Source organism: Tyto alba, unplaced genomic scaffold (assembly GCF_018691265.1).
Source record: "Tyto alba isolate M040663 unplaced genomic scaffold, T.alba_DEE_v4.0 Super-Scaffold_12, whole genome shotgun sequence".
In the NCBI taxonomy this organism is placed as follows: domain Eukaryota; kingdom Metazoa; phylum Chordata; class Aves; order Strigiformes; family Tytonidae; genus Tyto; species Tyto alba.
Window position 1 is genome coordinate 4,310,933 of NW_024881274.1, and position 140,096 is coordinate 4,451,028.

The following is a 140,096-nucleotide window of genomic DNA, read 5'->3' on the forward strand; positions in this document are numbered from 1 at the left end:
TTCCTAATTAGGGCTTTACATTTTCCTAATTAGGTCTTCACGTTTTCCTAATTATTTGTAAAGGTTTATCTTTGCCCTTCATCAGCATACAAAAGCATGCAAACAAGGGAAGCTAACCTGAGGCCCAGGTTAAAATGAAAGATGGAAGTTTCCCTGTTGATTTCTGTGAGTTTGGGATCAGGGATTAGTTCAGATGGGAAACAGCACATCTGCCTTTCCACAGAGGCACTGTGGAGCTGGGCACTCAGAAAAAGAACAGAGGAGACTAATTCTGTTTCAATTACAATGAATTAAGGGCTCTTTGTCACAATGTCAAACAAATGACAATTCTCTCCAGGAAGGGAGCATGATGCATCTTTCACCTGCTGCATCTGGCTTGCCTGACACCATTGCAGCTTTCTCTGCAACCAGAAGGCTCCTAAAATCTCAGGGGTGCCAAATGCAGAAAACAACACTGGAAGTTGTTCTGCTGCCTAAGCTAGTCTCCACCCTCCAGGCTCTGATCGCCTCCACCCCTCTGATGTCCCTGCCCTTGTTTTGTCCCACAACCCCTCTTGCAATCTCTGTGCCCTGCCTTCTCTCCTCCCTTAATGTTGCTGACTAGACATTATGGTACCTCTGATGCCTGGAACTAAGAACTTCTTTCCATAGCTGTGGAAATGCCCCTTGTTTGCCAGTGTGTCCCAACTATTGGATAATCAAAGCCACGGTTCTTGTTTTAGTACTAGCTATTAGAATTAATGGCGTGTCGCAATAATGCCTAGGAGACCCAAACACAGATATTGTTGCTGCCTATAAGCAGAGCAGAAAGACAGTCCTCGAGAGATTACGACCTCAGATGACATCCTTATCAATTTCATGCATCGATGGCATCCTCGGAGCAGAAACAGGAGCAGGAAACTCAGTCAGATTAAGCTTGTGAGAGGCTGCTAAGCCTCCTCTACAGCTCAGGAGTTTTCCTGCTGATATCAAGGAGGCAAAAATGGACTTTCTCAGTGGCCATAAATTACAGTGAGCAATGTTATTCTTAAAACTGCCCTGCAGTGTCTCTCTGGCCTTTGCAAAATCTTTCCCAGCCCAAGTCCCGCCTGTTTTCTTGCTAGAGATTAAAACAAACAAAAATAACAAAACTCTCCATGCCAAAAAGAGAACTGAGGGCTGCACAGCAACCTGGCTCTGGGGGCAAAAGACACTCAGGAATGTGATTTATAAAACTGATTGTCTCAGCCTGGACCAAGGGCTCCCTGGGCGCTGGTTACACTCTGTCAGGGATCAGCAGTTGATGCAAGGAGGGGGAGGAATATGTCTGTGTGGCGCAGCCCTTCCCCTGGTATGCCCTCTCAGCTTCTTATACTTTATTTTTGTTGTTTTAAATACGTGCCTGATAATTGCACTGGGTACCCCCTACTTCTTGTGGTTTTGAGACAAACATGATTTTGTAGACCTTTATCATACCCTCTTTCAAATCCCTTCTCCAAGCAGGAGGCTCTTATTTTACCTTTTCCCATATGGAAGCCACTTCCCAGCTCCAGTCGTACCGGTCGCCTTTTAGTCACAGCAACAGCCATTACCCAACTTGCTCCTGCCAGGACAGTGTGCACATGTTGTTTGTATCCTCTGACTGTTAAGGAGCAAATACACTACTAGCAGTTTTAAAAACAGCTGCATTTCATAGCTGCAGCATCTCTTTTAAGGAAGCAAGCTCATTGCACAAGCAAATAGAATACAACTAACATGAGGTGGCCCCAAGCTATATAATCTAGATCAGGGTATGTCCATGTTCAAGGGAACGAGGACTGTGGCTCGAGCCTGTCTTTAGCAGTAAATATACTGGGATTAAATGAGTAAGTGAATATTGAAGTGTCTTTGGTGGTCTCATGGACTGTGCAGATCAGGCTCATGGGAAGATGTTAGCTAATCAATACATCAATGTTTGGTTTTGCAAAAACAAATTTAAATCAGTTTCAGGCTCATCCAGACCTTCAAAATTTAAATGAGCACAGGGATTCACCAGCCTCACCTTGACATTGGTGGAGCAACCTCCAAAATATTGCTGTCCATGATAGGAGACGCAGGGAGTTTTGCTTTAGGTAGGGCCTGTCTTTTGCATGGCTGCATTCAGGCTTTCAAGTAGAGGTCTGTGATAGCCCTTCTCATGGAAGCAGTGTTGGACTGGAAGATGACAATGAACTTTCACCCCCAGTTTCAGGAAAATTGGAATACGATGATTTTCCAAACCCAAACTATCACTAGTTGCCTCGGCAGTCCCAGGTTAATGGGAAAATCTGGGATAAACCTAAATTGTTGGAACGCCAGCTGTTAACAAAGATCATTTCTGTATTATGCAGTGGTACTTGTGGTGTTGCTGGAGATGAAAAGCCAGAAGGCTGCAGTTCACACACATATGTCTTTGCTCCCTCCAGCTACCCCTCACCAGCCCTCAAAAGAGCAGTGTGTCTGCCAGACAATTGCATGTTTGAGCATTGCTGATGGTAGACTTGGTGATTAAGGTGGTGGTGAGGGGGGAGGAGGGATGTGCAGTTGTCTAGGACTATGTGGCTCCAGGAGGGTTTGCCAGGGCACAATCAAATTACTTCCAAGCCAAAAGAAATTGGTCTGTGTCTGTAATCAGGGAGACACTCGGCTGCAGCCAAAGGAAAGGATAAACATCCAGGTTTGTGATCTCCACCAAACAAAGCAAGGGAGGGAGGGGCCCTTGCAATCCTTGTTTGCCATCTTGAACTCCTGATCAGGTAGAACATGGACATTTCCAAGCCCCAGCAAGAGCCCATTTCGCTCAGGCTCCTGTCTCCAAAAGCAGCTGGTGCCAGGTGCTTCAGAGCAGTCGCTTCCAACCTTTCCAGGTTCGTGGATTAGTTAGTTTTCAGCATTTCTCATAGATGAACATGTGCTACCAGTGCTCAACAGCCAGCATGTCTAAAGGTGTTCACACTGAGGCAAGAGCAGGCTTGGGGCATCCTGGTCTCTGTTGTCTTTGCTCTTTGCATTTACACTGCAGCCTACAGCTCAGCCTACAAAGAGAAGAGCCTAGTACAGCACCTCTGCATTAATCTCGGGTTTGGATGGCCCCACTTCGTGGCCTGCTGTGCTACAGTCATCTGTGCCACTTTGGGTGAGTAGTTCTTCTAGATGGAAAAGAGAGCCCAGAGTGAGCTCTGAGAGGCAGGCTGAGGGCAACATAACCCAACCTCAAACTTTGTGGTCACAAGCGACATACGAAGGTGTAAGGTAGATAAATGAGTCTATAGGGAGGCTGTAGATATGGAAGGAGGTGTATAGCATGCTAACAAGAAGATGTCATGAGAAGGATCTCTCTGAAAGCATTGCAACCGGTGGAGTCATTTTGCCTATAGCCAGAAGAGTTTCAGGGAGCAAGAGGAGCACCCAGCCTGCTGAGAGATTATAATGAACGTGTCCATCCAAGGGTGGAGCCAGGCCACTCTGGCCAGAGGATGGAGCTGGTCAGGGCCCGCCAGCATTAGGGAGAGATCCCTAATTCCTTCCAATTTATAAGGAACCTCTTCTTGACACAGTCTGGTGTTGCTCAGGAGTTGAAACAACTGGATGTGCATGCACAGGCCCCACTAGGGATGTGCTTGGGTACTCGAAGGGTTAATAAAATATTTGGTAGATGGTTTCTGGGCTTTCTTGGCTTTTTTTAAAGCCTTCATTCATCTTGTTTTCTTGTCCCTGTCCACTCCCACCTTCCTATAGGGCCCCTAGGGTAGAGCTGCTAGGGAGACTGAACTCCATGGTATGTGTGTGTGCGTGTGGCTCCTGGCGAGGAGGCTGGGTGGTAAAATCACTTCAAAGGGGCTGCAGTACCAGTGAGCTGCAAAAGGGTGTAATTACCGCCCCGGCTGAACCACCCTCCCAGGCTGTTTGAAGTAGCTCAGAGCAGAGCAGTATCAAAGGCGAGCGCCTTGCAGGAGCTGGAGAAGGAGGGTAGGAGCCACTGCAGGCACAGCCCATAGTGTCAAAAAGAACAAACCTACAGGCATTTTACACCTGCCACCTCAAGAACTCCCTGAAGATGAGGACCTCTTGCCGCTGATCCTGGGAACAGCTTCCAGGCAACTCTGCCAGCATGGGAGAAGTGGGACAGATATCTTCACCATGCAGAGGTGAAGAGTAAGAATTTAGGATTAAGGCACTGGGAGGATTGCCCTGAAATGAAGATCCCACTGCACCTAGGGAACACAAATACAGCTCACATTTGGTGAAGTAGATTAAAGTTCCATTGCGTGGCAAATGATGTCAAACCATTCCTCTCCAAACTACATCCCAAACCAGATGGTCTTGATCTTTGAAAAAAATACAGATTTTGGATATCAAAATTACTTTCTTTGGAAGTTTCTCAAGGCAGAACATCAGAATGTAATATTAAATGAGGCATTATGCAATATATACAAATATAAAACATTACTGTAAATAAAATAGATCATTAAAATGGTATTTTTTGTAAAAATCTAATTAAAATGTCAGATACAATAAAATCAAGATGTAGCATCTTGCAGTAAAAATATAGTTGAAATCAGGAAAATGTTTCAGTACTGATGAAATGCCCATTTTATAAGCCCTTTAGGTGGATGCAACTAGATTCCAGCCAGTTAAGTTGCTTAAAAAATATAAACTATACATATGATCATAGGTTCCTATCCACACTTAATCAGATGTCATCAGTCTAGCCAGGCAAAATGGCAAAGCAATCCTAAGTGTTTCTCTAAAAATAATTACTAATAGACTCATTTTTTCTTCCTCTTCAACTTACAGAATGCACACTAGATGCTGGTTTTGAAAGTTTTTTCTGCTTTATGATGTCTAAAAACTTGTTTGCTTGTTGTTGCTTCACAGAAGCTGCCGATTCAATAGGCTGATAGACAAAAATGAGAGTTGTAAGACAAATACTAAAACCTGCAGGACTCCACTGACACTGCCAGGGCTCCTGGAAGTCACCCCCCAAAATTCCCCAGTCCGGGCTCAAGGTATCTGGCTGAAACCCAAAGCATGATGTGAAACTTGAAACCAGGAAAGTTCAGCCCAGTTTCATGTTTTGTAAGTGATATTGCACAGCTCTGGCTGATGCTCAGCCACGTGGGTTCTGTGTTTGATACGTCCTTCTCTCCCCTGCCCCAGAGCAGTGGCTGAGGCTCCCTCTGTGCATTCTTGATAGAATCCATGCTTCCCTCGCCGGGGCAATGGTAAATGGCAAACCTAATTCTTCAGCCCATGATGTAAGTGAAGAGGTATAGGAAGTGTTTGGCCCTAAGAAACTGAGCATTAAATGTCAGTATCACTTCATCTCTTCACTGTCATCATCTTATGGGTGAGTCATACCAGTTGCTAAATAAAACGTGAATTGGCAAACTGAAATGGGAATATGAATGTGGCTGGTAGTGATGACTCAGTGAAACTCAGCCCAGCAGCCACTGAGGCACTGGTGGGCTAGTCTCCATGTAAGAAGCACGCTTGAGGGTAACCCTAGGGGGATGTTAAGGGAAAAAAACCTCCTCACCGTTGCTGCTTGACTGTGTAAATTTATGGCACAGTAAATGGATTTTATGAATAAATAACTACTGCAAATTGTTAACAAAGAAAGTAATTAAGTTAGTACATGTTACCAAAGGATGTGGCAAATTGGCCATCTCTTGGAGTCTTCTTTATGGCTGGAGTCAGCAGACGGCGCTGTCCTGCGTTGCCTCACGGGTTTGTTGCAGTGAGCCCTACTCAGGCGTGTAAACACTGCTCAGGCTTGGCAAAATGCTTGGCTGTAGTTTCGCGATGCTAATTCTTTCCAGGAGCTGTTGTAAATAGTAAAAGCTCTTGCTCTCTCTTTTAATCTTTCCATCTAGAGTCAGGCTGGGGAGCAGAACTGCCCCCTGAGAAGTGAAAGCATAGAGGGTTTCTTTTGGTGCTCTTTCTGCAAAGCTCTGTGCCAGGACTGAAGGGTCCAAGGACAAGGAAAGGCTAAGAGTACCCACTTCCCAAATGCCATGCTGTAGACATTCCTCCCAACCGGCAGCCACCTCCTACCAGTCAGCAGAGGGATGCGAGTGTAAATCAGGATAAGACTGCCTTACATAAAATCTACAGGCTGATTGATAACCTTACAGTTTTAGGGGTTTAGCTCTTCAGATTGAGCCATGTCATCCTACCAACAGCTTATTAACTCATCAAGAGGAAGACAAAGCTCTTCTTTCTTGTTCTTTAGTAGATGTTTACTTAATCCTTTAGGCAGGCAGTCTTGCCCACAATTGGCAATCAATAAGCCACAACTGGTGGACTTGAAGTTAACCCAGTTTTCAAGCTGGTGCAGCCCTGCTGGTGTGAAACCAAAAAGGTCTTTGCAAGTGTTCAGTGTCAGCTTGTCTCTGCTGCCACTGAAGGAGAGGCTACTGGAAAACCTCCACTAACTTCAGTGAGAGTTAAACTAGGGTACCGCTGAGACCTACCAAAACCACCATCTTTCAGTGATTTTGCTGGTCTACAAGATGATTTTACAATAGCACCGAACTTGGAGAATGGATATGACTTAGGACAACCTCTGTATGCAGGTCAAATCCCTGCATTAAATGATACCTTATTCACTTGCCAATTTAAAGCTAGATCAGACTGCCTGAGAGCGCCAAACTATCAAGCATATTTTCATATCTGGGAGAGAGCATTTTAATCTAAAGGATTTAATGCCACTGAGCTGTGTGTATGTCTTGTAAACCTGGTCTTGTACTTCTTACACACAGGGAACTTCCCCAACAGTGCATGTGCAAAGCAGTGACAGGGTATTGAAAAAGAGATAAGGCAGACAGATTGACTCACCAGCTAAGAGGAGTCTAGTACGCAGTGAGAAATTTATCCCAATCTAGCCTGTAGAGCCCGGCCTTTCAGACAGTCTGGAAATCTCCTGAATGACAGAAGAGAAGCGATTTGAAGCCAGAGTCCATACCTGTGCCACGCTACTGAACTTGCCCCTGTTGAAGGTGTGCAAACACACAGGCGTACACTGACACAGGCATGCATCTCCTGCCTGGCAGCACACACTGACTGGCACTCAGCCCAGCTTGTAAATCAGGGGCTGCAATAAAAGCAGAAGAACAGCATTTCTGACAAGCAGGGCAGTATTTATGAGCATCTGCAGCCCTCCTTCACCTCCTAATTTGGACATTGCCCTTATTAAACATTCTTCCATCCGCCCAGCTTCCAAGTGAATGGGGCAGCTCCCAGGGGACCTGAGCTGAACTCCAGTGAAGAGCAGTGCTTGCTACAACCAGAGCTTGGGGAAAAGAGTCAGAAAAGCATCTGAGCTTGGTTGTTGTGGAACTTGACTCCAGAAGAACCCATCACCACAGAGCACAGCCAGCCAGGCCTCCAGTTGGTTTCAAAGCTGCTGATTCAGACACCAATATGCCATCAAAAGCTCCTTTCCTAACACCAGCCTCTCCCCTGTGCCACTTCATCCAAGCTCTTTACTGTTTCAGTATCACCTTCTCCAGCTTTTGCACTTGCCATCCACCTTTCTCTCACTAGTTCTTGAGTTTTCTCACCAGCCTTTTGGGTTTGACCCCCAGATTGAGGTTTCTTATACAGATAACTGCCCTGGGACACAGGTCTCGTGTTGGTTTGCCCATGTACACTATGCTACTGCCACTTACATCCTATTCTGAGGCTTTACGCGGTTCAACATCTTCCATATGGAGCTGAATTTCATTCCCATTGCCAGAGATGGAAAACAGCATTTACCAACTGATCTGTATCTGTGTTGTTATTTACTGGGGTTATAGTTCTGCCCACAGCTGCTTATCAAGGGGAAGAGGCCATCACACAAGACACAGAGCGGAGAGTCCCCAGCTGAAGAACCTGGATCCATATTTTTGGAAAGCACATTTTGATTTCGGGAAGCAATGGGAAGCTGGAGTCTGGGCACATTTGAAGATCTGGGCCTTAGAAATGACAGTGAAACAACTGAATTATTACCCCATTTCACAGGTAGGAACTGGGCATGGGAATGACCTAGAGAGTTCACAGAAAAACTGGACTTTGGATCCAGATCTCCTGAATTCAGCACAATAACTTAATCACTAGAGACTTTCATGCTGCCCATCTGCACAGGATGAGCTAACGTCCAGACTCTGTAGCTATCCAGGGCTGCAGCTTGCTGGCAAAAGCAAAAGAAGACACCCACCTCCCTCGCCAGCACAGTGATCCGCTCTGCTCTGGGGGGGGACTGGGAGCATCAAGCCCCCTGATCATCTGCTTAGATCCTTCCTGACATGAGTTTTTTTCCTGTTTCGCGCCTGCTGTGTTTCAAACTCTCCCCTCACCCACTGTGGAGGTGTCACAACACGCCCGCGTCTGAGCCCTTGGAGAGAGGGGTGGAAGAAGGGGAGACTGTGGTAAGCAAGCGCTTACAGCCGTCTCCCGCTGGCTCCAGCACTCACACATCAGTGCAGCCCTTTCCTGGGGGTGGTTAATCCACACACACACAGAGGAGACCACATTAGCCTTGCTGAGAGCTTCATCTCACAACCGAGATAACGGGTTCGAGGAGAGGAGGGGTGCGCAGGGGGTTGGTTGGTGGTAGGGGGATTGTTTCGTGCTCTCTCTCATCCATTTCCCTGCTCGTCTCCAAAGGGCAGGCGGGAGCCTGTAATTTGTGGGGATGAAGAGGCTGGTTCCTTGGGTGGTTAGAGCCTTGGAGACTGGAAGTCCCTCCCCAGCAGCGTCTGCTACCACAGCTCTGGGCTTGGGTTACTTACTGGGAGGTCTTCAAAGCAGGAGAGTGGAGGTGGAGAGCAAAACAGAAGTGTCAGCCCCTTCCTCTACTGCGCTGGCTGTCGCAGCGAGCTGAGCCTGGAGAGAAGGGAGCCAAGGCAGCATGGCCTCCCCTGGAAAGCACTCACCACAGCCCTGTGTGGTCCTCAAGAGCTGGACCTGCTCACTGGCTGGGTCACTGTCAGCTTATCTTGGGCAAAATTGTAGGATAATATTGGAATACTTAGCAACACTATTGTTCTTTGCATTGTAGAGGCACTTACAGGCCTTCAGATAAGAGATTGTCCCTACCTCAATGGCAAGACATTAAATGGGAAACCTGGAAAACTATCCAAACAAAGCACAGAGAGAATGAGCTGCTGCAGCTCCTGAGTCCTAGGCTATTACCTTCCCCAGTAAGCTCATCTGCATCCCAGGAAGGCTGAGAACTATAATAGGACACACAGCTGCAGAGCCTTAATTTTTCTCCCCTGGAAGGGACTGGAGACCAAACTAGATGAGCCACCCCCAAGGCTGACCAGGAGGCATTATGGTAAGACCATTCCTAAGTTAATGACGCCTCCTCTGCAGCATCCACTTGGCCTGGCACTGGGTCCCGACTGGAAACTGGAATTGAAACACTGATTGATCCAGCGAGAGTTAAATCAATATAGTCCTTCCCGTGCATCTCCCTATTTCCTCCAATGGGAAACTCGTCCCTTTTCTTCTCCCCAAAGCACAGAGGCCTTGCAATCTGAGGGGCTCCAAGCGTGCAAAGCTGTCATGAATGAATACACTCTGTAGTCACAAGTGTCAATTTTCTGGCATGTTCACAACCTTGCCCTTTAGCCTTTTCACCAGACGGTGGGCTGTGTGGCCAGGCTATGCGTTTCCTATCTGTACTTGCTCCTCATGAAGCAAGGATGATAGTAGTTCTATTCCGACCCTTGCACCTCTTCCCAGAAAAGAAGAAACTTTCTCACTGGGAAGAAAAATAAATGTTTCATTTTGTGTGTTTTTCTGGGAAAGCATCCAGACACAAGGAAGAAGGAAAAAAAAAAAAAAAAAGTCCCAATATTCCCTGTTTCAGATCAACTGGAAAAATAAAGTTCATTCTTGGAAAGAGAGCAAAGGAAACGGTTTAATCTCAGACTGGTTCCAGTTCCAAACTGGTTTTGCTTGTGCACACACAGAGCCCCTCCCAAGTGCCCTGGTTGTTTCCCAGGGGAGGGAACCTCTTTAGAATCAGCAGTGTAATTCAAGATGGGTCCTGCTGCCCCAGAGCTGTAATTTACCCTATGTACTTCAGACATCAACATCCTTAGAGCCTAAAAAATCACCCTCTGCTACTGCTGGGGTAGAGCACCGTGCTGGTGGTGGTGGGAATTGCAGTTGCTAGAATGAACCGGGACTATTTGGGGTTCCAAATCCATTTGCAGCAATTAAAACAACATCAGTGATACACAGTACTTGGGAAAGCCAAGGGAATTGTAATGATCAGATGCACTCATGCTCTCACAAGGGCTGTGAAACACAGAAACAGGGTCCAACTCCCCTCTCACCAATGCCAATATAAACCTGAAGTAAATCCACTAAAATTTATACTGGCGTGAGTAAAAGGAACTCCCAGCCAAGTAACTTTTCCTGTCTTTGACAGCAGGTTTCTCCTTCACTGAATTTTTCTGTCACGGCTAAAGCATTAGCACTGTGAACTTCTCGCAGCAATGCCCCGGCCATGTCAGGAGGACCCTGGCAGAGCACACCTTCCCGAGAGGAATGCCATGCTGTCGAGTTTGAAGATCCACACGGCAATGACGTATCTGTGCTACCTGAAGATCCAGAAGTGCAACAAAGCTGTCGAGAGGGCTGTGTTCAGGGGTAAATGCCTAGTGAGAAACATGCAGCTAGCACTCCAGGGGCCTTTGCAGCAGAGCTACCTTGCATTGCATTATAAAGCTTCCATTACTATCAGCATCTTCCCTTTAGCTGCCATCTAAATTTTGATGCCAGTGACACTACAACCAGTAAGTCGGCATAAGCCTCACAGCCCTGAGAAACAGCAAAACTGCCGTCAGCTGCAGTGGGCATCTCAGAGGATGCCATCACAGCGCTGCAACTGCTTGTCCCTCCAGTAGACCAGCAGATTGACACCCCAGTCACTATCAGATTCATGACTCGATCAGCTCCAAGTGTTATTTGTTGGTTAAAACCAGATGAACATTTCCAACTGCAATTTCCATTCTGGGCAGTAGAAGCAAGAACTGTAGGATCAAGGCTATGGGGCAGCTTGAATGCCGTGATGCCAAGACAGTACCCGAGCTGGTTATGTCCCTGCCTCTGCTCCGCATTCCTGCCAGCTCCCGTGACCAGCCTGCTCTAGCGCTGGCGACCAGAGGCCCAGCCACAGTAAGCGCCTGTCTCTGGAGGGCCCTCCCAGGAGGAAATGTGGTTTCACAGTGGCTGCTTGTCCGTGGGATCTATTTGGAGACACGACCCCGCCCTCCCAAGGGCTTGATGGATGACCAGCCAGGAGGATAAAAGGCTTTCCTCTTAAAGAAACCCAGCTAAATATAAACCCTTGTTGGCTTTAATGTGTCTTGAGCACTAACTAAAACCATCTGCAATGGTAAATCTGCTATCCCGGGCCCAACCGTTGTCTCACAGGCAGCTCTGGACCCCGCAAGCTCCAGAAGCCAGCAGCAGGCCGGGCTGACAAAGATGGGAGCAGGATGGAGATGCAGCCCAGGTTGGGATGCAGCAGAGACTCTGGATTGCTCCTGGTACTGTGGTGTCCCGTGGGAGCCAGCTACAATGTAGGGCACTCCCAAGGCTGTTTAAATTCATGCTTGGAGTGAGGGGCTGGTTTAGCCTGAACATTGCTTGGAGGAATGTGAAAGCGGCTCAACACCTCTTCCCTTTCTCCCCTTGTCTTTGCAGAGGCTGTTCCCTCAGGAAGCAGGTTAGAGTTTACACTGGGATGGCCAGATTGAAGTCTCTTGGCAAAATAAAGTGGAAGGACTCCAGCACTGACTCCCCCATGCAGCTCAGCTCAGCAGTAAGGGGTTTCCGAGAAGTCAGGGCTGACCTAGTGAGTCTGTTAGAGGAAATCTGTAGAGGAATCTGGGGCTAATAAGCATTTATTAGCCCTGAGGTGCAGTACAATGAGAAGCTTGGTTTAGCCAAAAGCAGCTAGGAGAAACCTGCCTCATTCTACCAACAGCTTGTGGTGATACTGTGGTGGAATGAGTGTCCTTACTGCAGGGACCTGGGAAAAACCTGAGGATGGACAGTTAGGTAAGAGCCCTCCCAGGGCCTGGATGTGACTGGTCTGCAGGGGAAGGAAGCTCTCATGACCTCTTGCTGCTGTTCGGAAAATGTTCTGTCACTATCATAGTGTTATTCAACCAACGAAGTGCTAAGAAATCCCAATACGAGGTCATGTAAATACAAATAGAAAATGAAGGGACTTGCAAGCTGCTTTAAAGAAAGAGAAGCTCCATTTTCAGTGCAGCTCTGTGGAACTAGGACAACCACCAGCTTCACTGGTGCTCCAAAGATGGACCTGGGCCCACCACTAAAGCCACGAGTCTCTGTACATTTAGGCATCAAACTTGGTTCTTTAGTGCAAACCACCTGAGGGACGAGACCCAGCTGAGAAGGCAAGAGGTCCACAGTGCACACATCCACCTGCTCTGCAAAAAAGACCAGACAGCGCCGTTCTTCCACGCCAGCCGCAGCCCCGTCCACCCGCTCCCCTGCCTCCCTCGCCCCGCTCTCCCCACCCTCAACCGCCGAAGTGACTGGCGCTCCCGTAGCCTCATGCAGGGAGAGCTGTGGTCTGCGCTGTGCCAGGGCTCCCTGCCAGCCTTCGCCAATGGCTCCTACGCCTCTGAGCCCAGTTTAGAAGCCTCGTTTTACTGCTTCCCAAACACAGCGGGTTCGGCTCAGTGCACCTTCTCCGGTTTACTCTGCGGAGGATGCAGGCTTGAAATAGAAAAAGGAAGGGACACCTAAAAATAAAACATAATTACAGAGGGAAAGGGTGTTTGGAGTTCAGAACTCTTGGCCCTGCTGGTAAGCAGTAACTGAGGCTCCAGGCTCACTGTTCTATATAGATGGGCAGCTTTTAACCTCTCAGCAATGATCTTAGATACCAGTAGTTGCCTTGAGCCCCAAAAGCTCAAATGTGCCTGTGGGGAAGCCCTGTGGCAGTCAGAGATACCAGCAATCCCTGCTAGAGCTCGGTGAAGTGTTTGTACCACACACTGTCCTGTTCTGAGCGAGCAGAAAGCTCACTTTGTCCCTTTGGGACACCTTCTAGAAGTAGTGCAGCGGGCTGCTCTTGGAGTTCCCCAAGGTCACACCCTGGCACTGAGGTAGGGGGAAAGGATGGGCGACAGCCTTAGCGAGGTTTATCAATGCTGCCCTTGGGATGGAGGTACCTGCCTCGGTTGACATTATGTGGGTTATGAAGAGTTTCTACCAGTTTCTGGGGAATGTGAGAGCAAGCCATGGGCAGAAACTGAGGTGGCTGGAGTCCTCTGCTCAGTGCCTGTCCTTACCCGAGCCTGACAGAGAACCAAAGGTGATAAAAGACATTTCTCTACTCTTGTGTGACCACAGCTGCTGAAGGAAAAGCTCAATGCCCAACTGGCTGCTCCATGCAGGAAGGTTTGCTGAGCCCCTGACCCCTCCAATAACCTGCAGGATCGAGTAGTTCAGACTTTTCAGGGCAGAGGGCTAGAGCAAGGAGGACAGAAGAAGCAGCCTGTGCCTGCCACCAAAACAACACGCTACAAGGATTTCCCAGTGGAGGCCCAGATCCAGCCTTGCTGGAGTAAGCAAATGTGATTCCATTGAGCTGAAGAGGAACTGGGCATTTGCTGTCATCTGTGAATGTTGGCTGTAGAGTTAATGTAGTTACATCAGGACCATGTTTGGACCTGAAACCTTGGACCAGAAGATAGAAAGGCAGCACAGAGGCTCCTGCTTCTAAGGATCACAGGCAGGTGCAGGGCAACAAGAAATTTTCAGCATTTAAGTCCTGTTTGCTACTACTCTGTTATAATCTAGATATTCCCCTGCTACCTAATTGTCCCTCTGAGGTGGTCCAACTACCAAAACTTAGTGAAAGGCTTTCTCAGCATCTTGCCCCATCTTCTTTTTATGGGTGATGAACTCCAGGGAGGAAAGAAGTGTCTTTTTCAGTGGATGGCCAAGAAGAAGTAGTCCTGAGGCCCTTTGCCTGCACTGACTGCAAATTCACACTCCTTTCTTCTCCCACCGAAACAAATCCACCTTTGGGATGGAGCACAGCAGCCACGCAGCAACTCCTCTTATCAGTTTAGAATAAGTAGTATCCTAAGCTATCACAGTGCAATTAATGACCTAAGACATCAGGTTTGAATCTGGTCTGGCTAAGAGCATCTCCACTAGCATCATCTCCCCGCTCCTAGCCCGCCTGGGAGTGACTCAGAGGGAACAGCATCACCTGCTGAATCATCAGCAAAACTTCCTGCACAAGCCGGCTCCATGGGGAGAACTCCCATGCAGAAATCAACTGACCAAGCCAAACACCGCTTTGCTTGTGGGAGCTGCAGGGCTGCTGGCCAAGAAATTATGGGGCCTGCCCTGGGTGTCTCTGCTCAGTAACACTCCCGACGGAGGGATTTCTTGTTCATTGGGGTTTCCTGACTTAATATGGGCCCGATTGTGATCAGCAAGCATGTAAAGACCCCAAGGTATTCAGGGAATTAGCTTAGTGCTAGCTGTTGTGCAAATCTGTCCCAGAGACAGCCCCTTCCCAACAGATGGAGGGGAATGGAAGCACAGGGAGAAGTGACTTGCCTGAGGTTGCACAGCCAGCTGCAGGCTGAGCCCGGAGGAGCACCCACTTCCCCACGTCACCCGTCTCCAGGCCTGTGTTCAATCCTGCAGACATTACAGCCTCCAGCTGAATTCTGCCACGCTGGGCATTCAAGGTGCACTCCTGCTCCCACTGCAACCCATCGGTGGTTTCACAGTAGGAACAAGATGGGACAGGCAGTGCTTCCCCCATGGCACATCCTTTCCCTTTGCCTGAGGAGGCTTGGTTATCTCGTCTCCTCAGCCTGATAGTCTCCGTCTGTCCGTCTGGGCAGGACAGAAGCTCTGCCTGTTGACTGCACATTGTCTGAGTCTGTCTGGCAACCTTGGCTCTCCCTTGTTCCATTGACTGCTCCCAGCACTGTCTCTGTCTGCCTGTCTCCCTGCTCAGGAGAGCAAGCCTGGCTCCCCGCTGCCGTGCCTCTGGCGTTCTGGCAGCATCTCTCCGTGTGTGGGAGGAGGTGGTGGAATAAGGGAAGAGCTGAGAGTTTAACACGACACAAACCGGATGCTGCAGCACCCTTACCCAGCCATGGGAGGTGGAGAACCTGCCTGGCCCAGAAGCAGGGCCAGGCACAACCCCCGGCTGGAGACCTGGGCACTCGTGTAGCTGTGACCACATCACGCGACGTGAATGCAGATTTGAAAAAACAGGCAGGGATAATATCTCTGGTGCCACCCTCCCTCTCCCTCAGACTGATGTAAATCTGCACATGCCAGAAGTGAGACCAGTCAAAACCAGCAGCAATATGGGTTGTGGGCCTGGATATAATGGTGCAAAGTGGGTGAAAGCTTGTAACCTCAAGTGGCAAACTTGTTTTACAGTGATACGGCTTTACTAGACGCAGGCAACGCTAAAGGGGGCCCTTTGTCAGTAAGAAAGGTATATGCCCCAACATTGACTCTTGGAGTAAGATCCCCTCCCTTTTATCCAGCCCTTTTGCCCACCGAGTGCTTTAGGGCAGGCATTTTCCACCAGGCTTTCCAGTGTTGGGTTCCTGCTGGAAGCTGAGGTGGGATTATGGGAGGAAGTCATTCCCAGGACAGGAAAAGTAGAAAAATAAAAAACATTGCACTAAACAAAAGCCTGATTTGATGGTTACTGATCATCTCACATAGTCCTCACTACCATACAAAGCACCCCCTAATTCCTGTGTGAGGCCATGTACTATGCGGGGAAATTGAAACAGAGAGAAAGACATTGTCAAGGTGGGGTACAGGTAAACTGTGGAGGGATAAATGCAAGTCAATGCCATCTCAGCTGATGGTCCAGCCGGTGACCTGTCCTCCTTTGGAGCTGGCCAGAGTCATGGCTGAACTCTTCATTGCTCTCCTTGCACCTTTCACATTAATGTGTTAATTGAAACTTGTGGACTGAAAATGCTGGGCTCACCACCGATCTGCAGACCAGCGCTGAGTTACTGCTCTTAGGCAGCAACGGCTGCAGCCTGTCTGCCTCAACCCCAGGGGTCTCGGCCACCTCAGGCAGAGCCCACTGACTCCACCAAGTTGGGGCTGATGCAGGTGATGAGACCAAACCCTGACTTCATGTATTTCCCACTCTCACCGGTGCAGCCTCAAAACTTGTTTTTCAAAAGCAGCAGGTTAGCATTGCTACTTGAAAGCTGATGCTACTCTGTCCCCCGGACGACAAATAATCACAGGAAAGGCAGTGAAAGAGAAGACCCTTGGAGTCCTATCCAGCTTATCTCTCTAGGGTCAGCAGGAGACTGTCTCCTCAGGTCTCTTCCTAGTGACCCTGGTGATGGGATTTCTCTCAGGGCTACAGGAACATACTAAGGGCTCAGAGGGCTTGTGTTTTTTGTGACAGTCATCCTTTATTTCCCCTCTATTTCATCCCTTTAGTTCCAGTTATTCAGTTATTTACCTCTCTGTGTCCCCTAAAAAATCTTTCTCCCTCCTTGGGCATCTTCCAAGAATGCGTATCAGCCCCTCCCCACCATCTGATTCAGCCTTTTGTCACAAACCAGTCCCTCAAGCTCCAGACCAGTTTACTGCTGTCCTCTGAACTCTGTTAGTGGTCATCTTCCGGCCGGAAGGCTAAAATTTTCCACAGGGTTTACTGCCCACAGCCAGAACCAGATTTTCAACAACATGCAGCACATCAGCTTGGAGCTGGTCACAAAAAGCCATCTATTCTTTCAGGGAGGAGATAAGACGTAGGTCCTTCGGAAAATACGTCAACTCTCACCTCCCAACACCAATGCACAGACACCTTCACATCCCACAGCATGTTTCACTGCTTGTTCGTATAGTGATACAATGAAGTCTGTATCTTAATTAGGGCACCGAGGTGCTAACATAATGGAAATTTAAAAAAAAGAAACCCATGACTTCTTGAGCTGTAACAGATCCTACCTTCAGACTGAGAGTCTTTCTCTAAAAGGGGAAGATCCTGAGCATTGTTTTCATACAGTTGCAGAACTCTGGGGCAGGTCTGGTCGATTTTAATGAAAACTGCAAAACTAGAGGAGCTTGACTTGAACTGATCAACCTCTAAGTCCTTCTTGGTGTAGTAGGGAGGGAGCCTCCTGTTGCTGGTTGCATATATTGCAGGCAGCACATTATTAAACCTCATCAAATGCATGACACAATATTCAAATAAATAAATAAAAATTTGCAGCCTACTGGTGACATCTTTAGCCACCCACTTCCACTGCCAGACGGTGACATAAGAACTGTGGGGCTGTAGGTGTTGCTGGCAGTCCAAGGGTTAAGCTGGGTTAGTCATGTCCAGGCAGGGCCAGGGGCAGATGCGATGCCCAGGGACACTGATGGTGGAAGGCCAGTGCCATCTATGGGCCATATCCTGCCTTGGCTGCTCTCTGTGCTGATGTGGGACAAGGGACAAGAGTGGGGACGGGTCTGTCTCAAGGGACTGCTGCTCTGAGCTGTCATCAGTCAGGTAAGAACAGGGGAGACTGTTGCACGCAAAGAGAGAGTGCCCAACAGATGGGTTCCGACCGTGCTAGCAGAGAAGCTGTCACTTGTGGTGATGGGAAAAGAGATGGGTCACGTCCCCTTGCAGCAGAGGCACCCGCCTGGGTTCCCATCTGGCAGACTGGCTTCCAGTTGAAGTGTCTAGGATGATAGGGAAACCTCCCCGATGGCAGAAAAATAGATGTCCTGTCTCTGAGAGTTCTGGGGGCCGCAGGCACCCCCAAACTCATAGCAGAGGACCAGAGCAGCATCTGTTGTGAAAACAGAGCAACTAAGGCACACAGTGGTGAAGCCATCTGTCACATTCAGCCATCTGCCTGTGCCAAACCCGGGAAGAAAACCCAAGGGTTTCTCCCAAGCACCAGTCAATGCTCTAAAAGTAAGTTTGCACTTTTCCTAAAGTATGATCCTATAGTGACATCCTCTAAAGCTGGTGATAGCTAAAAACATGCACTGGACAGTGCCAAAGTGGTTACTCTCACCATGCCCTTCCTGCAAACCAAATATCCCTAAACGTGAATAGTTATTTTTGCCCAGAAAATATAGATAGATGGATAGATAAAAGAAAAGTAAAGATGGACTTCCTTGCTGGTCTGGCAGTGCCTTTGCACAGCGACCTTCCCTGTCCTGGGAAGGCAGCACCCTCTGCTGCCCTCTCAGCAAACCAGACCTTGCTGTACAACCTCCTGGACTTCACTGACATTTCACTGGGGATTTCCAGGGAGTTTTGTAGCTGTTTGAATTCAGTTATGTATGCAATGCTTCTTCTATTAGCTAAGCATGATGAAGTATCAAGTTTACTGAGAAAAAGATCCAGGAACTTTTAAAACCCTTTTAATCGACTGCTTGTGATTCTAGAAAACAAGGCAGTGTATGGCCAGAGTGGAATTCCTGAACTGGCAATGTAATATTCTAATAAATACATCCCTCATCTGATGGGTGGGAAACAGATTTTAAGATTCTTAAATGTGATCTTAATCAAACTCATCTGGGAAATGGATTTCTTACACCCCCATCAAGCAAGTGTCTGCTTTTTAATGGAAAACTTCAGGAGAATTAACTGTCATTAAAGTGACATTAAACTCACTGAGTTTAAACAGGTGATTTTAAATAGCAAAATTTTCGCAAAACATTTCTGGTTCCAACTCAACGGATTCTCTTGGAATTACAGAATTCCTTATCTGTGTGTGGTTGAATTAGCCAAATTAACACAATACAAAAAATGAAGAAAAGAAGAAGGAAGGATTCAGGACCTGCGTATAACATCTACATGTTAGACAACATCATTATCTGATCAAAGAAGGGCTTGCTAAAGCTTAACAAACATACTCAAAGTAAGCTCAGCTTCATCTGCATATTTTTTTCTAACAGATATCTGTTCTAATTTCTGGTGATTTTAATATGCTATGGGGCAGCGTGAACACCAAGCTCCTCCTAAACGAGCAGATAGCCTGCAATCTCTACCTGGCATTAGTGTAGATCACTACATGTGGTCCAGGACAATGTTGAAAGTGTCCCTGTGTGTCTAAGGTTTGTGCTTGGAAAGTGGACATAGGATCAGATAATACATCAACTTAGCCTTTTTCCTACTCTAGAAAAGACACCTGTCTGCTACAGGACCACTGAAAACCTAACTAGAAGAAAATAGTAAGCCAAATACAAATTTATTGCCTACTGGCTACAAGCCATATCTCTGCATGTTTCTGGAAGCAAAGTATAGCAAAGCCATTCTCTAAAACAGCAACTCCCAAGATGTTAATATCAGTCACAAGAGGAGTAGTCTTGGCCAATATTAAACTTAGTCACTGAATTTTGTTGTTGTTCCCCATCTGATTTCTGTTTTTCTCACACAAGGACTAGTCTGTCAAAGAAAGATTGCTTAGAGACTTCTGATTGTTGGTTTCCAATGCCAGCATTAAGTAATAAACAGAATGGCTCAAGCAGCAAGTGATTTATCTCACTGGAAGGAGAGTAATTGGTCTGCACGGAAAACTCCCTAGTGGGATGGAAAGCAAACAAGTATCTTGATGCAGTGTATTGGCTCATCGGGAACACACTGAAGTTGCCAACAAACATGCTTTACTGACATCCTGTTTCTTTTTGGCTGCTCCAAGGGGTCAAACTGTATCTCCTGAAGTGGGAGAAACACGCCTGAAGCTTCCTGTTTCCACTTCTCTGCCCAAGAAACTGTCCTCAGGTCAGAGTGGTGAAAGGATACACCACCAGATGAAGATGTCCCAGGTGTGCATTTACAGGGGGAACCTTGGGAAGAGTAGACGGTACCTCTACATTTTCTTTAGCCCTGGCTAGTGTGACATTACTATGCTGCACTACACAGCTGCAGTTGCATGTCTATGCGGTTGATCCCTGGTCAAACCAAGGCTGTGATTGCCCCCATTCATATCTCAAACACCTCTGCTGAGATACACCCCTCTACAGATGAGTCCATACTACATTGATTTCTCTACAGAAGACTCAGCAGTTGCCAGAATTGGACAATCAATCAATGGTTGAGCCAGTTCTGGAGTGAAAGTGGAAGTGGGTTTGAGTTTTTGGTTTTCCAGTGGGAAGTAGCTGATGCCCCACTCTAGAAAGTGTGCTGTGGGGAGGTGGGGTTTGTAATTGCTAACCAGGAGCTCCCAGCAAGGGTGCTACATCACACCGAGATGTGTGAGACACTCCAAGTGTCTCACATCAGAGGGCATGATTTCTCCATTTTAACTCAAGACCTGGGGGGAGGTTCCCTTTCTTTCCCTGAGTCATCACAGGACCAAGTGACTAGCAATTAATTTCTAAATGTTAGCCTGACAGCCCACTACATTGGCTGGCAAAGACTTCCCAGGGCAGTATTCATCTCTAACCTGACATTAAGAGGACAGTAGAAACAGGAGGGACATGAAGCTGAGCTTGAATCACTGATAAAGAGATCAAGGACTCAGCACTGATAAAATAGGAGAACTCTGTGAACAATGCCAGTGCTATTGATAGAAAGAAAGGATCAGACCGTTCTTTTACTGCAGAGAAGAGATGAGAAGTTGCAGGAGGTTGGATTGTGCCAGTGATTTGCTCAGTAGCTCGCAGAAAACTGTATTAAGTCAGAACTGGTTTGCCCATCTCCTGCAAAAAAGGCATCTAAAGTTGCTTTTGCTACTTGCTTATTCCTTAGCTGCAGTTTTGGTAATGTTTGTCTCAGGAGAAGCAGTGAAGAGCTCCTTAGAGGGGTTTCTTCATATCAGTGGAAATGGTCTCATAATCTCTCAACAGAATTTGCACTGGTGAGTTTCTGTTACTTTGGTTAAATAACGCCCAGCAGAGCTGAAACCCACTGATCTCATTTTTGTGATAAATGTGAAAACCAAGAGCTGTACAGGTAACATCTTTTCGGACGCTTCAGCTGAAATGTAAAACCACTGAACTTCCTTGTTCCGACCAGTTGATGGGCAAGAGTGGGTGATAGTGGCTGACAAGCATACAGATCCCTCGACCTCCCACACAAACCCTTCCTACACTTGTTAGCATCCCTGTTATTATGTTAAAGATGGATCTCACTTATAAGCCCTAACTCAGACTCCTCATTAATCTCCACCTAAAAACACTAGCTATGGAAGAGCCTGATGTACGATCACCTGCCCAAGCACCAGAGGAATTGAATACAAAGAAAATGAAACACGCCGTCATTTTCCTCCGCTCAGACAGATCCCTTTTAACCACCCCCACTGAACTGAGTAGTGCTAAAGCATATTTGCTTCTAAAGACTGCCGGTTGTCTAGTGCCTTATATAGCTCAGCATGTTCATTCTTTTACTGATTAATTTCTATAAACAACGGAACGTGTAATCTAGCACCAGAAGCCTATCTATTTTTTATACTTACTAATATATGATATAGGATTATTGTAGTTTGTGGATCCTGTGGATATGTGTACAAAGCAGGCACAAATTAAGAAATATTTTACCACTATTAATTGTGACACGGGAGAAGGGTGTCAAATTCTGTTTAACAGCTTTCTTCGAATTTGAAATCTTTTACTGTAGAAAACTCACAAGAGCCTTTGCGATCCATTCACTTCCTGGGGATGTTTTCTTTTCCTTTTGTTTTCTCCCTTTTTGCTACACTTCTGCTGTCATCCCAGACTCGGGTCTGGGTGTTTTCTTGTGGTGTGTGGGCAGAAGCCCAGGGGAGGGGGGAAAAAGCAGACCTAATTACAGGGGATGCTCTCAAAAATAGAGTTGCTTTTCCCCTTGTCTGTGAGCTGGTGTGAGAGGTAGGTGTTCTAGTTCTTTCCAAAGTTTTGGAACAACAGGAGGGCGGAGTTACTGGCAGATGGACTGTCTTACATGTGTTTAAACTAAGCTCAAGAGTTACACAGCCATCACAATAGAAACAACTGAAGTAATTTTACATATTTAGCTCCCTTTCCTTCCTGCTTCCCTGCTGTCTCTTTCCCTCTAGTGTTCTTTATAGGAATATCAACCACCTATTCCTTCCCTGCAGATCCTCAGTGTGGCCACAACATGACCACATCCTGTCCCAAACAATGACATCAAAAAGGAAAAACCAGCAGAACTGCCAGTGCCCAGCTGGCAAAAAGGAACAGCAGCGACCGAGCAATTCCTGGAGATGCATGCGGAAGGTCTTAGTGAAGAAAAAGAAGCACGAGCTTGCCTCTTCGTGGTAAAAACTCTTGTTGTACCAATATTGCAGGAGAAAAAAAAAAAAAAAAACTATGAGAAGGAGGGGCCTTGTGGTTTGCCAAATGAAATGGTCCAGGGACAGAAAGGAGTGAAAGATGAGAGGTTTGGATCAGGTCAGAGATGTGGTTCAGCATGGTCCCTATAAACACTGTAGTGGGGGCAGCACAACGAAGTGCAGGATTAAGACTAAGCAGCTGGTGGTGAGAATAGTGGCAGCGGGATCCCCATGCCTGTTTCCTTTGTCTCAGTTTCCCACACTGCAACATGAAAGTTCATGCAACAGCAGGGCCCAAAGGACTCTCCTCGCTCTCCTGCTCGTTAACAAAAACTGGATCTCCAAAGCACAAAGAGTGTCATGAGTATATGAGACCATTCCCTATATAAGGCAGTAGTTCACGGTCTATTGTCATATCCATTCTAAATTCTCATTTTTGGGGTTTTAACTGTAAAAACTTGCCTTTCCCTGGGCAGAAGTTCAACTTGGAAAGATTCCATGCTGGAAGCTTTACTTTCCTTCTTTTGAAGAAATTCAGAGCAAAAATAATTTAGTTATGTCCAAGGTCAAAAGAGCATTTTCCAGTGGTAAATTCTGAGAAAATCCTGGCTCACTCATGCTAGGCTGGAGTAGCAGTTAAAGTGTGTGTGGTGGCTCCTGAGGAAAGCCTTTGCAGGGCTTGTTCTTTGTTGGGGTCAGCACATCTGAGGTCTTCATATCCACTGTGCTTCCGGAGTCTGGATTCAAGGATGAGGTTGGAGAGAGGCTGAAATATTATGTGTTTTAACTATTCTGTTTCCCAAGGCTGATGGAAGTTTTGGGATAGCATACTATAAAAGCAGCCCTGAGGCTGCTCTCATATACACTGGGATGAGCAGAGGATGAAGTAGGGCCCTGGATGGCTTCAGAATGCACTGGTAAACCATAATTGAACACTTGAGGATACACAATTTAGAGAGATATATTTCTTTAAAGAGGTATGTAGATATCATAATTAATGATGACATACATTGTTGAGGCAGTCATTAGCCTTGAACATTAACCTCTGACTCCTGTCACACACATTATTGGATTCAGCTGATCTTAGATTTGATCCAGACAGCAGCTCCTACACTAGTTGGCACAAGAGCTAAGACTCCCTCTTGCTATGAAATCTCAAACTACATGGAAAAATTTGGGAGCGATTTTGGGGGATTTTTAAATACATAAATTGTACACTAACTAGATCAATTAACTTCTCTTCAGGTTCCTAAAGCTGAAACAACTGTGAGTCCAGCTCAAGAGCAGAGGATATGTCCATGCTGTTTGTCTATGTCCAGCCTAAAGCACAGTAACTGTGCGTGGTGGAGCTTTAACCCTGGCATAGCACTGCAGGATCCAAAGCAAAGAAGCGTGGGTGAAAGCCTCTGGAAAGCACACAGCCGTGTTACACTTGTCTGCAGTTTGTGCCATCGTACCTGTACTTTAATATGAAGTCTAAAATAGAAAGTGAAGTTGTTTTAACTATGACATCTGGAAAGGCAGAAACAGCAGAATAAACAGGGAAAAAGTTGCAGACTAGAAGGACTGTCAGTAAAACAGCTACAGGGTGGCTAGAGTTTAAGCAAAGGGGCAGAAGTCATGTAAAGTTCTCTGGGAAACAAACTTAGCAGGAAACAATACTGTTATAGAAGTACGCACGCTGGCTACTGCTGCCCCCATAAAGCTTTCAAAGGGCTATTTCTCATTTACTGACAGCAGAGACGTAAAGGGTTTTTAACCTTGGATCTGCTGAATTACAGTCTTTTTGGAAAATATATATGAGAAGTGCATTAGATAGCATCTAAACCAAATGAACTTCATTGCTGGCCCATGGAAAACAGGATGAATTTGATGCTAAAGAATCAGGATTGAGCCTTGGAAGACCTGGCTTTGCCTTGTTCTTTGGTAGGGTACCGCTCTGATTTTGGTCACATAACCTGGGGCATTCAAAAAGAGCCAATTCCTTATGAGGTTGTATCTACTGCTCACCTTTACCAGCATTCAAAATCTTATTTATATGACTCTCAGTTCTACAGTCAGTTCTTGTTTCCAGGACGTAGAGGTGAGGTGGTCTGGCTTTCAACTTCTCATTCGGTCTTGCATTGATTTTGTGTTTGTGCTAGGATTTCTTTGGGTCTGTTACAGCAAAGAACTCTAAGGTTACCAGTGTGCTTAAAATTACATTAATTATCTATTCCTATGTTAGGTCAAGGCTAAATGCAAGAGGTTTTTTTTAATAAATGAGAAAAGGAGAGGGCAAGAAGACATCAACCTAGGAAAATTTACTGAAAGCACCAGCTGCTTTTTGGTAGCATCATAATTTTTAGGTGGGCTTAAAATTCTGCCTCTACAGAATACAACATCTGCAAGTTTGCAGTTGCTATGAATAAACTGCGGGTGAAACTGTGAGCACATCTCATTCCTTGGTTACCGAGAGATGTTTATGGCTATCTGTATGACTCACTACTTAATTAGTGTTTGCATTACCAAAGCACCCAGAGGTCTCAGTCAAGCCTGCGACCCCATCGAGTTAAGAACTGTACATATACAGCGAGACAGTCACTGCCTCAGGGAAGTCACAACATAAACAGACTCACAGGATAAGGACTGGAGGGGAAACAAAAGCTTAGAGAGGGGCTGGCTGTTACACAGCAGAGCAGCGTAGGGAATAAACCCTTATCCTCTTGTCTCTCTGTCCAGTTACCTACAAACTAAATCACACTGCATGTCTCTGTATTTGCAAGAAAACCAAAATTAAACAAACAAAAAAGAAGGCAAAAATAAGCAACTGGTATTGTACAAAACTGTGCTCAAATAAGTGAAAGTAACACTCACAAATCAAATGCTTAAAAAACTGTCTTATTAAGGAAAATGAGACAGAATTAGGAAGAGCCTTGATGTGATTTGAGTAAACCAGCATCAGTGTTCAGGGCAGTGTCCCTGATTTTCATCTTAATCTGAGCAAGACTACCAAGGTATTCCATCTCAGTCAGTTTGCTCTTTCTTCATCAGCTGAGCATCTTGAGCCCCAGACTACAATCACCAACGTGTCAGCCTTACTCTTAACAGCGCCCTGGCCTCCCTCCAGCTTAGAGCTCAGAGTCCAAAATCATTCCCTGCTCTTTTAACTCCCATTGTGTTACGTAGAAAAGCAGAATCTCTGGAAGGAGCTCAAGCAAATATGTGTAATTAACCACTTTATATCAGAGACTGTATCAAAGACTCAAAATGTTTGAGAGATGTATTTAACTTCAGACACTGTTTTCTGAAGATCAGAGACTTCACTGCCCCAAGTCCTCCCACAGTACAAGCAGCAAGAAGGTCTGATCATGGAAGCACGGAAGGAAAGGCTAAAAATCTAGGGCCATCACTATTAGGATGGCTCCTTCCTTCTTCCACGAACTTCAGGCTGACAGATGCTATCCCAGTTTTGCATGACATACTTAAGTTGCCGGTATCTGACAACATCCATATATTCCTCATGGTAGCCTCCTCTGCACAGTAAGCTCTACATTGAATACACAACACAGGCTATTTCTGAAAGATTCAGCCTAAAGGCTGCTCTAGTCACAATTCTTAATACACCAGGCACAAATATGGGTTCAAAATTAGTCCCCTGCAACATAAAGCAGAAGCATCACTTAACTGGAGATGGAGAATAGCATCTGACTGAAAAAAAAAAAAATAAAAAGAAGGCATAAATTTGAGCAGAGAACATGCTTTATTGAGAAGTAGATACAAGAATAGCACATTCTACCACATCATGGGAACAGGGTTTAGCTTCTGCACAAGAATGGCCTTCTTCCCTACTCCACAAGAGATCTACTTTGTTGGATAGTTTCATGAGTATCTGTAGTTAGTTACAATACAGGAGCAAAGGGCATGAGACAGCAAAATTCAGTAATGCCCACAAGGTATACACCATGTACTGATGATCTTTTTTCTTTTTCTTTTTTTAAGGAGGCAGAGAAAGGCAGACAACCATCAGAAGAGCAATAGAGAACTTTTCCACATTAGGATGGGTCAGTGGTTAACAGGAAACGGCTCCTACCTATCGGTACACTGCAAGTGCTTCATTTCAGACACCATTCAATGAGGAAGCATTGGAAGGTTTAAATGAAATCAGCACTGTATAATGCTGCCATCGTCTACCCCAAGATTGTCCCCCCTTTTAATTACACTGGAGCCATATAGGAAATGTGTGGCACAAGGACAGTGGTTATACTTGAAAGCCATTGTACAATAGTTTCTTCTGGTGGTGCAGATGGGAGAGAGGAAGTAAAAGGTTTTTTGTTTTACAAAGACAAACAAGAATGCACTGTCAGAGAAGCAAACCATCCACACAGCTAACTGGAGCTGCCACTGATGCACAGAATGTACACTGTAGGCAATCCAACAACTGATGGTACTTGCATTGTAGAGATTCTGTGGCTGTTTGGACAAGGCTAGCAAAAATCGGTCTATAGTTTTTATTTCTTCAGTCTAGAGGAAAAAAAATCTCCAGTACAAAAAGACCTACAATTCAAGGAAGACTGCTCTGGGAAAAATATCTCCAGTGAAATATACTGAACAGGCTGCTTCTGTGCAAAGGAACCCACTAACTCCAAGAGATAAACCAGGAAAAAACAGTAAACTTATAATCAAAGAGGTCTTTCCAACAGACGTGGTACTGTAGTAGCTTCAGGAGCACATACCAAGAGCAACTCTGTGAAACACGTCAGACCATGATGTTCTCACACACTTAGCCTTGACTCCTCCAGGGTAACACTAACAATCACACCACTCAGTTACAAAATACGCAAGCTTCTGACTGTACAATATTAACTATGTGAAGACCTGCTATATTATATGGAAAACACTGCTGAAAGAGGTGGCATGTTATCTTACTAAAACTATTTGATACATGGAATGGACCAGTCTATGAGACAGGACTTGTTAAAAATGCTGAAGTCAGTGTAACTGCAGCTTGTTGGAAAACCAGACTTTTCCCAAACAAGCATTATTAGACCTTGTTCAAAAGCCACAGAAGTTATCTCCATTACTTAGAACGCAAGGAACCTGAAGGAAGAAACAACCAGATTACAGGACACAACACAACCTCATCGGAATAAGAACATGAGGGTAAGACCAGTGACTGGACAGGTACAGTACCAGATATCAGAACTCCTTGGGCCAGTGCTGCTAGGAGCTTTGTTTGGGTCCTATACAGATCCAATCCTTGCAACCTCATTGAGGCCGAAACATAAAGTTCCTCAGAACTAGCGTCTGTGGTGTGCACAAAAGATCTGGGCCAGAACAGTACCAAGAGGAACTGATCTTTCAGGAGGGTACTGTACCAGCCAATCACAACAGCAACAGATACAACAGAGATCCCTAGGGTACTTCCTACTGCTGGGGTTCACTGGCTTCAGGAGTGAGAGACAGTTAAGTTCCCTTAGGAGGGGTCCATTTCAAACAGCTGGGATCCATTATCTTATTGCTGTTGGATCTTTTTGCCTCTTTGGCTATCCATTCATCAATCAGATCCTAAGGGAAAGAGCATGAAAGGGCAGGTTAAAACAAACAATCCATAATGGAGAATTACGCATGGTACAACACCACACATCTAAGTCCACGAATCTGAAGATGACTAGCCTACTAACTGCTCAGAATGACAAAAGTAACATTTCCTTCGTGGTGCTTTCTAGAAGCTCTTTCAATTACACTGATAAGTCCACCTTTAGCTACCAAGTGAAGTTTCAGGGAGGGGAAAACAAAAGAGAGAATCTGTCACATTTGTGGACTTATCAACCACTTGTCTTCTATCTAATGAGGGTACAAACAGGACTCATTCAGGATTCTATTCATTCAGTTCACTTCTGTTGTCCACTTGCCCAATAAAGGACAGGCATGATGAGGACCACGATGGGAATGCTGATCCATTGCTCCTAAAAAGCCACTTACAATGACCATCGTTATTCCACACATCAGAAGAGGAAGGTCGATACAGCATATTTCTACACTACTGAAGAATCAGGTTGGATGCCTATATCATATTTTATCAGTTACTGCATTTGAAAATTACAGTGCTCCCCCACTGGAACGAAAAGGCTGGAAAACCCAGCACAATGCAAAGGAAATACTCATTTCAGCAAGTTCATATGAATATAGCAGCTAAATGTAAGGAAACAAAAATGCAGAAATAGCCATCACAGATCTCACCTGTCGTTTTAGAACCAGGTGTTTTCCCTTCCAGTACTTGAGCATCTGAAGCGCCTGCAATGTGCTAACAATGTCGACAGGATTTACAGCAGTCTCCTGGCTGATTTCTGCAAACCAGTATCAGTTTATGTTAGAACAGAAACAAATTTCTCCACAATAGCCTGTAACTGTTAGTTTTCAACTACAACTTTTATGCAACTCCTTTTGAGGTGATATACACAAAATTTCTTGCACATACTAAGGAGGTACGTGCAGTATTATTGTTGCTGCTGGACTTGTACCCTCTGACCACCCTGGTTACCTGTAGCACTGCTGTACAGCTTGCCTTGGCTTATTTCACTCTTGAGGACTGACTGACTGCAAATAGCTTGAAGAGCCTCAGGCTGTGGATGCAAACCACACAGAGCTGCACAGAAACAGCCCAGCTCAAAGTCAGCCTAGACATCACCATGATTTAGTGATACTAATTTCAGAGTCCAAGTTAAAAAGATGTAAACCTCTGAAAGAAGATTTAGCCACTTCTTCAGAACTACCTTGATATGTCTGTGAAATGCTGCATACTCCCAGGTGCCATAAACATAAAAATGCTATTAAGAGAAGTCTAAACAGTCTTGGTATTTTTCCAAAGCATTTGAAAGCCTCTCAGTGGAGCCATTTTTCTTTTTAAAATTAACATTCTAATCCATGGATGGATAAAGTTCTTTGCTGAATTGTTTTAAAAAAATGTATTTTTTTAAAAGAAGCAGCCAGTACATACTTTCAAAACTCTGCAAGCAGGCTTATCTTGAATGTTGGCAGGACTGGAAAGGAGCCATACCCAACTACAGGAATATTCCACTAGCTCTGCTGCTACACAAACACTTCTATGAATGAGTCAAGCATGACCTACCTCATATTTGAGGAAAATGAGTGAGATACATAGGTATGTTCCTGAACCAATTCACTACAAGCTTATTTAGCTTGAAAACATACCTTTTATAGAGATCTCTTTTCCTTGAAAATTATGCAGGTAACGAAGGAGAACTTCCTTCCAGTAGCTACGGTAGCTGATGAGACCTAAATCAGACAGAGGGCGTTCTGGAGAGCCAACTTTTTCTTCTACTTTAGAAAGCAAATAGCCTGTGAAGGAAAGAAAACTTATTTATTCTTAAACTACTCCCTCCTGACTGTTACCCTCTTTAGCACATGCAGAAGTCGGCTATAATGAAAACTGCTCAACCACCACCATAGATAGGTTAGATTTCTTGGTGGAATTGTCATGTTGGACAGAATATGTTTCCAGAATTTCTCTCTTTCTACTTACTGAAGTCAATGAGCATTTTGCCATAACCTTGTCTCATATATTGAGGCATTGTCAGGATACAAGAAACATTGTAGTTGAGAAAAGAATTCTTCTCCTAAAAACAAGAACACAGAGAGGATAGATTAACAGGTCTAGATCTGTACAAACAATGGGTATATCATAATCCCAACAGACTGAACAAGCCTGTGCAACTGATATAATACAAGCTAAAAGGACCAACAGTAGAAAAACCTGCCTAACAACAAGTAACACAATCATCCTTCAGCTACCAACCTGCCTCAGTGTCTTAGTTTATGAGCCATTAAATTGGGCGCTTGGTGCACAATTTTAAGCCTGGGATCGCTGGCCATGGAGTTGTAGCTGAGAAGGAGCCAGTAACACTCTCACTATCACCTCTGTCATCTACCAGGTTTACGTGCAACAAGGAAGCCACATAAGAGCAGCATTGTAAGCGCATGGCGCGTACTGAAATGTAGAGGCTCGGACACATCCTCAGATCAATGCAGATTTTTCTTTAAAGCACTTAGTATTTATTCAGTTTGGACTCAGGTGATTTAAGGAGTATAGTTTCCTGCACTTTATTTGGGAAAGTACTCTCCTATAGAATTTCACTGACTAAAATATCTAAACTGATAACTGCATTGCATGATATCACCACATCCGGAAGGGTAATCATATTTTCTGTACTGAAGTAAGAACAACCAGGAAATGCATTTCACTAATGTGCAGCAGAGATTAAATGAACAGATTGGCTCTTTTTTTGGGTAGGCAACATGTCAGAGCAAACAGTTGAGAAAAATGCCTCCCACTCTCTAAGCCTGGCCAGTGACTTGTGGAATCTGCTTAAGTTATTTGAGTTCCATCTCAGCTTCTCCACCTAAGAATTTTTATTCCTTTGGTTACTTTATCAAAAAAAAAACAACAAAACCAAAATAATAATGGTGACCAATACTTATTTTAATGTATTTTTCTCTACATTTCTTTACATTTTCTTTATCATTAATTTTGCCTACATTTAAGACACCACCATGCTTCCTAGTAACAATAGTTCATTTGAGCTGATTTGGTTTTTGCTACTAATGAGAAAAGGTGCTACAAGAAAGCACCTGCAATCCCTTCAGAAAACAGGAAAAACAATTCATGCAGATCAGGTTTGAAATTTTATCTATTCCCATGAGCAACAAATCTGGACACTGAAAAAACTTATGAAGGGAGATTCAGTACTGATAACTGGCATCCTAAATCTCATTCTAGTGAGGTAGTAAAGTGTACGTATGTATTTTCAACCAACCTTGGAGAAATATCCTATCAGGTGACAGCCAGTGTTGTCAGCTTCTGTCATGACATAGAAGAGGAAAGGTTCAACATCATAATACAGTGTTTTATGGTCCAAGAAAAGTTTTGCCAGCAGACACAGGTTTTGACAGTAGATCTAGAAGCAAAAGGAGAACAAGATACACCTGTTTATCACAGTGCAACATCCCAAGAGTGGACAAAACCAGGCATATGCGGGAAATGATAAGAAAATTCTGACTCATATGAGAAATGACATACAGTTTTTCAGAGCAGCTGGGCCAGGAAATAATTCCATTTGTGATGAAATTTGATAAGCCTAACTTCCTAAGGGGTGGGAATTGATGTTTGTGATATCAATCTCTGAATGCCCCAAATATCCCATCCTCAGTGAAGGAAGCAGAAGGCTGGATCCCTGCCTGCTTGCACTGTATTGTATGAATCCTGTGCTTCAAGGTTATCTAACTAGAAAAGACTCATCCCAACTTCTGGCAGTGCAGAATTTAGCTTCTGAATTTGTTTCTTTGTTCCTTCCTCTGAAGCCTTCAAGACCGGATGCAACCAGAGACAGTGCCACTACCTAGCACTGAATCTGCAGTAGCAGATTCATGTTCTACCCTTCAACTCAGGGTTAAGGAGGTCATCCTCAGTAACATCAGGATGCTCCCCACTCCAACCCAAACTTGATGGAGCGTTCAGTGAGCAGGAGATGGGCAGTAGCAATCTACTGAGGCCAAGCACTGACATGTCCCCGCTAACTTCTTCTGAAAGGGATCTTGACACTCATTTCCAAGTGCAGTATGAGACAACAGATGGAACTGCTGGAGCACAACCGGGCTGAGAAATAACCACAAAGAAAACATAGACAAAACTACTGCTGGGACTGCAAGAATGGCCAGATCAGTCTCTAGTAGCTTTTCTGCAATTAGAGGGAGAAAGGGCCGTTTGCATCCTGTTTCTCTGTAGGAAAAGCAGTCCTGGCACATTGGAAAGATAGACTTGATGCTTGAGACTGGCCTAATGATTGCACTTAAGTTACTGTCCTAGGTTTGAGTGAGTGGTGGTGGTTTTTGGTAACGGGGGGGGGGGGGGGGGGGGGGGGGGGCGGGGCTGCAGCAGTGGCCCCCTGTGAGAAGCTTCTCAAAGCTCCCCCGGCTCCAAGTCAGTCACCTCTGCACCAAGGCCGAGCCAATCAGCTGTACCTCTGTGAGAACGTATTTAAGAAGGGACCTGGGAGGAGGAGCTGCGTCAGCTGTGTGAACACCAAGGTCAGTGGAAGAATGGAGGAAGAAATGAGGGGGGAGGTGTGTTGGAGCAGAGACCCCCCTGTATCCTGTGGTGAGAAGGCAGGGTGGCCCCGCCCTGCCACCCATGGAGGTCTACAGTGGAGCAGACACTGATTTATGGCCTGTGAGGAGCCTCATATGGACAACCAAGGTGGCTGCACCCGAAGTAAGCTGGGATCTTGTGGGAAGAAGCAGCCCCCACTCTTGTAGTTTGGCGCTGGGAGGATAGCAGCATGTGGGGGTGTCCCACGCCAGAGCAGCCTGGGAAGGGCTGCAGCCCATGGGAGGGACTGACGTTGGAGAAAGTACGTGAAGGACTGTCTCCTGTGAGAGGGGGACCACACTGGAGCAGGGGGAACAAGTTCTAGAAGCTCCGCCACTGAAGATGGAAGAAGCAGCAGCAGTGACTGCGCCCCTCCATTCCCTGCCCCCTGTGCTGCTGGGGGCAGGAAGCAGAGATATCGGGAGCAGAGCTGAGCCCGGGAAGAAGGGAGGGGGATGGTGTTCTCAAGATGTGGTAATGCTTCTCACTGTCCTACCCTGTTAAATGCTGTTGTTGTTAGTGTCTGTAATTAATCTACATTCTTTTTTTCTTCCCCTAACGAGTCTGCCTTCTGCCTGTGACCATAATGGGTGATTTGCCCCCCCCCCCATCCTATCTCGAATCCCAAGCCTGGCTTATTTTCCCCTTCTCAGCACTGGGGAGGAAGAGGGGAGTGAGCGGCTGTGTGGGGCTCAGTTGCCTTCTGAGCTCAAACCACGACAATTACCTTGTTCTTTTTCCCATCCACTTCAAACACTGAAATGGAGCCTTTGCGGTAGATTTCATCACCTGGTGGATGTTTCCAAACACATTTTGCCTATGACAGGAATACAAAGTTACGGTGACACTACTGTTTTAAGGGCAGAAACGGTTACAACAGCTACTGGATATACCAGGAAACATTCAGTCTTCTCACCTCCTAAAGCGAGCAACTAAGCTAACAGTAATGTTTTAAAACATTTACATGCTGGTATCAGATTTAAAATTCAGGAATCAGCTCTGCCCTAGCCCTTACCATGTGTCTGCGCAGTATTGTCTGGCTCTTCATGTATTTGAGACAGAACTCACACATATAGAGACGTCCCAGACGAGCATACTCCTCTGGGTAGGGGGAATGATACCAGGTATCCAGCTCATAACGGCCAAAAGCGATTGTTTTTATCATATTGCTGCCTTCTGTGATCTGGCCCTGAAGCCGCAACTTTTCCTATGAATGAAAACAATTATGATTTAAAAAAAAATAAACATGAAAAGTAGGTAGAGAGGAAGGGGGACCTATTTATTTCCCTCAAAGAAATAATTTACTTGAAGTCTTCTAAATTTATCTTTCAGTGTGACCACGTCTAATGACTCCTCCCACAGACCTCTCCTCAATCAAACTCAGTCTGAGCCCTGTCCACAAGCAGTACAGTTACTGACTGCTCCTTTCATCAAGAAACATCTTATGAATCAGCACTTAGCAGCATGCTAACACTGGGAACACACTTTCTGTCATGGAAGCAATGTAAGCTCCTTGCCACATCATGCTTCCTTACTAATCTGCAGGGAGAAGATACAGCCTAATGCTCTGCCTCAGATATCCCAGACACAGTTGTCACTGGTAAGCATGAAAGTATCTTTTAGTTAATCTCTGGAGATGGAATGTGGCTTTTAGATAGCACTCACAGAAGCCTCAAGCAATACAAGGTTTTGAACTGTACTCCACAGTCACCAGCTACTGTCAAGATGGCTTTTGTCTTTTGCTGCCATCACTCCTCAGTCATTCTTTCAGCAGGTGAAACTGTCCATCTTTTCACTGAAAACAAACACCTACTAAATGGGACTGTTACTAATTATTCCTCTTGCAGGCACTGCAGCATTCATGACTGCAAATGCTTAGCTCCAGCTGTACCTTCAGCAAACCCTCTGAATGACTGGCACTTGATGTTATCCCTAGTGTAATGTTGCTGACTTGACTGGGCTGTAGCTGCTCTTCTTACAAACTCTGGTTCTATCTACACAAGTACAACAAAACCCAGAAAGCATTCATGTTTCTAACAAAGACATTTCCTATGATATATGAGATAGAAGTCTCACCAGGTCCTCAGATGCCCGTGCTTGAGCTCTTCGGAACAGCTCAAGGTCATACTCACTCGTCAGGTTTTCAAGCAGAGGTTCCCTAGTATTGCCATAGGTTTGTCTGTGCTCCTAGAACAATAAAATAAGAGATTTATGCTGCCATGATGCTACTAAGCTGTTGGATATTGCAGCTTTTTTAGCTGAGAATGTTGCAGAATGACTGGGAAAGCCAAACTCCTGCTTAGTGATCTCATTCCAGACAGGTGGGAATGAAAGAATAAAGTTATTGTTTTTACCATATATTTTTCTTTCTGCTCCTTGCTTAGTCCTGAGTTCCTCTTCTTCCTGAGCTCAGCTACTTTCTCTTTGTATCGCAGCTGTCTCTCTGTTGGTGCCTGTAAGAAACCAGAGATAGAAACCTTCACTAGACTTCATCCACTTAAAACATTTTTCTTCATCTTCCCACCCTAAAGGACCTCTGTCCTGGCTTTCATTTTATGAGGTTTGTTGCCTCTGAACCACATCCTGTGCTAATAAGAGGGCACTGCAGGTACAACACAGGTATGTAAACCAGGAATTTTTTCTTCCTACCACAGCTTGCCTTTACCTATGTACCTCAGTCCCACAAGACAGGGTGCACTCCATATGCACTGCTTAATCATGGGGAAAAGCTCAGAGCTGACTCATTAAGTCATCTTGACTCAAGTCCAAGAGTCATGAACTGAAAAATGTAATTCCCCTGGGTTTTATTCTTCTCTATTTAGTCAGAGTAAAATTGCAGTTTACAGTTCTGTAGAAATTCTCTCATCCTACACATCAAAGCACACAGAAAAGATCATCCTCAGAACAGCTCCAGCCTACTTTGTAATATTACTGGCCAATGGCACCTCTCTGCTCTCACTAGTTGCTCCAGTCCCTCATTTAGGAGAAACAATGAATTGCCCTTGCTGAAACAAATTGGAGATGACAAATGGGGAGCGTCAGGGCTCAGCACAGAGGCTTATCTGGGAAGTGAAGGAGGGAGATCCAAGTTAACATCACGATCACTGGAAACCACAAGCTGAGGTTTTTCCACTTTTAACTGAGCAACCACTCCATTATGGGCAGATTGCCTACCTGGTGTCTGGTGGCATGTCGGTTGTTGTCATCCTGCCGATGGGCCAGCATCCTCTCCTCAATCTGCTTATCCCGGCTCTGCGCTCGCACCTGGAAGCCAAAACTCATCTGTCAACGCTGAGGCAAACTATTATCAAATCCTTCATCTTTTCCTTTTCTCCTTTAAACAAATTTTCTGAACAGAACATGTTAACTCTACTTTTTGTTCACAAATGACAGGTCTTGGCATTTTGTTCCAAAAAAACATAAGGAAGATAAACCAGAAGACTCATTTACCTTGCACTCATCTGCTGAGAGATTATGATACAGTGGGCATCCTGATATGGAGAAGTGTCGCTCGTGTTTTCCAGTTAGGTGTCCTGCAAAGGATCAGAAAAAAACCCCAACTTTTAACATATGATCACAAAGAGGTTTAAAAAGTATCCCAGATGGGCAGATCCCTTGTATGAGCTTCCCAAGAAGCGTGCTCGGTTTATTACCAGTGTGATAGGAGGAGCACACTTCCCAGTTCATGGCACAAGCTTTAAGAACAAAGAAGGAAAATCTTTTTCACGCTAACTCAAAAGCTGCATTCCATGCAAGCAGCTGGGTAAATTAGAAATCTGCAGTAATTTGTTTCTGAAAACCTGCTTTTGGCAGAGACCAGTACCCTACCTGCAAGGCTCTGCATTTTCCTCCCACACCTGCGCTCATACTCCTAACTTGTTCTTTATCCAATCATCCCCCAAACACTCCTAGCCAGAAAACACCTCCAGGAAGAATTCACCTGCAGATATGCTTCATATCCCTTCTCTATACCCCCTTCTCAGTAATACTTCTGATCCTAATTAAGGGCATATTGTTAGGATTTATAACTCAACTGAGTGGGACTTTGAGTATCACAGCAGGAAGGCAAAAATCAACAGATTAATCCTGGAGCTGAAATTACCTAAAGAGTTACAACCAGGAGTGGGACATTTCATGTTGAAATTGTAGCTTTCATGGAAGCGGCGGCGCTTAGGGCGGTGAGACAGGTCACTTCCAGAATCCTTCATGGACATGTCCTTGGCAATGCTCTCATCATGGGACACATTTGGACTGGAGATATCAATATCAGACTCTGAGGAAGGGGCATTCCCGGTGGGGGTACGAGGTGGAGACTCATCGTGATCCGCTGCATTTTTAGTGTCTGAATAAGGATCAAGATGTTACAAATTTGCCTGAAAGAAAGCTTTCAAAAAAATATGTAAAGCAACTCCAGACAGCTGTCTCGAACCCTCTATCCTCAGGATATTATACTGTGCCCTCAGAGAATGGAGTCACATACCCTTTCCAACAGCATTTTGCAAACTTTCAACACCTCTCCACACCCTACATACCTCTATCAGAAAAGTCAACCACTTGCTCGGTCTCTGACCCAGATGAGCGAGTCTGCCGGAGTGGGTATTTCTTTGGAGTCACAGGAGTAGGCTGCTGTTGGCTGCGGGTTACTCTCCTTGTAGAATAGACAGGCTCTTCGGCTCCAAACGATGGTGGATTACGAACTGGGCTGGAATCTAATTCCACAGAAACACCGTAATTACACCCACAATAACCACTGTAAGTCAGACACTTGCCTCACACGTGCTCTGAAGTCTGCAATACCAACATCTGATAGCTCAGTATCAACACAAGGTTCTGTCCTACTGCTCACTGCTGCACGTCACCACAAAGATATGCCCTGTTAGTCCGAGCGTAAATCTTTTGATGCTGTTACCAACAATGAAGAATCTGGAATTATATCAGCTTTAACTAGTAGTTACAAGCCAGCTCCCGTTTGGAAAGCTAAAGAACCGTTAGTTTAGATAAGAACTATCAGTGTTTAAATAACCTTTGGGAATAGCAAGATTACTTCTGGTATGAAGCTATATTTGGGACCCTGCGTGTGGTTTTGTGATCCTACACTGCTGATATGACAACTATTTTGCATGAAAAGAATGCTTTCATAAATTAAGAATATCACAGGTATCCTATACACATCCAAATAACTTTTCCTCTTGCTTTTAAGACCTAGTCATCAGATAATCACGCACATGTATTTCTTACCTGCATTAAAATTTGTCACAAAACAGATTCTTTATCAAAGGGTATACGTGGAACAATGGAAATAAGTTATCTACCGTCATTTCCTCCCCTTGATGCCAGATGGCAGCTTATTAACTAACAGCCAAGAAATGACTACACTCACACTAAAAATGAGGAGGTGGACACATTCAGTGTTTCCTCTTATAATCTGGATGCCAAAATAGAAGCATGCAAAATAACCGGCAATATGTTGATTACATTTATTGCAGAGTAGGGTCAGCGTCAGCAAGTCATGAAAATAAATCCTCCCTTGTGGTACAGAAAACCCCAAACAAACAAAGTAAACAAAAACAGCTTTCACCCCTAAACACCCTCTCTCTAACTTGGCTCCAGTACCCATATAACTGACTAGATGGAAAGCAAATTTTTAGCGTTCTCAGAAAAATTAGGCAAAGCTAGCAGCAGAATCATGGTGTTTGATTCCTACTTCCTTTAAACAAGCAGATAGCTTTACTTTTTGAGCAGAGGATATTCAAGGTTTGACTTCTACCACCAGTGTAATCTTTAGATTGTATTACCTCGTTTGTGCAATATACACTTATAAGGACTGCTTTTTGCTGTGGTATATTAATAGCCAATGAAAAATTTAGCCAATTTAAGTATAAACTCCACATATGTAAGTACTAAAGGCCAGGAACATGGAGTTTATTGAGCCTCTTCTTGCTTAAGAGGCTGCTTTTCCTTTGCTTGTTTAAGAAAACAAAGCATTTACCTTGAGAGCTTTGACTGAGCCTGGCTGAGGAACGGGTCACACGGGCGGACCGTCGTGATGTGCCATCACTTTCAGAGCTGTCTGTGTGCTCAGGATCAGTAGAGAAATCAGAGTCTTCTGTTCCATCGGAGCTACTGCCCGCATTCCTCTGCAACACCACAGACACAGACATTGCACAGGAGCACTTAAACTTGATTTCTACTATTAAAAACAAGCAAACAAACTTGACGCTAGACAGATAAATTCAAGCTGACACAATGACATATGCAAACTAATAGATCTCAAGTGTATTACTCTAGAGAAAATATTTTATTTAATAAACATGCAGCGTCACGTCAGACAGTGCCTTCAATAATGAAGTTTTTGCAAACTGATCCACTAAGGAAGATCACAGTATTACTTGATTTTATTTAAAGCAAAAGGCTGGCTGAAGTCTCAAGGCTGGGCAGGATATGCTCCGAGCTGACCATTTGCGGTTCACCCAGCCAAGCCAACAGCACTGCCACACCATCTGCCTGTTGGAAGCAGCAGAGCTAGCCCAGGAGAGCACAAGGCACCGCGGGAGCAGGTGGTGGAAAAACCAGATGGGCTCCGGCAACGGCCAAACTGACTCTTCACCACTCAGCAATTCAGAGCAGCGTCAGGGCTCGCCGATAGCAGCAAGGCAGAGAAAACGAAGTCACCCAGCAAAGAGGCCGAGCCAAAAGAGGCTGCGAATGAACTTGTATTCACCTCATCTTGGACCACCAGCGCGGCCCCCCGCACCACGCAGCGGATTGGGCGGCTCTCTGAGGGAAGCAAGCCTCAGGAGTTGGCGGGCGGCCACCAAGACCTCCGAAGATCCCCGCCCGGCAGCCCTGGCTAGAAAGCCAAGGTGTGGGGGCGTCGATGGGTTTTGGTCGGGGCGGCCGGAGGCGTCCCCAGCCCTGAGGGGACGGGGACAACGACGCGGCCGATGCCTGAGTGGAGGCGGGGGGGAGGTAGGGAGGCCGCCGAGCTCCCGCGCGCCCAGCGGCGCGAGCGCGGCCCCCGCGCCGCTTTGTTTTGCACCCAAGCGGAGACTCGCCGGCCCCAGCCAATCACAACGCGCGCGGGAGGGGCCGAAAGGGAGAGCCCGCCAATGACAGCTCAGAGAGCGGAAAGGCGTGGCCGTCGGTCATGACTGACGGCAGCCGCCAGCCTATCAGTGCAAGCCTCGGTCCCACAGAAACATCAACCCGGGGGGGGAGGCGGAGTGGGATGGGGGAAGGGAGAGAGGGAGAAACAAGGCACGCGCGGGGAGGTGACCGTTGGGGGCGTAGATGGGCAGCCACGGAAGCGAATCAGCGACCAGCCCGGCAAGACAGTCCGACCAATACGTGACCAGTTCTCCAACGGCCTGTCCAATCGGAAAAGCCAAGAGGCGGACCGCACTGCAGGCGCGGGGGAGGGGAAGCGGCAACCGTTGGGGGCGATAAGTGACGAGCAAGACAGCCAATCAGCGCCCACCGTGCCCGTGCGGCAGCCACTCAGAGAAGGAGCGGGGCGGGCGCTAGGGGCTGAAGGCCGCTATTTTCCCCCCAGTTTTGTGCCCGTGAGAGGTAGCGGAGGGGTTAGGGGAGAGGGGGAAGCTGCAGACCGAGCTCGCTGGTTCCCCCGCCGGGCGCCTGCCCGGTTCCCCGGCCGCGCTCACCTTCCTGCGCGGCATCCTCGGCGGGGGCGGGGGCAGCGAGGTTGGCTGGTCCCCGGCGCCCCCGGCCCGCGAAGCGGCGGTCGCCGCCGTGTTAGCGCTGGCGGGCTCCGTGGTGACAGCCGTGTCTCCCGTCCTGCGGCACGTCTGCTCCGGCGGCGCCAGCCCGCTCCCGCCGCTGCTAGTCCCTGATCCCTGCTCGGTCCCCTCACGCTTCCGCCGGGACACGGTCCACACCCCCCCCAACCTCCCCCGTCACGTGACCCCGGAGCCAGCCTCACGCCAGCGGGGGCTGCCATGTTGGATTCGGACAGGTGTCTCGGCGGCGCCACTGACAGTGAAGCCACCGGCGGCCATCTTGCGTTAGGGCGGAGGGGCTCTTGGTGGGGGCTGAGGCGGCAGCCATCTTGGATCCGGGTGTGAAGTCAGCGGGCGCCCGGGGACCGGAGCGGGTATTTTCCCCCGGCAGCCATCTTGAGTTCGGGCAGCCTGAGCCCTCCCGCTGGGGCCATCTTGGGTCCGGGCAGAGGCGCGCCGCCGGGTCCACGGGGTGATTGGGTGGAGGAAGGCGGTGAGTCCTCGTTGCTCTTGAGGCGGAGGCGGGGAGCGCCGCGCCCCCCCGGCTCCCGGCCCCCCTTCTGCTGAGGGGGGTGCCGCTGCCTGCCCTCTCTGCGGCCTTTCCCGGGCCTCGGCTCCGCGCTGGGCCGGCCTGGGGCGGGCCGTCGCAAGGGCCTAGCGGGCCTGGGCGGGCCTCGCAGGGCTGTGCCGCTTTGGGCTCTCATTCGGAAAGACTGGCGTTAATTAATCTTTCCGCTCTCAAAATACCGTCGCGGAGGGGTGGAGTTGGGGGTGGTGTTGGTGGAGCTTTGCCTGTGTAGCTCTCACGGGCGAATACGAGCTGGTTGTGTTTCTGCCCTGAGCTGACGGTGAAGCGCTCGGGCCCCTGGCAGGCCTGGAGCAGAGAGGCGGCGAGTTCGTCGCTGTGTGGTCCCTTGCACAGGCCGAGCGCTCTGCGGGAGCTGTTTTCCTCATGATTAGGCCGATAGCTGCTTAAGCGTAATATATCAATAATGTGATAACACTGCCTGTGAGCAACAGTATCTTGCTTTATGTAAAGGCCTGGGGAAAAAGTGTTTTGTCGAACACATGATTCCTTTCTAACTACGGTTATCTTCAGGGATTATGAAATTCTCAGAGGCTAACTCTTGGCGAGTACATGTCAACTTAGTCACGCAAGTAATACCATTTTTCTCATTCCAAATTGTAATTGCTCCTAGGTGTAGCCAGTCTCCTGTGAAATGTTGAAAGGCAAACCTGAAGAAATCGAGATGAAATACCTCTGCTTTTGCCCAAGCAGAGAGGAATGGGAAGAAGTATGTGTGGTATGTGAAGTGGGAGTGTATGTATTGGTTGCAAATAAGCATACATTTGATCTAAAACTTTCATACATTAAGTCCAGAAATATTATGGCTGTGTGAACAACTCATTAGTAAGTCTAGTTATTTCAGTGATGCAATTTGTAAGCTTACTGATATGTGGCTGCAGGAGAAAACACTGCTGCACAAATGCATGAATTCTTACTTTGTAAGAAAAATAAAAGATTAGCTGGGGTTTAATAGAATGTCAAATTTCAATTGAGCCAAGATCTAGTGCTAGTCTAATGAACATTATGCTCTCAAGTTATTAGACTGACTTGAAATGTTTAAACTAAATTTGGGATGAACTAAAGCATTGCTGCACAGAGCAAGAGGAGTGCGAACAAAGAAAAGTAGTGCAGTATTCTGTAATGGCAAGAAAAGGGAGGAGTTAGTCTGGACACTTTGTAGTTGCCTGTCTCTGGTGTATTTTCTGTGAGACAAAGCTCAGGTCTCACAAGAGTGAATGTGTCTAATGTTGCAAACTGATGAAGGGCTTTAATGGAAATGTGGGGTAGTTAGGAGCAATAAAAAAGATTTCAGAGAGCTTGTAGATTGCAACTTCTTCATCTCTTATCTCTTCTTGCATTAAATGGAATCTGCCTGTGGTAGACAAATTACAATTAGCTTAAAGACTGCTTCTAACAAAACATATTTGAACCTTGCAAATATCCAAATTCAATTTGCTTGAATGAAAAAGACTAAAGAATAGAATGACCATGCAAGAAGTTGCACATTACCACATCCCATTGAACTAGCTGCTTGTTTATGATAGCTAAAGGATTCCTCTTTCAAAAAATGGATTATAGGAGAGCTATAGTGCTTAATAAATCAAATATCAATTAGAGCTTCTAGGTGTTACTGAAGCTTGTGTCTGAAATGAGTTGTTTATGTTAATGCATATTAGCAGGACTTATCACCACCAACAGGATGTTACTGGAAAAACAAAGCAAACAGAAGTGGGTGGTGTTTAGTAACTTTCCTAGAGGTGGCAGTACTTGAATAGAAGCCAGGAATCCAGTTCCCCATGCTGTTTTACATCTCCTGATAGTTCAAATGCAAACTGTAAGTCCTCTGTGCAGTTTGAACCCTGAACTGACGTAACTCTAGAGTAACCACAGTGTGTAGGAAGGGGGCAATGAGAAGAGATGGTGGCCTCATATTTGCTAAGATGTCTCGTGCTCTCAGAAAAGCAGCAATCAGATCATGTTATGACTGCAGCAGAGCCTTGCAATAAGTTTTCTGTATGTGTGTATTTACCAGTAGAACAGACTGCAAGGCTTTAACTTAATACTGCTACACTTCAATTCAAAATCCAGCCCAAATTTAGGAGGCTTATGGCAGAAATCTATTTTTTCATTAATTTGTATGTGAAGAACCCTTCGCCATGTGCCAGTGGTTGGTACTGAGGAAACTCCAGCCCTGGCATTTGTCGGAGCTGAAACTGCAGGTCTGCCCTGGGGAAAAACACAAAGGGACATGAAATGTGAGGGGCTTTGTATGTTGGCAGGTGCCTTCCACATTGGCATCACCACTAGATGTCAGTGCATGAAACCACTTTTTCACCCGGAGCGATCCACCAGAACTGGGAATCATGTTGGGAAGAGGGAGCGATTTCTTCAGAGTGCAAAACTGGTGCAGCTTCTGCTTACAAGGACTTCCACTGAGGTTAAGCTCCCTTTGATAAGGTTCTTAAGACAGATTTGCAGTCTCATAACTTTGTCAGAATTTTCCAAGTAGGAAATGAGGAATTTCCAGATGCTACACCAGAAGAAAGTTCAGTAAGTGCTTGATGACTTGAAATTTCATGTTAAATCACATAAATTTTTTTTTGTTTTTAAAAATCCTTTATTATTGAATATATGTAGGTGCCAGATTGCTGCTGATGTCAGCAGTTAGCTGCCTGAAATCTCTTGGCCCTGAAGATACTACCCAATCTCTTGAAATCTCTCAAGGTGTTTAGCCTTACTGAAATGCTTGGGAATTTAGGCTTATGTATATTCACTGTTGTATTTAAAAAAAAAAAAATCTCTTGCTGAATCTTGGGAAATACAGGCAATGAAAAGGAAATTTTCACCAAAACCAATCTCCACAAGCAGGTACAAGCATCAATAGATTGAAATCAGGTTTAAAACTGGCAGTAGGTGAGCTGTCTGTGGGACCTTAATATAGCCATCACTTACATTAGTGATAATAGAAAGTAGGCTTCCTTATGTAGGAATTGTTATGAAACAGAATAAATGCTTGTAAAGTACTTCAGGTTTTTCAGTTGCTAAGTGCTTTATAAACATTAAAGCATTCACTTTAATTGCTTTGTGTTATTTGCTATGATGCATTCCTGCAGGGCTATTTTACTTTCTGAAGTGTGTTTTAAAACAAATAAGAGAAACACTATATAATGAAAATACACCATAAAAATATCTGAAGTGCTATGCTTGAATAAATCTTACTTGCTTTTAGGTGTCATCTCAGTCCAGCTCTGGGGGCTAGAGTTACAGAAAGACTAGGATAATGATAAAGTGCTGCAAATATCCAGAGCACTCTTACACAGATATGAAGATCGAGGACGGCTGCTGCTTATACTTGCACATCTTCAGAAGGTGAGTAGAGGTGGCTTCCCTCTGGTTTGGGTTCCAGCTTAATAGTTTTAATTCTTTGGAATTTAGGTGTGGTAGGTCTAGGGGATAGAACAGCATCAGAAAACCTCTTGACCCAAGCATGTAAAGCTTGAATTCCTGATCCACTTTGATGTGTTTTAAAGACCCCTACGGGAGTAGGTCACAGTCTCTCACAAGGGCACTTTTACTATAGTTTAACTAAGGGCTAGCTGCTATTTGCTGGCTGTATTTTTGGACTGGGAGCCTGAGCAACCTGATCTACATTGGCTTGGGTCTGAGTGGGGGTTGGAGCCTAAATTGTTCTGACTGCCACTAGCTGAGAAGATTGAGCTTGGTTCTTGACAAAGTGTAGTCAGTGATGTGCAAACAGGTTAAATGCAGGTAGGTGTATACTGGTAGAGTAAATGGTAGATGGTGCAAGGCACAGAGTTTAATGTAGTAGAAAATCTGCTGTAGAACGTGGCCTAGCAACGATCTTGGCCCTGTGTATTTTTGAGTCTTTACTGCTGTTTACAGCTGAAGAGGCCAACTTTCCAGTGGGCCTTGGTATACTTCAGAAGCAAACTCAACAGCAACAAATGTATTTAATTCAGACAGTTGTAGTGCTGAAGCTAGCCTATGGCATTTATTTGCAGATTGACATAGTATTTTTTTACTTTTGCATTAAAAAAAATTACTCATCAGCTGTTGCACATCAGGACTCCAGTTTTCAGAGGACGTGTTTGCAGACAGTTCAGCAAATGGCTGGGAGGTGTGTGTTTATTTTTTTAAAGCCTGAAGCTGATTTAGATTTGAATGGATACTGACTTGTAGTATAAATAGTCACAGAAACCCCTGTATGGAGAATTGTGGCGATGTACCATGCATTGAGCTGAAAGTCTTGCAGAGCACAACTAGCTGTAGAGGGTGTTTCAGCAAACTTGAACAGAATCCATGCACTTGCTCTTTCCCTGGGGCTCTGGCATGCAGACATCTGAGTGGAGCCTGTGTTTTCTGGCATCAGGAACAAGGTCAATCCAGTTTGGCCTACTTTTTTTTTTTTTTTTTTCAGTTGTAATGGAAAAAAGATCCAGTCTGAGTTTTGTTGAAAGCAGTTGTTTTTCACTTAGTTACAGCTGAATATAGCCACACTTCCTGGTTCACTCCCTCCCTCCCCTGGGTCTCATAGTATAATCTAATTATTAAATAGTTGCAATAAAAGTACATTTTGCCCTGACAGGACTAAAGCCTATTGATAGGCCAAATATTTTTATGCCATTCTTGTCCTGTTCCTGCCAAAATGGGTTATTTTTTGGATTTTCTTGTCTGCTTTTGGAGTTGTGATCTGCTCCTTTAATACATTCCTTCCAGTCTAGGCAGTGCTCTCCAACTGCCTGGCACTGATGTTAGTGCCTTGCTTCCTAATCAATCAAGTCCACTGCATACTTCCTTAAAGGAAAATTCTGTTCATGTTGTTCAGTCCAATGACACAAACTTTCACAGGTGTAAGAAACATTTGTCACCAAAGATGATACTGATGTGGGAAGTAAAGGCGAAACTTTATCCTGTTTGGCATTTCTGAGCCCATCCTGTGGGCAGTTCATTTCATAAAACTGACTGTGGTACTGTGGGCAACTAGCCACAGACTTTGTAGCTCAGTTTCCAGTTGACATGAGTATCTTGATTGTAGTAAGAACTTTGGGGATATTAAGAGCAGGTTATATGTGAGTATAGTAGGGACAGAATTTGTCTTTGCTTGCTCCACTAATTAAAGAGTAGTCCCTAATCACCATATTCCATGTCTCAGGTAGTTGCCTGCAGTAGTGGAGGTAGAGGGATAATTTAGCATGTGCCTACTGTTTAGATCCAAAATGAAAATAGGAGGCAGGTAACAGAAACCAAATGTCAACCCAGAATAAAGGGTGGACTATACTTGGAGGCTTAGCCAAAGGTCAAGAAAATAAGGAGCCTTAAAGAGTTAGAGAATTGCAGTAAGACAAGGTAGAAGTGAGAACCAGAGCTGGGCAAAATGATTTTGAGAACAACAGACCAGTTTGGTACATGGAGCAACATCATATCTGGGATGGTCTGATTTACTCCGATATCAAATATGCATCAATTTGGCTTCTTCTCTGTTTAGGCAGGTTTATCTGTCCATTAGTTTCCTGGAAGACTGATTAGCTCTGTGCCTTAACACTGAAGGAGCCAAAGAGACTTCAAACAGAGTGCAAACTGTCAATACAGAATGGATGGAGAACGGGAGGATGTATCTGGAGGAAGCATATCACAAGATGGGAGCAGTAGCTTTTACACCAGTTTGTATTATGTGATATGATCACTGTCCGTTATTCCTCTAATTAGAAGAAAACATACTGTCTTGGAGAAATTTGTCAGATAAGTAAAGATTGGGGTGAGCAATGTTATTGCTTTCTGGGGGCTTGTGTCCTGTTAGAAGTGCACTGCTTCAAAATGGCTGTTCCTAGGATAAGGTTTATGTGCCAGCTGGAACTGCTGATTTCCTTTGAAACTCCTGGTTTTGTAATTATTCATGGTTAAAGAAAAAAAGTTTCTTCCCATATGAACTTCTGGCTTGCTGAGCTCCGAGGTGAGCCAAGTAGGTTATTTTCTTCAGCGTCTGCATTTTTTCCTAATTACATTGTGCCAGTTGTTACCACACAGTTTTATTTACCTGTACTTCCAAATTCATAAGTTCCATGTTCTGGAAAAGTTCAGCAACACTTTCTGGGGAGCTTGTCTTGGGGCTGCCTTGTGTTTAGGAGGGAATAATATTCTTGTGCCAAATACAGCCCTTTATGTAAACTCTTTTTCTATAACATGTTTCTAACACTTTCTAATCTAATTCGGTTTCAGGACATAGAAAGGTAGTGCAGTGTGACTGAGCTGCCATGCTTTGCCAGACAGTAGTTGATGGGTGAACTAGAGCTCCGATTGCTGACACTCTTCTGTGCAAACTGAGAAACTATGGGTTTGCCTATCCTAAAAACAGAAATCGTCCTTTAACACACATTCTCTTAAGCAAGCTGTCATTCCTTAATGGTGAACGTTTTACATCTAACGCAGCCCATATTATTCTGGGAAGTCGTACTAAGTCTGTGATGTTGGCTGATTCCTGAATCCATGTGGTTGGGGATGGGAGGAGAAACAAGATAATCTCTTAGAATGAGATAAGTGGGATCTACCAGCTTAGCCCCAAAGTCCTGGTGTCCCCTAGATGTGTTGTCCTGCTGCAGACAACCTTTGTGTGTCACTTTGAACAGACAAATGCCAGCTCCTGCATAGATGCACGGCCTGGCACAATGGTGATATACAAGAAAATTGGATGTCATGTACACAAACTTCTGCAAGTGTATGATGAAAGGATCCTAAAGAAGATAATAAAGTTCATCTTTATTATCTTCTTTGTGTCTGCTGTGTCTGTTTTCCAGCAGGAGAAGCTGCAGGGTCACATGAGTGGGATGATGAGATGGCTCTTGTAGTGGCTAGAGGGAACCCAAACAGCAGTGGAGAATATTGCAGCAGCAGGTATGAGACACACTTTATTGTATCTGTAGTTTTGAGTCCCTTGCCTGTTTTGAATTGATTTGTTGGTACTTGACTGACTTGCTCTCTTTGGTCTCCTTGTATTCATTTAGCTGCTCTATTACGATGTTGGCAATGCTGGACATAAGTGATTACTTTTAAGTGGACTCTTTCTGGTATATTGATGATTCATACTATTAGGAGAGGCTTCCTGCCTTTCCATGACTTAGTGAAAATTATCTATTTCATAATGTCTCCTTACTCTTAGCAGGGCTTGTGCTCTGTTCCCAAAACTCCCACTGTTTTCACTGCAAGCATGACCAGACTGTGAAATAGCTTGGCTCGTCTGGTGAATAATCAGTTAGTCTCTTTTAATAAACTGCAGTTTTATTTATCTTGCTGCTCTTTAGAGCTTTTAATCTCAAAACATTTGAGTGCAGAAACTGTCCAGTAGTGAAATTCAGCCATCTCTCTTGGGGATAGAGTGGGAGGCAGACAGGCAGGCATTTTACTCCACAGTTTAGAGTGAGAGGAATTTTGTTCAAGGACAATGAGGGAAAGCTTAGCTTGTATACTGAATGACCCTTTGATCTTCCACGTTCATGCTCAGCTGATCAGGACTTTAAATCTAAGCTCTGTCTCCCTCCTACCCATAGCAAGCGGCCAGAAATATCATTCACTTAGGACTTGAGCACTGGACCAGAATGACAAGACTGCAGTGGCAACTGCTCAGCCTTACATGTTTCCTATTTGCCTGTCACTTCCTCAAGTGATGCTGACACAAAGCTAAAGAATGGTGGGTAGCAGTTCTGGGATGGGTAGTAGGGTGTACTCAGAAGGCTCCAATGGGGAGGGGAAGGCCAGGCCAGGCCTGTGACACAAAAATATTCTCCTGCATGCCTATAACTACTGAGGAACTTGACAGTGTTTTAGTGTTAAAAGGTGACTTTCTGGAACACACCGAATAGGTCAGTCCATAGCCATGAGATGCATTTGATAACTCTGAAGCTTTGTGGTGTTTGCTAATCGCGCTGCAATGACTGGCTCTCTGAGACTCTGAAAACTGAGAATAGTGAACTGGTGGTGCAGTGGATCAGCTCTCCTGTGCAAGGGGAGAAGGCTACAGAAACTGCTGTGGCAGAAGCAATGGAAACGAGCAGGCAGAGTATGATAAGAAGTTGGATCCTTGACCTGTAGCCCTTGAGCAGTTGTAAAAGATTGTGTTACTTCTGCTACTATGCAGCACATCATTAGGAAACTTAATTACGGGGAGATGACTGCATTGCGTAGGCTAGAGTGTAGCCTGCAGGAATGTAGGAACTTCAATTTTATAATGCTTACTCTGTGGTGTGTGCCTTTGTTGGGGAAGGATACAGAAAGGCCTGTTCTTGTTGCAAATAAACTTGGCTGGCTGATAATGTGCAACTCATCTGAGCTAGAATAGCTCTAGCCCATTTGATAGGTAACAGCTGGTGCTTTCTTGCCTCTTCCTACATATTAAAGAAAAATGTGGGGTTTTAAACCTTGAGGGAAGCATTTGGTAAAAGCAAAACTTGAACTTGAGACAGAGTGGCCCTTAGCTTAGTTGTGCCAAATGCTTCATTTTTTTTTTTTTCTCTTCAGTATTCCTTGCCATATTTATAGCATGAGATACAGTGAGAACAATCAGAAGCACAGCTGTGTGACCTCCTTTATGCTAAAACAAAAAAGCAGAGAAGTGAATATTTTTAGTTTGCTCCAGCTGTGGGTATTGGGTTCAAATCGCAGTGCCTTAAAAAGACAGTGTGGCAGGGAAACTGAAAGGTGAATTTGAATTTCTAGGTTGGAAGAACTGACTCTGAAGGGTTCCTAGGAAAGTTGAGCTACCAGTCTGTCAGTGAAAAAGAATATGGTCAAAACTCCTCCATTTGGCATTTATAACTATTTTTTCATTGCAGTTTTATGTTCTTTTGAACACCGGTACTTAGGCTGTTCCCTCTCCAATTCTTCTTACATTTAATTTCCCATTTCTTTGCTAATAGCTACTATGGACCTAGGGAAGGAAATATTTTGAGGAAGAGTGTCTTTGACTTGAAGAAATGTCTGTAAACAGAGTAGCAGCAGGATTTCAAAGATCAGCTGGGTATGGTTCTACCTTGTTGCTGCGGTAGGAAGAACTGTTAGGAGGACAGACACTTGAGGACCCTTGCTTAGTTTAAAGCTTAATCTTAGGTTTTAAGATTAAGTGAACAGAGAAATACATGAACTGTCTTGTGCTGTTAACTCTCCAAAATGCCCCCTAACACTACTGCTGGTCTGGAATGTTCCCTGACCCTTAGGGCAGTCCTGAGCAGAGATCATTGTGCCTTCTTGTGTGACTGGGTTTCCACCTTATCGGCGATCTCGCAGCACTCCTTGCTAGAAGAGATAGGGATGATCAGTTTGATGGGTGGCATTTTGTTTGTTTACTAAGATCTAATAACCAAAGGTGTGGTTTCTATCTCATCTTTGCTTCCATCAGGAGGTACGTTCTGTCTGTTCCTTCAGTAACTGCAGTATTGCAATATACGCCACCTCTTCCCCTGCCACGGGGTTTTTCTAGAAGCAAGAAGATGGCACTGTCTAGTTTCCCATCTGTTGCCTGATTACATGCAAATAGAAACAGCCGGCCTTGTGAGCAGAGAGATACAGGAAGAAGATGGGGAGTGCTGCTCTGCTGCGATAGCCACTGAGGGAGACCAACTGTCTGCTGCTGTCGCAGCCTCTCCTCTCCAGAGCGGTTGGCACGAAGCCCGGGCTACTTTGCCACCTCATGGCTTTCCCCCTATTCTTATCTAGCCATGCCACAGCTTCCCAGGCTCCTGGGTTGGATAGATCAGCCCCACCCTTTTCACTTGGACAGATGCTTCCTTTCCCTAAACCCACATAACTGCGTCTGCCTGGAGGCAGAATATAGGCCTGGACCCGTAGCAGGTGGAGGCTGCTTGTAGGTTTAGTAGAGGTACAGTGAGTGGAAAGGGTGAGATGTAATGACCTTTATTTGAGGACTAGTTAGACTAAAAAGATGTTTTATGGGACAAGAACAAGGAAAAAAAAAAGCCTGCATGTTGTGATGTCTCTTCAAGAAATTGGGCAACATGGTATAGTTATAAGGGTTAAATGGAAGGTGTGATTAGAAATTATGTGAGGAACAGAAGGTCAGAGGATGGTGAATGGCTGGCTGCTGAGAGCCCTGGGCAGGTGGCAGGACCTTTTCCTCTGAGACTGCAGGGACAAACGGAGCTGAGGCACCTTGGAGGAACCTGATTTTGAAAAAGGCTGCGAGGCCAAGATTCCCAGATGCTTAGTACTGGGGGAAAAAATGCATCTTTAGTACTGATGGCTTCAACTTTGCCTCCCCCAAAATCCTTGGCACCCCAAATCCTGAGCGTTCAGTTTTTCCTGTGGCCCTATCCAGAGCTTTGACTCTGTCATTCCTGCGGCCATCTCCCCCCACAGCCTCCTTTCTGGGCCCACAAACAGGTCTGTGGGTTCAGGTTTTTATCCTCCTTTTAAGTAGCAGTTGATACCTGGCAGATGATGTGACATGGCAGATAGTGGAAGAACAAAAGTTTTTTGGAAACACGAGCTCAGCAAACCTGACTTGAGTCAGAGGCGGTGGGACAGACAGGGAACCGAAGAAGGGTCTGCACCCAGCTGCGGTTGGAGCTGCTGTTCACGAGGGTCAGACCCTGCAAGGAGGCTGGGAAGTGAGTCACGTCCTTGGTACAAAAGTCGGAACGCGAGGAGCGAGGCGCTGTGCCTGATCCTGCCCCCTCCGCGAGGGGCTGCGCCCTCCCGGCTCCGTGGAACCGCATCTGCCAGCCCGGACCTGCGGCTGACAGAGCCGTTCATGTGCTGCGGGACCAGCATGGAAAAAAAAACTTCAATATTTTGATTTCTGTTCTGCTTTTTTTCCAGCTATGAATGTTTTGGGTTTTTGTTTGTTTGTTTTTAAAAAAACATTCAGCCTGGGAAGGGTTGCGGTGAAAGATCTTGAATTTTAGCCGGCTGAGGGGGGTGCACAAAATTGGAAGTTCGCTCAGTGTTAACACTTAGATTAGAGTTTTCCACAACAGGTTTTTCTAGTTTAAAGGCAAACAACTGCGATGTTCGCTTTGCATAGAGCAGAACTCCGGTGAAATGGGGGAAGAATTAAAAAAAAAACCCCAAAAGCTAGTAAAAGCCTCAAACAGCTGGAGGGGGTGTGGGTGGGGGCACCTGAGAGTTTAGTGCTGGAAACCTGCGTTCTAAGCGTGACTATTTTTAAGCTTTTTGCCTTTTTCCGCCTTCCGCCTTCCTGTCTGCGTCCCGCGGAGCCGCCGCTGCGGGGTGTGGGGGACGACGGGACACGGACCCGGCTCGCCGCCTCCCCGGCGTGGGGTGGAGGCCCGGGCCTTGTTTCCCGGTGCCGCCGTGAGGCGGGGGAGCCCCGGGACAGGTTCCGCGCCCCCCCCCCAGCCGCCTCGCCCCAAGGTGAAAGAGAAACCGGGCCCGCCCACGTGACCCGCCGCCGTCACCGCCGGACGCAGAACACAAATACTGCCGGGCGGCTCTGATTCGTCATCGCGGGGAAGGGGGCGGGGCTTTGGGCGAGGCTTGCGATTGGTGCCTCCGCCAGTAGGGTGGGCTTTACGCGCCTGTCGCCTGTTGCGATTTGTTCTGCCGCCGCTACGGGGCGTTGGCTTGAGCATCTCTTTCCTCTTTGATTGGCTCTGGCGCGAGGGATGACGCCTGTTAAGCGTGGCCGCATTTCTGATTGGCCGCCGTCCCACCGCGTGCGGGGAGGAGTTTGCATAGAGCTCTCATTGGCTTGCGTTAATGGAGGCGGATCCCTCGGCGGCGGACAGCCAATGATCGCCGGGCTCCTCCCTCCGGCCCCGCCCCCGCGCCTCTGATAAGCGGCGTTGGCGGCGTGGGGGGGGTTAGTGCGGCGGGCGGGCCGGGCATGGCGGGGGCAGGCGGTGCGTCCTGCTGCCGCGGCGGGGCGGGGGGGCTCCAGCCGCTCCGCGCCACCGTCCCCTTCCAGCTCCAGCAGCGCCGTGGAGACGGGGGCCGGGCAGGTAACGGTGGGAGGAGTTGGGCACCTACACCCCCCCCCCCCGCACCCCGCGGGGCACCGAGGGCGGCGAACGGGCCCGGGGGTGGACTTTGCAATCGGCACCCAGAGCCGGTTCCCAGCGGCACCTCCCCGGGGGGCTGCGGAGCGGCTCCCCTGTAGCTGAGATGGGGCCGAGGCGGAGCCAGGCTCGGCCCCTGCAGCGGGGCTTCCCGGTGCTGTGGGCGCCGACACCTCCCGTCCCTCCCGGGGCCGCGGAGGCAGTGCCGGGAGGCTTCTCCTAATTGATGCTGCGTGGGTGGAAGTGAAAGAGAAGTGAGAACGGAGGGCAGAAGAGAGGAGAAAACAAAACGGGCTGGGGGGAAGGGCATGACACCAAAGACAGGGAGTGAAGGAAAACTCCAAACCGCAGGACGCGGCCCCTAAACAGTCGAGGCATTTAAAATGCTGCCCGTGGGCTGTGATCATACACGCGAGGGGTGAGCTTTGATCTCCGGCCCCGTGGGGTCAACAGATCTGTGCTGGCCTCCTTTGCAGGCAGGACGTATTACTGCTTGCGGTCTCCCGTGACAATGAGTTGCCTATTTGGAGATGGTTTCACCAAAAAAAACGAGCCCTGTGTTTTATGCAGCTGATCTGGTTTGATAAAGAAGCAGTAATTTGATTTGCGCTAATGGCAATTTGCCTCTAATTGCATTACTGAGATTTTTCTGACCGCTTCGGGAATGCTTATTTAAATACAACTTTTTGGTGACCTAATAATAGTCTTTGGCTTTTCTTTATGTACGTATTACTTTTGGCTGTTTGTGGGACTGCTTTTGGATGTTGGGTCCTTGCTTGGCTGTTCATTCTCTCAAGTATTAAAATAGCAATGAAACACTTTTGGGGTTAAATGTAAGATTAAGCAGACTTCTGGAACAGAGAAATATTTGTCAAGCTATGGGCCAGCTGATCTTGGTGGCATCTGCTCCGAGTGCTGGTCTCTTGTTTAATGCAGTGGCTACTTAATCTGCTTTGCAGAGGACAGTGCTGCAGCCCGTCTACAATGAGAATTAATGGCCCTTTCTGAAGTGTCCTGCATTTTACTACTTGAGACTTAAAATAATTCCTGCTGCTGGCAGGTTTGGTATTGATCAGAGAAGCTATTAAAAAGCTTTTTGCTCAATTTACACTTGAAACAAGTTAATGAAATAAATTCTTTTGAATGCTAGTCTCTCCTTACCTCTCAGCAGTGTGCTGAAATTGAGGTGAAGTTGCTGTTAATAGGGCAATTACTCAGTCACTTCAGATGTTACAAAGAAAATAAAGCAAATCTCAAAGAAAGGGAGAGCCAGGCTGCCTGTGATCTCTTGGTTGTGTCAGAGCTCTGTTGTACCTACTCCAAAGCGTGGTGAATACCATGCAGCTTTCTGAGGGCAAAATGGCTAGAGCTCCACTGACATGAACCAGAATTGCTGGTCTTCATTTCTTCCTGGCTCTGTGCCTCACTGTTCAGGCTCTAGGAGCTTGAATTTTTCCTCTTGATCATAGTAATTTCATCCACAGTTTTGAAAGTGTTGAAATTTCCATTGCTCTGCCTCATCACTCTTCATAAGCTTCAGTTTGCTCCCTCTGTGTGTGGGAGCTGTAGCAGTAAACTGGCAGGGTTTAACTGAACATTGGTATCCTGGTGATTCATAATCTAACACTTTTGCTTCTACCTTTTGGGAGGTCAGCATGGAAATCCATTGCTTTATCACATCTTTCCTCATTTGACTCTGCTGACTTTTTCTCTGCTGAATGGCTCTCAAGCTGCGTGGTGGCCGGCTGCTGGGGATCTCTGTGGGTCTGGCTTGGAGGTTTAGAAGAAGAGGTGTGGGGTGATCCAAGGTCTGATCCTGCAGCTGCTTTGATAATAGAGGATCCCATTGAGATGAGGAGCAGCTGCTGAGTCTCTCAAAGGGCTTCTGTTAAAAGGAAGAGCTAGAGCTGGGGCATGCCAGGAAGGAGGCCTAAGAATATTTTAAAAGGAGTTGACTTGCTGTTTAGAAATCCAACGTGTCAGGACTTCTAGTGATGAATCTGATGTGTGTCATTGGGATCAATTTTTTTTTTTTTTTAATTTCTTATCTCTTCAGTGATGTGGCTTTTGTTGGTGAAGATGGTAATGTTAGTGTTTGATCCTCTTCAGGTGCAGGCCAGACCCATCCCTGTTGCATCCATTTATGCCAGGTTAGGTGGCTCGGAGGCGGCTGCTGGGGTAGTCAGAGCTCCACAGGTGTTGTAACGCTGGCAAGGTTATGTGTTCTCTGGGGTGGGATGAGCTTTGAAGATCAAATCCTTTAACGGCAATGCTCATGCTGTTTGTGGCATCAGTTGTTTCCTCCAAAGCCCTCACGGAAGCACGTGCTCATCGGAGAGTTTTCATGCTTGTGTCCAGACTTCAGCCTCCCTGAGACCTATGCCTTTGCACTCAGGAATCCACTGCCTGGGTGTAACCCCAGTCCTCATCCAGCATTGCAGGTCTGAAACCTGATTCTCTCAAGCAGGACGCAGAGAATTCTTCATTCTTCTTTTTCAGTATGACACTAGAAAAAAATAGGATTGTTTAAATTGAAGCCTGAATTTTAACTTGCAGACCCATTGGTGAACATAGCATTTTGTGAACAAGAGTGGGTAAGTAGACTTAGTCATCTGAATTGGTTCAGGCACAGAGAGGGAGAAGATGGAACATGGTGGAAAAGCAAAGTTATGTCATGTTATTACTTGAGCAGGCTCCTTCAGTGCACTCCTTGATAAATGTGTAGGGGGTAAGATGGGATGCATAGCTGCATGGGGAGTTACCTACAAACTGTTTTTTTGAATAGTGTTGAAGTAGATTTCTTGTGAGGAGAAAGTGTAACTGCCTGTGTACCTTCTGAACACTACCTGTTTACCAGTGGCAGTGTGGCATAGGGGAGGAACAACAGTGGGGTGCAGAGGTGCAAGTCTTCACCTGTAAATCTGCATGGTTGATTTGGGGGTTTCACGAATGGCTTTGACAAGACTGGTGTCTTGCACTTAATGTATTTCACATTAGCCCTCTGGGAAACCAAAGATTTATTGATAGTTTCTCTTCACTCAAATTTAGAAAAATTCACCAGTTTTCCCACCACCACCCCTACAACCCCAGAATTACGTGGTGCCTTTTAGCTTTTCAGGAAGTTACTGTTGGCTGAGCTGACTCATCTAGATGGGATTTTGTTGCTTGCCTGCTGAACTTGCCTGTTTTTGAGATGTCCAGTTGTTTTTGCTGTGTGGATCCTGCTAGAGAGACTAAGTGAGCAGACTGCCAAATATCTTTATTTGGTATCTGAATTAAACCCGTGCCTGGTGTATATTATAGAGGCAAACGAGTGGGACACTATTCATAGGCAATACTGTCTGAGTGTATGTTTAGCAAATGAAAATGTTTCTTTAGGAATAAAAATGTATGCTTACCACTTGAAAGTGCTGTGGGATTGCTGCCTACATAGTAGTGATGCAGCAGAGCTGTTAATATCTTTCTCTGCTCCTTTCCTTTGCTGCAAGCATCATGGATGAGTGGGGGAGGTCTCCTCCCCCCCTCCATTTTATTAGTTGAATATCTTAAGTGCTTCAGGCCTTACTGTGTTTGCTTTAGCAGTTGGTATCTGATGGGGTTTTGTGTCCTGAGGGATAGGTATAAAGACTTTTGTACCCAAAATAGTGGTCCAGATGTTTGTGGTGTCTGCTCTTGAATTTTCTTTTATGCTATTTAACACCTGTAGTTTTTCAGGAGGTGCTTAAGCAAATGAACAAGGGACATATAGGTTCATAATATTTATATCCTGTACCCAACTTGAAAGTAAAAAAGTCCATCTTGGAGAAGGAGTATCTCAGCAGAAGTAGCAACTCGGTTCGTATTAACTCTCTGAAGGGGAAGCAAAAACCCTCAAGCAGGGATGCAGAGTACTGTCATGGGAAAACAGCTGCTTTGACAAGCTTTGCATTTCCAAATTGTGGGATTCATCACTATGGAGTAATTCTGTCTTTGCCTTTTGGGTTTTGCTGTGGGTAAGCAGGCTGATAGAATTAAAGGGTTAAGCATAGGTAGGGAGCTGTAATGGGGAGAAACAGTCATGCAGGGACTGGTTGAGGGATGGGAAAATCTTGAAGATGTTCTGCTGTTGTATTAGCCAGGAAGAATCCTGCCTCTGTCCTATGGAATCAAATCAGTCTTTGTGCAAAACACAGCTGAATACAATATGTGGCTCAGGTTTGGAGGCAAAGCATTGCAGGTGGCTTTGTTTAATGTAGAACGAGTTTCTCACACAGTAATTGGAGCCCATTCATGGTATTGCAGTCCTCAGCTGATACAGATCATACCTTCAATCTAAACTTGCTGCTCCCAGTTTGTTAGCCTCTGGATACGGGTGTGGGAAAGGGGAAACAAAGGACACATCTATAACTAATCTTGACTTGTGTTGACATTCTGTGGGTGAAACAAGTTTTTCCCTGCTTTAAAACGCTGGAGATGACATTTAAAAACAAATTTGCAGGGGGAAGGGATGGGACTGTGCAGCCTGTTTGATCTGTCCCTTCTATAGCAGAATGCTCCAGAGGAACTAGGAAGCTCTCAGGTCATTTACCCTGGATGGATTTTTATTTGTCAGTCTTTCTTTCAGCTGGGGCTTAGCTAACACAATTGCATGGACCATAGCAAAGTTTTCAACATTCGTTGGGTGAGTAGAGAACTGAAGGAACCTGGGCACCTGTTTGTGCAGAGAAGAAGCAGTTCTGTTCCAGGTGTGGTAAACGTTTTGCTGTCTGACTGTGTGGTGCAAAAGAAAAAACAAGTACTTGGCCTAACCCTGTGAGAGAAATAATGTCGAGCACCAAAGTGCAATGAGTTCTCTTTATGCAAAGCGTGGATGTTGAAATACAGCATAAATGGCAGTGTTGACTACGCTGAGCTGATCTTGGCACTTCCCTCATGGCTCCTGCAGTTTAAGATGACAATACTGATTTAGTGGGATTCAAAGTTGTACAAGAAGGATCTCCAAGAAAGACCGGTAGTGTTGAGTCTGTAAAAATATTCTCTCTTGGATTGATGTTAAATGGGTCTTTTTGCATTAAAAATTAAGCTTGTGGTGCTGCCATTGAAACCCCGATAATGCAGGGTTGACTGTAAAGGAAATGAGAAAAATATCAAAGAAGGTTGTGTGGTTAGCCCATTCTTTGAAAATAATGGGAGATAATTGTTTCCATGCTTGCCTGGAACCTGCTGCATGACTCTGGGCAAGCTGCTTCTCCTCCTTGTGCCTCAGTTTCTCATAGTTTGTGTGCCATCTTTTGAGGCTGGTAGCGTTCAGAAACAGGAATTATGGAGTTTGTACAGTTCCTGGCATGCTTGAGCCTGAGGCTGCTGTGTACAACTGTTGTATGCATAATGCTGTTACGCTTACACTGTTTAGGCTAGCTGTAACACTGAGTTAATACTGGCTTTAGTATCCTGCTTCCCAGTTAGAAGAGGCAGTAGCAGGGTAATCAGAAGGTATATCAGATGTTGTGATTTTACTTTTTAACTTGCTGACAAGTTGTTTCAGTAGCTTCATGTCGGGCCCTCCAGGCAGATGGCTTAACTGCAGCTAGCCATAAAGATGACTGAGGAGGGCTTGTCAAAGTGTTGATGTGATTTAGGTAGTTATATGTATATAAAGGACAAGAAATCTTCTTTTTCCTTGTTTTCCACCTTGTTTTTAGTTGTAGAAATATCAAGGATGTCTTACTCTGTTTTCATTTTACTTTGTTTTGTCTGTACTGGAAGACTTCCAAGGGCTTGCAAATCAAAGGTTTCTCATCTTAAGAGTGAGAGCCCTGTCTAGATGCTTATCAGGAATTGATTTAAGTAGGGTTAATAAAAAAGGGAAAAAAAAACCCAAACCCACAGCTCTATCTTCATTGCTTGGGTTTTACTCTTCTGATACAGTTGACATGGATGATCCTGGTAGCTCCTTAGTCATCTGTATTCTCCAGGATCAGAGTGAACAAGTCCTAAAGATCTAATGTTTGAACAAGTTTTTGCTTGTTCCTAAACCACTGTTACGGTTCATGAGAGGCTGCCTGCCCATTTGTTTTTTTCCTAGTTCTTAAATTTTGGAGTGTGAAGCCAGTCCAGAAGCACTCCCAGCCTGTATCAGTGGGGAAGAGATGGCCTTGCTTGAAGATCCCACCAAAGTGGTGCCTTCATCAGGCTAGATCTAGGAAGTGTGCACTTCAGCCAAAGGCTTTAAGGATGTTGAAAATCTTCAGATTGTTTTACCATTTGAAAAACAAACTTTGCAAGAATTAATTTAAAGGTGAAGAGTTCAGCTCTCTTTCTCCATCAACTGGGTGTTCAGCTTCAGGCCTTGAGCCGTGTTGGAGGGAGTTGCAGTTTAACAATGTCTGTGTCCAGAAAAAAAAAAAAAAAAAAAACCATAAAAAACCAAACAAACAACAAAAAACCAAACAGCTTGAACTGCTAGTGTCCGTTATTAATTTCCTTCAATGATATCTGCAGATGCTGTGTCCTTTGGGCAGCTCTCTCCAGCTGTACTCTTAACACAGCTTGTAACCAGGGGAGTGATTACAAAGCCTGGAATTTCTTCCCTTGTGCTCTCGGGCCAGTTGTGAAGCCCTTGGGGCCGGTTCAGCAAAGCCTCCGGGGCAAGTCACTGCTGGGTTGTATCAGATGGGAATCCAGCTCCCCAACCTGGTCGTAGGATCCTCTTTGCCCTTGGGTTTTTTGCTTTCTTGATGCCCTCCTCAGTGGGTTGTTCCTTTCTGTGTCTGTCAAGTGCTCAAGCAGAGAAAGGTCCATGTGGGGTTGTATAGAGGGCTGTGCTTTGGGAACAGCAGGTACTTTTTTGGGTGTCTTGGGCTGGGTGCGTACAGTTTGAGCAAGAGTCATGAGGGACAGTGTGGTTTAACCACAGCTTCTGCCTCTTCACCGGAAGGTGCAATGGATTTCAGTGCTCTGAGGGTTTTGCGTTTCTGTATTAGTGTTTACTGAAATGAGCAAAGAGCTATGAAATCCCATCCTGGCATGGGTGTGAATTTCCCTTCAGTTGTAAATTTTCTTTAAAGGCAAAGGGATTATAATTGTAAAATATTGAGAGAAATATGTAGAATACTTCCTTTGCAGAGACTTGAGGTGAAAAGACTTGGTGCCAGAAGTTACTGCTGTGGACGTGTTAACTCTTACACACAACAGCTGCTCCTGTATCATTACCTTTTAATCTGCCTATAAATTCCAGGTTCATTTTCCTCTTTGAAGCTCCATAACATTCAAATTGTTCTTTTTCTCTACCCGTACATATCGATTGCAACTGGTTGTCATAATGCAATGGGGAAGAAGAATGCAGTACTGCTGAACGTAACTGTCCTTTCTTGCTTTTGGGATAAAGTGAGGTTTTTCTTTTCCTAGACAATGCAGACTGTGTTCAGCCTTTAGAGTGATCCTGCTGCTTGTCTTGTACTGGAGATTTTCTCTACAGCCCTGCTTGGCTTAATTTTCTAGTGGGGTTTTTGTGGAGACCCCTCAGATGGTGTGGATTTATAGCCTTGCTTGTCTTTTGGTACCTTGTAAGCATGTTCTGGCAGGCTTTTCTGGATCTCCTACTCTATTTCTGGTTAATGCTTGAGATCTTCTCCTTGTCTCCTCCACTTAAAAAGACCTGTCTGTAGCTGTCTGTGTGGAGAGGATATTCTTTTTCTTTCCAGCTTCCGTGAACTTTAATCCTAGCACCTCGCCCACTCTTGATCTTGCCTTCATTTCTGTCTCGGTAACTAGCCCTGACCATGCTGTGAATTCCTGTGAAATGCTTCTATTTTCTACCACGTTTGCAGATTTCTGTAGTATACTAAGCACGGGATTTAAAAATTTCATTAAGAACAAGTAAAACTGCCTGTTCATCTTCTTTTAGGCTTTCTGGGATTCCCAGAGCAAAAGCATTTATTCCTTGCATAATCCTGCATTGCTTTTAGATCGCGTGATAAAGTCTGCAGCACGCGGTGGTGCCTGGGCTGACTGCGATGGTTGCAAGAATGGTTTCTTAAATCTCCACATTTCTTCTGAATGTGGAGAGCGTGCAGTAAAGGCACAGTGCTGGGAAAAGGCAATTCTTTCCCTATAAAGGTCTTTAGGCTTTGCCGTGTTAAAGGTGGGGTCTGTTAAAAAATAACTGATTCTGTTGCATTTCCTCGGTGTAGCAGTCAGGACACGCAATTTCCTTTATCTCCTCCACCTGGGGAAAAAAAAAAATCAAATAAAAACTGAGGATATATTTCTGAAGCTTGCTTGCTGCTGAGGATTTTTTTGTCCTATTTAGCAATAACCTGCCAGGTAACTTGATTCACCATGCTAAAACTGCAGAGAAATTGTAATGAGATTTAAAGAGGTTATAATGTTGAAGCTTCAGTTTTGATCTTCATTTCACTAACGCTTCTGCTGCTCGTCTCACTGCACTGTAAGTGTCTGGTTAGAGTGGTTTTGGTCCTCAGAGGAGATCAAGTACCATCTTGCAGAGTGAGGTTAGATGAGGTGCAGTTCCCTGACGTGGTTTGTAGATCACTGTTCTTAACATCCTCTGGAAGTCCTGAGCATGTCTCTTGTCCAGTTACAGTTTAAAACCAGAAGGGAGGACACTGGATTTCTTGCTGGTTGCCAGCCTTGCTTCCTGCTCTGTGGGATTGGACCCAGCGAGCTTGGAGTGATGCTATGGCCCAAGACCTGCTCTGCACCAAAACTATTGGCTAGAGCTGTAACTCATGAAGCAGTACAGTCCTTCAGACAAACATGAGGTGTTCTTTTAGTGCTCTGGTGTGGTAGGATAGCTAATTTCCTTTCTGCTGTAGGAGCTCCTGCCCTGGTAATCACCACAGAAATGCCAACACTGTGTCTCTTCTGCTTGTGCCACTTGAACTGTATCCAAGCTGCTGTTGTGCAAAAAAAACCCAACCCCACATAATGTTTTGTATAGAGATTTCCCAGCTAGATTGTCTAGGAAGATGTTAAAGATCAAGGAAGCGGTGCTGGGGTACAGCAGGGGACACTGATACACATCCATCAGCCTGGTTTGGTGTATTTTGTCTGAGATGTTTCTGTGTCACAAGGTCCTGCTGTGGTTTGCCAGGCCCCTGAGAAATTCAACTTGGGCATTTATGTTATCTTACGACCCCATCGCCCAAATCAGGAGCATCATCTGAATAAGATGATATGTTGCAAAGAGTATTAAAAGGTGTAGATGGGCAAAACTGATACAGAACTTAAATAATTAGCAATAATTTCTGTTACACTGGGATGCAAGATATTTGTGTAAGTTGGTTATTGACAGAGTTGCTTAGCTCCCATCTCAGCTAAACTCCTCTGACAAACTCTCTCGAAATCTTAGAACTCTTGCTTGAGCCAGTGAACTGAAAACTGCATCCAAAACTGTTAGGTACGCCATGATATTAGTGAGTGCAGGGAAAGCTTCCCTGCATGGCGAAGCTTCAGCCAGCCTGTCATTCCATGGTTAACTTGAAAGATGATTATATTTAAACATGGACTGTTATTTTATGCTTCATCACTTTAAGCACAGACCTTTGCAGGGGCATATTCCAAAAAGGTCAAGGTCTGAATAGCATGTCCCTGAATTTCTAAACATTCTTCTGATATTAAAGGGTCAGTTTCCCCAGGGTGAAATCTGGAGAGGGAAGGAAGAAAACTTTACAACTCAAAGTAGTAATGGGAACTTTTATTTTTTTGCTTGCCATTGTTTTTTGATTCAGCTGTAAGTATTCTTTATTGAAAAGTGATCCTGGAAATTTAAAAAAGTTTACCGAATACTTTTATTTTCTGTTTTTAGATGCAGAGATTGGCTGGCCTAGGGAGACCGATTAGGAACCTCTGACCTCACTGATGTTTAGGTGGCTGGGAAAGACTGGGGACACTGCAAATCTAGAACTCCAGTACTGCAAACTTTCTAATTTAAACGCATGTGTTGCACCAGTTTCTTAACTTGCGGCTTCACGAAAGCCTTGTGCAGCAATTGGAGGCAGCCAAATGGCTCCTGGAGATACGGTGACGGTTCTGTTATCTGCAGCAGCTTTACTGTCACATGAAAAGTAAAAGCGCCACAACCTGACACTTCTCAGCTGTGGGGCTGGCTTGGACCAGCTCCAGAGCTGGTGGCCAGGTGGCAGCTGTGCAGGCTCGGTGCGGAGGGATGATAATAGCACGGAGCTGTAAACAGGACGCTCCACCCTGCCTCCTCGTGCCCCAAACGCCGCGCTGTGCACGCAGCCTTTGCACCCTGAGGAAGGGCAACCTGCTTCCAGCAGCTCCCTGCCCTGCGTCTCCCAGATGCCCCCTGCCCTTCGGGGCTTCTCCAGGCTTCTCCGTGCTGCTTAACAACAACCCACATTGTTTGGTAGCGGGGTTGTACTTCATGAAAAGAAACGACAGGTCTGGCTGTTCATACATTAACAGCTTTAGATGTTTGTCAGCCATTGTCCACGATTGATGCGGTTGTCACTGTAGGAGGCCAGGTCTCTGCTCTCGGTCATGTCTGTTCTCAAGATTTTGGGTTTTTTTTCAGGCTGGTTTGGACTGTTGCCCTCTGGAAGGTTTGGCGTACGAAGGTGACCCCAGTCGCTCTGGGTGCGATGGTTATATCAAAGGGGGGGCCTCTTGGAGAGCTTTGGGGGGGGGTGCGTGCTGTCAGAGCAGTGTGGGAGAGGGGTGCCCTGTTGCAGGAGAGTTCCGCTCTTCTACCAGCAGCCTAGCAGGGGAGAGCAGCATGAGAGGAAGAGACAGCTGAAGTCATACGTAATGGAGATGCAAGTAACATAGCCTGTGGGGGCAATGAGGCGCTGAAGAGGAAGCTGCAAATACTAATGAGTTTCTAAATTAGAGTTAGTGGTAGCTGTCTTGCTGTTAACTGTTGGGAGCAGGGAGTGTGCCTTGAAACGCCAGCTGGACCCAACACAATAAGCCTTTAATCCAGTGTGGACCTTATGAGGTGTGGCTGTCATGCAAGGACTAATGCTTCTCTTGCCCTCCCATGTGGCTTTTTGTTCCTACCCTTTTCTCACCTAGAACTGGAATTCCACTGCTCGAATGGTATTTTAGCTGATAAAAAGATGTATTTAACAGGCCATGTCCCTGGAACAGTCTCAGCAGTGGGTGCCACAGCACCTTTGTCTACAGAGGTATTTGGCAAACACAACATAGTGTTTAACAGTTTTAATGCTGGGTTTAGTGTGGTTAACTTGCTACCCTCCTGCCATGCCCTCGTTTTGGGGAGGAAAGAGAGAATGTCTGTACACAAAGCACCTGGAGCAGAGAGCTGTGCCTGGCCTTAATATCTTGCCAGGAGGCCACAGGGCTGGTTCTCATGTGCGTGGTAATCTGCATGTCTAATCAAAATGAAATGCAAACAGAACTTTCCTGCTGGCTTGAACTTGCCTCTTTCTTGCTACCTTTTTGGCGAGAACACCTTTTTTCAGCTGCAAGAGTGACGACAGGGCTGCTGTGCTGTGCCGTCTGCCCGTGGGCCAGGCGTTAATCACATCTAGTTTGGAGTGGGCCAGGATGCGATGGAGGAGACGAGGAAGACACAGCAAAGCGTGTGCTGTACATCTCCCCTTGCTGTAGCCTGCCAGGAGACGCTCACTTGGCTCTCCCTCCTGGCGATGGGATTGCGCTGGGGTGCATCACTGCTGACACTAAACCTCAACCGAGTCGTATTTACAACACCTTTCTAGCTACTGCTATGAAAGCAATGTCTGAACAGGCAGTGTGGCCATCTCATAGAAGCTGGGCAGACCCAGAGCTGGATTTTTGCTCAGGCCCTGCCAGTGTTGGGTTATGACAGTGACCAGGTTGCACACCTCCCTTTCTGGTCTGTGCTGAATGAACTCACGTACCTACTAATGCATCAAGTGCTCACATAGTGCTGGAGGATCCAAAACTTTGCAGATGTTCTCTTGGCCACCTTAAAACTGGAAGCGAGCAATAGCATGCTTCCTTGGGGGGAAACTGAGGCATGCAGGCTCCCTTTTCCTGTTGAGTCTTACCATGGGTAGGCGCCTGGGTTTTCCAACTACGCTTTGTGCTCCAGCTAGTAAGAAGTACGGCCTTAGAGACAGCGTAGTGGGTTTTTTCTACAGTGTTCATGCAGAAGCAATGTGGGCATGCCGAGTATTTCACTCGCTTGTGTAGCAGCCCCCTCGACTTCGACTGGAATGTCTAATCAATGACTTCAAGCAGCCACTTAAGGACTGCAATAAAATCTCTGCTTCTAGAGAAGCAATCTCTTGGTGATAAGCGTGAATACGGCGCTCTGCAGCGGAGCGGAGGAGTGAGTAGGAGAGCAGATTGGGCAGTCAAGCTGCCAGCCCTTTCTACTGAAGTGGCGTTTCTGTTGCTGCTTGTTTTCAACAGTTGACCTGGAGCAGCAAAACTGCCCGTGCTGAGGCTGAGCAGCCGCGTGGCCTTGGCAGGGAAGAGCTGCTGCGAGAGTGGGAACTCGCTGGGCACATGCGAAGTGATGGGACTCTGGTTTCCACCAAGTAAATGCGCTTCTCCGAGCTGGATGTGCTAGCTCCCTTCTTGTGATTTTTCGCAACGGACGTGGGCTTGTTAACTGTGATAATTGTTGCTGAATCTTGGCGTTGGAAGTCTAATTTTCTTTTCTTTTCCCCCTTGTCTAGCCAGCGTTCCCTGTGCTGCCGCTGTTGAGAAGACCTGCCGTCCCCGGCAGCCCCGTGTGCGGCGCACCTCTTCGTTAGACACCATCGTGGGCTCGTACCTGTTGGGACAGTGGCCAAGGGATGCTGAAGGAACCTCCACTTCATGCATGAATGACAAAGCTACCCAGGTATAACCGCCTGCAGACTGCCCTTGAGCCTCTGGGCCAGGAGCGGGCTGCAGAACTGAAGCGCGCTGTGTGAACTGGGGGTGAACAGGGAAGGCATTAAATTTCCATCCGTCCAGCTGCAACTTTCTAGGAAGGCTTTTTTTTTTCCCCCTTTTGCTTCTCAGCTTCAATTGATTCCACTTTGGTGCAGAGTTAGAATTTCCTTGGCCTTGTTTGGAGGCAGATGGCCCCTGGCTTTCTTCTCCAGTACTGGCTCAGTGCTACTTTTTTTTTTTCTGGCTTGCAGTTCTGGGCCAAGTCCTTATACAACACTTGCGGGCTGTGTGCCACACGCTGCGAGAAGTCAGGGGTGCTCCTGCAGAAGGGCTCGCTAGCACAAACGGTGCAGCGCTCTACTGTAGAATGGAAAAGCTCCAGACCTTGAGGAACTCTTAGCAACCTGTAAATATTACTGTATGGCAGCAAGTAGTGCTTGCCTATCTGCAGAGGTGAAAGAATTCAGAAGGATAAGAGCATCCGTTTGCTTAAGTCGTTTATTTAGCGCATTCAATCTCTGTTAACTTGCTGTTTGATCTTTGCTATTCAACAATTTATTACTGGGCTGTTTGCAGGAAATTCTCAATTGGATTCCAACTTCCATTGTCCTTTTCCAAAGTATTCCTGCCTGCTTTTGTTTCAGTTCTAGTGCCCAAGAGTGCTGCTGAGGGCAGAGGCCATGCTGGAAAGGAAGGGAAAGAATTTGTGTAACTTTATTTCTGAGTTAGGGAAGCACACTCTTCCTTTTTGCCTTTATCAGCAAGAGTGGGAACACTTAACCCCGGTGTTTTGGGGCTAATTAGTTTTTTCTTGCACGTGGCCCTTTTGGAGAAAGGGTTGGAGGAGAGGAGCACCTCCTTCTTCCTGGAATAGAAGATACCACTGTGTTAATTCAGACTCTGCTGAGCATGGAGCTGATCACTCCTCTCTGCAGTGAATAGGCCACTTGTGCCGTAGTCTTTCATCAGTTATCTGCAAGTGTCTTGCAAATGCTAATTTTACCTTACAACAGGCCTGTGCAGTGAGCAGCAATCTCCACTGCTTCACACACGGACCCCTCTGTGTCAAATGACTTGTCTGTTGAAAGCTGGGAATAAAGTCCTCAGTTCTAGACTGCCCTGTGTATTAACACAATGTTCCTCATCGTAACCTCCAGGACTCAGCATGGAAGGGGTGGCATAGCAGTTACCAAACTTGGGGATTTCTCTGCTAGCCAGTACATGTTTACTTCTCTCCTTATTAAGCTACTGATCAGCTGTTTTGCAGAGCTCTGTAGATTTGCTATCATAAGGTGGTTAAGTGAGAGATACAGCTGCAGGTGCTCAGCGTGGGGGTGAGGATGGCAGCACTATACATGATTGGAGCTTGTGGCTTTATCTTGCTGTGCAAAGCATTTTTTTTCCTCTCCTTTTTCTGAGGAAGCGGTTTTGCCGCAGTTAGTACAAAAGGTTCTGTAATTTCCTTTTGCCTTGACAGTCTGCCTGTGAGAGGTGTGACGCCTATGCTCTCTTCACTTTCAGGCCTTCCTATTGCAAACAGAGTCTCTTCTTCCTTTTTAGGCCCTAGTTTTTTGTGAGCACTGGTGCAGTGCTGAGTGTTCTGGGCATCGCGGCAATAGGCTGTCTCAAACAGGGTTCAGGAGGCTGCCAGTGACTTGAGGAGAATTTCTGTCACGTCCTGCAAAGCAGGACTGTTCTTAGCAGCTGGGGTTCAGCTTCCCACAGACTTGCTTCTTGCAGTAATGTGGGACAGGGCTGTGCTTTTGTCTCTTAGACCTTTGCCTCTTAGCCTTCTCTCTGAGAGATCATCTGGGATATAAAATGACAAAATGTTTTGGGATAATGGCCAAATACCGATGTTTGAGTTGTTTAGGAGAAAATATTTGAGGTAGGAAATGAGATCAGATGTGCCGTGTGCTGAAACTGCAAGGTTGGTCCTTGCTGTAGGATTTCCTATCGCATTAGCTCTGGCATGGTTTGGGGTAGCACGGGGAGGGCTGTGACCAACTGCTCCGAGCTTAGCAAGGCCTCAGAGCAATGGCTCAAGCTGAGCAGATTTCTTCCCTCAAACCAAACTGAACGCTGTAAATTGACCAGAACAACTTCTGTGCCATGATGTCTGCTGCTTACAGGCATTGCAAAATGGAGACCTAGACAGCAAATGGTTTTAGCTGTAGGGAATGGAGCGCGCTCTGCTTAGAGCGGTGTGTGTAAGCAGGAGTTTCATTCAGAGCCTGTTAAGTCAGGAGAGGGTTGGATTTCGGCCTAGAAATCACCTGTATCCCTTTACAGGAGGGAAACCTGGTACCTCTAGGTAACTTGCCTTGTTCCTTTGGTTTAAATAGATTTTAAAACCTGTTTTGAGAGAAGAGGCTTCTGTCATCCCTGTGACTCAACGGGGTTGTTTAAAACAGCTGCTGTTCTTGCAGTAGCCTCTGGGGAGATCAGTTAAGCTGCTTGGAGAGGAACTGTTCTCAGGCCCTTGCACCTTCTGGCAGCCTGTCGCTGAGGATGGAGGAGGGAAGCTTCATCCAAAGCCTCCCACAGAAATGGCAGGCAGCAGTGACACAGGGTGAGCGTTTTGAGAAGCACTCAAAAGCGATGTTGGGGAAAAAATGATGGATGATCTTGAAAATGGTGTGCCTTGGGACTGTTAGGATCCCGGAGTCTCTGCCGAGCGGGCTGAGTTCAGTGGAAGGAAGTTCACACCCTTTGCTGATCAGATTAACAGCCCTTTCTGATTTCCATTGATATTCAGAACGTAGCTGTGGCTTGGAAAACAGCTGTGTAACAGGGTGCTGAGGCTGTTTTTCTCCATGAAGCGAGTCAGCTGAGAACTGCCAGCCCTGCAGACGGAGGGACGTGAGCTGGAGAGGCAGCTGGCTTTTCCAGCGCTCCAGCAGCAGTCGGTCTGCAGGCCAAACTCTGGGTTTGGTTACGCCTTTGAACTCCGATACGGGAGCCTGAGGTCTCAGAAGCGAGTTGTGTGTTCTCACAGTTGGGTGAGGCTTTTCCTCTCGGTAATGCTTCTCTGTACAATGAGTGCCTGAAACCCTACGTCACCGCTCATCAGACGGGAGCCTGTGCAAGCTGCGCAGCGGGCGGTTGCGGTTGTTTCTCCGGAGTAATGGTTTGGTGCCCTTTATCTCGCCAGCTACCTGTGGTGATTAAGCCACTGACTTCTGGGCAGGTCTCTTGCCGTGTAGGTTTGTGAGGTTCAGGCTCCAGATAAGCGCAAACGTGGCCAAAATGACTTTGTTTTGGCAAATACTAACTAGATGGCTATCTCCTAATGCCCATTGCTGAGTGTTGGATTAATGGGGGAAGACTGGCACAGGACTGTGAATGGGCAGGGCTCTTCTACCAGCCTCTAAGCCAGTAAATGTTGTGATTATTCTCAGCCGTGTTTCTCATCACTTCAGACTCCAGTGTCCTGGCATGACGCGGAAGTGGGGAAAGCCAGCTCCAGTGCTCACAAGCGTTCTGCTTCTTGGGGTAGCACAGATCACCGCAGAGAGGTAAACCAGACCACTCCCAATGCTCGAGCAAGAGCTGTGTTAGCTCGTGACGTGTAGGAGGCTCCTGGTTGCACGGGAGGGGAGCGGGAGGACAGGATGCTATTGAAGATGAGACCTTCGCCCTTGTTTTCATTCCTGTCTGGCTAAAGACTGATCTTGTTGGCTTCCTCTAGCCGGCAGCTATTGTAAAGTAGCTCCACGGAAACTCGGTGCATTGCTCGTTGGTGTCGTGGCCAGTGTGGGCTCCAGCAGGGCCTGGCTCCTCACGCTTTCTAGGTGGAGGATGACCCAGACCTGCTGGAAGAAGGGCAGTGGCCACGTTGCAGTGGGGGAGTTTGTGACGAGGCCTCGCGAGTACGTCTGGTCCATCCTTTGAGAGGTGGCTGGAGCTGCTGCTTGTGTGATTGAAACCGTCTCTGTTTTGGCACTTCCTTGTGGGTTGGGAGAGAGGGGGAGGAGAGAGACGAGGAATGATCCTTTGTGGTGGAGGTGTGTTGGCTTGTCTGGTTCTGTAGCTGAAACTTTGTTTGCTAGATTGCCAAACTGAAGCAACAGCTCCAGCGAACAAAGCTAAATGGCAGAAGTGGCAAAGAAAAGGAGAAGAGCTCCCCGCTCCAGGGCGACCATGCTGTCCTTGGATCGCTCAGGGTACGTTCACGTCTCCCCCTGCTCTGCTGTCACCGTATGTCCTAGTGGAGTGGAGACCAAACTCCTTTGGGCAGGGGTCCAAGCTGTTCTCAGGCTCCTGCTTTCATGCCTGAGAAGGGAGAATTTTTTTTTCCGCTTCTCCCACCTTTGCAACGTGTCCCTGTGCTTTGAGCTGCAGTTAATGAGTTTACGTGACTCTGCTGTCAGTCTTCTCCTGGAAGGTTTTGGCTGAGCCCTGGAGAGCTGTGGGAACAGGATGTAACTGCTGAGTTTGTGCAGATACAACTCTAACTCATTTGATTCTGGATTGTTACAGGACTTTCCTTCAGGCTTCCTTTCTCCATCTCCCATTTTGAGGCTCAGTCCTTGCTTGCATAGGAGCCTGGAAGGGCTAAACCAGGAACTGGAGGAAGCGTTTGTGAAGGAACAGGGAGATGAAGAGCTTTTGCGGGTAAGTAAAGCTCACAGATTGTCCTGAATCTTCTGGGTGGTCTTGGAAATCCTTTCCTCTAAAGACACTGCCTGTATCTGTTTCTTGGCCATGGGAACAGTCTCTTGTGTGTAGTTTTGGTTTGTTCCAAGCATATAACTGTCTAAATTGGGTCAAGTGGCTGCTGACTTCCCTCCTTAAAACTTGCTGGTGCTCTGAGAGATCAGCCAGTAGTGGTCTCAGGATAGATGACACCTCACTGACAGCTCTAAGACTCTGTCTTAGACTGGCATCCAGAGGCTACTTTGTCCTGTGCAGGTGCAGGAGAAGTGACCCCAGATGGTTTATGAACTGAGCAGGATCCAGAGGGGCCCATGTCCTTCTGGTTGCAGAGGTTGCGCTCCCTGGAGTGGAGGCTCTGCCTGTGTCTGCATCCAACGCCCTGAGGAGCTGCTCTATCTGCAGGTGCAGCTGCTGTCAAACCTCTTCTCTTGGGACAGGGCTTTCTTGCTCCTCTAAGACTTTGCTTCCTCCCTAGATATTGGATGTCCCAGATGGCCACAGGGCCCCAGCGCCTGCCCAGAGAGGCTCTGGAGATGCCTCCCTGACTCTGGAGCCCGGCAGTGGCAGCTGTAGCAGCCTCTCTCTTTCTCCTTCCCCTTCGGTGCCTCAGCACCTTTCTCCACACACCCTGGTGAGGCTGGGAGCAGAGGAGCCCTCCTCTGCGGCAGACGAGGTGCAGCCAGATCCAAAGGAGAAAGGTAAAGGCTGAAAGCAGAGGGGTGGGAGGTCTGGGGAGACGAAGGGGACCAGTGCCACGAAACCCGGGGTGCAGTGGCTCCTCCCTGTCTGTGTGCTGGGTTGGAAGCTGCAGCTGAGATGGGAGAGAGGAGCTCGGCCGATTTGGCTAAACTGTAGTGGACTCTTAAAGTTCCAGTAATTACCCTCCAGGTGGGTGGTTTCCAGTCCTAGATGAGGGATGGGAGCTGGGAACTACACAGATGAAATGCCGCAAGCTTTGGGGTGTTGTAGCCTGCAGCTCCAGGGTTTAGAAGAACATGTGTGGTGTTGAGTTAGAGCTGTTGGATTCTTCCTGAAATTTCTCAAAAAGTATCTTTTTTCCTGCTAGAGGAGGGCAGCCCTTCACCAGTCCTGGCCTTTGCTTCTTCTCCTCGACCCAACCACAGCTACATGTTTAAACGGGAACCTCCTGAGGGATGCGAGAAGGTCCGGGCCTTTGAAGAAGCTTCGTAAGTATGAGGAGTTGTTGGCAGAAGAGAAACGTGCGGGAGGCTGGTCCTGCGGGAGGATGGTGGGGGCAGCTGAGGCTTCTGTTCCTCCAATCGCCACCCCAGCCCTGCTCTAAAAGTAGGGAGCAGCCTCTGGGAAAACGCTCCCAGCAAAAACGTGGCTGCTCAGGCCCAGGTGGGAAGAGCTGAAAGCTGAACTGCTAACGCTCAGCCACACGTGGAGGGATCCTGAGATTCCTTGTCCTTCCCAGCCAGTTGGTTTTTCTCGGCCAGCAGAGCCTTCTGAGGAGAAGGTTCTCCTATAAAAAAGTGGGCTTTTGAAATCAAACAGGCTCTTTGTGCTGCTCTATACCCGAAGAGCGATCCAGCTCACGGGCAGTTCAGCTTTTAGGCTCTTTGCAGAGTGCACGACTCCAGGGATTTTCCCTGCAGCTGCTGGGTGCCCTCAGGAGTGTCCGTTCCTAATCCTGCCCGCTCTGTCTCTCTCCTTCAGCTCCCCCAGCCCTGATCAGCCCTTTCGGCCTTCCTGCCCAGATAAGAACAAAGTGCACTTCAACCCCACCGGTTCTGCCTTCTGCCCCGTCAGCCTGGTGAAGCCTCTCTTCCCAAACGTGGGCTTCCTCTTCCGGGGTTTTCCGGCTTCTTCCAGCCCTGCCACGGGCACGTTTACATCCTGCCAGCCCCCAGCCCCGGCGCCGTTCCTCGCGGGGCGGAAGGACGCTGCAGTAGATAGCTTCAGCGAGGTGCCCAAGTCCCCTTCACTGAATTACGAACACTGGAAGCGCGGCCAGCCAGAGGAGAGCGTCGTCTTCCACAGTTCTCTCGTGGTGTGAAGCCTTTGGGAAAGCTAGCCAGCAACAGCAGCTCTGGCTCCTCAGCGCGTCTCTGCCAGCCTGTGGAGCCTAGTGCCTTGAAGTTGGGATGTGACAGCCAAGAGGCAGCTCTGGAATTGAGAACCACAGCAGTCTTCTTCCAAGGATGATAGAAACTGTGAAATAAGTGTGCCACGGGACTCCTTGCTGCTGGAGAGGCTTGTTTCTCTGAGCCTCCCCTGTTCAAAGCACTTTCCTGTGTTGAATTGTCTTTGTTTCCTGTGTGATTGTTTTGCTGGTGAAGAGCAGCCGGGCGCTGCTGCGGGGAGCAGAGGGCAAACTGGGGCTCCGTGGCTCTGGCCACCAGGTTGAGCTGGGAAGAATTCAGGGTTAGGGCGTCCTTGGCACCCCGCAGCCCTGGGGCTGCCGGGGCTTGCTGATCCCTGGGGAGTGGGAAGGGGAGGAGAAGGGGCCTGTAGGGCGGCTGCCCCGGGATATATTGGAGCAGAAAATGTCGTGTGGCTGCACTATAAAGACAAATCAACTCCCTCAGAGCCTGGAGAGCAGCAGAGCCCTGCCCCTGCCTCCCCTGGGCAGCCCTGGAACTTGAGCGTGGAGCTGTGAGAACGCTCTGCTAAAGGGGGGAGGATGGAGGTGACTAAATGCAGCCGTCGGGCAGGTCTGTGCTCTGGAAAAGCTCCCGTGGCCGTGGGTGAAGGCGTGAGCTGCCTCCCTGAGCTGGGGGGGGAGCCTCGGCCACGGGGAGGGAAACCCAGCAGCGCAGAAAGGTCCCTACTCAGTGGCGGGGGGGTGGGGTTTGCTGCTGTAATTACCCCCTGCAGCTTGGCTGGGGGTGGATTTGGGGGGTGAGGGGTGCGTGGGGGCCGGGACCCCGCTGAGGGGGTTCCGTCCCCCCAGGGCTGCCCTCAACGGTGAAGCAAAAACACGGGAACATGGATTGTAAAGCCTCTTGACAACAAAAGTATTTTGAGCTTTGTGTTCTGTTGCAAAGGCTCTGGATTGTATTGAAGAAGCCTGTTTTCTTGTATCTGATGTAGAAACTCTATTTTCTTCCAAAGACACTATTTTTGCAGCTGTTTTTGAAGTTTGTATTTTATGTATGTTTTGCAAAGCTTCAAGAAGGAATGTTAGCTTTGGAGTTTTTTGTCTTGTGTCTAGAGGGTTGTTTTGTTTTTTGTTGTTTTTTTTTTTTTTTCAGATGCTGGTGTTGCCAGTTCAAATGAAACAAAATAAATATTTCAGGCATCCAAAGTCCATCTTGGGGCTTTAATATATATATATTGAATCTAAAGAGGGGGGTTGAGAGCGTTTAGCAGCTGTTGGAGCTGGGACCAGGCTCAGAGCCCTTTTCTGCGGCAGTGCCGCGCGCTGCTGCGCACCAGGGGCTTCATCCTGCCGGGCCTCGAAGAGTTAAAACGTCCCGCGGGTGCGGAGCCCCGCGGGGGGATTGGGGCAGCTCCCGGGGGCGGGCGGGCATTAGGACCTGCGCGACGTTTCCCACGGCGCATGCGCACCCCCCAACGGCTCGAGTCGCTCAGGCGACGGCGGGAACGCCAACCAAGTTACCGCCCGTTCGCTCCGCCCCCGGCCGGCCGACCAATCGCCGCTCTCCACATCGGGGTACGTCACCTGAAGGGCCGCGCTCGGTGAAGGTCCCCGGTGTGGGGCTGTCCCGGGCGCTGCCTGCCCCGCGGGGCGCCCCGCGGCCGTGACCGTGGCCGAGCGGCGGCCGGGGCGGCCCCGAGTGGCCCCGCCGTGTCCCCCCGTGTCCCCCCGCCGCCGGCTCCGCCCGCCCCGCCGCGCCGCCCGCCCTCCTCCGGCCCGCGGCGGGCCCGGCAGCGCGGCGGGGCGGGCCGGGCGGGCCCTGGACCGCAGGCGGGCGCATGAGGCCGCCCGCTCCGCCGCGGGACGCGGGGCTGGACGCGGGGCTGGAGGCGGCCCCGGCGCTGAGCGGCCGCGCTGCCGCCGCCATGGGAGCGACCGGGCCCGGGCCCGGCCCCGGCCACGGCCCCGCGCTGCCCGAGCGGCTCCGCCTGCCCGTCTGCTTCCTGGGAGTCTTCGCCTGCTACTTCTACTACGGCATCCTGCAGGAGAGCATGTGAGCGCCGGGGGGGAACCGAGGGGGGAGCCCCGGGGGGCGGCCGGGAGCGGGGAAACCCAGGGGGTGGCTGGGAGTGGGGCTGACCCTGGGCGATGGGGAGCTGAGGGAGGGGACCGGGAGGGGAGAGCCCCGGGGGGTCCGGCAGCGGGGGACCCCTAGGTGAGGGGGGAGCTGAGGGAGGGACTGGGAGGGAGGGGAGCAAAGGGGGATCCCCTGGGGGTGGCTGGCGGGGGGGGACCCCGGAGGGTCCGGGACAGGGGGATCCCTGGGTGAGGGGGAGCCGAGGGAGGGCACCGGGGGGCGGGGGGGTGTGAGGAAAGGGGGAGCCCCGGGAAGGAGGAGCCTCGGGTGGTGGCTGAGAGGGGGGGAATCCCGGGGGAGGGAACCGAGATGGGAGGACCCCCGGGTGAGGAGGAGCCGAGGGGGGGGCGGCTGGGAAGGGGGGAGCCCCAGGGGTGGCAGCTCCGGGCTGAGCCCCAGCGCTAACGCCAGCACATCCCGCAGCACGCGGGGACGGTACGGGGAAGGCGCGAAACAGGAGAAGTTCAAGTACGCCCTGACCCTGGTGTTCATCCAGTGCGTGATCAACGCCGCCTTCGCCAAGCTCCGTAAGTCGGCTCTCGGGAGCTGCCGGGGCTGCTCGCGGTGTTTTCCCCCAGGGAGGGGCCAACTGCCGCCACCCTCGCGGCACGGCATCGCCGTCGGGTGTCTCTGGTGACGTCCGGGCAGCTCTCCCGATCGTTCTTCTCCCTTGTTTATCTCCCAGTGATCCATTTTTTCGACGCTGTCAAGGCGGATCGCACCCGGAGCTGGCTCTACGCCGCCTGCTCGCTCTCCTATCTGGGCGCGATGGTTTCCAGCAACTCGGCTCTGCAGTTCGTCAGCTACCCGACTCAGGTGGAGCGGGGGCCAGGGGGGAGGCGGCGTTAACGTATGGCTTAGCACCCTGGTACCCCGAAAACGGGCACCGTGCTGGGGAAGCTGGTGCTGTGGCAGAGCTGGAGAAGTGACAGGGGAGGGAAACTGTGGGTTTGCGGCTTGTTTTTTTACAGAACTGCCTTTGTGGGGCTGCGTCGGTCAGCGCTGGGTGTGTGGAGAGGGGTTAAGAGATCTCAGGCTGGTCCCGAAAGGGAAGAGCAATCCCTAGAAACAATGGGAATTTGCTAACTGGGGAGTTGGTGCTGATGTTGGAAGCCTTGAGGTGGTTTCTGAAACCATCGCTGTTCATTTAGCAGTTGCTCTGTGCTGGGGTTTTTCCACCTTTTTTTTTTTTTTGTGAGGTGTCAGCTGTGGTTTAGGCAGGGAGCCATCGGGGTGGTCTCGCCCGTGCGGGGCCATGACTGCTCTCGTTGCAGGTGCTGCTACGCAAACAGTTAACACGGTCTTTCTTTTCCAGGTCCTAGGCAAATCTTGTAAGCCCATTCCAGGTAAGCAAATTTCACGTTTCTTCTTGTACATTTGTGTGGATTTCTCGTGCCCTCAACAAGGATCTCAGCTGTCAAAACAGCCTCTCCCCTTCTGTCCCCTCTGCCACGGGAAGAGCAAATGGTTTTTTGTCCGTGTGTTGTTCTGTTGGGTCAAGTTAAAATCCCCGGCGAGGGTTTTGGGAGCGGTTTGTGACGTTGCTTCTTTACAGTCATGCTTTTAGGAGTGACTTTGCTGCGGAAGAAGTATCCACCCGCCAAGTACCTCTGCGTCCTCTTGATAGTTGCAGGCGTGGCCCTGTTCCTCTACAAACCGAAGAAGGGGGCCGGGAGCGACGATCACGTCTTTGGTTACGGAGAACTCTTGCTGGTGAGCACTGCCCGCGCGCAGGTAGCCCGGCTGGGGTGGAGGAGGAACGAGCAGTTACAACCCAGATAAGGCCGTGGCCTTTGTACCTCAAGTGTACCCTAAAGCTGGTGTGGAAACACTTCTGCAGGAGGGCACCTGGGTTTGAGGGGTGCACGTGTCAGCTGTGGTACGAGACAGCGCGTAAGTGTGTGCACATCGCTCTTAGCAAATGTTTTGAGGCCGTATAGTTGGTATTTCGTAGGGGATTGGGATGTGAAAAGAGGAGGGAGGATGCTCAAGGTCTTCCTCAAAGAGAAGGAACGAAGAATGAAGGTTTTCTTTGCTGTCTCTTCTTCTCGTAGCTGCTGTCCTTGACCTTGGACGGGCTGACTGGTGTTTCTCAGGACCACATGAGAGCTCACTACCAAACGGGTTCCAATCATATGATGCTGAACGTTAACCTCTGGTCCACGTTGTTCCTGGGGGCTGGTAAGGAACCCCCTGCAAAAACCGCAGCCGCCGCGCCCCGACACCGCCCCAGGACACGCCGGGGGAAGGGACCTTCTGTCCTGCTCCAAAAACGGGCTTAGAACACTTTCTGCAAATAACTCGATGTTTTGGGTTGGGGTTTTTCTCCTTGTAGCTGAGCTGTCGGTGTAGCTCTCCCCGTGCCCACCAGAGGACACCGCTCCACTCACAGAGTGGCCGCCCAAATGCCTGGTGTGTCCCCCCCCCCCCCCCCGGGAAGCCCTTCCCGCGGGCTGGCTCTCTGCTCCAGCCCCACAGCTCGCCGGCACTGGCAGAGAAGCAAACCCTGTCAGTGTAGCTTTCTGCTCCAATTAGAGAGGAGCACCTCGAATTAATTGCTAGGGACTGTTTTGTCAGAATTGGATCTGCAGTTGATGATCGCTTCTTTCATTAATTAACTAGGAAGGTGATCACTCTTTCTCCTGTTCTCTTTGTTTTCTACTGTGTGGAATGCCGTCTTTGCTTTTAGTAGCTCCTGTTATGAATCACAGAATCACAGGCTGGCTTGGGCTGGAAGGGACCTTAAAGCCCCCCCAGTGCCCCCCCTGCCCTGGGCAGGGTCCCCTTCCCCCAGCCCAGGGGGCTCCCAGCCCCGTCCAACCTGGCCTTGAACCCTTCCAGGGAGGGGGCAGCCACAGCTGCTCTGGGCACCCTGGGCCAGCGCCTCACCCCCCTCACAGGGAACAATTTCTGCCTTAATAAATCAAATCTAAATCTACCCTCTTGCAATTTAAAACCGTCCCCCATCGTCCTACCCCCACCCCCTGATCCAGAGTCCCTCCCCACCTTTCCTGCCCCCCCTTTAAGCCCTGGGAGGCCGCTCGAAGGGCTCCCCGGAGCCTTCTCTTCTCCAGGCTGAACCCCCCAACTCTCTCAGCCCGGCCTCCCAGGGGAGCTGCTCCAGCCCCCCCAGCATCTCCGTGGCCTCCTCTGGCCCCGCTCGAGCAGCTCCGGGTCCTCCTGCTGTTGGGGGCCCCCGAGCTGGGCCACCCCAGGTTGGGTAAACTGAAATCACACTGTGTTGGCTGCGGCTGCCCGGGCTGCCTCTGGGCTCGTAATTCCTGCTTTTCATCCTGATCTTTCTTGCAGGGATACTGTTCACTGGAGAGCTCTGGGAGTTCTTGAGTTTTACAGAACGCTACCCCAGCATCATTTACAACATCCTACTGTTCGGCCTGACAAGTGCGCTGGGTCAGGTAAATACACCTCCCTTGTTCTGCCGTCCCCACGGGGCCGTGTTTGCGCAGTTGGGAGACAGCAAAGTGAGGCTGCTTCGCTTTCCGTTGCTCTGCGTGTTGCTCGCTTTCTGTACACACTGCCTTTGGAGTAAAACTGGTTTAAGTTTGTATGCCAATAATCAGGATTTGAAATAAGATTCTGTCGGCTCTAGTTCGATGGCTTTTCATCTGAAACTATGATCCATGTTGTACTTTTTCCAGTCCAAGTGACAAAGGCGTCTTTTTGGTTTTTACAGAGTTTTATTTTCATGACTGTGGTATACTTCGGACCTCTGACTTGTTCCATCATCACCACAACCCGCAAATTCTTCACCATTTTAGCGTCCGTCATTCTATTTGCCAATCCCATCAGTACCATGCAGTGGGTGGGGACAGTCCTCGTGTTCTTGGGTAAGTCTGCGAAGCAAACGCCTGAGCTCTGTCCCCTGATAACTTAAATGGACACGAGGTGTAGTGAAGGGAGAGCTAACAAAAGATGCTGGTCAAAAAAAAAAAAAAAAAAAAAGGTAAATATATTAGAATACTCGATGGAAGAGCGCGTTAGTAGCCTTACAGCACAGGAAAAGAGGAACGTGACTTCTAGCAGACCTGTCTGGTCTTTTCCCAGACACGCACACACGGGGTAAGTCCCTGCCTCTGTCAGAAATAAGCTTAACAGCACCCATTTACGAATGGTCACTCAAAGTTCCTTGTTTTATGTTTGTATGAAGAACGTGAAGAAATTTTCTATGCACATGGATTATTTTTATCTCTCTGCAGGCCTTGGACTCGATGCCAAATTTGGAAAGGGAGTAAAGAAGACATCGCATTGAGGAAATAGTTGATCTCTGCAGTTGGAATGAACTTTTAATTTATTGTCTTGTACCTCAAAATCTGTTATGAAACTGGACTCAGGATAGGTAATCAGAAGGGGAGTGTTTGGATTTTTTTTTTTGTTTTAGTTTTTTATTTCTAAATTGTCTTAAAAGTATAATACTTTAGTTTTAACTGTAATTAAGCTTTTTTTTTTTTTTTTTCTTCTGTAATCAAAGCTGCAGTACTAGATCCTAGCAGCAGGATTAAATTCTTGCCTTAACAGGAGAAAAAACTTCATATCTTTATTAAAGAGACAATGGCCACTTTTCTAGAACTTTAATTTCAGTATTGTTGGCTGATCTTGGGGAGAAATGGCACACTTCTCTCCAAGGAGAGGGCTAGTCTTAGAATTATGTTAGTTCTTTGGCATGGCCCAGAAAGATCCCTGGATTAAAGGCCTGTGTTGAAGACCACCCCCTCTTCTGATTGCTTGTATGGTTTTTCCATAACTGAGTTGGTGGAGCAGCCAGTTGGATGTTCTTCCATTAAGGTAATACATGTAAACACCAAGATGCGTTATGGCCTTCATCCGAGCTCTTCTAAACCAGGAGCAACTCTTGGCATATGTATAAGTTTACAGGAAACCTTTTTAACCAGTGGGGCCCAAATTAATTCTTTTCATCCCCCTTGCTGATGAAGGCACAGGACCCTCTGCTGCTAAAACCATGCCAAGGCTGTGTGACAGCGGCTTCTAAACGTTGAAAGAGCCCTTGCTAATTAACCGCCACCACAGTGAGCCTTCGCACACCCGCCCCGAGCCCAGGCTAGCTCCCCAGTGCTGTACGGGGAGGAGTTATTACCATAATGATGCCTTTAGAGTTGGAGAGCAAAATTCTCCAAAGAGCAAACTTTACACATGAAAGCATGTTTCTACCAGCTGTCGCTTGGTCTCCATCTGTTCTGTGGCTTTGGCCTTTTGCCCCTCCAGATGGGATCTTGATCTCTTTCCTGAGCGGCTGCTGTAAGTCTCTTTCTCTCCATCCCCTGCTTCCCCCACCCCTCCAGTGATTCTTACCACTTTTTTTTGGCCTCAAATTTGGTTTTCATTTAATCTGTTTTATTATCCCGTAGTTCTACTCCAACAACACGTTTCTTGCAAAATTAAACCCGAGGCTATTAAAGGGTCTTTCTCACTCACCTTCACCTCTTTGCTGACTTACATTGCCTTAAAGGTCAAGTGATAAGTAGCAGACAAACATTCTCAGTAGTAGAGAATCTTGAAGCAAAAGCTTCTGACTTAACTCCATGAATACTGCCTGACAAACACCATGTGCTGGCATCTGCCACTGTATGGAGATTCTGGCCTCCTTTGAGACCGTTAGGCTTCCCAGTATCTCTAAGGTAATGAATCCCATTCCCATTTTATAAAAGGGAGCAGAGAAATTGCACGACTTGTTCATGAATACTGTGGCAGAGATAAGAATTATCGTTTGTGTGATTTAACCATAAAAGCATCTTTTCTCTGTGTTTATAGGACTTGCACTCCTCTCTCTCTTAGCACTATCTTAAATTTAACCGATTCTCAAACTCAGCAACCAAAATCTGCAAAAAGATTCTAGGCAAGCTCTCAATTCTATTAGTTTTGCAGATTTGTTTTCCCTTCTATTAAACTAGTAATCTAATATAGGAATTGACCCAGCTCCCACATCACTGTGCAAATATGGACACCTGAAAAACACATTATAAATCACTCCCTCAACCATCCGCTTCCTTGTGATAATCTTGGAATTTCTGTTCAAACATGTCACCTGTTCAGAATATCTGAGTCATTGCTGTTACAAACCACTATTCTGTTCTAGCAAATGTGCTACAAATCAAAGGGAAATTGCTCCATTTTGATTCCACAGAAGCAGAATTGCTTATTAGCAATAATTTTGTACTGACTAAAGCTCTTGAGAAGGTAGATGATCAGAAATTGAGGGAGTCAGATAGCAGCAGCCTTTCTCCACTGTGCTGTCAGTCTGTTATTGATGATCTTTTTATTTACAGCATCTCAAGCCAAATTTCCCCTTCTGTGTAGAGACTGCTCTTCTGAGCTCTTCACCCCCTTTTACCCTGAGTCTAGGTGTAGCTCTAGGAGAGGCCATGTCTTAAAAAAAAAAAAAAAAACCCAAACACAAAAACCACACCAAAAACCCCCCACCCAAAACAAACAAAAAAACCCACCCACCAAAACAACAAAAAGCCCAAACATTTTGTTAATTCTTTTCTTAACCATTGAAAAGAGCCACCTAGTTTCAAGGGAACTCTTGCCCAAAGCCCCAGGTCTGTCCCTGTCCCCACACTGCTGCAGCCCCAGTGACCAGCAGAAAGAATGAAGCTGGGACCTTCCTAGGGTCTATTTTCTAAGCCAAGATCTGTCTACCCGTATCTTCAACTTGTCTGTATTCAGAGCACAGATTTAAAGATCAGTCTGCCAAGAAGAAAGAAAATAAAGGAGATTTTTCTCTCTCCTGATTGCTGCAGGCTCCCTTGACCCACTTTAACTCTAAAGCCTATTCTGGTATTGCTCCAGCTTGGTTCTTGCAGCACCTCTGACTCTTAGTCAATAAGAATTTCTTAAAACAAAGGCAGCTTTTGTACCTACCTTGGGTCTGAATCCTTTGGATTTCCTTGGACAGCTTGCTGTCTTCTCTTCAGACCTCACGTACTGCGAGATCCCAGAGGAGGCTACAAAAGCAATTCAAGAAGCTATTTTCAAATCAGCACTGGCTTTTCTTCTTGGACAGTTTTAACAACACTGCCACAAAACAGGTCCCCAGCACTGAGCTGCCAGGAGGATTGCTGTAATACCTCTCCCCAGTGACAGACTGGTTACCACATTTTGAGAAGCCTGCCTGGTGGCCTTTGGTGTACGTTGCTGCTTGAGCTCATCTGTCTCTATGAATAAAGACAGGTAAACTCCAAAGGAGCTGGGATCCAATAAAGTTTTCATCCTCTCTGTTACTTTTTCCTATTAGAAATGGTAGCTGCTCTTCGAGGCACCGTTTGCAGAGGGATAATTATGTTCAGTAGCTTTTGGCTTTGTTCTTGTCTGTGATTTTTTTTTTTTATAAACAGCGCAAGTGTCTTCAGAGGCAATGCTTGAATTTCTGGTGAGGTGTCAGGAAAGGCTTTCTGTCTTCAAGTAAGGAGATTAGTAATGTACAAAGTGTTGACAGAAATTACTCTAGTTTATCTAGATACTGCATAACATCTAGGGTATGGCCATGCAAAGGAATCTTTAACTACTGGCAAGTTATATTTTGCTTATTCAAAGAAGGAACCGTTCTGAGGTACATGCTCACCTGTAAGCAGTTTAGAGGTTTCAAGGGATTAAAACACAGTGCCCAGGTTCTCCGCCAACAGTCTGGGCTTCACCAGTTCTACTATGACTTGGTTTGTCTCTCTGCTTTTTTTCAGACATTCTCGTTTATTAGAAGGGTGCAAATATAGTTAAATAAAAAAAGACTACCTTGTTCTTCTTAGTCCTGTGTGCTTGATCTGTCTTTCTTTCCCTAGCCATAAGGAAGCAATAGTTTTGTGATAATGCCATATTTTCCAGAATTAAGTTTTTGTAAAGTGTAAAACATCACCCTTTGCAGCCAAGATGGTAGGTGCTTTGAACACTCACTGTGTAATATTTTGAGTTTGGGTTGACTTGCCAAGGAGTTACTAAAGGGAATGCTTGTGGTTTGCTCCTTCCTTTGCAGATGTGACTGGCCTTTCTCTGAGTAGAAGAGGAAGAGAAATCAGTTGAGTAGGTGATTAGTTTATTAAGTGCCTTAGACAAAGCCCTGCAAGTGCAAGACATGAAGGTCAGACTGAGAAGTTATGAGGAGATTCCATCTTCTATTTTTTGTTGGCTCCAGAGTCTCAACCCTGAGTCCATTTATGACTCAGCAGTTACCAGCAGGGGGAACTCTTATTTCAATCATTTTCAAGAAATACAAGGAGAAAAACAACAAAAAAGCAGTTCCTGTTTAATTACTGATATAACTGTACTTCTAGAGTCTTTGTGCTGATAGTAAAAACATAATATGGAAATCAAGGTCTTACTCCATTTTTATTCTGCTTACTTTTTTTTGACCATCATCCTCAGAGACTACACTGAGGCTAAGTCATTAGAAGCTTTAAGAAAATCACCATCTCTTCTGCACAATGGCCTTTGTTACAAATAGCATGAGTAAAAATAAGTATGTGCACACCTGCATGTCCTGTTGTCCTCGTGTAACACAAACAGCTGGTGTCCTGCACAGCAGCAGCCGTTGGCATCACAGTCAACATTTCTGAAAACATTTCTGCCAGAATTCTCCAAGGAACCTTGTCAGCCCTTGGTGGTTCCAGGGAGATGAGAGGAGTCACACACGTACTGAGAATAAACAGCAGATTACATTGCTGCAGTGTTTGTGCCTGTTGTCCCTCCAGGAGGAACTCGTTGATGTATCAGCTAAGAAAGGTGAAGTTTTTATTTCATAGCTAACTGAGGCATGGCATCCACAGGGGGGAAAACTTGGCAGCTGCGTTCCTTTTCCTTTCATCTTCCTTGTTTTTACGAGCTCCTTCTGCAACTCCATTAGCAGATGTTTAAAAAAACCCAAATGTTTAGAGAGTGCCTAGAATAAGGTAGATGATACTGTATGCACGTATATTCTGTAGAGGCAGAAATAATTGTGTAATGCTGATAATTTTCTGGTCACAGGATAGTAAATTCTCATGCAGTTAAGGAAGTTATTGAAATCAATGAATTGTGAATCTAGAAGACAGCACTTAAAAACCCCAACCCTAATGGTCTTTCTTCAAGAACAACTAGGATTTATGCTGTGCCGCTCAATTAAGAGTCGGTGATTATGTGATCTTATCCTGCAGGATTCCACAGACTTGCAAGCGAAATGGGAATTCCTATCAGATTTCACAGACAGAAAAGCACATGAGAATCAAAATAGCACCCATCAGGGAAAACACATGCTAGCTTTAGAGTCCCTCTTTAGCATGTAGTAAGTTCATGCTGACTAGCAGTAGGAAGAAGTTTGTAAGGCCAGTAGAGATGGGATATGCATTTGAAATATATACTCTTATAATAAACACTTTCATACTTAGATTTACAGTTCATAACTAATAGAATTTCAGCGACAGTGAGCCAGGGATGCAGCTAAAGAACAGGAAAACCTGTAATTGCCTCAGACTGAAACTGAGACAGCTAGATGTCGCCCTGAAATGAAGTATTAACGGTTTTAAATATTTTAAGTAGAAAATTAAGATGAAAACTGCATTTAAGGCTTCAGAATTAAATAAGCAAAAATGATCATATGGCTTTTTTTTCCCTTTATCTTGCTGTGCTTTTTTTGCAGTGCTTGCAATGTCATTTTCATTATTTCAGTATATTTATGCACATATAGGATCCTGCATGCTTTTAATACCTTCTTCATCATCACACTTCAGCTACTTTGGTAAGCTCACAGCCTATTTCCAAAGTTTTTATGAGCAATTCACCCTTTTTAAAGAAAAAAAAGGTTAAGAAGACAGCACAGTTGTCATAGACAGTACTTGTTGAAATACTGACTCATGCACTAGAGATGTTTTGCTAGGAGAATGCAAAAAAAGGCTGCCCAAGTCAGGGATGGTGGTGTGTTTTTTCCTGGAAGTAGGTTCAGGTCCTTTACTGGGTCTTCAGTTACTCCAGGAGCAGTATGGATGTGCAGCATTATGCATTCCCAAGAGCGGTTCTATTAGCACAGACCAGATGCTGAAGAATCCATAAAAGAAAATCCAGCCACGTCAGTCATGGAAACCTTCCATCACTTGGAATGAGCACTAAGTCTTTTGCTTGACTGAAACCTGAAAATGGGTAGGAAGTGAAATATTTTAATAGGCATGCATAATTCTGGGGACAGCAAGGACAAATTTCCATAATGGTTCTTGTACACAGGGATTTGCTTTTCTGAAGGTAGGACTAACACCCCACACTTTTTAATCAAGTGTTGTTGTAATTTCCCCTTTATAATAGCAATAGAAAGACAACGCTAAGGAATCTTGCAGCGGCCCTGGAACATGAATAGAGGGCACACCAGGCCCATCTGTAATGGCCTCTTCCCACTGATAGCAGAAAACTGTCCTCCAAAGGACTATTTCCCACCTAAAATTAAACATTACAAGACAATAAAAATCTCAACCCTCTCAAGTACACTCAAACAGTAGGGATCATTGTCTGCAGTTTCTGTGGTAGTGGAAAAAGTAGACAGTTGCATTTGTGTCCTCTGGCAGCATGATTGCCTGACATTCATTAGCCAAACTTCTAAAAATCACTTCTCAGAACAATGCAAATGGTTTTCCAGTCAAAGGCTGCCTCTCTTATTCCTTATCAGCTTTGAGGAGCAGAGTCTGCTTTTCAGACACATTTGCAGCCTGCTCTGATTTAGTTTATTCTCAGAATTAAAGCGTCACTTTCTCCCAAGGTCTTGAGAGATCTCACTCAGTGAATGCAATAGGCTATAATTTGTTAATTAGTTTTACAGTGAATGTGGCAGGAAAAACAAAGTCCTTGTTTCAGGATTCAGAAACACCACCAATTTGGATTAGCAGGTTCTGCCCCTGCCTGGGGACCTGTGTGGCAATCCAGTAACCTAAAGTGGTTCAATGATTACTGAGTTTTTATTTTTGTATGAACAGCTAGACTAGATCTGCAAAAAGAAAGTGTTCACAGCCACACCTGGAGAGATGTAAGACTCAGATCTGGGCACACTAAACACGGCTGAATTAGCAAATTCCCTAAATAATGAGGCCTGAGATGTATCAAGTTAGGCACTTTAATGCATAGTTTTGACATAAGCTTTATTTTCCCTAGTTTGATAATTTCTAAGATTTTCTTTTCCCCTCTGTCTATAATGCATTAAGGATATTATCACTTAAAATCCCAGGGGTACCGGTTAAGATAGCTTCATTAATATTTCTAAGCAGCGAGACACCCTTATCTGATAATTGAGGAAATGCCCAGGAAGAAATTAATTATTTTTGCAGTCAGTAAATACTTTAGGAAGTTTGAGTTACACAAAGCTTGGGAACCCATATAGGAGGCAACATTTCATTTAATCATTTATAAACTTACCCAGTCACAGAAAGGGACAGCACAGTCCAGTGGAGAAACAAACAAACAAAAGTGTTCTGCAAGTGCTAGAATTAGCAATACCTAGTTTCCTACAGATTTGAGATTTGTGGGTGATTGTGGCTCCCATTTCAGCTTTCTCCATAGTTAGCATATTCACAGAGTTTCTCCCCCACACGGATGCACTAGTGCTTATGAAACTGGAGTGTAATGTCTTCAAGCACTTGGGGAGGTCCCGTTCCTCCATCCAACCCCTACTTTAATAGAATGTGGTAGAATGCAATGAACTTTGAGACTTCTACTTTCTTTTAATTTGGTTGGATAATGCTGCTGAATTAGAAGTTATTGAGGGCAGGAAGATAGGAACATCAACAACATAAGCTTTGTCTCCTTGAGAAATCAAGTTAAAGTGATCATGCAACTAAAGACTAGAGCATACAGGTCTCTACAATAGGACCAAAACACTGCATGGACAACCTCACTTTTGGTTACTTCATGGCTTCTGAATGTGTGGTTTTGAAATCACTGTTCTAGAAAACAATTTTCTATGCAATAACTGAGTGCATCTTCAAATTAAATTAAACATCTGAATACTCATTACTAAAATTTTGGTTGCAGTAACTTAATGCCATAATAGTCATTGCTGGACATTACTAATGAGAAGGCAAAACCAAAGAAATTATTAGCTCCACATTAAGCAGTTCAGTTCTGTAAGAATATTCTAGAGTAGCAATATTTAAGTCACAATTCTTGCTAAAATTTGTGCAATAAAGTACATATTGACTGCTAATATTAATCTTTATCATTGTATTGAAAGCAGAAATTTGGAGAGCTCTCCTCCCTTCCACCAGCATTCAAAAATACAACAAGACTAAACTGTCATCTTGTTATGAATGCCAATGCTGAGTAATTGAAAAATTATTAGTTCGTATATATGTTAAAAATCCTGCCTTTCCCTTAATTGTAGTTATTCCCTGCAAGGTCCAGACTGCAAATGCATGTTGATGTTCTCCCTTTACTACATCACTTCTCTTAATTGTTCCCTACTTTTTTCTTGATTTACTTCCTTTTTATATTTTTCTTTTTATTTTTGCAGCTGTTTGAGCCCTTTATGCTCATTCATACTTTCATGCTCTGTTATACAGAGTGAATCTTACCCTTGATTTCCAAGTCTTTTGTCCAATTATCATTCTGCACCTGTAGAAGGGGAAAACAGGAGTGATAAAAACCTTCAGACTGTTGCAGTCCATTCCCACTTCTTCACTAAGGAAGATTGCTGTGATAACATTGAAGATTCATTCTTGTTTGTGGAGAAAAGCTGGTTTGAATAAATCAGAGGACTTTTGACAATGTTCTGAGCTCCTCTACTCTGCAGGTGCTAGCAGAGTTAACAGTGTCTTGGAGAAAGGAAAATAATTTCACAGACCATTAGGGCTGGTGGGAAGCAGCAGGATCAGGTTTTAATGAATACAGGATCAAAAGCATCTTAAAGCAAACCTGCACTGAAAACAAGAGCAGGCTCATCAGGGAAGACAGGAGATGCTTCTAACGAGAAACAAAGCACCAACTCAAAGACATGAGGGAGTCACTTTCTCACAATAGTGCATTTTAAAGTATAATTTCCTCTTCTGAAAAATTAGCTTTGGTACTTTTCCAATACATGTAAAAATAGCACTATGAACAGATTCCCTGCAATTAAAATCTCCAAGTCAGAGTTTTTCCAAAGGAGGTCAAGATTTTTTAAACTATGTTTGTTTTCTCACAAGTAAAAATACTTTTTAATCACAACAGCAACTAAGTTAAGTTATCTTACAGTATTGTGAAGTTAGGAAAGCAAATTCTGACAAGAAATATGCAGAGCAGTAAGCTCAGACCTGGGAATGGTTTGTATGTGAAAAAGGAGACTATCCCATCTCTACCTGCTGGCACTTTCTCACAGAAGTGCTGATTGTTATTGTGGTTTGTACTGAATTTAACGCTGTTGTGTATGTGGTGGCTGTACTAGAGCAAATTTACCCCTTCATGCTCCAACGGACACAGGTGCTACTGGATCCAAATGCAGTGAAGGTGGGAACTAATTGTTTAAGTGCTCAGGCATTGAGAGTTCTGAGCACATGCATAACCTGAAACTGGCAGCACTTAAATGAATTTTCAGGTCAGAAAGGGCAGTACCTGAAAAATTTAGGTATCTGTAATTTTATACATCTGTTGAAAAAGAATAGTTTTCAGTCATAAGTCTGATCTGGATGCGTAAAATCCACCTAATTCCTATACTCCCAGATTTCTGCTTTGAGACTGGAAGCAACTAGTTTCCCAATTTTGCCTCTTTTGTTTTAATATACAAATAAGCTCCTTAACTTTTCCATACTTTTAAGGGTTTTAAAAGATGGGTAATATTTGACTTACCCTCCTACTCCGTGCAACACTAAAGATTACTTAATTTAGAGTGAAGGAAAAGTGAGGATGCTGGACTCAGTGTCTAGCTTAGTACTTGCTATTCTGTTAAGTTAAAATTTGAGGAAAAGGGATGCAAAAGAAAAAGCTCACCAGTTTCCTTTCCCTGAAGGATACTCAGACTTACATGGTTCAAAGAAGCCAGTATCTCAGAAGCTTTTCCTTTCATCACAAACCATATCAGCACTTACTGTCCTCTAGTGTGCTCTGCTAGTGCCAAAGCTTAGACTCCTTTGACAAGATAAATAATAACGTAGGCTTTGTACTGGGCTAGGTGAGAGCGTGACATTTTCACAATGGAGATACCCCAGCAGAAGTCAGACTGGAAGGATAACCTATTAGATGTTAGATTTTTAATTGGCTATGGCAAATATTACTAGATCACAATGAAACCACTAAAGCCTATAATATGAAGATTATTTTTGTGACTTAAATTTAAAACAAGCAGTAACCATACCCTCAAACTAAACATCGATTCCATTACTGTTTGTGAATATACCACAGCATTCCTTTTGCGCTACATATGGAAAATGAGTTATATAGATGTCTCACTGGTATAAGAAGAGGTGAATCAAGCAACTCGCAATGTTTGTGTGACTGTTACATATATAAAAGCCTCATTAAGTTCCCCCAGTGATTGGAGATAGGTTTTGTTTTGAAGGGGTTTGTTTGTTTTTGTAACAAAGATAGCAAATACAGGAAATAATTAAATAACCATGTTTTCAAACTCTCCTGATCACCAGGCGCCTATATGAGATTTTAATTAGTGCTGCATTTTCAATAACTCTGTATCCCTACGTGTTGCTGATTCTTTCCTGGATAACAGGGAGATAATTATGAGGATCCTGTTTTTCAGTCTCTCACTAAAGGGACGGCTGATATATTTAATCATGATGTAGAAATGCTGGCAGCTTTCTCTGAGTTCAGCCTCTCTCTAATTACATTTCTAGATTTTTAGTAAATTGAAAGGGAAAATGTAGGAACAAAATAATTAAAACCAAAGAGGAAGTGAATATTAAAAAGCAGGAGCTGTTTAAAATTCTTGCACACAACTCTCACGGACATCAGTTTAATCAGCTTCACATAAAAATCAAACTTACACGTACACAAAAGTAACACCTTCAAACCTATATGTACATTACCATTTACTGGTTCTTTTCGTGCAGAAAAAAAACACCTGTCTTTTATGATTCAGATGATACTGAGAATTATACCCAGATTGAATGCATTTGAGAATTTGGTACTCTCACATGCACAGTACTGTCAAAACACACACATCAACATATCCCCATGCAAGTTTTCAAGGTTCAAGCAATACCTGCACCTAGCAATTGTCCAGTAGTTTTATTACAGAATTGTATCAAAGACAGAAGGTGGTTGGATTTGTGAAGAGGAAATTACAGTATTTCACTTCTATCTGCCACCGAGGAGGGCAAAATTGACCTTAAATAACTTTTTCATATGGAGGAGAGGTAAAATTCAATCTTCATTTTCACAGATACCCAATTTAATTTTCCACTTCCTGGGAACAAGAGAATTTTGATCAGGAGAACGTCATAAACTGTAACAGAGGTTGACCTCCCTACTGCTAAGTGACACACAGCCAGTGTTGAATTAAAGGAGACATTTCTGTTTGTTCTATCTAGAAAACCCTTGCATGAAGACCCTGCAGTTTAAGAGCTATAAGGGAGGGGAGAGGGGAATCTCTTTGTTTTCTCTAAAACTGGTGCTGTAATTTCCTTTTGTACTTCAACTATAAGAGGATAAATACATCAGTAAAAATCCATAGTTTATATTGGGAATATAAAATCCAGGCTAATAGATAGGGTATGAAAATTAGTTTCTAGGAGCAATGTGTAGCCAGAGTAGGAACACTAATACCAATTCTGTACTTCCCAAGAGGCAGCTTTATGGCATTTCTTCATTACAATGCAGAATTACCTGCTGTTTTGTCACCATGGGCAGCAGTTTGTGAAATGAAGGAATGAAGCAGGGTCCAAGAATTGGTCATGACTTGGATGAGATACTTGCCAGGAAAACCCAGGACACTGCAGAAAATGTTAGCAATAAAACAGGCAATACTCTCCGAGTCAGTAGTTGAGAAATGTGGCAGCCTGGTGTACAAGATCAATTGTGCTATGAGAAGCAGCATTTTTTATCTGGGAGAAAGAGAGAAAAAGACTTCGCATCTTTCATTTAAATAAGTGTAGCTGTGATATGTATTGTGTAACCTGGCTAATCTGGTTATTGAGGTGCTTTGTGCATAATTGTATTAATTCACTATAACACAAGACTGAAACTGGCAGAAAAGGAAGGCTAGCTCTGGATAAGCTTCTCCACAAACATTTAAGTAATTAAGGACTATTAACAATGAAAATTTTGCTTCCTCTGGTTGCAAACCATTACAAATTAGAAGACCCATACATAAACAAGATCTTAGGATCACAGGATAATTTGAGTTGGAAAGAACTTCAGGACATCATCTGGTCCAACATGCTCAAAGCAAGATCACCTGTAAGATCTGACAAAGTTGCTCAGGGCTTTATTTAATCAGGCCTTGACAACCTCCAATAGAGACCGCCTAATCTCTCTGGGCAACCTGTCCAAATGCTCATGATTAAAAAATTTCTTCTATTCAGTCTAAATAGCTCTTGATTTTGCTCATTTCTTATCCTACTGCCATGCGTCACTAAGAAGTGCCTGGCTCTGGTTGAAAACCCCCTTGTAGGTACTAAAAGGTCTGTAAGGTCTCCCTTCAGCTTTTGATCTAGGCCCTCAAATGACAGACATAAAGCATGTTTGCTTTATAATCCTTTTCTCAAACAGTTAAAATAAATGCTGGGGCTTGAGAAAAACTCACCAATCATCCTCAAACTTGGCAAGAAATTCTCATCGTACACAGTGGGGGGAGCTGTTCTTTACAAGCACTGGTGACCCACACACTGAAGCAGCTCAGGAACCAGCCTGAAATGAAAGGGGAAGTAAGAGCTGTTTGTATGTTTACTAGACAAAAGTAAGCCCAACCCTTAAAGGAAGGGGAAGGAATGGTGAAACCAGGCCACACCACCACAGCAAAAGAAGCGCTCACCCTCTCACTTCCCCTAACGCTTCTCCCTTGGGTGACAGGATTTAAAATAAAACCCTACCCCAGCACCAAGCGGAGCCCTGTAACCCTCACAGAGCAGTAACAGTGGAGGCCTCCAGGACAGGGGGGAGCGCAGCACGATATTACTTCAGACATCCCAGCCCTCAGAGAGGTGTGAGGAAACGGCAGACGGCACACGCCGTAGTGCTCGACGCCTTTCCCGCCTTTTCCCTCACCTCCCTTGGGCCCCGCCCCTCCTCGCGCATGCACAATGCGCCTCCCCCCCCCCCCGCGTGACGTATGAAGGGGAGGCGGGGGCCGTTGGGGAGCCCGGATGTGTCAGTTTAGGGCAGTTATGAGGAGACCGCAAAGGGACAAGCGGCAGCGGTAGGCTTCTCAGGTGAGGTGGGAGGGGCCGTGCGGGGGAAAAAAAAGCAAAAATTGGGCGAGGACTGGAAACCTACCCAGGGATAGGGGGAAGGTCGTGTCGCCGTTCCCCCCACTGCTTGCCTCCGTGAGGTGTGTGTGGGGCAGCTCCTCTGTTTCTGCGGCGGCCTTGCCGCACGACGGGGAAGCGGGAGACCCGCACGGGCCAGCCCCCCCCCCCCCCACCTCCCTCCATCTCCTCCGCCGGCTGTTTAAATGGCACTGCGACAGGAGTAGCTCTTTGCCAAATAGTGAGCTCTGACACTTGAGGGGACCCCAAAGCACACAGCGCATGCTCTACCGCGCTGCCAGATTGTGAGCCACCGGGAGGGGAATCGGGAGAGCCCGGCCGAGCGCGCATGCGCAACGGAGGGATGTGTTTGGAGGCGCTGGCACATGCGCGGAAGGTGCACCAGCAGAGAGCAAGCTGGAAAGGGCTGTGGGGGGGGGGGTCTTGTGCGGGAGAGCGTGCGCATGCGCAATGGGCCGTGGCTGGGGAGGCGGCGTTGCTGGCGTGTTGCGCATGCGCGGCCGGGAGGGGAGCGCTGGGAACAGCCATATCCTGCCTGTTCGCCAACTCGGCGCCTGCGCAGTAGGCTGCTGCGGGGACTTGCGGAATAATGAGCCTCTGCATCTGCTCGGGGGGAAGCGGTGGAGGAAGACATGCTGCCAAATAGTGAGCTCCAACTGCTGGTGTTCTCCTAGGGGGGCTGGCTGCGGAGTGGGGGGGCAGAGTCCGGGGGCGCGATCCCCACCCGCTGCACCTGCTTGGGCCAGGGCTGCTTGGGCTTCCCAGCCTGCTTCGGAGCCGGGCTGCCTCTGGCGGTGGGAGTCACTGGTGGGGCAGGAGGTAAGAGCTGTGGGGAAGGGGGCAGGAGTTGGGAGAGGGATGGGTAGCTCGGCCGGGGAGGGGGGGTGGGAGCGGGGGAGCAGGGCCTGGGGGGGGGGGGGGGGGGCATAGGTGCGGCAGGGAAAAGTTGGTGGGAGGCCTGCTTAAGGGATCCCTAGAGATCCCCAGGCAGCGATAGAGGTTCAGTGGGGTGCCAGGAACTGAGCAAGGAAACACGAGGGGGAGAAAGGAAATAAGGGCTGGAGTGGAAAAACTGAGCTGCCTAACAGTGTAACCAAGTAAGGGGTGACAGGTTGTAGCTTTGCCTTCGAGGGCTGTGAGGCACTTTTCTAAATCAGGAGGGAACTTGGTCTTGGTATGAATTGGACTCCAGGGTGTCTGGGATCAGGACTGGTGTTTCTGAGATGTGTCTTAGGCCTGTAGTGGTGTTTAAAGGAAATGGTGCATCATCATGCAGTATGGAAAGGCAAAAGAAATTCCCTTTCACAGTTAAATGTGACACTAATGCGATTTGATAGCAGAGTGCTACAAGCGTTATCTTGATTAGTGATAGATGGTATTATAAAAGTAAAATATTATTCCCACAGTATTTGCCAAACTACCAGTGAAACGGAATTGTTTTTTTCTGACAGTTTTTAGAGGGGAGAAAAATACAGAATTTAATGTTATTTGTTGTCGTTTTTCTGTAACTTAGCATTATTAAATGTATTTATATTTGTGATTGTAGAGCATCATCGTGGCATAATGAAAAGGAATACTTTTTTTTTCTTTGCCTTTAGAGTTCTGAGTGGTTACGTCTGGGCTGGCTTGATGTGAAGCCCTATAAAAGTCTGAAGAGTTACGCTATTATTTATGCTTTATAAAATAGAACTCTTTGGTTATAAAAACCCCTAAATTAGTTAAGTAAAACATAACTGGCTTGCTTCTTTCTCAGTGACATTTTCTAACCAGATGCCCAGAATGATTTGGCTTCATTATGTCACTTGTTTCATTGTGACTTGAAGAAAAAAACAGATCTTTTTTTTTTCTTAATGATACTTTGTCATGGATGGGTATGAAGATCAAGACAACATGATAGCAGAAGTACATTGCAAGCTGTCATCCTGTCACTGTATCAGTAGAGGACAGTAATACAAAACTGTACCTACCATAAGATCGTAGAAACTACTATCAAATCTGATACCCTGATTTACTTGAGTATAGTTAGCACTATTACAAAACTAATTGTGTTTCCTCCCCCAAACCTCCAGGATTTGTACATAGATACAGATCAGGGAGGGAGTTAAAATGGAAGGGGTTTTGGTTCGACACATGGTCTCAGTGAGCAGTACCATCGCTGATTGCACAGATCACAGTGGAGTGCTTAAAAAATACTATTTCTTGTCTAATTGATCTTACAATTTGCTGATGTTTTAACATGGAGAAGGTACCAGTACTGGCAATAGTATTAGGTTGATTAGACCTGATAAATGCTAAAACCAATTTCATTCACCAGTCTTCTCTCGATTAGTTTCTACTGAGCTAGCTTGACCAGTGTGGGGGGAGATTTAGTGTTAATCTCTCAGCTGCAGCTGAGCCTCTAGACAGACCTAATGTTAGGTATGTACTGTGAACTGAGTTTGTAGCCCTGTGTGATTTTTCTAGATACCAATCCAGTTTACAATAAGAGGGACTTACCAGCTTTATTCTTGGCACACCCTTCTGTTCAGCATTTTACTCATGGGGCTTGCCGTTCCACTGCTGGGCTCACTGTGGACCTGTAAACTTGAAATCATCCACTTCATTTCTTCCTGGACTTTATTTCTGCAAAATTGGGCATAAACCTGGGAAATATATCTATTTCTTGTACAATCAGGAGCTATTGCTGTGTTATTGATTGCATTCATAGTTTCACGCTTGGAAATATCCCCTGTAATTTTGTAAAATTCCTTCTCTCCTCCCAGCTTTGGCTCGATTTTCTGCACGATTGGAGTATTATGTAAGATCTTGCTGTATTCCTCCAACCTCTGACTGCTGGTGTTTCCTGCTCGGCACAGAGAGGAAATACAACAAAAAATGTGTTTAAAAAAACCAAAACAAGACAACAAACAAAACCAACCAAGCAAAAAAAAAAAAAAAAACAAACCAAAAACCAACTTCCAAAAAAAACCATTTAATGAGACTGTTGCTTCTTGATTCTCAGTCGATAAGCTGCTACTGCGTTCTGTCTTGCACTTTGTACTTGAGAGACCTCTTAAATAAAGCACGTGTCCCAAGTTCTGGAAACACATCACACTATAGGAAACCAGTATGATATTAAGGTGTTCATACCTTTGAGGAGGCAAAGAAGCTATTGTTTTTCAGAAACAATATCTGTTAAGATACTAGAACGTTTTTTCTTGATTTCGAGTTGTTAAGTATCCCTTTACTGAACTCTATAGCAGTGTTTTGGAAGGAAGGAGTTGAGTGATTCCCGAAGTCTTTTCCTCTTCACTGATGTGCATAGCTGAGCATTCAAAAAAATTCATAGCATGTATGAAATGTAATTTGTGGGTTTTTTTGTTTTATTTTTTGTTTGTTTGTTTGTTTGTTTTTTTTTCCCCTCCACATTTTTAGGACTGAAAAGATGCAGAACCACTGACTGTGTAGCAAATGCCCGGAAAAGACTTGGGAGTTCATTTTTATACTGTGAGTAAATTCTTTGGCTACAGGCAGGAGTTGTATTGTTGCATTTTGTGAGGACTAGCTGGCTTTACAGATCTCTGGATTTTTAGACATACGTAGAGTTTATAAAGTCAGAACCATGGGAAGTATTAAACACTCCAACATTAAATTAATAACTGGAAGATACTGGTTTGGCCCTTGATATAGTAGAAAACAGTAGGATACTGGTGCCTTGAGATGCACTGACTAGAGAAAATAGTATTAAAATTTTCATATTGAGATCTCAGTTCAGCTTTTCTTAGCCTGTGTTGTAGGCCTTATTCAATAGGTTATATTATATGACTGTGGACTTTAAAAATGGCTTCCGCTAGAAGAATAGCATGTATGTTGTGCACTTTAAATTGGATCTGATGTAGCACTTGGGCTGAGAATCATAGGCAGTAATGTTAATTCTTTGAAAAAATTGATCCAGCTTCTGACAACAGAAATAATTTTCCATCAAAAAAGGATGCTCTTGTGCACACCTTTAAGAGACTTCCATACAGAAAAAGTCAGAATATTAATTTGAAAATATGCTTCTTTTTAGGCATTTTAAATATTTAGAAATATCTTAAGTTAGTAGTACTGTTTCTGAAAATACACTGGAAAGTTTAGAATGCAAAAGACATTTATTACACGTTCATAAACATTTCATGTCACATCATGTGTAAGTTTATAGGGTATAGTTGGACACTAGGATACTTAAATTGCTGACTGAGTTTAAGGCACCCTGAATCACTACTTTTTCTTTGGAGTTAACATGCCACCCTTTGAGTGAATAGAGATACAGTTGGAATGCTTTCCTATGTGTGACATCAGACATGCCAGTGACAACTGTACAGCATCAACCTGAAAAGACTGATGTGATATTCTAAAAATTGAAACCGTATCTTCTGATGTCAGCCAGAACCTAAAGAATTATACTTTTTAAACTATGAATATGCAGTACATGTAGAGTTTCATAAAATTTTTTGTGGGACTTAAGCAGCAATCTGTAGTTCAGTTTTTTCCTTCCTTTCCGTGAAGTCTGAGTCCTCATATTTACCAGTAAACAGCTATCTCCAAAATGAGTATAACGTGAATATCTCTGTTAGGGCTGTGACAAGAGCTGGTACTTCAGCAAAATTGCATGGGCAGAGAAGGCAGTCTTGAAAAACTTACCGATCTTAGAGCCAAACAAGAAGTAGAAGTTTTCTTACGGGACCTGATGAGATGAAGTAATTTAATTTAAGAATATGTGTATTTTTTATAAAAACACAGCTTTAGTTACTGTTCTGCCCACGTTGTTTGTTCATCACTGCGGATACTTGTTGGACAAATCATAAATCAGATCATAATTGTATATAGCAACTTTTCTGTAACAGCAGTGCTTTACTAGTGGGAGACGTCCCAAGATTATTAAGTATTATTTCTTCAGCTTAGATTTTAAAGCTAGAGAGGCCTCACTTGTCTTGTCTTAAAAAGAAATCCTTTTAAATTTGTATTTTTTTATCTAAAATAGTGGATTTGCCTTTGTGCCTGAACAAAAAGCTTGGATGACGGCCCTGGTTCTAGAGACATGCTTATAGCAGTGAGGCAGGAGAGCAGGTGGAGGCAAATACACTAAGTCGTCTGGAGCTGCTGTATAGCAATGCAGAGAAGCTGCCTGGCAGCCTCCCAAGTGTTGCTGCATAAAGAGGCTAGAACAGAGGCTGACTGCATAGATGGAAAAGTTTTCAGTTAACATGGCTAGCATCATGCCTACAGGTTAACTGTGTTGACTGTTAAAGAATGCTGTTGTATCCCCACCCACCAAGAATGAATTATCTTACGGTGAAGACATCGTACAGTAGCTGCCTCGCATGTGCACAAGTCAGGCTAGTGTAGGCTGGGTGTCCTGACCTTATAGATCTGCCAGTGTCATTTCAAAATCATATTAAATGTCACCACTATATTGGTGCCTCCATTTCCTCAGCTGCTATTTTGTAGAAGTGTGCAACCTCAACAAGTTGTGCTTAAAAACCACGTGTATCAGTTTGATTAATTTCTTAGAAGAACTTGTGGGCAGTAAATGAAATTCAGAAAACAGTATTTCACTACTGCATTTGCGGGACAGACGATTTTCTTAAGATTTCATGTTAGCTTGTAATTGTGTTCATACTTGTTCCTGGATTGAAGAATGGTGTGTCAGTATAGATGTTTGAGTCAAGAAGTTTTGAAAATTAGTGTCACGTATCTTGTTCTGCTTTACAGACATCAGCTTTCTAGCAAGTAAGATTACAGTGAAATGACTGTTGTTTATATTTTATATAATATCATTTTAATCAGGGAGCACAAGCATTATAATAGATTATATTCAGCTCTGTCTTGGAAATGTTCTGCAACATCTTTGCTTCAGGTTGGTGCCAGCCTTACCAAACCTGTAAGTGTGTGAGAGGTCCTAGTGTTACTCAGTAGTAAAGATTTAGAAGTTGTGTGATTTTATCTTGATTAGCAGATAACTGATATTTCTCTTTAGATAATATTGCCCGGTAGCTTATTGAGTTTTACTATTGATGGAGAAAATAATAGGAAGACTTTTTAAAGTTTTTGTAAGACCAGAAGAGTAACAGGAAGAAAACAAAAGCAAGAAGAACTGGTTTCTTCTTTGAGGCTGGACACAATTTATGGAGATGGCTTCTTGGTGTAGAAGGGGAAATAAATGTAGATACCTTCTGGAAATTTATTTTCATGTACTTTACATTTACCTCTGTTTTTTAAAGATTCGATAAACGGCTTATGCCAACAACAGTTTAAAATGTATAATTAAAATTGGAAGTCAGCAAATCAGTTCCCTGTGTCCAGGATACTTCCTTTGACAGTTTTTTTTTCAACTTACAACACGAGTTACAGCATTAATGCTAAAAGCAGTGAAAAGAATGCACCTTGCTATCCTGCTTCCCAAGTGTCGCTAATATAAACAAATACATAATAATGCCTGTGGCCCAATCTTTTTTCCTGTTGACTAAGAACCTATTAAATATAGAATATCTAAGCTACTGAAATTTTTCTTTGCCCTTTGTCTTACTAATTTGATAATCTTGATCTTGAATGGTTAGGATATTCAAATATGGGTGTAGGTGAATGCCGTAATTGTTATTTTCAGAGAGTGATTTATGGTAAAATGTGGGGGTTTTCATGTTAATGTGAGTAATAGTATTAAAATTACACTAGCAAAACCATCATGCCCTTCTGAGGTTGGTGTGATACGTTTTATAGAAAATACAGCTGCTGATTTTTGAGGAAAATGTAAATGGGTTGAAGTGAAGGTTGGAATTTGATTCCCACCTCCACCTTCTTCTCCTTACTCCTCATGTTGATGTCTGATAAGGTTGGAGAAAAGGCTAAACAAACTAACTTTGAAAATTAAGGACTCTTCCTGCCGCTAAACCAAAAACATCAGAGAAGCATTACCTGGTAGGATAGGCTGCAAACAGGAGTCTTTTTGAGTGCTTGTAATTGCTCTTTATTATCTGTTAGAAATAAGTCCTGGAGTGAGCTTTCTGTTGGAGTGAAGCAAGCAGTTGATTTGGTTTTGTGCTTCTCCAAAAACCAGGGTTTGCATGCTGATTCTAAGAGTGCTTTTATTTGGCAGTCATATGATCTTTACGTTTATCAGGTTGAAATAATTCTCATAACCATTTTGAAGTCATGCTGCAATTGCAAGTAGGTGAAAGAATCCAGTAGTTTGACGTCTAGTTTTGGCCATGCATTATAATTTCTAAACTGATTATTTGAAAGCTTAATTTCCAGAATAATAATGGCAGAAACTGTATTTCAGCTCAAGTTGTTTTTGATAAACTCTCAGAAATATTTATGCAAGATGTCAAGTGGAAAATGTTATGTGAAGACTACCAGACGTTTGTATTACTGGAAAGTTGATATAAATAAAAGGCTTCAGAGGGGATTATAGTCTTGGTGGTTTGCTAGAGGTCAGATCTGCAATCCCATTTGAGTGCTTTAGCGGTGTTTTGTACCAGGTCTCACCACAGTAGATTGAAAAACACAGTCCTGCTTAATTTTCAGTTTTTGCTTGTTCTCTGATTAGACATTATACCACTTAGGCATTTTCTTCCAGTTATTTTCAACTCCCCAGGAATCTGTTGGGATTTTAGAGGTGTGAGGTATTTCTAGCAGTGTGTCACTTTACAAGAGAAGAACAATCTACAGAAGGGAGAAAAACCCCTGCTGCTTCCAGCCTGCACTCAGAGAGTGAGGCTTCCCCAGTACGTTAGGAAGTTTTCTGAGAAAGAGTAGTTTTCATGGCTTTATCTTTTAATTTGGAAGATGACTTACATCTTATGAAAGTGCAAATGTTTTACATAAAAAAAAAAAATGCTAAAATGGCAACTGACTTACTTGACAAATGACAGGTAGCAATTTACCCTACAAGTAGAAACTGAAGCTGTAAAATACTTTCTATGATTTGCGTGTGAGGGAGAATCTAAAATAAAAGAGTTCATGGGCAATAACAGAACCATTCTTTTCAAAAATAAGATCAGGTTTCTTATTGAAGACAGAAAGCTGCTCAGGCTGATTGTTTCTGTAAGACCTAAGCTGGTGTGTTCGAATAACATTTTTCCTTGAGAGAAATGAGCAGGAATGGATTGGCAGGGGGGAAGAGAAACAAAGTGAAAAGGAGAATTTGGAGAAGAAACAAGAGATTTATTTCTTTTTAATATGCTTATGGTCTAAATTGAAAAATTATCAGGAAGATTAACTTCTGAGGAAAAACAGTTTTGAAGATTTAAGACTGAAGCATCTCAGGACGTACCTCAAAAGGATTAAAGATTGAAGTAGAAAGAGTTAAAGAAGAGGCACACATGTGGTGAAAATAGGAGTGGTGACTTAAGTGCAACAGTAACTAAAATAAAAAAAAAAAAAGTTTTGTTTGCTTTTAAGAATTTGATTACTTTTTTAATATTTACTGGTGTAGATGTAATTCTAATATACTTTGGGTAATTTATAGTTAGGGTTGGATGTGATTAAAGGGGATACAGTTTTCTGCATCTGTTCAAACACAGGCATGAAGCAGTCTTAGAAGAATGTCCGAAATACGGCTTGACTTAATGACTGAAAAGCAGAAATTTTCAGTGGATGATTTGTTTATAAAAGTAGAGGGTTATTTAGAGAACTCTGGGCTGCTTCTCACCACCAACTTCCTTTCTTTCATTGGTTTAGTTTTAGCTGTTTGCTGGTTTATCTGGTGATATTTGGGGAGGAGGGGGAAAGGATGGTAGATGGTCTACAGCTAAAGAATTATGGTTTCTTTTCTTACAAAATATGTAAAACTTGTAATTCTTTTTACAGTGCTGATGTTTCACTGACAATGGTTCCATCCCTTAATAGTTTCATGCAAATTATGATTTTTGTAGGTGACCAAGCTTTTTCATTTTTTTTTTTTTCCTGTTTTATAACTGAAGTGTTGGTTTAAGGGAAAAAAAAACATTCCAAGAATGGAAGAGAAATCCTTAGTTTTGGAATATTTCTCAAAGTGGAATTTTAGTTATTGAATTCTAGTGGGCTGCCAATATTCAGTGCATTTTGAGATAACTCTGTGTGGCTATCTTACTGTGTTAAAAATGATTTGTCTATGTAACTCTTCTACTTTTCCATGTCCTGTCATCTCAAAAAAAAAAAAAAGTAATTCTGGATGTTCTGACTTGATAATGAGTTTTCTGAAATAAACTGAATGAAGGTGTATGTGTCTGCCTTAATTAAAATCTCCCTTTTATGCAGTGTCCAGAGGGCCCTCTGCTGACCTCAGGATGTTGGCCTTCTGTAATGTACTTGGCAACTTTGGGGTATAATAAAAAGAAGGTACCCATCCAAGTTCCTGAATGCTCCTCGTGCTATAATGGGGACAGCTGACTGAATTAGGACTGATATATAGTGCCTTGGAGAGATCATTTGCACTGTGTTTTAAGGAAACCAGATTATCTCTATTGTTTCTGTCTCCCAAATGAGAAATTGTAGGTCCTTTAGCTTGGTATGCATCTTCTACTGGATGCCAGTTCATTCCTTTTACCTCTCTGCAATGATCGTGTTGATTTTCCAGTCTGTTCTCTTATGACTGGAGATTGTAAATGAAACTCCATGTGTCATTTTGAGCTCAGCAGTTTTTGTGGCACTCAACAGGGTACAGGTTAAGTTAGATCTTTTTTTGGATTTAAGAGCACAGAAGGTGGAGGAAGGTGTAATGCACACACTCCTGGTTTTTAGAGAGTTTTCAAGCTTAATTCACCAACCACTTTTTGGCATAAATTATTCTTCCCTCTAATTCAGGTACAGTTAAGTCTGTATATATCCCATTCATGTTACCCCTTTATAGTTTGTTTTTTTCCAGGTGGTGATTGGCTTCTTGTAGAACTGTTCACATTTTTTTCTACCAGAAAGACAGGCCTCTCGCTTTTGTAAGCCAGGCTTCTTTTCAAGATGCAGCTTTTGGTATGGGTCACCTTCATCTTTCAGAAGTGTCGATTTCTAATCTTAAATCTTTTTATTGGTACAGGTTGTTTGCTGCCTTGGTGCAGTCTCTTCTACACCACCGTGTTAATAATTAGGCAACTTTATGTAACCTCTGGAATTCACTGCCTGACTTTCAACCTGCATTTGTAGCTGGACAAGATTTCCTGCCGCACAGGAGACGTTGCAATCTGTGTTGTTAGCACGGGCTGTGTGAATGCTTTGCCTTCTTCTGTGGTATGCCAAGTAGGTGGAGTGGTGTGACACCCTATTTAGAGTATACGTTAAAATCTGAAAGCTTACTAATTTTATTCGTCCACTAGTTAGATAGCATTGCATTCCACTTTGCTCTTTCAGTTAACTAGCCCTTTTTTTTTTTTTTCCTTATTTTTCTTTCTTAACAGCAGTGAATTCAGACCTTCCATTGTCCTTTCCAAGGCTTTGAAGAATGCAGAAGATAATGGTCTTTTCCTGTGCTTCCATATCTCATCCCCTTGTTTTATTGCTCCAATTATCTTGTCCCTGCTCCTTTCCTCTGTGCTTTGTGCTGTTCTTGGATAGCCTTTGATACGTTGCTGGTCCATAAAGCAACCACCCCAGTTTTTGAAACACTTAATTAAAAATATACTTCTTTTACAGGCTTCTCTAAGTTATCTTTTGCTGAAAAAAAAAATATTGAAAATTAATATACTTGAAAATTTCTGGGGTAAACTACTGGATTCTTAAAAGGCAATTGGTTTATCTTGAGAAGCAGAATTTGACAGGCTGTTTAGCAAAAGTCTAGTAATTTTGAGGCCTCTTACAGAATTATTTTCTGAGTTAATATTCCCTGCCTCTCTCAGGTCAAGTCTCTGCTGCTCACATAATAGTGTTGATTCCTACAGTAGATAAAATTTTGAGCTGAGATGTCTTGGTATAGCTGCTAAGTCAGGAGGTAATTATGAGGACAGGGTAGCAAGGGAACATTTCCTGTGCTTCAGAAAGGTCTGATGTGGCTCTGGTTCTTAGATAAAATGTCTTCATCTGGAAGTGATTGTGAATGAAGTGAGAGTTATTCTTTTCCTTAACTTCGTCCAGAGGCAGGTGCTGTTTGTTATTTCTATCCAAGCAAGTAAGAGACTTGCAGACTGTACATGGGGTTGCAGGGGTCCATAAGATAATATTTTGTATTTTGTTTCCTGTGACTTGATATTTATCCATCTATCTTCAGTTTGTCTCTGCCTCTCCTGTCCAGAAATAATTTTGATATCCAAACTATTTACAAAATGTTTTCCTAAAACCTCTGCCCGCAGCACTTTTTAATTCACTCCTAGTTCAGAGGTGCCAGCCCTGTTAGTGAAGAAGTGTGAACTGGTGAAGTATTAAGAGTTCATGAGCAAATAAACACCGGGGGTGCCCTGCTGATTTCTGAAACTTGACTTTACCTTAAGTCAGCTGTGGTTCCTTTTAAAATGCATTTAATATTAGTCCATGCCAGAAGAGCGATTCAGCATTTGAAGGTGAAACAGCATATGGCAGTTTCTAAGACACACTTCTAAGGTTATATTTCAGTGGCCTTTTATGTGCTTCCCCTGTTTGTGTGCTTGCTAAGCAAGGCAAACGGCAAGTTTTTCTTTGCTGGTAGTTTTTTCAGAAGACAGTGATGGATATTACCTGTTCATTCCCGTTATGACTTCCTACAGCAGTAAAAGTAACAGTGATGTCATTTGGTGACAACTATTTGATGGCTGATTGCTGTATTGATCTAGGGATGTGTTGGAGTTTAACATCTTCTTCTAACTGTATTTAACTGCCTTGCTGTAAATCTGTAAAAATCTTTGACATACCAGACTGAAAGTATTTTCCAAATAATAGAAAATCTTTAAAATCTAGAACCTTTGTCCCCTTTGGGCCATTTTAAAAGCATAAATAATGATGCGCTAGCATTCAGCAATTCTATTAGCACGTTGTCATAACTTTTATTACCACCTGTCTATCCAAGCCATCTGGGAGGAAAGGATGTAAGATATAAAAGTGACAGTTACTCAGGATATTAAATAGTCCTGTGTATCTTAAGCTCACACATTCGTCTTGCCTTTAGACCGCAGAAGCTTTGTAAAACTACTTTGCATATGTAAGATTAAGGTAATATTTAGGTACATCTTAAAATTCTGTTGAAAGCAGCTGTTAAAGTTTTGATTTTTTTGTAGCACATGATTACCTGTTTCCTTCCCCAGTTATATGATTGGTGGCTGCAGTGTTCTGGAGTTTCCTCCTTGGAGACCACTGAAAGATTCAGGAATTTAGGATTAATTTCTGCCCTCCATCCAGGAAACCCTTCAACTTCTCAGGGTGTTCCAACAGGGTTGATGAATGTGCCATTAAAAGTTGTTGATGTCTCTTCTTTCCTTCCTCATTAATCCCTCATTTTCATGCCATAAAGGGAGGTGTTATCACTGAATTTACCAACCTGTCTTCAGAAAGCACCCACTGGAGTCTTTCAACTGCATAATTACCTTCAGTGTTAAACCACTTCTCTTAATGTGCATGTAGAGGTACTTCATTGCTTCAGTTTACCTGGAAGTAGAAGTCCTTTTCTAGAAAACTGGTTACTGTTGATAAAGATCCAATTTCCACACAAGGTATTTATCCCAACTGCTCTGGATCTGTTCCCTGTAATTATTCTGAAGCCAGGCGAGAAGAGCACTGTGGCCTCAGAGGGTCACTGGGAAGATGCTGATGGACGCTGCTGCCGACTGGCCATCCCTTGCACGGAGCTTTGGGGTGTCTCGCAGTGGTGGGCTGCGCCCACGATCCCTCTTTGGAGGAAGACCAAGTAGTTTGTTGTCGGTTGAGGTTTAATTCACACCCCTATTTTGGCCACGTATATGGGGAGGTGTATAGAGTGTCACTGTTTCGGAGAACTCAAAAGTTCATTTAAGCTAAGTTACTTTTATGTCTTTTCTTTATCCCTCTAATGCTTCTTAAGTAAAGGTTACATTTTTTTCTCACTCTGCACAAAGAAGTATTTTAAAAGAGACCGGAATAATTCTGTGATTAAAAATGTGTAGTAAAGTGAGTAAAAGGGTGTTGGTTAAAAACTAAAGTCACTGAAACTAAGTACAGTTTTAACAACAATAACAAAATCTAATTTCTTGTCCCATTCTTGTGTTTTATTTGGTGGTTGTGCTTTCTTCTGGTCAAACCTTTTCACTAGGCTTACCATCTCGTTGCTCAGTGTGCAGACAGGTTGGTGTTGGTGAGGAGGTGAGCTTAAGAAACTTCATCGTTTCCTTGGCTGCTTATTCTCTCACGAGTTTGTGTCCCTGTTGTTTGTGCCTGTGCTATAAAACAGATCTCTAGAATAATGCAGATTAAAAATAGCTGTCAACAGAACAATGTAACAGCCTGGGTGGAGTTGTGCAGCAGTTCTGTGAACCCCGAGGGGAAGGAAGAAGCTTGGGTCTCTCTCGCCCTTAGACTAAAACCAGGGAAAAGGCATCATTTCCCTGGCCATGAAGAGGAGGAGGTGTTTCTTGCTGCTTGTGTTGGAATTTCAAGTTTTTTCTGTCCCCCAAAGACCTGTGACTGGAGACAGTGAAGGGATGATGTCCTCAGAGGCAAGACTGAATGTTGCCTATGGAAGGGCAGTTAGCCAAGTATTCAGAAGTAGTGTCTGCTAATTTTGGCTTAATTTGAATGACACAGAGTGGTATAATTGAATTTCTTTGGAGGAGCTGTGGTAATTTTAAGTTTAATGTAATAAAACTTGCAGCAAGTACCTAAAGTGCATATTTGATGTCCCTTTCTTTTTAAAGTGTTGATTCTAAAATCAACTTTTTAAAACTTTTTTTTCCCCTCATTCCACATGCACAGCACAGACTGCAAACGCAAGAAGTTTGGAAAGCGGTTTGATCTGAGAGCACTCGGTTTTTACGTTAGTGCTAGTTGTCTGCAGTTCAGATATTACTGAGTTAGTTGTTTGCCCCAGAGCTTTGCTCTGGGAAGTAAATTTCCATCAAGTTAAGCATGCATCTCTGCAGGGTGAAATACTTATTTCTTAGCTCCTGATAGCCAGTTTCTCTTTTTTTTTTTCAGTGTCTACATGGGCTTACTTGTGCTTTTTTAAAGGAAATTAAACCTGAAAAAAAACCAACTCTTTTTTTACGGTTAGATAATGTCTGTGTACCAGTATTTCCAGGTACTTTCTGAAGGTGCATAGATCTCAAAACCCAAGTACGTGGCCATAAACTGGAGTGGGGGCTGACGTGAGCCTTGCTTGGAAGAGGTCTGGTCTGCAGCTGGAGCCTGCACTCAAATTCAGACCTGCCCTGCCACTGTGCTTAGAGACTCCGAATTATGTTGATAGCAGTTCGGGGAGGGGGGGATATGCATATCTGTTGATGTGCTTATTGTGAGCATTCTCCTGTTGTTTTGAGGTGTGGGATTTTCAGGTGTGTATTTCTGTGCTTTCCATCATTTCCTTTCAACACCTCATGACTCGGCCTTCCTCAAGAGCATGAGCTTGTGCTTTACCTTTCTCCCCTACAAACCTGGCTGATAAATACAGCATCAGCCTTTGTATTTAAATCAATTCGCATCTCAGGATAACAATTCCATGTCTTCTACTTGTCCATTTTTTTTTTTTAACCTTTTGAGGACAAAATGGAGTTCTTGTGGGTTCACCGGTTGTCCTCTGCAGTAAGAGGAATGCAGATAAATACCACCTGTGAAACAGAAAGTTTTAGCAGACGGCTAAATTGTAAAGCATGTAATGCTTCTATATCTGCCAAAGTTATGAATTGTAGTTTTTAAGCTCGTCTTTGAAGGTGTTTTGTGTATCTGCCTTAGGGATCAGGTCTCACAAGTAAAGAGATGGGTTGATTGTTTTGTTTTAAAATCTCCCTTCTGGTAACTAGGTGCCTGTTTTATCAGTTGTGCCTCTGTAGTCAGTCAGGTGTGTTGCAGTAGTTTTAACCCCATATAATCTCTACAGGTGACAATTTGACTTGGCACTTAGAAGTTGGGAACTTCAGTAGCATATAAAGGCAATGAGGATTTCCCTCAGGCCAGAGATATTCAGTCTGAAGTAGAGAAATTGTTACCAGCACCTTCCCTAATAGTAAGGCTTCAAGAGAAGGTTTAAGCTGTAGGAAATATTCTGTTGATGTTACCAAAGTCACTTTGAACCTAGGGTTTTGTTTTGCTGTTGAGTTTGGGTTGCATGTTGCTACCTGTAGCTTTTTCAGTTCAAGAACTTCATTTGTCAAATCTGATCTCTAATAGTCTAAGACTCTCAAAATTAAAATATGGAGTAAGTAGTGAGTTGAAATGGTGGCCTCAGGGTGAGGTGGTAAATCCCAAGTTAAGTGAAGAGTCTCCTACTTGAGTCTCAGACTCCTTAAAGGAAGTTAGACTTATTCCTATAAGGAGCTACATATTGAAAGAATGAGTGGAGGTGGTATATCCCCCTCTTCAGAAAATATACGGTAACCCATGAAAATGTTTAAATGTAACATCATATTTCAAAGGTGCTAGGGAAGAGGGAGAAAGCGTAATAGCTTAAACTTGTGTCCCATGAGATTTAACAGCACTTCTGAGGTTTTTTTAATTTATTCTTAGTTTCTTTTTTTTTTTTTTTTTTTTTTTTTTTTCTTTTTGGGGACTGACAGGGTGAATATCAATTATAAATTTCTTCTGCTGAGTTGTGAAATTCTGTTTAATCTTCAAACTGGCGATGTCAAGGGTGCCGAGTCCTCCTCCTCCGGCAGAAATGTCGAGTGGACCCGTAGCAGAGAGCTGGTGCTACACTCAGGTAAGTCCACATTGTGCTGAGATACTCTTGATGCAACGTGATTAGAAACTGTGGTAAGAAACATACTCAAAACAAGCTTAGAGCCTGGGTTTTCAGGCAATGTTATGATCACTAGCGGTGAGCGTTCACCAAGGCAAATGAGAATGTTGTCCTCTGCCGTTGATGGAAACGTGGAACAGGCAGTTGGAGAAGTTGGAGTGGTCCAGCTGCCGCTGCCAGCTGTTTTCAGACTCTGTTGTCTTGTACTTGGGGGTTATTTGTCTTGCAAGTGACACAGTAAAACTTCCAGGTTTTCAGTTTTTGCCTTTAAAATGGTCACGGTGAATGGGCATGACCCTAAACTGTCTATTATCCTCTCTTTTAAGATCAAAGTAGTGAAGTTTTCCTACATGTGGACCATAAACAACTTTAGCTTCTGCCGAGAAGAAATGGGTGAGGTCATCAAAAGCTCAACCTTTTCATCTGGAGCCAATGATAAACTCAAATGGTAAGAACAGAGAGGTTCACCCTGTTTATGCATCTGTGTGAAAGAATTGGGGTTCTGTAACAGAGGAAATGTTTAAAAAATACTTTCACTGTGCCCAGGTTCTTGATTCCTTGGATGTACAACATACGCACAGGGAGAAAGTACTGTTGCTTCAGCATAGTGTTTGGACATGCAAAACAAATGTGAGGATCTGGCAGTTTGCAATGTTTCTGTGATAACAGAAAACATCAGAAGTAATAGAAGCCATAACTGGAAGAGAGACTACATCCTGCCTTGAAGCAGACACATGCCATAGAGGATTATTAATGTCTTAATTTTGGGGTTTTTTTGTCTGATGTTTATCTTAACAAGTTCTTATAAGCCAATGAGAGTCCACAGCCAGTGTATTCAAGCTGTTTCAGCCTCCCAGTTTCAGTCCCTAATACTCCATGTTGTTAAAAAGATAATTTTTGCCTACAGTCTAAATCCTGCAATTTAAGACTATTCTTACTGTATTACCTTACTCTTATGGCAGCTTTTTGTGAATTCAGAGACTTAACACAGAGATGATCGAAGTAACAATGTTCTATAACTCCTTCTGCCTAGGAGTTTTTGCTTCTTAAAGGTTACATTATTTTTGTCCTTTTCCTTTCATTTAAAGCCTTTCTTATTTTCCCTGAGTTCTCATATAATTTCCAGTAACTCAGAGTGGACTTTGCTCAGAATGTGTATCTACTGTGAGTTGTGTCTGACCGAGGAGATCCATGAACACCTGGTTTCTTATTTTGTCCCTTGTTGCTGATGTTAAGTGCTTTAGCATTTTTCTTTAAACCTCCTTAGTATAGATTGTGGCAAATAAGCCACTAAATAATTTAGTGTGTGTGTGTATGTGATACAATTTGTGTTCCCTTCCTTTGGGTGGCAGACCTGTGCTTTCCTTGGACAGCTTTTTGTTATTACATTACTCTACCTTTATAACCTTTTCTAGTCAGATCTCATTCTAATGTCTAGATCTTCCTGATTTTTTTTTTTTTTTTTTTTTTTTTTTTTTTTTTTTTGTCCTTGTGTGTTTGAGCTGTTAGTAATTTGGCCTAGTTTTTGCTTCTTGTTAGATTCTGTGTCAAGTTTCAGGTCATGGAAGTGCTTACGAGTTAGCCTCTTCCTGCACTTCCTGCCCTTTCTTCACACCGGAGTAGTTTTCTCTTTTGCCTTAATACTGTGTTTTCAAGAAACTACCAGCCTTCCAGAAATCCTTTTTTCCTTTCAGTTGCTTCCTGTGGAATTTCACCTACCATTTCTCTGGATTTGCTGCACTTCCCCATATCCATTGCCTCCATTCTAGTATTTCTTTCACCTTCCATTTGTGAAAGTTGACATCCAGGGTGCTTTTCAGTAATTGAAACCGTACACCCGCTCCTCTATTCCCCTGGTTTTTTGAATAGGTTTGCCCATAGTTACTGCCCATATATTATTATTGGTCTTGGAGATGTAGCATGATCTATTTACCCATCTATTATTTCCTTGTGGTTCAGTGGCTGTTAAACAGAACTTGTTTGCTGTACATTTTATTGCGAAAATTCTACAATGCCCTTTCTTTGAAAGCTATGAATGACCTGCCAAAAACTGTTCCTGACATCTCATTGAGATGCCTGCTTCTACAGGTGTTTACGTGTGAACCCGAAAGGCTTGGATGAAGAAAGTAAAGATTATCTGTCCCTTTATCTGTTGCTGGTGAGCTGTCCAAAAAGTGAAGTTCGAGCAAAGTTCAAATTCTCCATCCTGAATGCTAAAGGAGAAGAAACAAAAGCAATGGGTGTGTAAAAACTCTTTCTGTCTGATGGGGTCAGTTGTCTTTTGCTGTTTGATCAAGCGAGTCACTCGGCTGGTGTTTGAAGCACCATATCTTTTTTTCAGAGAGCCAGCGAGCATATCGATTTGTACAAGGCAAGGACTGGGGATTCAAAAAATTTATTAGAAGAGACTTTCTTTTGGATGAGGCCAATGGACTTCTTCCAGATGACAAACTCACTCTCTTCTGTGAGGTAAGTCGTCTTGTGCAGCTGAAAGAATAGCAGTTCCATTAGCTTAAGGTAGATGTGACCTTATTTTTCATCATTGCTTTTAAGGAGTCAGAGATGTCAGGAGAAATACTGGATGTTTATATGGCACTTAGATTTTGTGTGTGTGTGCATGTGGCTGGTGGCTTTTTCTGCGTGTGATTCATCGCATTTCACTTTCATTTATTTTTTGTTACTTTATATCTGTCTTTTTACCTGTGACGATGATAGGAATTAAGCATGTTTGATTGTCATTTCACTTGTGGTTTAGTGTTATCATCCATCTGTTTGTACTCCTTAATTTGAAACTCACTTGGGATAACCAGCACTAGCTCTGTAATGGAAACTGGCCCGCCTAATACTTGCCTACTGAATAAAGAAGGGTTTTATTTATTTTCCTAAGCCAACAAAAAGAAGATCTTAAGAAAAAGGAATTTTATGGTAACCACAATTTTCTGTTCATTGTGTTTTGTATTTTTCTACAACTGCTTACAAAACTGTCATTTCACTAGTAGTAATTTCAGACAAAGATGCAGACAGTTACTTCTAAAAGTAGATATTTAAGTTTAGAAACCTTAATGAGCAAATTTAAACTGATTTAGTGTCTTCAGAGCTTATGCTGTCTTATTTCTATTGTCTTTTTAACTGCAAAATACCTCCTGTAGCTGTGATTTTTGCCAGAAGACAGGTAGAACAAGTAGTTCTCTCTTTGGATCTCCTGCAGTGTTTTTTATGGGAGTCTTTTCTTTTTCTGTGTTTTCTTTCAGGAGTGAAAGAAACACTTCAGAGTTGTTTGACAGCTGAGTTGGGGGTTTTTTGTGGGGGTTTTGTGTTTTTGTTTTGGGTTTTTGTTTGTTTGTTTGTTTGTTTGTTTGTTTCAGGGTTTTTTGGCCATTATAAGCAGGCACATACTTAAATTAACAAACATCTCCTAAAGCGTGTGTATTCAATCAGTAGGATTAATTACTACTGCCATGGAGGGAGCCCTTCCTTTAACAGTGTAGCAGTGTGGGAGGAGAAGAGGACAGTGTCTTGGATGACACCTCTGTAGGACTGGCAATTACTCTTTCCTTCATGATAAAAGAGCCAGAAAACTTACTTAATTGTGGAGTGAAACTCAAAAATTAATGTCTAAGAAGGGGATTTGCGAGGTGCGATGTAGATAAACCCGAGATCCACCAGTAGTCTTGGCAACCACTACCAATTCAAGTCAGTCCACTCTTTACTGAATTACTTCCTTCAAAAGCTTCGGCTCAGTGCTCTTGTTTGTTGTGGATGAAGACAAAACTTGGTGCTGGCTTTACCTGGCCTCAATATCTTCTGTTTTCTCTTTCAGTTTGTTCTACAGTCCAGCATGTAAGAAATCTTAAGTTTGGTGATATCAGAAGGGAAGGTTTTGCTGTCTGGAAACAGTTTGGCAAGAACTTTTAACAGCTTGGCTTTGGGCTTTTTTGTTCCATCACTTGTTTTTTGTTTTGTTTCATTTTTTTTTTCCCCCCACTCATTTTTGGTTGTTTTGTTGGGTTTTTTTCTTCCTTCTCTGAGCTTATAAGTCTTCTAGCATGTAAACCAGTGTGTCATATGCTCTCCTAATGGTTCCCTACTGGCCACAGGTGCCAAGTGATGCTGCTTGCATCTGTACTTTCAGCAAGCATGTTTTGTATGTAGAAACTCTCTAAAGAGTTAGGAATGCTGGATGTTGAGATACTTGTTGTGTGGGGATATGTTGGCGTTTTCTGTAGACCAGAAGGTTGCTGAGTGTCTCTTTTGCACCTTCTCACTGCTTTATTAAAGTTAAAAGCCTTTTGCTCTCTGCTCATGTCTGGTGCTGAACGCAAAGTCTTGCTGAAAATGGCGTTAAGGCAGAGAATTATGTTCCTTGTCAAGCATTTCAAATCTGACCTCATTTACTTGTCAGTTTGGGGATTTTTCAACCTCTGTTTTGCAGGTGGGGTTGATTGTTCGTATCCCAATTGCATTGCTTTTTGCTATTTCAATTATATTCCAACATCATAGGTAAATATCATTCTGGTAAATCTCCAAAAAAACCAATGCTCACAAAGTTATGGTAATAGCTGTCTTCTGAGCTAGGAAGTATTGCTTCCCCTGCTAAGACGTTGCAAATTGCTTAAGCAAAACCTTATCTATTTTGACCTCTGAGACTGGTCACCACTTAGAATCTACCAGTCTAAATTCCTTATGTAAAAAGCCATGTGAAAGATTTTCATGCCAGTAACTGACTTCCTTTCATATATGAAAAGGATTTATTTGTTGATTTGAGAGACAGTTTGCAAGTCTTTTTTGGCTCATCTATAACCAGTATTGGACTCTAGCAAGGGATCTACATCTTAGAATTCCTTTTTAATAAATACGAGTTTGCATCCATCCTTGAGTCTGTGTTGCTGGTCTAGATGTCATAGGGCAAAAAGATGACCTAACTGTCAAATTAATTACAAAGAATATTAGCTTCCTCACATTTGTTCTGGCTAATCATTAGTGTCCTTTGGCAAGCAGCATTTGATTTTTTGTTTGGTTTTGAGTGTTGTATAGTTGATACAAGATGTGTCTGCCATCAGAAACCCGCTGGAGGTTTCTCAAGAGTTTTGGGGGTATGTGCTGTTAGCAGGATTTTTCCTTAGAAGGAAAAATTTCTCTCACTTGATAATTTATTTCTCCTTCTGCATAGCTGTGAAACTTCCTTTGCTGTCCGTTGTTCTTCTTTGGCCATTGGTTATTAATAGAACTGAAATTTAACTTGGACTTGACAGAGAATCCAGGAAATAGTCTCACCTATGCTTCCCTGTCAATCAGCTTCTTCCTTTATTCTTTGCTACAGTGGGGTAGTATTAGTCACTCTGATCTTTTCTAATTGGAGTCTGCTGTAGAAGGCATGTGATTTACTGTGTGTTTGACAATAATGATTTAGTGCTGAATAGCTTCTTAATGGTTCCCTTTGTATAGGTTATTCATCAGCCAGTATGGCTACTTATGATCCCTGCCTAACCATGTCAGCTTTAGAGCAGGTGACAAGGGAATCTGTCTGCCTTCCCCAAATCTTCCTAGTTACTTGACATTAAAGCAGCTTTTTTTAAACTTTCTGTTTAGGAGGTTTTTTTTTTTTAATTTTATTTTGTAATGTGATAGAAGCATGAAACTCAAAATTTAGAACCAGAAGCAGCAAGACATTTGGGAGGGTCAGACACAGCTCTTGCATACATGTGTGGATGCTGTGCTTGGTTGTAGAAGCTATCTGTATACTTAATTTTCATTTGTACTGCTGTCTGTATTGCATTATTGATTGGGAAGGGTTTCATAGTGTTGATAGGAGGAAAAAACTAGGTCAGGTATGGTGTCTGTAAAAGCAGAAAACTAAAATTCCACTTCCTTAGCAAACCATCTAATAAAGCTATGATTAAATTGCATAGAAGTGCTGTTAGTTTGGGGTCAAGAAGAAAATCTGCTGGTATGATTTAGGACTTGGAGCAGACAATCTGGAGGAGCAGAGAACAGGGTTAAGGCAGGGTAGAAAGGATGCTTTAAAGATGGAGATGTATTTAATCGCACGGTGATTCTACTTGAGAGATGTGGGTTTTGCTTTGCATTTCCCTGGAAATAAAAAGTTCCTCTAGGGAGATTAGTTTTCTCCAGTGTGGATTTTTGAGTTTTTGGGTTGTTTGCTTTCTTTTCCCCTCTAGGTGAGTGTGGTACAGGACTCTGTGAATATCTCTGGCCAGAACACTATGAACATGGTGAAGGTACCGGAGTGCCGATTGGCGGATGAGCTGGGAGGACTATGGGAGAATTCGCGCTTCACGGACTGCTGTCTGTGCGTTGCAGGCCAGGAGTTCCAGGCTCACAAAGCCATACTAGCAGGTCGGTATTGAGTTGGATGGGCCTTAGCAGGATAGGAGACAACAACCTGATGGCAAGTGGGGTTTTTTTGAGTTACTTCATCTTTAAGGGAGGCTGTAGTACAAGACTGTTTCATGAGCTGTTACGGGTAGAGAAAAAATACCTGCTCCATTTTTAACTGCCTGTCTCCGTCTATGGTAAGGATGGTAGGAGGATTCTTTTGTGGCTGTAGTGTACTATAATGTATTGCTAAAATATTTGTAAGGAGAAGTTAGCGCATTTCCAGAGGAATACTTTCTTATAAAGTCAAGAAATGTACCTTACCACCCATATACTCTTCAGCCTTGGTCGAAAGGACATAATAAGTTCTCCCAGACCCAGTTTGAAGCTCTGTTGGCTGCATTACATTGTGTCACCACCTGTACTTCTTTACCAATTGTACCTAATTTGCCCTATCTGATACAGGAGCGTTTTTCGCATTAAGTAGCAGCGTAGTTGTTGAGATGTTGGCAGGCTACACTTAGCACCTCCTGGAGAGTAAAAGAGCATCTCTAACTGTGTTTTATTTTCCTCACTGCCGTAGCGCGTTCCCCGGTTTTCAGCGCCATGTTTGAGCATGAGATGGAAGAGAGTAAAAAGGTAAGTTCCTGAAGGAAGGAGAACTTCTCCGGCTAGGCGAATAGCTCTCTAGTCAACTCCTAGCATCACTGGTCAGATAACTTTCTTAGGTAGTGTTTGTGACTATTGTCACCTTTTAACTGTTTTTCTCACATTAGATGCAGGTCTCTGCTTCAGCTGTCCTGAAGGGAGGAAGAAAGGGATCAAGGAGGCAATCGTTACCTTTGTTACTCTTGGGGAAAGAGTCTGGGGTGGGATAGGGAGATGTAGAGGATGTGAAATACAACTTAGAATTTTTCTTACTCCATCCACATTTTTTTTTTCTTTTCCCCACAATAGTACAAATTCTGAATAGTTTGTAGCAAATTTCTGAATACTGAAAGAGCTTGGGTAGAAGGAAGCCTTTAGCTTCTTGTCAGGGTCTTAATAAGCTTCATTTTTCTGATGCAGAATCGGGTTGAAATCAATGATGTGGAGCCTGAAGTTTTTAAGGAAATGATGTGCTTTATTTACACGGGGAAGGCACCAAATCTTGACAAAATGGCTGATGACTTGCTGGCAGCTGCTGACAAGGTACAGTTGGGATTTATGGGTGTTCAGAGAACCAGGAATGACATGCGCCTTGCTTTACACAATGCTCCTCGGAGATTGCTGCAGTAAGCTTTTTGTGTGATGGTTGTGGTTGGGCAGTTCCTTTGAATTGGTTGCGGCTTGTAGATAAACCTGGATGTAGTATAAGATACCTATAAGATAGGATATACATATAAGATACCTCTAGCTGTATAGATACATATCTTAACATATAACAATCAGGAATTTCTGTCTCTACTGCTCGTTTTTAAGAATTTTCTTAATATTTCAGAGGACGTCTCTATTCAGTATAATCTAGCATAAGAGCTGGGGGTGAGAAGAAAATGTCAAGGTGGACCTGGTGATATTTTTTTTTTTTTTTTTTAGTGTGATTATTACCAAATCTCAAAAGCAGTGTTCTGTCTTGGCAAACAGGGCCTGCTTCTTCTGGTCTGGCTGGTATCAGCAGCTTCGAGAGATGCTCTAAAGTGATGGATAGCCAAGAGTGGGAAGGTCCTGTTGTTTATTTTCTTTTTGCAGTGGCAGTCCCTGCTGTTTATGGAAAGAAGGGGTGCACTGGAGGAAGCCCTATTGCCTAACCCGTCTGTGGTTTTGCAGGGTCCTTGCCAGGGAGGTGTCGGGGATGGTCTGACTGGAAGGCTGCTGGTAGTCCCCGTGTAGCAGGCGCAGCGCTGTGGCCTTGCCAGCCAGACAGCCTCTGCCTCCTTCCCTTTGCAGCACCAAGGACAGAAGAGAGTGCTCTGCTGGCCAGTGAGCCGTATTAACCAGTGAAAATTCGTAATATATAACCAAAATTTTATTTCCTTTTTCTTTTTTCTCTTAAAAGTGAACTTAGTGCTGGTGAAAGATGCCAGTTTGACAGCACTGGAGACTAAAGTCCTGAATTTATCCATCGAACAGGTTCAGCACGGGTAGCAGCAGTGCAAGATTCTCCACACTGCCCTGCCAATGTGCCTCAACTCTGACCCGGAGGGACCACCTCTAGGGGTGAGAGCGTAGTTCAGTCTCCATGCTTCTTCAGTCCTTGGATTCTCTTGTGGGTGCCAGTTAGGGTGGTGGATTTTAAGATGTGGATGCATGTAACCTTGTTCCACGCAACCACCACACAGCCATCAAATTCCCTGTCACTGCGGACCTGGGCTTCATCAAAAATGCTGATTTTAGAGGTGAAATGCTCCATATGCCATTATTAGGCCACTGCAACTAGAATTAAAATGGGAAATAATGCAAGGAGATTCTTGGCCTGATTGTAATCATTGCCACATTTTATTCAATATTTAAAGAGTATTGATTGAGAGCTCACATACCATCTTTAACTGAGACAAGTGTAAGTAAGAAGCAGTACATTAAGGACAGAGTAGGCTTTAACTTTGAGTTTCCTGGCTTTTAATGTAGGTTTTTTCCTTTTAAACTCATTGTGTGTCTTTTAAAAGCAGAAATAAAAAATCTTTCATGAAAGCACATAAAACATCTAATATTTACTCAAGAGACTGAAACAGCTTCTTCTGAGTTCCTCCTGTCTCTTGGGGAAAATATGTAATTAGACCAAAACCAAAACAAAGCACGTCTTCTCAACCCAGGAGATACTATTTCAGCCTCTTGGGGAGGTATGCTATTAGGTAGGGTGTTCTTTTAAAGTGTAATTAAGAAAAGGGGGAAGGGGAGATCCTGGTACCTGAGAGACCAGAATGGCTACTTTTGCCCATCTATGTAATTAGAAGCTGAGCTATTTGTAGCAAAAATCAAAATAAAAAATTATACATGCATGGAGAATATTCAATTTGCAAAAGGAATAATTTTAAGCTTCGTTTGCTGCATTTTAAGCTACTGACAGGCAATAATATAAACTAATGGCTTGCCCCTCATTCGAAACTGTTTTAGCTATTGATACAGATTAAGCTAGTAAATTTGATTTGCCTTCTCAGATGTTCTGGTGGGAGAAAACTGTCCTGGTTATGAGTGCCATGCCTCAAGACTCGGTGATAATTACTTCAATTAAGTGAAAAAAATGTTTTTATAATCTAAAATTATTCATTTAAATTTAATCATAATGGAATTAAAATCTCAATCAGAATATAAAATCGTTTTATAGTAATAGTGCTTATCGTATGTCAAGCGGTCCCGTTATCATGCAAATGAGCTTGTTACCAGCTCTCTGTTCAGGTCCAGGACAAAGCAGTCCTTACAAAGCTGGTATCTTTTCCAAATGCGGCCTCACATACTAAAGAACTTGTATGCCATGTCATCTCTAAGGTATCCAAAAAAGCCTTAGAAACAACGTGAAGGATACTCTCAACTGCAGTTATCTGTCAAATTGAAAAAAAAAAAAAAAAAAAAAAACAATATCAAAGATTTTTATTTTTTTTTTAAGAACTCTCAATTTGAAGTCATAACATGAAGACTTAACTGTATTTAATCTTTAGGACAGTTTATGTAGTGCTAGTGTTATTACTCATATAAGAACTGCATTAGAATTGAGTACTGTCCTAAACCCTGTGAAATGTAATCCTGGGATCTAGAATATTCAAAACTATTCAGAAATACTTAGTTCGTGTCATCCAAAGAGCTGCAAACCCCACAGTCAGATCACACATACCAAGATTTTCAGAAGTATCTCAGTCTCTCACTTCACAGCTATGCTATTCTAAAAGACTGAGGTTTAGGGTTCGGGTTCCATTTCTTGATAACAAGTGGCTTACCGTTTTCTGAGTACTGACCTTTTTGAAGTCTGCCCAAGACCACTGTGATGCTTTTGAAAATCTTGGCTGTGTCTGCGTGTTTCAGCACTGGCTAAAGTGCTGCAGAAAGTAGCGTGTGAAATTTATTAGACAGCACTCTTCTTCTAAGCAGATCCTTTTGCAAACCATTGACATGGCCCAACCCTGTGGATCTAAAAAATGTTGAGGCAAATGCACAATTGGATGGTAGAAACTCTTAGATTGAGAATGTGAAATTAGAATAGAGCTTTTGCCAGGGCATTACAGACGTGCTGTGATGTTTTGTTTCCAGCTGGATAGCCATAAGAAATCAGGGGCATTTGTTTCACATTGTAGTATTAAACTAGTAGCATGTACTTAATTGAGCAAGGCTGATCTTAATGTGCAGGTCATTAATGGCAAAGAAATTGAGTGAAAACTGCCTAAATATCACTGGAACACCTATGGAGCATTCACTGTTAGATAGGTCTTCCCACTGAACCCAGGTAATACTGTCGTGCAGTAATAGAATGATAATAAAGATTTGGCTTTAGCATTCTGTGCCTTGAAGTAGCTGAGATTAGTAAGTATTACATGTGACCTGAAATTCTCATTTCAAAGCATGAACACAGCACCACTAAGCCTGTAACACAAGAAGGCCGGGATGAGAGTTATGGTGGGTATGTTTCCTCTCCATTGCTTTCCTCAGGGTGGGCACATCATGATTCTCCTTTTATTTATTTATTTTTTTTAATTTTTTTTTTTTTTTTTGCTGGTCACTACTTCTTTGAGTACAGTTCAGATGCGTATAGCAAAGCAAAAAGGTCTGTTCAGCATAATAGAATAGTTTGTTACTGAAAAGTGAAGGAGCACAAGTAAAGCTTCACATCAGGCCTGATTGGGTGTTTTCTTCTTTGTAACTGCACTTTGGCTTGTATTTTGCAGTACGCTCTAGAACGTCTGAAGGTGATGTGTGAGGATGCACTGTGCAGTAACCTGTCTGTGGAAAATGCAGCCGAGATCCTCATTCTAGCTGACCTACATAGTGCTGATCAACTGAAAACCCAAGCAGTGGACTTCATCAACTAGTGAGTTTACTTTTGTTCCAGGATCCAACAAACCTAGAGGAAAGCGTTGTTTATTAGCAATTGGGTTCCCAACTTGTGAACTGTCACATGCAGGGGAGATTCTCCTCTTAATTTTCTTTTTTAGTTCTCCCATTGTGATCCTTTGTTTATCTGGCATCCCAGAAGTGGAGTTGCCCTAAGGGCAGATTAGGCTTGTCCTGCTGGGACTGTTCAGTGTACGGCAGGACTATCTCTGTGAGCTATTATGGATCTCTTCCTAAGATCACAAGAACTTTTAGATAGTAGAATATCAGGTGGTCCCTCATACTGAGGGACTATTTGCAACTGGTAATATAACAGACCTTTCAGTAGATACAAAGTATCTACCAGCTACTTTGATGTCTGGAAATGCTTTTTTTTTTTTTTTTTTTGTCCTATTTGTCAGTTAATACAGTTTTTCTCAGTATTTTCTGTATTGATTTAAAATAGTTCTGTGCCGATTAGTCAGGCTAGATGAGCATTGTGTTCCTGCTGTTCTCCACCTGGGATCATGCATGTTTGAGCTTTTCATCTGGAAGTTGAAGGACTGTCCAGCATACAGTTGTGCCAGCAGAGCCAAAGCTTGCAGTCTTCACAAGAGATACCTAACATACATCCAGAGTGATCCTAAAACAGCACTCTAAAAATGTCAGGTTTCTCGGACATGTGGAAAGAATCTCTAGTTAATCCGTTTTATCCCCGGTTGATAACTTCAGATTTATTCTCTCTTATTTCTAGTCATGCTTCTGACGTCATGGAGACATCAGGCTGGAAGTCTATGGTAGTATCGCATCCCCACTTGGTGGCTGAGGCGTATCGCTCTTTGGCCTCTGCACAGTGTCCCTTTCTGGGACCCCCACGTAAGCGACTGAAGCAATCCTAAAGTCCTGTCTGTCACACCACCCCATGTTTTTCTGGAAGCAGCATCAGCTGTTGCTGCTGTAACCTTGACCACCAGGTAGACAGCGAAATCTGTGGAGCTTTTACTCTGTTGTTGGGGGGAAGAGACTGCTTCGTGACACCCAGACTTTTTAAAACAGCACCAAGTAACTTGGGGAGAGGGGGGAGGGTGGGCCTGGGGCTCTGGGGCTGTTCAACCTAACGAATCCCTGTCGCTGCATCGTCTGTGTGTTCCCTTCAACTTGGCTGAGTCAATTAAGTACAGGGTTTGGTTTAGGCACCGACCCAAGTCGGAATAACCCAGCAGTGGTACTGGGGAAAACGACGTCTCTGCGTCTGGCAGCACAGAACAAATCGTCAGATGCCTGGAGCAAGAGGACATTTTAGCTTTGGAGAGCACTGGAGGGTTAAAAAGAATTTCCAGTGAGGTTCTGGAAAGGAAGTACCTGATGAGAGCTCCAGTAGTATTTATATCAAAAAAAGAGAATTTAAATCCTTCCAGCTGAGCTAAAAACTGGACGTTTGTGTAACTCCTTATTGCCATCCAGCAACAAGAAGATCAGTTTCTCTGTTAGTAGCACTTGTATGTTAATTGCAAAAAAAAAAAAAAAAAAAAAAAAAATTAAAAATAAAAATAAAAACCCCACCTTTTATAAAATGACAGGTTGAAGTGAAAGGGGACAGTGAAAGGCTGTGTGTTCTGGAGGGTGTGAATAGACTGAAGGCAGCCTTTGGCAAGTCTGTATTGGTTTTGAAAGGACTAGAAAATCCTTGATCTGGAGTGTGCTGTCTGACAAGAACAACGGTTACTGTTTTTAGATATTGTGGGAAATGTTTTTGGCATTTTTCCCTGCTTTATTTCCCTCCTCCCCCTTTTTTAAAAAAAGGAGAAATTTTATTGTTCATGAACGCTGCGTCAAAAGTCCCTGTCCTGAGTTGCTAAATGATTCTTAACAACTGTTTGTACCTGACTTGCTGACTGTATAGGAGCCAGTCCTGTTCCTTTCTATTAGTCACTCTTCTTACAGGGAAGAAGTTTCAAAATAGCTGGTAACTTTTTTTTTTTTCTTTTTGAAAATATAAATAATTACTATTTTGTACTGTGTGGTATCTGTTGTCTTCTTTTGTTTGTTTCATTTTTAAGACTTCCCCGTTTAAAACTGGCTCCCAAAAGGTTCCGTTTGAGTCTGCTGCCATGTACTGATAGTGACAAGCTGTTCCTGGAACTCGGATGGGATTTATTAAGGAATGTTGCACACAAAATTGCATTGCAAACCTGTGTTATTTCTCAGAGCAGGTATTACCAAAATACTAGAGAGCATTGGTTTTAATAATAGCGACGTGAAGCTGACCCATGGTCCTTCCTTTTACCTGTACCTGTTCAGATGAGGGAAGAGAGAATGGTATAAGCCGCCATCTGTTTTGTAACATTAAGGTGCAACGCAGGGTGTCTGGGTAGGACAGACACCATCCATTTCTGTCATCATTAGCCCCAAATCTCCAGGGAGGTTAGATTGAAAAACGCAGTGCCAGGGCCGTGGCAAATTGATCTGACCTTAAGATGGTCAGGTAGGGCATGTAATTGATTACAGAGAATAACTCTCTTTTGTCTAGAAAATAGATTAGGTATCTGTTGTCTCTGGTTTTTCATTCTGTTATCATACTTTCTCTCACAGCCTCATGTCCCTTGCGTGAAGGAGAATTCTGTTCAAACGCTCATGTGTTTAATCTAGATGCTATTTTTACCAAATGATGACTCATGAGAGGGTCCCTGCCCCTTTTTGTGTTCCCCCACCAAGTCTCTCATCATAAACACACAACAGTCTGTATAGTAAAGCCTTCCTTTTACATGGTTCACAAATTCCCACATTACATCTATTGCTTGAATGCCACTAATTCCTTTTATATTGGATTTAGCATGCGTTTCCTTGTAGGTAAGCAAAGCATTTAGTCATAACGAGATTCTCCCCACTACCTTGTCAGAACTCAAACCCAGCATTTCTAGCTTATAATTGCATACAGACATGAAAAGTTCATTGCCAGGTAATTGCAGAAGTTGTCTGTGTGGCACAGAGATGTCTAATTACGCTGCAGGAGCCGCATTGTTTACTGAAATATTCAAACCTGAACGAGACCTTTTATCCTTGTCGCGTTTAAGTGACCAACTGTTGGAGGAGGGTCCCTGGCTCAGCCTTGCCCTGGGAAGCAGGCATGCCTGGAAGAAAGTAAACGGGTGTTCACATCGCCTGTCCTCAGCCTTTTTTTTGGGGGGGGGGGGGGCATGTTTTTACAGAAAAGTGATACAGATTTGGCAGCCTCCTTCCCCAGAGGATGGGGAGATACCTGCAGGAAAATAATCTGTTCTGGGGCTTGTCTGTCCCAGCCCTTCCTGCGGAGCCAGGTGCAGTTGCAGAATAAGCTGTCACGGAAGGTCTGAAGTGAGATCCGTGAAGGAGGCGACTTGTTCGCGTTGTTCCAGTTGTAGGTGAATTACTGATTTATTTGTCAACTTCACTTTTTTTTTTTGTGTGTGTGTTTGTTTTTTTTATTGTAAATGATACAGCTGAAGCCATCTGGTTATAACAACATCAGAGCTAGAGCATACTGTTCATAAACCTCCCACTGACATCCTCCCCTCCCCAGATCTGAAATGTAATTCAAGTTAACTCACAATCTGTGGCATGTGTTGTTACTGCAGAGATGTCCATGCCAGTTGAACAGTTGGAGATTTGAATTCCACAAGGAGATGGCATATTTATCAAAACAGTATTTCAGAGAGACGTTTTTACCGGGTCTTCTGAACTGCAGCGTAGCTACCAAAGGTCCGCATTCAAAATTCAGGTTGAACCCTGCGCTCGTGCTTTTAATTCCTTCTCTTTCCCCTCCTCAAGGGTGTTGCAGAGAGACATCTCATCCCTGTGTGCAGTCTTTCATGTGCTTCCTTCTCCCTATTATCTCCTTGCTCCTGCTTCCTCCGCTCGCTTTTGTGCTGACCTGCAAGGGTTGCAGCCTTCATCTGGGTGTGGGGAGGAGAGACAGGAATGAGAAATACCTCAATGAATCCCCTGACCTCCTCCGGCAGCAGTAGGATGTACGTATGCCCTACACCGAGAAGCAGTCAGCTCTCTCTGAGGATCCAAACACCAAATATTTTTTACTGGCCAAAAGATTTCTTTCTGGATGCCCCTTGGGCTTTGTTATTACAGACTCAAAGTCTGTTGAGGTATTTTTCTTATTGTGTGAGTTTTTCCAGATGAAAGGAAGCAGCTTGTCTGCTTATGAGCAGAACAAACAGCGGAGTGGGGAGAGCTGCTGTGCTTTGAAAATCTCTCTGGCTTTGTTCTGGTTCTCAAACTGCTGTTAAGGACACAATACCGGCTTTCTGCTTTTTCTTTTTTTTTTTTTTTTTTTTTTTTCCCCCTCCAGTTCCTTGAAGGAGCCAAAGACTTTTTTTTTTTTTTTTAAAAAAATTCATTTCAGAAGGTTTCTCAACTTCCGTGCAATTTAGTTTGCAAAAGGCTTTGCTAAAATAATTACCTTGTTCGGTCAGCTTGGGCCATGCAGTTTTTCTTTCTCTCATGACTGCCATTTGACTTATGTTTCAGAATTACTTAACTCATTTATTTCTAATGACTTTTTTTGGTTAATCTAATATGAAGACATTTAATTATAGAGGGTGTATTTTTATTTTTTTTTTTCTGACCTGCTGCCCACTTGGATCTTTGGCTGCAATTCCAGACACATGCTACAGCAAATTTTGCTTTGGCAGTTCCAGTTTCTTGTGTATGTTAACATTTAAAGTTAACTTTAAAACTGCTGGTAGTGGTGCTGAGGGGTGCACAGCAAGAGGGGTACAGCAGGCGAGTGCCAGCTCAAACTGCACAGGAATACAATGGGCAAAAGAAGTAGAGACAGGAGGGGAAAAAAAAAAACAAACCAAAACAAAACACGGCAGCCCATGAAATAGTTGGGGAAATAAATTGCAGTGACCTGGAAGGCTTTTGGAAAATATATATGATAAATAAAACAGAAGCGGTTCGGTGTGGGAGGTGGCCTTTTAACCCAGTTGAAGTTTGTTGAGCAGAGCACAGTCAAGAAAAATCAGCTGAGTTTTAGCTTAAGTCTGGGGTTGGATTTTGCATCTTGCTACTAGTTGAGTGGGGAGCTTTAACGCCAGCCAGCAACTCGGCCCCACACAACCCCTGGGTCACCCCCCCCGGTGGGACGGGGGAGAGGATCAGAGGGTAAAAGTGAGAACAGTCGTGGGTTGAGATAAAGGCAGTTTAATAGGCAAAGCAAAAGTCGCCTACGCAGGCAAAGCAAGCCAAGGAATGCCTTCACCCCTCCCCACCACAGGCAGGTTCAGGGTCCCCAGGACAGCGTAATGGTCCCCTGGGGAGACAAACACCATCACCTGGCCATCCCCCCTTCCTTCCTCCCCCAGCTCTCCATGCTGAGGTGATGCTCTGAGATATCCCTGGGGTCATTCGGGGGGATCTGCTCTCCCAGCTCTGCCCCCCCCCCCCCCCCAGCCTGCTCCCTGATGGGGTGGGGTGAGGAGCAGAAAAGGCCTTGACCCGGTGTAAGTGCTGCTCAGCAGTCGGGAAATACCTGTATTATTGACACTTGTTTTCAGTACAAACCCAAACCAGAGCCCCGTTCTAGCTACTGTGAAGAAAATTAACTCTATCCCAGCCCAAACCAGCACACTGATACATCAGACTTTGTCTCTAAGACTGAATTATTAAAATCACTTGAGGAAATGAGTTAATTGATGGGGTAAATTGGGAAGGAATGGAGAGAGGATTGCAATTATTCTATCAAGTTATGAAAAATCACAGGCGGGAGAGGTATAAAATGTAGGGCTCCTCTTTGAATAATTGAAAAGCATCAATGGCAAAAAAAAAAAAAAAAAAAAGTAGTTAATTGAGATGGTGGATGATAAACTGGATGGGAACTGGAACACTTCCCCCAGCCCTCCAGAAGAGAAATGATGTCCAGCGTTATTCTGGAGTATTTTTCTCTAATCCAAATGCAGGAATGTTACTTTGACCTCTGCCACCAAGAAATCGAGGAGGGGTTGAAGAGAAAACAGTTGGCTCTTGCCACTGGGGAGCAGCGTTGAGGACAAGAACTCTTCAGGTGTTTGCGCTGAGCTGCTAATGAAGCTTTCTGAGCCTTGAAACAGCCAGAGGTTGCACATCCAGGAGTAATGGGATGAAAACGAGCAAATGAAACCCATTTCCAAACTGTCATTCCACTTCTTCTGGAAGGCTTCTGGCAGACGCGGAGGTTGTCCCTGAGCGTTTCGAGTCATTTAAAACCTAGAGAAAGCGCTTTGTCAAACCGGGATCTGGTTCCGACACGGGGGGAGGTGGGTGTGCTGGTCCTCAATATTTAATAGCATGGCATCCTGGAGGGCGAGGTGCTGGCGTGGATGTCTGCAAACCTGCTCCTCGCTGCCGCGTCTAATGCTCGAGCTGGAGTGCTTTTTACCTGCTTTTTACCTGCTTTTTACCTGCTTTTTACCTGCTTTTTTATCTTCAAGTGGTAAGATGAAGCAGTATAAGTGTTAACTCCTAAGATTGTAGCACCTCAGAGCTGGGTGGGTCTTGTTTTTCTGTTCACGCCTACTTATTTCAGTGTTACTGTAGGACTACAAGGTTTTGGTTGCTTTTCTCTTTTGTGTTAGGAGGAGAGTTTCCCGCTGTTGATTCCGGTTGTTGCTGCATTGCAGTTTGTCCGTGATTCCTTTCCCACTAACTTTTTTCACTCCTCTAGGCAGGTGGCATTGGCAAAATTATTGCTTATTATTGAATTTTTGCCAAACAACAAAACACTTGACAAAAATAGCTGAACAGGATGTTGAGTTTTTAGTCTGTGGCCAGGATACAGCTCGCAGCCAGCTCTGGCGGTTGTTGGAGGCTTGTCAGGGGTTTCACCCCCGTTGCAAGGACAACTGGCCGGTGCTTTTTCTGGCCAGCAACGAGAGACTGGAAGTTTTCTCTTTATATTGTCTGTGTTCGTGGATTTGGGGAGATTGGCTTTTATCCTGGGTGCTCTACAGCAAGGAGACGGCAAGATAATTATTGTGCCTCGCTGTCCCGACGTGCTTAATGAAATAAAGGTGTTCTGTAATGGTGTGTGCACCCGACAGCAGCCTCCAGATAGTCTGTCTTGGGATAGGATAGGATAATTTCAGTTTAAAGGAACCTACAATGGTCATCTAGTCCAACTGCCTACATCTCTGTGCAGCTGAGATATGAGTATTTCATTGTGTGCTTGCTTCTACGTACGTGGGCTGCTGGGAAATGGGTTCACTGCTGAACGTGCCCTTTGCGATGGCTCTGCCGAGGGGCCGGCGGTGACTCCATCGCTCGCAGTCACCGCTTGCGACTGTAAAACATTTAGACAGAAATAAGCAGGAGATACTTTGATGGGTTGTAATAATTCCTCTCTCTAGAGGATGTGAAATTAAAATGCCTTTTCTTTATTCTCCTCTGCCCAGTGTTATGTCACTCCTAACTCAGATTCTCCTGAACCAAAAAAAAAAAAAAAAAATCAAAAATAAACCACCTTGCAGATTTGATTTCTAATGTGATGTGCCAGATGGTAAAACCTGAATTAGGTAGCAGGCATTACTTAGCTGGGGCCTGTAAACAAAACTGAACTACGAAATGCTCTTTAATGAGCTAGATTTATTTCTAGGTGCTGAAGCCTCAAAAGGCAAGGGAAAAAGAAAAGCATTTCACATACGGTAAATGTTTAAATAAGCTTTTCCATTCCTTTCAGCACCACAGCAATAACTCCATCCTATTGCAGGGCTGCTGGGACTTCTAAAACGCGTAATTCCGTGAGGTTATAATTATTGTGGGTGCTTTAGCGTGGCATGGAGCTGGGCTGTAGGACGTAAGTGGTGTTTTTGTTATATTGATGAGTGGCTTGCTTTTTAAATCTTGTCTATATATTCTTTGACAGCGTGGTTCTCCAAAATTAAATCGAACAAATGCCTTTTACCTGATGCCCATGAACCAGCGCTGCTGCTCTTCAGCCCTTTTCTGCCGGCTGTGATGATAGAGTGATTGATAGGCACGGGTAGATATTTTCAGCGTCAGTTCAGCAGCAGCGGACGGGCAGAGTTGCGGAGATGAAACGCTGTGGATTTAAGAGCTGTGGCTGTTTTGACTGGTGGCTCCATTTGTGTTTCCCCTCCTGCCCCCAGCGCTGGCACCTTGTGCTGCTCAGCACCGTGCTCTTTGCCTGCGGTGGAGGGAAACTTCTTGGGGTTTTGATGTAAACAGACTTTTTCTGTTGGTGAACAGTCGCTAGATATTTAAAATGTGTGTTATTACCTTCCCCCTAATATTTGAAACCTCTGGCTATGGACTGGTGCTATACAAAAAGCATGTGGGCGTATGCTTCTGTAAAATGGGAATGTAAAGAGGAGAGAATAGGCTTTAGAAATGATGGGAGGCGAGCTTGGTGCATCAGAAAATAGATAGGCTGTGTTTAAGTGTAGATAAAATGTACAATATTACTTAATGTTTCAAAGCTCTTTAGTTGTTTTAAAAAAACAACAAACCAGCCCCAAACTTCAAACCTTTGTTATCTTTTGGCTCTCAGTATCTTATCAGAAATGCTTTTCTTTAATAGACAAAGCTCTGTTAAAGACAGGGGTCTTAGAGCACAATTTGTTTTGACACTCACAGGTCCCACCATTGGCAGTCTCAGCAGAAAGCCGTGCCTAGGCTGGGTCCTCATGTTTATTCCACATTTGTTAGCATGGGAGATTTGGGGACACTTGCATTGCCACTCCCTCTGCTCATGCTGTTCTTGGCAATGGATGCATGGCTAGAGAGCTGCCAAGAAAAAATTGGGCCAGTACCTTGTTTTCAAAGGTTTGTTGGATGTTGCAAGCATGCTGTAATGTCACATCTTGTGGTCAAAGAGTTTTAAGCAATTTTAAGCGCTGCTTCCGTCTGTTTTCCAAGCTTCATTCCCAAAATACAAATAAAAAAAAAAAAAAATCACAAGAATGCCAAGCCCACCCTTTTGCTCATAAAACTGTAAATGGGAAGTTGGGTCTTCAGAGACCTGCTTATGCTCTTTTGGTGCTTTGGGGATGAAATAGCCCTCGTCCAACCAGATGAAGAGGGATGTTTTTCCAAAATTCAGTTCCATCCCTAGACACAAACAACCCTGTGTAATAGAAACAGACCTCAAAATGATGAGTTCTCACAAAATAGTAGCTGTGGGGAGATTTCTTCCGTCAGCACCTATTAACCATGAGTTTGTCCTTGTTGTCTCAGATCAGCCGTGGAGCAAGACTTCTTATAATGGACCCCAACTGCCATTTATTTATGTAGGGCTTTTCTTAGAGAATAGTTTCAGAAGGGACCAGAAGAAATAATCTGGCACATCCTTGTGTCCCAAGACAAGATTATTTTTAAATCGGGTTCAGACCTCTTTACTGGCATTAACTGGCAGGCTATAATCTGTAAAGCAAAAATAATTGGATCTTCTTCAGCTTACTTGCTGTGGTTTGACATGTAGGGAGGACATGGGTTAACATAGAGGCATCCTGTTTTCCGACTGATTTACTTGTGTGTGTTGCCACTTCAGAGCTTGCTTCTGTTTATTTTCGATACATAAGGGAAGAGATCATGCAAAATTTCCAAAACTGTAGATAAAATTCAGCTGCTTTTTAGGGGTGAGGAAGAGCAGTGGTAGAAAGAAAACACATTTACTGCTTATCATTGATAAGTACATGATAAGATTGATAGCTGTTCATAAAACCTTTCACTTGTGTCCATTTTTTTAAAGTCCTACTATAATAGGTAATTAAAGTATACTAATTGAATTAAGATCCCATCTGTCTGAGTTCAGCAAGCCAACAAGTCCCTTAATTAAGATATCATGTTTGCTATAACAGAGGCTGCAAATACAGAGCTGGCCACCAACAGTATAAGCAAATATCTGTCTTCCCATGACAAAGTGCCAGAGCATCCAGTGGGCTGAGGAGATCAAAATAAAATCTGCAAGGTAAGCAGCACTTCCTCATGGGATGACAATAAATTCAAGAATAGTTACCCTTCCTCTGATAGCTGAGAAAAATGCCAATTTGAGCTGGGTGCAAACATTTTTAAGCACTCGGAGGTAGACGGCAGCAATAGTGACTGAAAGACTCTGTATTGGGTATCTCAGCATCTGATCGCTGTCTCAGTGGGACGATGTCTAATATTGGAGGCAAGAAGAGAGAACACAGTGGTTAAAATCAGTGTCTTCAGGCTGCAATTTCAAAAGGTTTATAAAGCACCAGTGTATCCTCAAACTGATTTGTAGACACAGTAGGCTCCTGGGCTGCTCCACCATGGGCTGTCTTCACTTCTTTATTTAACCATCAGTCCCACATGTGTGTATAGAGTCCACTGAGGAATCTCCTTTTAGATGCCCTATCTTCACAGCTTTTGTTGTTGGGATTGTAGTTTTCCAAACAAGACATAAAATTTAAGAGCCCCCATGCCTGAAACTAAGGATTTTGGCCTAGTTTGTGCTGCTGTGCCCGTAGCACTGGTCTCTGAACAGGACCCTTCCCAGGAGATGGTTTCAGCCAAGGAACCTGCTGAAATTCTCATTTAGTTTATGATTGTCTTTCTGCGTTTCCTCCAGTAGCTTCAGCCTGATGAAACTGTGTTAGGGTGCTTGAAAATTCTAGAGGAAAAACGCGCACGTGGATGTAGGTGCCTCTGCAGTTGAGGGACGAGTCCGTGCCAGCGGTGCGTGAACGTGTGTAGTTTGGATTGAGATGACACAGAGGTGGGTGACTGGCAAGGGTGACAGCGGTGACCGAGCCAGCTGCATCCCACCCCTGCTGACTTGCTCCTGGGCGTTTGTCCTTTTCCCCTTGATCTCTTTTGAAGCCAGAAAACTGGAATTTTGTTGCTGCTTGTAAAGGAATTTTCCTTGATGGAGGGTTTGGGAGGTAGCGTAGGAGGTAATGTGTGTCTCTTAAGTGCGTGGGGAGCTTTCAGGAGGAGCATACGCTGTTGGGGATCACCCCATGATCTTCCCAGTGCACTGGGGGGGGACCAGGGCTGGCGTGAGGCTGTCGATTTTCCAGAAGGCTTGGCAGAAGTGGGGGAAGCAGGAGAGCCACTGGTCTAGGATAAAGTCCTACAGACACGTGCTGAAGATGCAGGCGTGCATCCTTGACGGTGCGATGCTTTGAGTAGAAGGCAGAAGATAATTTTTTTTTTTTTTTTTTTTCCCCTTATGGGAAGATTTCCCAATGAGGAGGCTAGATGAAAGCGGGCACTTCTTCTTGGAGTTTGAAAGCGGAGAGACGTCTGCCAAAGATCAGAAAAGCCTGGCAGGTGGAAAATACACCAGCCCTCCCTTCTCCCTGCCTTTATCCTGTACATGGCACATCTCTGTTCCCTGTGTGTCACAGCCACCATGCTGACACGGGCTCTGCGCAGCTCGACGAAGAGCAGCAGCACCAGAAACCAGAGTTCTGCTGTCCCAGAACGTGGTGGTGGGGAGAGACACCAACCTCCCCTCCCTCAATCCCAGCCAGTTTGTACCTTCCCCCTAAAATACTGCGCAAAGCTACAGGAGCCGGGAGGATTCTGCAGCTCAAGAGCACACGAGTGAAAACTGAATTATTTAGCATATTTTTTAGTGCAAGCAGGTGTGGGGTTTGAAGCGGTTTGAGTTGGAAATTCTCTGCAGAAGAGTTAGGGTCTGGTGGGATTTGAAAGAGCTGGACAAGTTTTCCATTCCTGTCCTCCTCTTGCTGCGCCTTGACAGCCTTTCCTTTTTTTTTTTTTTTTTTTTTTTTTTTTCTTTAGGTCTGAATTCTCGTTCTCCTTCTTGTGTTTTCCAACCCCTGTAACTTCCCCCCTCTCCCTTTATTTCGCCGCTTCACCCGCTGAAGCGCCTGTGGATGTAACGATCTATTGAGCACTGACAGCGTGCTTGACGCCGCGTACCAGCGCGCGAGGCGATGCGGCCCCTCGTCCCCGGGGGACTTGGCAATCGCCGGCAGACACTGACAGTGCAGTTCAGACCATCACGAGCAACCAGATGCCAGTTCAGCTGGAAACGGAGCCGCCGAGGCTCGCCGAAAGGCTTGGCAAGAGCCGAGGGCTGGCTTTGGAGGTGCTTTTGTTAGGGACTGGGGGGGGGTTGCTTTGTGTCCGTGTGGGTTTTGATGCATTTAGTCAGGGTTTTTTTAAATTCTGTTTTATTGTTTTTAGAAGGCAGGGGGTGGTTTGCAAAGCTGTGTGAGCGCTGAAGCAGCGTGCCCTTCATCCTGAAGGGAGAGGACAGGGACGGACACATAGAGGTGGCTCAGGCAGCTCCACTGTCAACCGTGTCTGAGTGGATTCGGATCAATGTGCCCCTAAAATCTCTTCTTCCTCCCAGCCTCTTTGTTCAGGCTTTTGGGACCCTGTGTGTGTGTGTGAGAGCATCAGACAGACACCATTCTCCTCCACGATCTGCTCAACTCCGTCTCACCCAGATTTTTCCTGCAGCCTTTGGTGCTGGTTAATCCCCGACTCTGCTTGCAGGGAGGGCTCCTGCCTGCACTAGCTCCCAGGCTGTGACACCAGCTCTGCCTGTCCCCGGGGGCACAGGGAAGGGCTCTTTGGGCAAGAAATGCTAATTCAGTGCTGCTCTTGTACGCGCACAGAGCTGAGAGCTGTGATTGCAGCCACCCTCGCACCCCAACGCTCTTGGATCATTTTGTGCAACCCAAGTAAGTCTGAATTATCTCTACAGCACTTGAATGGGAATATTTCTATTAAAAAAAAAAAAAAATCACTATTCTTGTACTCTGCTCTTCTTGTCTCTTTGTTTGCAATCTAACAAGACACCAGAGGAAACCCTCACCACAATCCGGATGGTAACAGATATGTTCCAGCATGACAAACAGCAAACCGCACTGTGAGCGGTGACCTTAGGGGACTGGAGGAGAAGGGGTTACTGCATCACATCCCCCTCCTACTCTTTGGGCACAAGCCTTTAGGAAACGAGACATTTGGGTAACAGATGGGTGCTCTGGTAGGTCTGGAAACCTCTCAGGCAAAAGTAAATCCTTCCTTCCCACCAGGAGGTTCAGGCCTTATTCTGCAGAACAGCGTGTACGAGCTGAGCTCCCCTAAGGGAGCAGATTGCCCTATTCCTCCAGCGCTGGCTGGATGCCGTCCTGAACAGCAAAGCAGTCCCGTTGCCTAACCCTCGAGCCCCATCCCTCCAGCAGAAGCGGTGTTTGATGCTCTCAGGTAGGTGAGGGGTTTGGGGGGGGGGGATGCCAAGGGGTCCTTTTCTCACCCACCCGCTCGGCACGGCTCCCTCTCGGGCAGGAAAAAGCTGCTGACGGGCGAGCAGTTGTTGTCATGATCTGACATTACACGTTGCAGCTTCTTTCTGAGAGAGCAGTGCACTCTGCCATTAATTGGAGGGAAAACAATCAGAGACCTGCTGCTTTTGGAGTTTGTTGAAAGCGCAGGAAGATGGGGAAATGTTGGTGTTTATGAAACGGCAGCTGGTGCTAAGCTCTGGCAGGGGAGCGGGAGGAGGAGGGAAGCGGTTGTATTTGGGTTCTGGGTCTAATTGGCAAAACTGTAATAATTCTTAGATCAAATACATGATGCATACAGCCCACTTGCATTTTTAGTCTACTGCGTGTAATAACAAGTCATAACACTGGGGATTTCATGAATAATCATTTCTGCTTGCCTCCCCTTTCAGTGGAGGATTTCCAGAGTGCTTGACGATCATGGAGTCTCACCCCATCCCCAGAAGGCAAATGAATATTATCTTTATAAAGAGAGATAAGGCAGACTAGACAAAGGCCTGGAATAACTTGGTTAAGTTTATTAGAAAAGCCAATAGCATGATCAGGATTTATACCCAGGAATTAAGATTCTTGAACTGCTTGGAGAATGAGATGTCTGTCCTTAGCACAGCTTACGCTGGCACCGCGAAACTGGATCTGCGAAGAGGAGAAGCTCTTCCCTTAGCAAAGGAAAGATGACACAGAGCGGTGGTGAAGAGACTTCAAGAGGACTTGAAAGGCACTTTGGCTCCCCGGGGGGGCAGGGGCCGTGGGCTGGAGTGGGACCCCGGGCACCCGCACTGCCCCGGCTCTGAGATCTCGGGCAAACGCCGTCGCTCTGTGTTCAGTGTGATGCTGGCCTGGCACTAACCATTACAACAAAATTGGATCCAAAGTTGCTTTTATGCACCCAGAAGAGCAACATTAATGCATCCAGGAGCTACCTATGGCTGTTCAAATGGGGGATTACAAGCATAAAGCCTTGGCTGACTCACTAGACCTCATTAAAGTCTAATAATCTCTGTAAAGAAGCAGCACTGCACACACACAGCATCCGTAGCCCACCTAAGCTAAAGCTTAGCAAAGGCTCTATTAGCCATTTGATAGTTTGGGCATGAAACCATAAATATGTTTATTTGTGTTGTGAAAGCACTTAGGTCAGGATTCCCTCTGTGAGGCTCAACCTCGGCAGTTTGGTTTAGGAACAAAGGGCCAGGCTCGTCCTGGCAGGGGATGTTACGGGAGCTGCGACGTCATTGGTGACCCGGGGAGCTGTGCTGGAGACTCGGGGGGGGATGCAAAAAAAAATAAGAGCAACACAAATGTAAATGCTTTGAGCTTCCAGTGCCCTCCAAGCACCGTGTCATACGCTTATCCAGCTGCAGGGACCTCAGTGTCACCAGCCTGAAAACTTCATAAAAGAAAATCTGAGATGGGCCGTAAAGAGAGCTACATGTAGAAATTGTGAAGTCTAACACCAATTGAGGTTTATATTTGTGGTTTTTGACTTCCAAGCCTCTAGAAATCCCATTTTATTAGTTTTCCTCTGATTAAGCCAGTTGTTTATTTTTCTAGAGGCTGAAGTTCTTGAGTAACCAAATGACTGTGATAGCCACCGCTCTGGGAACTCCTCCAAATATGCCAAATTCTGGTGAAAACCTCAAAGGTGAGCACCTCCATAATGTCGATGCCTTTAAAGAAGTTCTCACATCAAGCAGGGCTCTTGTGACAATAACCTTTTGCTGCTCATTAGTTTGTCTGGAGGCTTTTCATGAACAAACTTCCTTCTTGTTCAGGATCTTGACGTCTGGCTGGAACCTGCTAAAAATGTTTATGTTTGGAAAAAAACCCGACTGACCCCATGTTGAGGAAAATTGATGCCTTGAAGCTGTTGTAGCAGTAAGAAGGATCCGGTTGTGCCACCTTTGCATTAAATTGTACCATCCTGTGAGTTTTGTCCTTTCCAAAACCCTGGAGTACTGCATTAGCACATTTTGGAGGTGATAGCTGGCCATGAGAGTCTCATTTTGAATCTGAGGCCACTGCTGTGTTTTTTGGATATGGTAAATAGGAAACAGTACAAAGACAAAGTCTGATTGACCGGAAGATTACAAAGGGAGAAGAGGTCCCAGTAACCTACAGAGAGATGGATTTAGATTTATCTGAGGTTGATTAGTCCCAATTATTTTTTACGATATAGGACAAAATTAATAAGGGAGCACTTGATCTCAGAGTTGAGAAAATTATCTTAATGGGAGAATTAAACAGCACTTTAAAGAATCGTGGAATCATTTAGGTTGGAAAAGACCTTTAAGATCATCAAGTCCAACCACAAGCCTTACACTGCCAAGTTCACCACTAAACCAGATGTCTCGTCACTTCAGTCCGTAAAACCGGAGCAGACAGAAGCGATGGGAGCCGCCACCGGGGATGGAGAGCGGTGTCGGGACTGGGGGGATGTTGGGCTGGTTGTATTCCTGCAGCAAGTCCATCAGCTCCTGATTTTTTTCTGACTCATCTAATACCAGTGCTGGGGAGCCCGGATTGACTGGTCCCTACCAGCTCTAATGAGTGCAATTAATGGCCGGGGGCTGCTGATTGACTTTGGTGGGAGGGTGGAGCAGGCTGTTCTGGGAATCCAGTTTCCAAATGTGCAGAAGCACAGGTTAGCTCAGCTGGGTGACTCATGAAATTTAAATCAGGAGGATTTTGTGGGGAAGAGGAAAAAGTATTAACAAACTAAAGAGAGCTAATTACTGGAGATGGAGAACATTCACTGTGTAGTTGTAGATGACAGCGGTAAGTAGTTCCCATCAGGGCTTTTCCTGCTTTGGAGACAAAGAGATTGGCCATCCACTGAGTTGCCAAAGATGATAAGGGGCTGCATTTCATAAGTGGAGATAGGCTCTAATTGCAAAAACGCCTGCGAATACTTCTGTGGCACTTTGCTGAACCCTGGAGTCACGGAGGGTTTTTGAAGTCTGCTTTCCACAGTCATTACATGCTGCTTCATTTGTAAAGAAGTTTGCAACTCATGGAACTTCATTTGGATAAATTTTAGCTCCCCCCACCCCCAAATCTATTTTATGTCCAAGTACTAATGGGGAAAGAAATTAAACCTTGGTTTCTTGTGTAATATTGCAGCAGAGGCAGTCGCAGGGATTTAACTCCTCCGCTGAAGAAGCAGGAACAACTCTGTGGCCAACCTCCACTGTGCAGCACAGCTTGAGCAACACCCCACAAAGCAAATAATCGTAAACTATAAGCGAATGCATTCAAGTACACCTTGACTTAGCCTCTAACAAATTTTACCAAAGGAGCCGGTGGAAAGGCTCTCCCTTGCACCTCGTTGTAGCAGAGGGTGAGCAGGGGGGTTAAGGGCAGGCAGATTTAGGGTGGGGGGATTTTTTTCTCTTGTATTGTTTGCCCTCCAGCTCAGCAAAATCCTTCTTTTCTGAGCATGGGTTGTGACTCCTCTAGCAGGAATCCTCTTCTCCCAAGCCCGAATAATGGCCCGTCCTGGTCTCCTAGTAACTGCCGCCGCCACATCACTTTTGACAATGGTGCATCCTTTGTAGCCTGGTTCTCTGCTCCCGCTGCCTGCTCTGTTTCTTCAAATGGCAATTGTCTGAAATTTCCCAAAATGAGCAAATTCTGTGTGCGGTGGTTTTGTTTGTTTTGTCTGTGCTGGCAGAAATGGGTTTAACCTGTCTTTTTGTGTTCCTGCCTTAAAGCAAGCGTGAACCCTCAGGGAACATACTTTTGTGAGATAGCTTGTTGACAGGGCTTTTTTCCCCGCCCATCCACCCCCCACCCCCCCCCCCAATACCAAATATTGCTCCTGTTATTTTCTGCAACCATGCTCTCACAGCATTTTAAACTTTCTGTTCTCAGAGTAAAAGTCTTCTCATTGATTATTGCACTAAAAGGCTTTCTTTGCTCGATGTATTTTGGAACTGGCCTCTGTCTAGATGTAAAAGTGCATAAAATGAAACTTTGCCAGCAGCCAGCAAACCTCTCTCCAAGCTGTAGAGAAGGAATTTGACTTGTGAAGGCTGAAGCATAAAACCTGTGCTGGTGGCGATACCTGCCTCGTGACTCTGCTGAGGTGTAAGGGGATTTTTGGAGCTGGTCTGGTGCTCTGGATATGGGGAATTTTTTGGGGAAAAGGAAGGGCTGATGCGGGAGGGGGGAAGCTGCTTTTTTTTTGGTCTTCTCTGTCGGAGGGAATGTGTCCACATCAGTGGGAGCCTGAAGTTTGAATATAAGAGGAAGGGGAGGAGGTTGGCAACACCCATCAGTGGTGCAGAATGAGCCCACACACCAGCAAGAGCAACCAAGCGTCTGGGTGCCAGCCCGAGTCCCGGTAGACCCCAAAGCTGGACCCAACACCCAGGTACTACAGGGGGCCAGTTCAGACGCATCTGAAAGGAGCTGAATTTGGGCCCGGGTCCTGGCGATGCCCTGTGCCTCGTTCACAACCCCATCAGTTCATTTTCCTTCTCCCCTGAGGAGACTGAAACTGCTCTCAGTAAAAACACTTGACCTGCCTCGGTGCCACTGTGAAAACTTTATTCTCTCTCTCAAGGACAGTGTTGTTGTGGTTTTTTTTTTGTTGTTTTTTTTTTTTTTATCCTTTAAAGTAAATTAAATGCTACAGTCAGAGCTCCATTTTACATACACATACGCGCACGGGCGCGCACCTTTCCACCGAGGGACGGCAGCGCCTGGAGCTGGACGTGGCCGGGTGAGGGTGGGAGCGGGCGCTGGGGCACCGGCAGCGAGACGAAGCACGGATGAGATGAAGGGGAAACGCATGAATCACAGCGTGTCAGGGGAAACACATGAATCATATATTGTGTCAGCAGATTGGACGGATTCCACCCGGCTTTCTCTACCTGCAGATCCACAGTTTCAAGTCCCTGAAACCCCCCCTGCGCCGTCGCGCCCGGTGTGAGCCGTGGTGGGGTGGCACCCCAGGAAGGTCCCTCCCTGCCCTCCCCGGTTCCCCGTTTCCATCCCAGTAGCCCTCTGCACCTCGATGGGGGAAAACTGAGCTCCACCTCCTGCCACTGCAGAACTTGGATGTGGGGGAGATGATGTGGCTGCCCATGGATGTCTTACAGCCATGGAGGGCATCACGTACCTTTCTCCCCACCCCTGAGGTCTTCCCCGGGGCTCCAGGCTGCCTAAGCCTGCTTCTGGAGCCCTCTTTGCCTGGTCACCAACCTTTTAGGACCGTGTGGCCTAGATCCAGGCAAATCCATTATTGCACTGAGAAACACAAGTCCTGATTGTGGCTTTATGCCCTATTTTCTGTACCCTAAATTCAGACTCTGCCTTTGTGGACCAGTCTCTAAAGACCACAAATCCAGGCCAGGTTTAGCGACGCCGGTACCCCATAGCCTAAAATTCATCCTCTTGATGTTGGAGCTGTTGGGGAAAATGGAAAATCCTCCTCTTCCTTCCTTGCTTCTGGTTTCTAGGGACCACTGTGCTCCTGCCCCTGCTTACAAAACCATCCCCATCCCTCCCCCCGCCCCCCCCAGCACCCGCTCGTCACCGGGGCATCCTACGATGGGCAGAGCGCATCATCCCGAGGGGTAGTAGGGTACGTCGCTGTGATAGTTGTAGTCGGGACACACTTTCTGCACCAGCCTGTAGTCTATGCTGTAGAAGGTGATGTAGATGCAGATGACTTTGAAGGGCTTCGAGCAGACCCAGGAGACGTGGCTTTGGGTGTGCTCGTGGTAGCAGGTCTTAGATGGGTCGTAAGTGCAGAGCGTGGTCTTCTTAGCACGATCTACTTTCTCATACTCCACGCGGCAGTTGAAGATTTTGGATTCTTTGGCCTCAATGAAGATCTGTTGCTCCAGGTCAAACTCCACTGCCTTGGTGGGGGGGACGAGGCTGACGGAGATGTTCCCTTGCCCAGTAGAGTTGTGTCGGAAGAAGACATTGACTGTGCCGTTGCCGTGATCAACCACCTTTCCGGTGATCAAGAGGTTCAACTTCACCGTCTTGATATTGGAATAGAAATCTCCCCAGCCAAAAATTTTTTTAAGCTTGCCTGAGGCTGGCCCCAAGTCCCTCTGTCCTCTGGGGTGTGGAGCGCGGTTCGGCTCGGAGAGGTTATCCAGGATATCCCATAACTCCTGTGAGCTGCTCACCACCTCCAGGAGGGTCATGTTCTGCAGTAAGGTTGGAGTTAACAGGGACTTTGGAGACAGCAGCCTTCTCATCTTCTGCACTTGAGCTCTCTCCTGGGTCTTGGGTTCACGTTGCTCTGCACCTTCCCCTGGTTCTTCTTGGCCACAGATCACCTGAATGTAGCAACGGTGGAAAGTGAGAGATGGGTGATGGGTCCCTACCCGCCCTTGCCCAGTCTTGCTCTCCAGAGTCACCCCACTTCTTCAGACATGACCCAGCCATCCTCTTTCCCACCCTTGCTTTCTTTACTTCCCTTTTCTCTTGCCTTTCCTCTTTACTTGTCTCTGTAGTTCCTATTTCCCTCTGGTAGCAATTTCCCTCTGCTCTCAATCTCCTCTCACGGTTGCTCAGGGAATGGGTGAAAGGAGCCAGGACGGCTGCATTTTGCTCATTGCTGGTGCCTGGCAGAGCGCTTGCACCTGGGGGATCTCCGCAGCTGCTGGGGCGAGGGTGCTACGGGGGAGGATGCGCACGGACGATGAGGGTGCCCTCCTCGTGGCCTTCGCACCGGTCTCGCTGCTGACGGCACGTCCCATGGAACCCTCTTCTGACCTCCAAACTGTGCCACGGGCCGGTGGGGAGACGGAGCGGGGAGCAGCAGGACAGGTGAGGGGCAGAGGTGAGAGACCGAGGAGATGCCCTTTGCCTCTAACAGCCACGCACGGGCTCCTCTGCAAACTCTCCTGCTGCCATCACGGGGACTCTGCCGTGGACCCCAAAATAAGTGGAGACAGGGGCTGGGGGGCTGTCGGGGTGAAGGCTCCCTTGCTGCGAAGCTGTGGGCACCCAGAGGGTGGTCTGGGGGGTGTTCCCCGGGTGGGAGGCGGATGCCGCAGCCCCATCGCCCTCGGTGCTGGGCTGCTGAGCAAACACCCGCCGTGGTCCCAGGGGTGCGAAGGGCTCACCTGGCCCGAGAAGGCAGCGGGGAAGCCGAGGTCAAGGTCGGCCTGCCAGGCTGTGCCGGAGCTCTGCCCCAGCCCGGGGGCTGGGGGGGGCGGGCGAGCAGCCCCCAGCAGCTCTACCAGGACTGCTGTGCTGAGGGGGGGGGGGGGGGGGGGGGTGCTGCAGATTTTTAGGGTGGTCAGGAGGTACCTGTATCACCAGCCCTGCCTGCGAGCCCACCCTGCCCGCTGCCCCCCCACTACCTGCTGCAAAATACGAGAAGTTTTGGGACGTTTGCTTTTCCAGGGCATGAGGGGTGGGGGGCATGGGGGGTGGTGGTGAATGGAATAAATTGATTTGGGAAATGTTCCTGGCTGTCAACCCCCTTCTGCCCCTTTAGCAGCACGACCCCCCCCCCCGGGTCCCCCCCTTCCCCATCCCCAGCACTCACCAGCAGAGAGATGCTCCCCTGGATGAGGAGGACGATGCAGCTCCGAGGGAGATGCATTTTCCAGCCGGTGCCGCCCGCCTTCGCCGTAGATCAAATTTCGAGAGGCTTTGGGTGGGTTTGCTGGTTTTGGTTTTGTTTTTGTTTTGTTTTTTAATGATTACGGGTTTGTTTGTTTGGGTTTTTTTTGGTTTTCTTTTCCCTCCCTTCTTTTTAAGCGACGAACGTCAGCGAAGGGAAAGGGGTGTCCCCCTTTATAAAC

The 140,096-nt window shown here is 45.2% G+C and overlaps 5 protein-coding genes and 1 long non-coding RNA gene across 21 annotated transcripts in view; 3 read left to right on the plus strand and 3 right to left on the minus strand.

The window, feature by feature from the left end:
- Positions 1-26,006: 26,006 nt before the first annotated feature.
- On the minus strand, positions 26,007-40,326 carry KAT7 (lysine acetyltransferase 7). Of its 2 annotated transcripts, XM_042787523.1 has the most exons (15): positions 40,092-40,326; positions 38,420-38,567; positions 36,963-37,139; positions 36,533-36,772; positions 35,881-35,963; positions 35,605-35,694; positions 34,785-34,883; positions 34,507-34,617; positions 33,446-33,637; positions 33,158-33,247; positions 31,100-31,240; positions 29,809-29,902; positions 29,478-29,624; positions 28,506-28,612; positions 26,007-27,830 (listed from the first exon to the last, which is right to left on the minus strand). In XM_042787523.1, exons 1-15 carry the CDS (start codon positions 40,104-40,106, stop codon positions 27,729-27,731), a joined length of 1,836 nt encoding a protein of 611 aa, XP_042643457.1. In that variant the 5' UTR covers positions 40,107-40,326; the 3' UTR covers positions 26,007-27,728. The 2 variants fall into 2 exon arrangements, with proteins under 2 accessions (XP_042643457.1, XP_032840890.1); XM_032984999.2 differs by lacking the exon at positions 40,092-40,326 and having other exon boundaries at positions 38,420-38,591.
- A 149-nt stretch (positions 40,327-40,475) lies between these two features.
- Positions 40,476-73,393, plus strand: FAM117A (family with sequence similarity 117 member A). Of its 10 annotated transcripts, XM_042787527.1 has the most exons (14): positions 40,476-40,659; positions 41,366-41,470; positions 43,014-43,284; positions 43,964-44,103; positions 47,547-47,643; positions 62,587-62,689; positions 63,319-63,380; positions 65,435-65,601; positions 69,038-69,154; positions 69,689-69,802; positions 70,119-70,253; positions 70,771-70,993; positions 71,362-71,482; positions 71,976-73,393. In XM_042787527.1, the coding sequence occupies exons 6-14, from the start codon at positions 62,640-62,642 to the stop codon at positions 72,313-72,315; spliced, it is 1,329 nt and encodes a 442-aa protein (XP_042643461.1). In that variant the 5' UTR covers positions 40,476-40,659; positions 41,366-41,470; positions 43,014-43,284; positions 43,964-44,103; positions 47,547-47,643; positions 62,587-62,639; the 3' UTR covers positions 72,316-73,393. The 10 variants fall into 10 exon arrangements, with proteins under 10 accessions (XP_042643461.1, XP_042643462.1, XP_042643459.1 ...); XM_042787528.1 differs by lacking the exon at positions 43,014-43,284 and having other exon boundaries at positions 41,366-41,487; XM_042787525.1 differs by lacking the exon at positions 43,014-43,284.
- A 790-nt stretch (positions 73,394-74,183) lies between these two features.
- On the plus strand, positions 74,184-82,836 carry SLC35B1 (solute carrier family 35 member B1). Its single transcript, XM_042787425.1, has 9 exons — positions 74,184-74,413; positions 74,921-75,024; positions 75,183-75,313; positions 75,813-75,843; positions 76,053-76,210; positions 76,552-76,678; positions 77,807-77,913; positions 78,192-78,345; positions 78,715-82,836. Exons 1-9 carry the CDS (start codon positions 74,199-74,201, stop codon positions 78,765-78,767), a joined length of 1,080 nt encoding a protein of 359 aa, XP_042643359.1. The 5' UTR covers positions 74,184-74,198; the 3' UTR covers positions 78,768-82,836.
- A 6,834-nt stretch (positions 82,837-89,670) lies between these two features.
- LOC116959666 lies at positions 89,671-92,152 on the minus strand. The gene is made up of 3 exons (XR_004406000.2): positions 91,895-92,152; positions 91,206-91,309; positions 89,671-90,504 (listed from the first exon to the last, which is right to left on the minus strand). It is a non-coding gene; the product is annotated as an uncharacterized LOC116959666 (long non-coding RNA).
- On the plus strand, positions 91,748-121,051 carry LOC104358864 (speckle type BTB/POZ protein). Of its 6 annotated transcripts, XM_032985020.2 has the most exons (12): positions 91,781-91,830; positions 92,562-92,706; positions 95,302-95,373; positions 107,523-107,665; positions 108,031-108,152; positions 109,793-109,944; positions 110,046-110,173; positions 113,884-114,061; positions 114,624-114,679; positions 115,109-115,231; positions 118,891-119,033; positions 119,790-121,051. In XM_032985020.2, exons 4-12 carry the CDS (start codon positions 107,588-107,590, stop codon positions 119,932-119,934), a joined length of 1,125 nt encoding a protein of 374 aa, XP_032840911.1. In that variant the 5' UTR covers positions 91,781-91,830; positions 92,562-92,706; positions 95,302-95,373; positions 107,523-107,587; the 3' UTR covers positions 119,935-121,051. The 6 variants fall into 6 exon arrangements, with proteins under 6 accessions (XP_032840915.1, XP_032840912.1, XP_032840911.1 ...); XM_032985021.2 differs by lacking the exon at positions 92,562-92,706 and having other exon boundaries at positions 91,759-91,830; XM_032985022.2 differs by lacking the exons at positions 91,781-91,830; positions 92,562-92,706 and adding an exon at positions 92,381-92,532.
- Positions 121,052-137,843: 16,792 nt separating this feature from the next.
- The window catches only part of NXPH3 (neurexophilin 3), a 2,394-nt gene continuing 141 nt past the window's right edge, over positions 137,844-140,096 (minus strand). The window contains exons 1-2 of the mRNA XM_042787397.1: positions 139,838-140,096; positions 137,844-138,617 (exon numbers count right to left, since the gene is read on the minus strand). The exon at positions 139,838-140,096 is cut by the window's right edge and continues 141 nt beyond it. Of these exons, the coding sequence (XP_042643331.1) occupies positions 137,886-138,617; positions 139,838-139,894 (789 nt within the window). The 5' untranslated portion in view covers positions 139,895-140,096 and the 3' untranslated portion in view covers positions 137,844-137,885. The remainder of the gene's footprint in view (positions 138,618-139,837) is intronic.

Bases quoted from the DNA above. Each gene is read 5' to 3' on its own strand.
- LOC104358864 (XM_032985024.2), top strand. From the start codon at position 107,588: ATGTCAAGGGTGCCGAGTCCTCCTCCTCCGGCAGAAATGTCGAGTGGA. The intron at 109,945-110,045 runs GTGTGTAAAAAC...TCTTTTTTTCAG, and splicing joins AGAAGAAACAAAAGCAATGG to AGAGCCAGCGAGCATATCGA. The intron at 119,034-119,789 runs GTGAGTTTACTT...TCTTATTTCTAG, and splicing joins GCAGTGGACTTCATCAACTA to TCATGCTTCTGACGTCATGG.
- SLC35B1 (XM_042787425.1), top strand. From the start codon at position 74,199: ATGAGGCCGCCCGCTCCGCCGCGGGACGCGGGGCTGGACGCGGGGCTG. The intron at 74,414-74,920 runs GTGAGCGCCGGG...CACATCCCGCAG, and splicing joins GGCATCCTGCAGGAGAGCAT to CACGCGGGGACGGTACGGGG. The intron at 76,679-77,806 runs GTAAGGAACCCC...TCTTTCTTGCAG, and splicing joins CACGTTGTTCCTGGGGGCTG to GGATACTGTTCACTGGAGAG.
- FAM117A (XM_042787524.1), top strand. From the start codon at position 52,607: ATGGCGGGGGCAGGCGGTGCGTCCTGCTGCCGCGGCGGGGCGGGGGGG. The intron at 69,803-70,118 runs GTACGTTCACGT...GGATTGTTACAG, and splicing joins CTGTCCTTGGATCGCTCAGG to GACTTTCCTTCAGGCTTCCT. The intron at 70,254-70,770 runs GTAAGTAAAGCT...CTTCCTCCCTAG, and splicing joins GAGATGAAGAGCTTTTGCGG to ATATTGGATGTCCCAGATGG.
- KAT7 (XM_032984999.2), bottom strand. From the start codon at position 38,591: ATGTCTGTGTCTGTGGTGTTGCAGAGGAATGCGGGCAGTAGCTCCGAT. The intron at 34,618-34,784 runs GTAAAAACAATA...TTATTGTTCTAG, and splicing joins AGCAGAAAGAAAAATATATG to GAGCACAGACAAACCTATGG. The intron at 33,248-33,445 runs GTAAGGGCTAGG...TTCCTGTCATAG, and splicing joins CAATACTGCGCAGACACATG to GCAAAATGTGTTTGGAAACA.